This window comes from Triturus cristatus, chromosome 1_1 (assembly GCF_964204655.1).
Source record: "Triturus cristatus chromosome 1_1, aTriCri1.1, whole genome shotgun sequence".
NCBI classification, from domain to species: domain Eukaryota; kingdom Metazoa; phylum Chordata; class Amphibia; order Caudata; family Salamandridae; genus Triturus; species Triturus cristatus.
The window spans coordinates 896116466-896260644 of NC_140579.1; positions in this window are offsets into that span (position 1 = coordinate 896116466).

Below are 144179 nucleotides of genomic sequence, written 5' to 3' on the forward strand. Positions count from 1 at the left end.
ACCACCCCTACCTCCACCACCATGTCCACCACCACCACATCCACCACCATGTCCACCACCACCATGTCACCATGTCCACCCCTACCACATCCACCACCACCATGTCCACCACGTCCACCACCACCATGTCCACCACATCCTCCACATCCTCCACATTCACCACCACATCCACCACCACATCTACCACCACCTCGTCCACCACAACCACATCAACCACCACAATGTCTATCACCAGGTCCAACATCACGTCCTCCCCTACCACATCCACCACCAGCACATCCACCACCATGTCCACCACCCCCATGTCCACTGCCACCACTTCCACCATGTCCAACATATTCACCACCACCATGTCGACCACTAACACATCCACCACCATGCCCACCACCATGTCCACCACCACCACACCCACCACCTCATCCACCAATATGACCACATCCACCACCGTGACCACGTCCACCACCATGACCACACCCACCACCACGACCACGTTCACCACCACCAGTTCCACCACCACCACCATAACCACCACCAACACATCTACCACTACCATATCCACCACCAAGTCCTCCTTCACCACCACCACATCCACCACCACGTCCAACACTTCCACCTCCACCACATCCACCTCCACCACCATGTCCACCACCACCAGGTCCAGCACCACCAGGTCCAACACCACCAGGTCAACGACCACCACTACCACATCCACCACCACGACCCAGTCCACCCTACCACCACATACACCACCACATCCACCACTACCATGTCCACCATCACCACCATGTCCACCACCACATCCACCACCACATCCAACACCACCACCACATCCACCACCACCACATCAACCACCACCACCACATCCACCATCACCAACACGTCCACCACATCCACCACCACCACCACATCCACCACCACCACATCAACCACCACCACCACATCCACCACCACCATGTCCACCACCACCACGTCTACCACCACCTCCACCACATTTACCACCATGTCGACCACCACCACATTCACCACCATGTCTGCCACCACATCCACCACCACCACATCCACCACAACCACATCCACCACCACCACCACAACCACGTCCACCACCACGACCACGTCCACTGCCACCACGTCCACCACCACCAACACGTCCACCACCACCATATCCATCAAGTCCTCCTCCACCACCACCACATCCACCACCACATCCACCTCCACCACATCCACCACCACCACATCCACCATGTCCATCACCACGTCCACCACCACCACCTCCAGCTCCACCACCATGTCCACTACCACTACATCCACCACCATGTCCACCACCAAGTCCACCACCACCACATCACCATGTCCACCACCACCATGTCCACCACCACATCCACCATGTCCACCACCACCACATCCTCCAAGTATACCAACACATCCACCACCACCACATCAACCACTACCACATCCACCACCACCACATCCACCACCACCAGGTCCAACACCACGTCCTCCACCACCACATCTACCACTACCACGTCACCACCACCATGTCCACCACCACCATACCCACCACCACCACGTCTACCACCACCACGTCCACTACCACCATGTCCACCACATCCACCACATTCACCACCATGTTGACCACCACCACGTTCACCACCATGTCCACCACCATATCCACCACCACTACATCCATCACCACCATGTCCATCACCACGACCATGTCCACCACCACAACCATGTCCACCACCATGACCACGTCCACTACCACCATGTCCACCACCACCAACACGTCCACCACCACAACGTCCACCAAGTCCTCCTCTACCACCACCACATCCACCACCACCTCCCACACATCCACCTCCACCACATCCACCACCATGTCCACCGCCACCAGGTCCAGCACCACCAGGTCCAACACCACCAGGTCCAACACCACCAGGTCAACGACACCACCACAACATCCACCACCACCACATCCACCACAACCAGGTCAATGATCACCACCACCACCACGTCCACCACCCAGTAAACCCCACCACCACATCCAACACCACCACGTCCACCACCACCATGTCCACCACCACCACATCCACCACCACCATGTCCACCACCACCACCACATTCACCACCACATCCACCACCAACACATCCACCAACACATCCACCACATCCACCACCACCACCACGTTCACCACCACCACTTCCACCACTACCATGTCGTCCACCACCACCACGTCCACCAACACTATGTCCAGCACCACCACGTCCACTACCCCCACGTCTACCACCACCACCACATCCACCACCACCACGTCCACCACCACGTCCACCACCATGTCCACCATCATGTCCACCACCACTACAACATCCACCACCACCTCCATGTCTACCACCACCACCACGCCCACCACCACATCCACCACGTCCACCTCCACATCTGCCACAGCCACCACCACATCTACCATATCCACCACTGCATCCACCACATCCACCACCACCATGTCCACCACCAACACGTCCACCACCACCACCACATCCACCACCACCATATCCACCACCACCACATCTTCCACCACCACGTCCTCCACCACCACATCCACCATGTTCACCACTACCACATCCACCACCACATCCACCACCACCACATCCACCACCATCACGTCCACCACCATGTCCACCACCACCAAGTTCACCACCACCACATCCACCACCACATCCATCACCATGTCCATCACCACCATGTCCCCCACATCCACCAACACCACCACGTCCACCACCACCACTTCCACCACCATGTTCAACATGTCCACCATGTCCAACACGTCCACAACCATGTCCACCACCACCATATAGACCACCCCCACCTCCACCACCATGTCCACCCCTACCACATCCACCACCACCATGTCCACCACGTCCACCACCACCATGTCCACCACATCCTCCACACCCTCCACATTCACCACCACATCCACCACCACATCCACCACCACCTCGTCCACCACAACCACATCAACCACCACAATGTCCATCACCAGGTCCAACATCACGTCCTCCCCTACCACATCCACCACCACCACCAGCACATCCACCACCATGTCCACCACCACCATGTCCACCGCCACCACTTCCACCATGTCTACCACATTCACCACCACCATGTCGACCACCACCACATCCACCACCATGCCCACCACCATGTCCACCACCACCACACCCACCACCTCATCCACCAATATGACCACATCCACCACCATGACCACTTCCACCACCATGACCACACCCACCACCACGACCACGTTCACCACCACCAGTTCCACCACCACCACCATAACCACCACCAACACATCTACCACTACCATATCCACCACCAAGTCCTCCTCCACCACCACCACATCCACCACCACGTCCAACACTTCCACCTCCACCACATCCACCTCCACCTCCATGTCCACCACCACCAGGTCCAGCACTACCAGGTCCAACACCACCAGGTCAACGACCACCACTACCACATCCACCACCACAACCCAGTCCACCCTACCACCACATACACCACCAAATCTACCACTACCATGTCCACCATCACCACCACGTCCACCACCACATCCACCACCACATCCACCACCACCACCACATCCACCACATCAACCACCACCACCACATCCACCATCACCAACATGTCCACCACATCCACCACCACCACATCCACCACCACCACATCAACCACCACCACCACATCCACCACCACCATGTCCACCACCACCACGTCCACCACCACCTCCACCACATTTACCACCATGTTGACCACCACCACGTTCACCACCATATCCGCCACCACATCCACCACCACCACATCCACCACAACCACATCCACCACCACCACCACAACCACGTCCACCACCACGACCACGTCCACTGCCACCACGTCCACCACCACCAACACGTCCACCACCACCATATCCATCAAGTCCTCATCTACCACCATCACATCCACCACCACATCCACCTCCACCACATCCACCACCACCACATCCACCATGTCCATCACCACGTCCACCACCACCACCTCCAGCTCCACCACCATGTCCACCACCACTACATCCACCACCATGTCCACCACCAAGTCCACCACCACCACATCACCATGTCCACCACCACCATGTCCACCACCACATCCACCATGTCCACCACCACCACATCCTCCAAGTACACCAACACATCCACCATCACCACATCAACCACTACCGCATCCACCACCACCACATCCACCACCACCAGGTCCAACACCACGTCCTCCACCACCACATCCACCACCACCACATCACCACCACCATGTCCACCACCACCACACCCACCACCACCACGTCTACCACCACCACGTCCACTACCACCATGTCCACCACATCCACCACATTCACCACCATGTTGACCACCACCACGTTCACCACCATGTCCACCACCATATCCACCACCACTACATCCATCACCACCATGTCCATCACCACGACCATGTCCACCACCACAACCATGTCCACCACCATGACCACGTCCACTACCACCATGTCCACCACCACCAACACGTCCACCACCACAACGTCCACCAAGTCCTCCTCTACCACCACCACATCCACCACCACCTCCCACACATCCACCTCCACCACATCCACCACCATGTCCACCGCCACCAGGTCCAGCACCACCAGGTCCAGCACCACCAGGTCCAGCACCACCAGGTCAACGACACCACCACAACATCCACCACCACCACATCCACCACAACCAGGTCAATGATCACTACCACCACCACGTCCACCACCCAGTAAACCCCACCACCACATCCAACACCACCACGTCCACCACCACCATGTCCACCACCACCACATCCACCACCACCATGTCCACCACCACCACCACATTCACCACCACATCCACCACCAACACATCCACCAACACATCCACCACATCAACCACCACCACCACGTTCACCACCACCACTTCCACCACCACCATGTCGTCCACCACCACCACGTCCACCAACACTATGTCCAGCACCACCACGTCCACTACCCCCACGTCTACCACCACCACCACATCCACCACCACCACATCCACCACCACCACATCCACCACCAAGTCCTCCTCCACCACCACCACATCTATCACCACGTCTGCCACATCCACCTCTACCACATCCACCTACACCACCATGTCCACCACCACCACATCCACCACCATCAAGTCCACCACCACCACATCCACCCTCACCACCACATCCACCACCATTTCCACCACCACATCCACCACCACCACCACATTGTCCACAACCACCACCAGGTCCACCACCACCAGGTCCACCACGTCCACCACCACCTTGTCCACATCCACCATGTCCACATCCACCATGTCCACCACATCCACCACCACATCTACCACCACATCCACCACCACCAACACATCCACCACCACATCCACCACCACATCCATGTCCACCACCACATCCACCACCACCACGTCCACCACCACCACCACATCCACCACCACATCCACCATCACCACCATGTCCACCACCACATCCACCACCACATCCACCACCACATCCACCACCACATCCACCACCACCAACACATCCACCACCACATCCACCACCATGTCCACCACCACCACATCCTCCACCACCATGTCCTCCACCACGTCCACCACATCCACCATCACCAACACGTCCACCACATCCACCTCCACCTCCACCACCATGTCCACCTTCACCACGTTTACCACCACCAGGTCAATGATGACCACCATATCCAGCACCACCACATCCACCACCATCAAGTCCACCACCACCACATCCACCCTCATCACCACATCCATCACCATTTCCACCACCACCACCACATTGTCCACCACCACCACCAGGTTCACCACCACCACATCCACCACCACCACATTCACCACCACCATGTCCACACCCACCCCGTCCACATCCACCTTGTCCACATCCACCATGTCCACATCCACCATGTCCACATCCACCATGTCCACCACATCCACCACCACATCCACCACCACATCCATGTCCACCACCACGTCCACCACCACCATGTCCACCACCACCACCACCTCATCCACCACCATGTCCACCATCACCACCATGTCCACCACCACATCCAGCACCACATCCACCACCACATCCACCACCAACAACACATCCACCACCACATCCACCACAACCACCACCTCCACCACCACCACCTCCAACACCACCATGTCCACCACCATGTCCACCACGTCCACCACCACCTCCACCATGTCTACAACCATGACGTCCACCACCACCATGTCCACCACCACCATGTCCACCACCACCAAATCCACCACCATGTCCACCACCATGTCCACCACCATGTCTACCACCACCATGTCCACTACCAAAACCACCACCACATCCACCACCAGCACCACCACCACATCCTCCGCCACCACATCCACTACCACATCCACCACCAGCACCACCACATGCACCACCACATCCTCCACCACCACGTCCTCCACCACCACATCCACCACCATGTCCACCACATCTACCTCCATCACCACATTCACCACCAACACCACATCCATCTCCACCATCACGTCCACCACCACCACCATGTCCAACACCACATCCAAAACCACCACGTCCACCACCACCACCATGTCCACTACCACCTACACCACCACCACATCCACCAACCACCACGTCCACCACCACCATGTCCACCACCACATCCTCCACCACAATATCCACCATGTACACCACCACCACATCCACCACTATCAACACATCCACCACCACCGCATCCACCACCACCACTATAAATAAAAGACGTTTTACTGCAGAGAGTGCAGGGGGCCTTGTTGTGATGTTTCATGCATCCCTACTGTGACTAATAAAGTAGCGAAGCCTGACATTGTCTAAAAACCCAGCCAGAGACAGTCACGGTGTTCCTTATCTTCCAAATATTATTGCATTTTTAATATTCTCTTACATTACAGTCCTTTTTCGACCCTTCTAAAAAACTAAGAAAATGCAAAGGCCGCACCGTTAGCCTCTCTTAATCGTGTGGTGTACCTTTTACTCACACTGCCTCATTGTTTGTCCCAGGCCTGCCTGACCCAGACAGGGTGTGACTTGCTTAGCGGTTCTATAAGGGATTTGTTATTGTTAGACTTTTCACATGTCAATTAACGTTTTTTTTTGCCTACTTTCCAAAAAGCACTTGGCAAATAGGATTGTGTTTGTCCTTGTGTTAAATCAGTCCATGCAGCTTTCCCAGAAGGCCTGAGCCTAAGCGAACTAGAAATAGTCCCTGTGATGGGCTGTAAGAACTTTGCACCCCTTGTCAGCTTAGAACCCTGCCACCTGATCCGAACCTTCTAGGCGTTTTTTCTAGGGCTTCAGCTACAGCTGTAGTGAGACATCACTGCCTTGAGACGATTGCGATCAGTGGGAAGGGACTGCAGGGGAATTGTCTCCTCCTTGCACCACCATGTCCACCACCACCAACACGTCCACGACCACAATGTCCACCACCACCAAGACTTCCACCACCACGTCCACCACCACCATGTCCACCACCACCATGTCCACCACCACCACGTCCACCATCACCACGTCCACCACCACCACATCAACCACCACGTCCACCACCACCACATCCACCACCACATCCACCACCACAGCGTCCACCATCACCACCACGTCCACCAAAACCACCTTCCACCAAACACCATGTCCACCACTACAATATCCACTACCACAATCACCACCACCACCACATCCATCACCACCTCATCCACCACCCCCATGTCCACCACCACCACATCCACCATCACCACCACATCCATCACCATTTCCACCACCACCACCACATTGTCCACCACCACCACCAGGTTCACCACCACCACATCCACCACCACCACATCCACCACCACCACGTCCACACCCACCCCGTCCACATCCACCTTGTCCACATCCACCATGTCCACATCCACCATGTCCACCACATCCACCACCACATCCACCACCATTAACACATCCACCACCACATCCACCACCACATCCATGTCCACCACCACGTCCACCACCACCATGTCCACCACCACCACCACCTCATCAACCACCATGTCCACCATCACCACCATGTCCACCACCACATCCAGCACCACATCCACCACCACATCCACCACCAACAACACATCCACCACCACATCCACCACAACCACCACCTCCACCACCACCACCTCCAACACCACCATGTCCACCACCATGTCCACCACGTCCACCACCACCTCCACCATGTCCACAACCATGATGTCCACCACCACCATGTCCACCACTACTATGTCCACCACCACCAAATCCACCACCATGTCCACCACCATGTCCACCACCATGTCTACCACCACCATGTCCACTACCAAAACCACCACCACATCCACCACCAGCACCACCATGTCCACCACCACCACCATATCCTCCACCACCACATCCACCACCACATCCACCACCAGCACCACCACATGCACCACCACATCCTCCACCACCACGTCCTCCACCACCACATCCACCACCATGTCCACCACATCCACCTCCATCACCACATTTACCACCAACACCACATCCATCTCCACCACCACGTCCACCACCACCACCATGTCCAACACCACATCCAAAACCACCACGTCCACCACCACCACCATGTCCACTACCACCACCGCCACGTAAACCACCACTACCATGTCCACCAACACCTACACCACCACCACATCCACCAACCACCACGTCCACCACCACCATGTCCACCACCACATCCTCCCCCACCATATCCACCACCACCACATCCACCACTATCAACACATCCACCACCACGGCATCCACCACCACCACTATAAATAAAAGACGTTTTACTGCAGAGAGTGCAGGGGGCCTTGTTGTGATGTTTCATACATCCCTACTGTGACTAATAAAGTAGCGAAGCCTGACATTGTCTAAAAACCCAGCCAGAGACAGTCACGGTGTTCGTTATCTTCCAAATATTATTGCATTTTTTATATTCTCTTACATTACAGTCCTTTTTCGACCCTTCTAAAAAACTAAGAAAATGCAAAGGCCGCACCGTTAGCCTCTCTTAATCGTGTGGTGTACCTTTTACTCACACTGCCTCATTGTTTGTCCCTGGCCTGCCTGACCCAGACAGGGTGTGACTTGCTTAGCGGTTCTATAAGGGATTTGTTATTTTTAGACTTTTCACATGTCAATTAATGCTTTTTTTGCCTACTTTCCAAAAAGCACTTGGCAAATAGGATTGTGTTTGTCCTTGTGTTAAATCAGTCCATGCAGCTTTCCCAGAAGGCCTGAGCCTAAGCGAACTAGAAATAGTCCCTGTGATGGGCTGTAAGAACTTTGCACCCCTTGTCAGCTTAGAACCCTGCCACCTGATCCGAACCTTCTAGGCGTTTTTTCTAGGGTTGCGGCTACAGCTGTAGTGAGACATCACTGCCTTGAGACGATTGCGATCAGTGGGAAGGGACTGCAGGGGAATTGTCTCCTCCTTGCACCACCATGTCCACCACCACCAACACGTCCACGACCACAATGTCCACCACCACCAAGACTTCCACCACCACGTCCACCACCACCATGTCCACCACCACCATGTCCACCACCACCACATCCACCATCACCACGTCCACCACCACCACATCAACCACCACGTCCACCACCACCACATCCACCACCACATCCACCACCACAACGTCCACCATCACCACCACGTCCACCACAACCACCTTCCACCAAACACCATGTCCACCACCACAATGTCCACCATCACAATCACCACCACATCCACCACCACCTCATCCACCACCCCCATGTCCACCACCACCACATCCACCATCACCATGTGCACCATGTCCACCACGTCCATCATGTCCACCACATCCACCATGTCCATCACATCCACCATGTCCACCATCATCACCACGTCCACCACCACATCCACTACCACCACCATGTCCACCACCACCACCACGTCCACCACCACCAAATCCACCACATCCACCACCACCACGTCTACCACCACCACGTCCTCCACCACCACATCTACCACCAACACGTCCACCACCACATCCACCCCCAGCACCACATCCACCACCACCACGTCCTCCACCACATCCACCACCACCATGTCTACCACCACCATGTCCAGCATCACCATGTCCAGCACCACCTACACCACCACATCCACCACCACGTCCACCACATCCACCTCCACCACCACCACCACATCCATTACAGCCACCTCCACCACCACGTCTACCACCACGACATCAACCACCACGTCCACCACCACAACATCAACAACCATGTCCACTACCACCACATCAACCACATCCACCACGTCCACCACCACCACGTCCACCACCACCATGTCCACCACATCCACCATGTCCACTTCCACCACGTCCACTTCCACCATGTCCACTACATTCACCACCACCGTGTCAACCACCACCATGTCCACCACTACCATGTCCACCACCACCATCATCTCCACCACCAGAACCACGTCCTCCACCACAACCATGTCCATCACCACCACCATTACGTCTATCGCCACCATGTCCACCACCACCATGTTCACAACCACCACCACGTTCACCACCACCACTACCACATTCACCACCACAACCACTTCCACCACCACCATGTCCATCACCACCACGTCCATCACCACCACATCCACCACCCCCATGTCCACATCCACTTCCACCATGTCCACTTCCACCATGTCCTCTTCCACCGTGTCCACCACAATCACCACCACCATGTCGACCACCACCACATCCACCACTACCATGTACATCACCACCACCACCATCATCTCCACCACCACGACCACGACCATGTCCACCACCACCACCATGTCATCCACCACCACCATGTCCACCACCACTTCCACCACCAACACGTCCACCACCACCATATCCATTACCACCACGTCCATCACCAAGTCCTCCACCACCATGTCCACCACCACATCCATCACCATGTCTACCACATCCACCTCCACCACATTCACCTCCATCAACACGTCCACCACCACGTCCACTACCACCAGGTCCAGCACCACCAGGTCGACATCCACCACCACATCCACCACCACCACGTCCACCACCACCACCACGTCCACCACCACCACCACATCCACCACATTCACGTCTACCACATCCACCATGTCCATCACCACATCCACCACCTCCAGCTCCACCACCATGTCCACCACCACTAAATCCACCACCATGTCCACCACCAAGTCCACCACCACCACATCACCATGTCCACCACCACCATGTCCACCACCACATCCACCATGTCCACCACCACCACATCCTCCAAGTACACCAACACATTCACCACCACCACATCAACCACTACCACATCCACCACCACCACATCCACCACCACCAGGTCCAACACCATGTCCTCACCACCACATCCACAACATCACCACCACCATGTCCACCACCACCACACCTACCACCACCACGTCCACCACCACCACGTCCACTATCACCATGTCCACCACATCCACCACATTCACCACCATGTTGACCACCACCACCACTATCAGTCCCTAGTAGAGTGCACCAGGGGTGCCAAGGGCTTGCATATCCAAATGCTGCTAGTGGGCTTGCAGCACTGGTTGTGCCACCCACAGAAGCAGCCCTGTAAAATGTATCTCAGGTCTGCCATTGCAGAACCTGCATGCAGTCTGGTAGTGTCATGCCGACTGGGCAAGTGTCCCCACTTGCCAGTCCCTAAACCTTCCCTTACCTTCATGTTAGTCACCCCTATGGTAGGCCCTAGGGCAGGGTGCATTGTAAGGAGAAGGTAGGACATGCCCTGAAGTTTGTGGCATGTCCTAATAGTGAATTACAGCCATTTTCGTTTTTCACTATTGTAAGGCTACCTGCTCTCCATAGGCCAGAATGGGCTGCTAGATTATAACACTCTATAATCCTAGCAGGCTCAGGAAGCATGGTAGAAATTCATGTTTAGTATACCTGAACTCAGAATAATAAAATACATCTTTTAGCAAAGGTTATTTTAATATCCTGGGTTTGCAAATGCTACTTTTAGAAAGTTAGCCTTTGCATGCCTAACCATTTCAGTCCGCCTCTGGAGGGGGGGGGCTATCTTCTTTGTGTGTAGCTTGAGTGACAGGGCTGGGAAGTTCCAGGAGACAGGCTGGGGCTGCCAGGTGGTGAATAGAGAGATTACACCAGGATGGGTGGGAGGAGTGCACCTTGACTCTGAATAGGGCCGTGCTCTGCCACCACAACACTGGCTCCACCCTCTGGGTGGAGCGTCTGATGTCTCTGCCCTGCCTGCTGAAAGAAGAAGCCAGAGTTCAACAACAAAGTGCTCCTCACTGAAAAGAACTGGACTGGGATTAGGCAAAGGCCCCCCTGGCCTGTAAAGACAAAAGAAACTTGGTATAAATATAGGAGCCCTGCTCCTAAGAAATCAGATCCTGCTTGAACCACGAAGAAACTCTGCCTGACTAGAAGGACCTGGAAGAAGCTGAAGGAGGAGTAACTTTCCCTAACCTGGGGGGATTGGCCTGCAGTTGGTACCTTGCTGAGAAAGGAGAGGAAAGGACTAAAAGAGATTTTGCAACTTTGTTTTCAACAATCTCCAAGGGCTTGGAAGAGAGCTTGCCCCCTGAACTGAGTCCCAGGACCATTGGACTCATCTGCCTTCCAAAATTGAGTTGCCTGGACAATTCTTGCTTGTTTCCCGCTAGATTTGGCCCCGGTACGACCCGGACCCCATCCGCCATGAAGCCATGTCTTTGCCGCCTGGCACCGTGTGCCTACGCTGGTTTAAAAGCATTAGTACGCACTGTATCCCTCCCAGCCGCATTGCACCTAACCTTCCCCGCCGATGTGAGTCGTACACCCCTGGCTTATCCTGTACGCCGGACCCAAGCTTCGTTGTCCCACAGGTACGGTCCGTGCGCTGCTAAGTCGTACTGCGCTGTCCCGTGCTCAGAGCTGAGAAGCCGCATCACACCGATTCTCCTCGTACGCCGTACGGCTCGCCGAGAAGTGTCACAGCCTATCCGCACCGAAGGTACGGCTCGAACGCCGAAATGCCACGGACTCTGCAAGCCAATCCGGGCCATCCGCAAGTATCCCTGAAGGTCCCATACCAACGCCGCGTACTGACGCCGCGACCCGACCAGCATCCGGATACGCTGCCGAGCTACGACCCGGACCTATCGACTTGTCCCGCACTGTCCGTCGCGGACCCTACAAAACCAAGGTACTTTTTTCTGTTCACACCACAGCGTGCATGCCAGGGACACCGGAGTCCACAACGATTGTTAGACTCGTACTTCCCTTGTTTTGAATGCCAACGAGTCGCACATCCAGGTACGAACCGTACAGAGCCTTGAAAGAAGCGTAATTAACTAAAAGAAGCCTATTTTTGTATTTTAAGTCTTTCTACAAGAACATTGAACTTTAAAATAATACTGTGGTCATGTTTATTCGTTACTCTGGTCTTGTGCTAAGGCTTATATAAAGAAAACTATTTTTGTACAACCTTGACTGGTGTCCATTTGTGGTGTGTCATTGTAGTACTGTATGCGTTCACAAATGCTTAACCTATGACGCCCTGAGAATAGTCTTGACTGCTTGCACCACACTACCTAAAGGGTGAGCAGGGGTTATTTGAACGGGTGATCCCCTTACTTTGACTTAGAAGTAAGAGACCCTGCTTGTCACAAGTGCATACCTGTGCCAACCAGAGATTCCCAATTCTAACACACATCCACCACCAAGTCCACCACCACCATGTCCACCACCACCACTACGTCCACCTCCACCACATCCACCAGCACGTCCACCACCACCAGCACATCCACCACCATGTCCACCACGTCCACCACCACCATGACCACCAAACCACCACTATCACATCCACCACCACCAAGTCCACCACCACCATGTCCAACACCACCATAATGTCCACCACCACAACGACGTCCACCACCACCACATCCACCACCACCACCACTTCCACCCCACCACCACCATGTCTACCACCACCACATCCACCACCACCAACCATGACCACCACCACTACCATGTCCACCACCACAACCATGTCCACCACCACCATGTCCACCACCACCACCACATCCACCACATCCATGACCACCACGTCCATCATCACCACATCTACCACCACCATGTCCACCACCACGTCCACCACCATGTCCACCATCATGTCCACCACCACTACAACATCCACCACCACCTCCATGTCTACCACCACCACCACGCCCACCACCACATCCACCACATCCACCTCCACATCTACCACGGCCACCACCACATCTACCACATCCACCACCGCATCGACCACATCCACCACCACCATGTCCACCACCAACACGTCCACCACCACCACCACATCCACCACCACCATATCCACCACCACCACATCTTCCACCACCACGTCCACCACCACCACATCCACCATGTTCACCACTACCACATCCACCACCACATCCACCACCACCACATCCACCACCATCACGTCCACCACCATGTCCACCACCATCAAGTTCACCACCACCACATCCACCACCACATCCATCACCATGTCCATCACCACCATGTCCACCACATCCACCAACACCACCACGTCCACCACCACCACTTCTACCACCATGTTCAACACGTCCACCATGTCCAACACGTCCATAACCATGTCCACCACCACCATATAGACCACCCCCACCTCCACCACCATGTCCACCACCACCACATCCACCACCATGTCCACCACCACCATGTCACCATGTCCACCCCTACCACATCCACCACCACCATGTCCACCACGTCCACCACCACCATGTCCACCACATCCTCCACATCCTCCACATTCACCACCACATCCACCACCACATCCACCACCACCTCGTCCACCACAACCACATCAACCACCACAATGTCTATCACCAGGTCCAACATCACATCCTCCCCTACCACATCCACCACCAGCACATCCACCACCATGTCCACCACCACCATGTCCACTGCCACCACTTCCACCATGTCCAACATATTCACCACCACCATGTCGACCACCAACACATCCACCACCATGCCCACCACCATGTCCACCACCACCACACCCACCACCTCATCCACCAATATGACCACATCCACCACCGTGACCACGTCCACCACCATGACCACACCCACCACCACGACCACGTTCACCACCACCAGTTCCACCACCACCACCATAACCACCACCAACACATCTACCACTACCATATCCACCACCAAGTCCTCCTTCACCACCACCACATCCACCACCACGTCCAACACTTCCACCTCCACCACATCCACCTCCACCACCATGTCCACCACCACCAGGTCCAGCACCACCAGGTCCAATACCACCAGGTCAACGACCACCACTACCACATCCACCACCACGACCCAGTCCACCCTACCACCACATACACCACCACATCCACCACTACCATGTCCACCATCACCACCATGTCCACCACCACATCCACCACCACATCCACCACCACCACCACATCCACCACCACCACATCAACCACCACCACCACATCCACCATCACCAACACGTCCACCACATCCACCACCACCACCACATCCACCACCACCACATCAACCACCACCACCACATCCACCACCATCATGTCCACCACCACCATGTCTACCACCACCTCCACCACATTTACCACCATGTCGACCACCACCATATTCACCACCATGTCCGCCACCACATCCACCACCACCACATCCACCACAACCACATCCACCACCACAACCACAACCACGTCCACCACCACGACCACGTCCACTGCCACCACGTCCACCACCACCAACACGTCCACCACCACCATATCCATCAAGTCCTCCTCCACCACCACCACATCCACCACCACATCCACCTCCACCACATCCACCACCACCACATCCACCATGTCCATCACCACGTCCACCACCACCACCTCCAGCTCCACCACCATGTCCACCACCACTACATCCACCACCATGTCCACCACCAAGTCCACCACCACCACATCACCATGTCCACCACCACCATGTCCACCACCACATCCACCATGTCCACCACCACCACATCCTCCAAGTATACCAACACATCCACCACCACCACATCAACCACTACCACATCCACCACCACCACATCCACCACCACCAGGTCCAACACCATGTCCTCCACCACCACATCTACCACTACCACGTCACCACCACCATGTCCACCACCACCATACCCACCACCACCACGTCTACCACCACCACGTCCACTACCACCATGTCCACCACATCCACCACATTCACCACCATGTTGACCACCACCACGTTCACCACCATGTCCACCACCATATCCACCACCACTACATCCATCACCACCTTGTCCATCACCACGACCATGTCCACCACCACAACCATGTCCACCACCATGACCACGTCCACTACCACCATGTCCACCACCACCAACACGTCCACCACCACAACGTCCACCAAGTCCTCCTCTACCACCACCACATCCACCACCACCTCCCACACATCCACCTCCACCACATCCACCACCATGTCCACCGCCACCAGGTCCAGCACCACCAGGTCCAGCACCACCAGGTCCAGCACCACCAGGTCAACAACACCACCACAACATCCACCACCACCACATCCACCACAACCAGGTCAATGATCACCACCACCACCACGTCCACCACCCAGTAAACCCCACCACCACATCCAACACCACCACGTCCACCACCACCATGTCCACCACCACCACATCCACCACCACCATGTCCACCACCACCACCACATTCACCACCACATCCACCACCAACACATCCACCAACACATCCACCACATCCACCACCACCACCACGTTCACCACCACCACTTCCACCACTACCATGTCGTCCACCACCACCACGTCCACCAACACTATGTCCAGCACCACCACGTCCACTACCCCCACGTCTACCACCACCACCACATCCACCACCACCACGTCCACCACCACGTCCACCACCATGTCCACCATCATGTCCACCACCACTACAACATCCACCACCACCTCCATGTCTACCACCACCACCACGCCCACCACCACATCCACCACGTCCACCTCCACATCTGCCACAGCCACCACCACATCTACCACCATGTCCACCATCACCACCATGTCCACCACCACATCCAGCACCACATCCACCACCACATCCACCACCAACAACACATCCACCACCACATCCACTACAACCACCACCTCCACCACCACCACCTCCAACACCACCATGTCCACCACCATGTCCACCACGTCCACCACCACCTCCACCATGTCTACAACCATGACGTCCACCACCACCATGTCCACCACCACCATGTCCACCACCACCAAATCCACCACCATGTCCACCACCATGTCCACCACCATGTCTACTACCACCATGTCCACCACCAAATCCACCACCACATCCACCACCAGCACCACCATATCCACCACCACCACCACATCCTCCACCACCACATCCACCACCACATCCACCACCAGCACCACCACATCCTCCACCACCACGTCCTCCACCACCACATCCACCACCATGTCCACCACATCTACCTCCATCACCACATCCACCACCAACACCACATCCATCTCCACCATCACGTCCACCACCACCACCATGTCCAACACCACATCCAAAACCACCACGTCCACCACCACCACCATGTCCACTACCACCACCGCCACGTAAACCACCACTACCATGTCCACCAACACCTACACCACCACCACATCCACCAACCACCATGTCCACCACCACCATGTCCACCACCACATCCTCCACCACCATATCCACCATGTACACCACCACCACATCCACCACTATCAACACATCCACCACCACCGCATCCACCACCACCACTATAAATAAAAGACGTTTTACTGCAGAGAGTGCAGGGGGCCTTGTTGTGATGTTTCATGCATCCCTACTGTGACTGTTAGACCTGGCACCATTGGCGTGGGTCACCCTTCCATTTTTGTCTGTGCCTCAATGTGTTTTTGTGTTGGTGTTAGCTGCTCAGGGCACTGTGCCACTGCCATCCAGTGCCACAGTGCAAGTGCTCCCTATGGTAAAATGTATTATGTGAATTGACTTCCACGTTTGGTTTATTTGGTTTACTATCAGCCCCTAGTAGAGTGCACCAGGGGTGCCAAGGGCTTGTATATCCAAATGCTGCGAGTGGGCTTGCAGCACGGGTTGTGCCACCCACCGAAGCAGCGGGGTAAAATGTGTCTAGGGTCTGCCACTGCAGAACCTGCGCGCGGTCTGGTACCGTCGCGCTGACTGAGCAAGTGTCCCCACTTACCAGTCCCTAAACCTTCCCTTAACTACATGTTAGTCACCCCTCTGGTAGGCCTGAGCGCAGGGTGCATTGTAGGTATAAGGTAGGACAGGCCCTGATGTGTGTGGCATGTCTTAATAGTGAATTACAGCCATTTTCGTTTTTCACTATTGAAGGCTACCTGCTCTCCAAAGGCCAGAATGGGCTGCTGGGATCGCTACACGCTGTGACCCCAGTGGACTCAGAGAGCATGGTAGAAGGTCATGTTTAGTATGCCTGAACTCGGGATAATAAAGTACATCTTTTAGTAAAGGTTATTTTAATATCCTGGGTTTGCAAATGCTACTTTTAGAAAGTTAGCCTTTGCGTGCCTAACCATCTCAGTCCGCCTCTGCTGTGTGTGTGTGTGTTCTGCCTAGCAACAGTACAGGAGCAGGGCTGGGGGATTCCAGGAGACAGGTTGGCTGCCAGGTGGTGGGTAGAGAGATTACACCAGGATGGGTGGGAGGAGTGCACCCTGACTCTTGAATAGACCTGTGCTCTGCCACCACAAAGCCGGCGCCGCCCCCTGTGGAGCGGCTGATGTCTTTGCCCTGCTGCTGAAAGGAACAAGCCGAGTCACCACCACAGAGTGCTCCAAAACTGGACTGAGCCAGGCCCAGGCCCCCTGGCGCTAAAGAACAAAAGAATCCCTGTATAAAAGTAGGAGCCTGGCTCCTAAGAAATCAGATCCAGATTGAACCACGAAGGAACTCTGCCTGACTAGAAGGACCTGGAAGAAGCTGAAGGAGGAGTAACTTTCCCTGACCTAAGGGACTGGCCTGCAGTAGGTGCCTTGCTAAGGAAGGAGAGGAAAAAGACTGAAAGAGACTTTTGCACTTTGTTCTTCAACTATCTCCAAGGGCTTGGAAGAAGAGCTTGCCCCCTGAACTGAACCCCAGGACCAGTGGGTTCACCGTGTCTCCGCTCGTCTGAGAATTCGAGCCGTGTGCTTTCTCCCGCCGGAGTGCCCTGCGCACCTTCGCATCCCTCCTAGGGCCGTGACACCCAGAAGCCTGGCCGCCTCCACTCGCCGAGAGCCCCGCTCTACCTGAGTCGCTCTGGACCCACGAGTCTGGCCGTCCCGCCTCCCTGTCACCTGCCTGCTACTGGAGTGCGCTTGGTGCCCTTTCGCCCTCCCGCCGGATTTCTAGTGGGGAAGTGAAATCCAGCCTCGGACGGCCGCCCGTACGTCGTAACGTATCCGGCCGCCCCGCTTCACCTCCCAGCCTGAGTCTGACCGTGCCGCCCTCCGCAGTGACCTCCCGCACAGTCCGTGTCGGAGGCCCTGGGCCGCACCTGTCTACCGAAAGCCGCCCGCTGAATTCTTGATCCGGAAGACCCACGAGGTGCAGAACCTGCATCTCTCCTGAAGACTCATCCAAGCACACCGCACGTTCCCAGGTACAGTGAACTCTCTATCGGACTCGGGGTCCGCAACGTTCTGATTTCCCCGTATCACTGTACCCTGGGTGCACTGCGCATCATCGTGACTGGACCGACTCAACCGAGCCCTGTGAAGCGCTCGTGATCGAATAAGTTACCAAAGACAATAACAGTGCCTAATTATCATCTTGTGGCTTCCATTCCGCAACCGTTATTGATGGTCTTGTACATGCCTGCGTAACAAAGAATCTTTTATATAAAGCATCCGTATTTTTGATACAACTTACGCCTGGTGTCCATTTGTGGGGGATCATTGTGGTTTACTGTGTGTGATCATAAATGCTTAACTGACTAGCGCCCTGAAGTTTAGCCCTGACTGCTCGCGCCACACTACCTATAGGGTGAGCAGGGGTTGGTCTGAGGGGGTAACTCTCTCGCCCTGAATAGAAGAAGGGACCACTGCTTGTCACAAGTACCTACCTGTGCCAACTAGGGGTTCCCCATTCTAACATTGGTGGCAGCGGTGGGATTTCGAATTTGCATTTATGATTTACATACAGTGAATTATTGATCACCACGTAGAGCAGACCTATAACGCAGCCACAGATTGATTGACAGTTGTTGCTAAAGAAAAATCTCCACCTTAAGAAACCATGCCTAGCTCAGTCAACGGAGGCGGAGCGCCCTCTGTATTCTCTGGAGTGGATGACATCGATTGGGAGCCCGAGGCACTGAGGAAGTGCACAAATGATGTCCTGAAGGGATATCTCTCCAAGTACAGAATCAAGCAAAGTGGACTAAGCAACAAGGATCAGTACGTGACAGCACTGAGAGCCTGGCACGAATCAAAGTTCCCAGAGAATGCCCGGGAGGTGATACCCCCCGAAGGTGTGTTTGAGCCTAGCAGAGGCCTGTCGCCAGAGGAGTTGGCCGACAGGAGTGCCGCCCGAGCACACGAGGTGGAGATGGCAAAACTGCAAATGGAGAGAGAAAGGCAGAAACTGGCCATGGAGCATGAGGTAAAAATGAGGGAGTTGGATCTCAAGGCCAGGAGTTTAGACAACTCACCCTCTGGTGGCAGCAATTCAACAGAGTCAAGGGTGCACATTCCTAAAGATGTAGTCAAAGAATATTATAAGCAGGATGATATTGGGCAGTGGTTTAGGGCCTATGAAGTAGCCATGTCCTCCCACCGGGTCCCTGAGAAGGATTGGGGAGCGGGGTTGTGGGGAAGGTTCCTAAGTGAGGGGCGGGACACTCTGCTAGACCTCCCCTCTGATGTCCACACATCCTATCCACACATGAAGGAGGCTCTTATGACAAGGTATGGGTTAACTCCTGAACTGTACAGACAGAGATTTAGGGGGTGCACCAAGAAACCTGGTACCACTTATGTAGAATATGTGACCTTTTTTTGCAGAGCGCTGGATGGTTGGGTGAAGGGTAGCAAAGTGAATGATTACCAAGGGCTGTTTGATTTAATTGCATGGGAGCACTTGTCGGATAATTGTTTTCCTGAGCTACGCCAACACCTGATCGATAGCAAGCTGTCCAACCCGAGGAAGCTTGCTGAGGAGGCGGACCGCTGGATCAGCACCAGGGTCCACAAGGGTCCCGTAGGAGGCCCCGCCAAGGGTGTTCAGGGTCCCCAGCAGAAGAGTGGGGGGGACAAGGGTAAACAGAGGGAGTTCTACAGAGGGCCCCAAAGTAATTCCCAAAGGAACCAAGGGAAAGGTTCTCAGCCACCCCCACCCCCGAAGCAGACCGGGGCCCCGACAGGTAACCCTGTTCAAAGAGGGCCCCTCCGATGTTACAAGTGTAACAACCTGGGGCACATTTCCGTGGATCCCAAGTGCCCCCTGTATGGCAAACCAGCACCCTCTGGTGCTCCACCCCCCAAGCAGGTGAATAGTGTAGCCTTGGGGAGGGAGATAGATGTCCAAGGGGCGGGGGATCCCGTACAGATGACCCTAGTCTCATTAGGAGACAGTGAGATGGTCGCTGAGGCCCAGCTGCCCCCCAATACTCAAAAGTATGGGCAGTGGGTGACCATAAATGGCAAGAGGGTGGGAGCTCTTAGAGATACAGGAGCCAGTGTGACTGCTGTCAAGCAACACCTGGTGTCTCAAGAGCAGGTTGTCCCGCACGCATTCTGCCGTGTTGTCAACGCTGACAACACAGAGAGTCAGTGTCCAATGGCTCAGGTTCCCTTTGAGTGGGGGGGGGGTCTCTGGTACTCTGCAAGTGGCTGTGAGAGAGGCCATGCCTGTTGATTGTCTCCTAGGTAACGATTTGGAGAGCTCCCCTTGGGAAAAGGTGGAGAAGACGACTCACCTGCGGATGGTGGGCTTGCCTGATTGGGCGTGTGTGACCACCCGGTCGATGGCAGCCGGTAGGGGTGTTGAAGGAACCCTGGAGCCTGAGGGAGAGGCCCAGGAACCGGCCTTAGAGAGAGGGCAAGGGAGGCACGGGAATCCGGCTCCTGACGTTCCCACGGCCCAGGAGGAAGCAGACCTTGAGGGGGACGCCCTGGAGCCTACTGGGGAACAGATAGCCGAACTGGGGGACCTGCCTGAGCTGACCCATTGGCAGCAAGAAGGAGGCCCCACCAGGGAGGAATTCTGCAGGGAGCAGAAAGAGTGCCCCTCTCTAGAGGGTATGCGGCAGCAGGCTGCAGCCCAGGCCAATGGTGATCAGTCCGGAACTCACTTGATCTACTGGGAGAACGACCTCCTATACTCCGAGCCTAAGGTTGCTGAACCTGGGTCAGCCCGTGCGCTGGTGGTACCCCAGAAGTTCAGAGCCTTCCTACTGGGGCTGGCTCACAACGTACCGTTAGCCGGACATTTGGGGCAGGACAAGACCTTTGAAAGGCTTGTAACCCACTTTTATTGGCCCCAAATGCGCAGGAGTTCTGACACTCACTGCAGGACATGCCAGACTTGCCAGGCCAGTGGCAAGAGTGGAAGGAAGCTGAGAGCTCCACTCCAACCTTTCCCCGTGGTCAGTACCCCATTCCAGCGAGTGGGGATTGACATTGTGGGGCCACTGGACCCCAAGACAGCCATGGGCAACAGGTTTATCCTGGTCTTGGTGGACCATGCCACCCGGTACCCTGAAGCCATCCCTCTGAGGACAGTGACGGCCCCCGTGGTGGGACGGGCACTGATGGGAATTTTCTCACGAGTAGGATTCCCTCTAGAGGTGGTGTCTGACAGGGGGACCAACTTCATATCGAAATATATGAAGTCCCTTTGGCAAGAGTGTGGTGTAACCTACAAGTTCACCACACCTTACCATCCCCAAGGAAACGGGTTGGTTGAGCGCTTCAACCGAACCCTGAAGGGCATGATTATGGGTCTCGAGGAACCCATGAGGCGTAAGTGGGACGTCCTCTTACCATGCCTTCTCTTTGCGTACCGCGAGGTGCCACAAAAGTCTCTAGGGTTCAGTCCCTTTGAGCTTTTGTATGGCCACCCAGTACGAGGACCTCTTAGTCTGGTCAAGGAAGGCTGGGAGCAATCTCCCAGGAAACCTCCCCAGAATGTATACAGTTACATGCTGGCTTTCCGGAACCAGACTAGGCGTTTCAGGCAACTTGCTGAGGCAAACCTGGAAGCCAGCCAGGAGGAAATGAAGCGGTGGTACGACCAGAATGCCACTCTGGTTGAGCTTCAACCTGGCCAAAAAGTGTGGGTCCTGGCCCCTGTGGAGCCTTGTGCACTCCAGGACAAGTGGACAGGACCCTTTGAGATTGTGGAGCGCAAGAGTTCTGTCACCTACTTGGTGGACTTGCGGTCTCCTAGGAACCCCTTAAGGGTCCTACATGTCAATCGACTGAAGCCCCACTTGGAGAGGTCCGAAGTGGGCATGCTCTTGGCCACCGATGATGGGATGGAAGAGGAGTCCGAGCCTCTTCCTGACCTCTTGGTAGCCTCGGAGCGAGACGGGTCAGTGGATGGAGTTAACCTCTCACCCACCCTGACCCCTGAGCAACAGGGTGACTGCCGCCAGCTGCTGGGGCAGTTTCCCGACCTGTTCTCCCTGGTTCCCGGTATCACAAATTGGTGCGTCCATGATGTGGATACGGGAGACAGCTTACCTGTGAAGCACAAGGCCTACCGGGTAACTGACAGGGTCAGGGCCTGCATCAAAGAGGAGGTCTCGAAGATGCTTGCTCTAGGGGTGGTTGAGTCCTCCAGCAGTCCTTGGGCCAGCCCAGTGGTCTTGGTCCCAAAGGCTGCAGCGCCGGGTGCCACGCCCGAACTCCGGTTCTGTGTGGACTACCGAGGACTCAACTCAGTCACGAAGACTGACGCGCACCCCATCCCCAGAGCTGATGAGCTCATCGATCGGTTAGGGGCTGCACGGTACCTCAGCACGTTTGACTTAACGTCTGGGTACTGGCAGATCGCCTTGACTGATGGGGCCAAAGAGAGGTCCGCATTCTCTACGCCAGATGGGCATTACCAGTTCCGGGTGATGCCCTTTGGGATGAAGAATGCCCCTGCCACCTTCCAGAGGTTGGTCAACCAGGTGTTGGCTGGGCTGGCCGAGTTCAGCGCCGCCTACCTGGATGACATCGCAGTGTTCAGCGGCACATGGGAAGGACACCTGCAACATCTCTGGGAAGTGTTGATGGCGCTGCGCAAGGCAGGCCTCACGATCAAGGCAAGCAAGTGTCAGATCGGGCAGGGTTCAGTGGTGTACTTGGGACACCAAGTGGGGAGCGGCCAGGTGGCGCCCCTCCAACCCAAAGTTGAAACCATCCTGGCTTGGGAGCCCCCAAAGACCCAGACGGAGGTGAGGGCCTTCTTAGGACTCACCGGGTACTACAGGAGGTTTGTCAAGGGGTATGGCAGCATCGTTGCCCCCTTGACAGAGCTGACTTCGAAGAAGCAGCCCAGAAAAGTGATATGGACTGACACCTGTCAGAAAGCCTTCGACACCCTGAAAACTGCCATGTGCACGGCGCCCGTGCTCTTGGCTCCTGACTTCTCCAAAGAGTTCCTGGTGCAGACGGATGCATCAGAGCATGGTGTAGGGGCTGTTCTCTCACAGATCACTGAGGAGGGCTTTGACCAACCCGTAGCCTTTATTAGCAGGAGGCTACTTCCCCGGGAACAAAGGTGGAATGCGATAGAACGAGAAGCATTTGCTGTGGTCTGGGCGCTGAAGAAGCTAAGACCCTACTTGTTTGGGTCTCACTTCCGGGTTCAGACCGACCACAGGCCCCTCAGATGGTTGATGCAAATGAGGGGTGAGCACCCAAAACTGTTGAGGTGGTCCATCTCCCTACAGGGTATGGACTTTACGGTGGAGCATCGCCCTGGCACAGATCACGCCAATGCTGACGGTCTGTCCAGGTTTTTCCGCCTTAGTGATGCAGAACTCCCTGGGGTAGGGTAGTTCTCCCCACTTTTCAGCTGGAGGGGACACGTGTTAGACCTGGCACCATTGGCGTGGGTCACCCTTCCATTTTTGTCTGTGCCTCAATGTGTTTTTGTGTTGGTGTTAGCTGCTCAGGGCACTGTGCCACTGCCATCCAGTGCCACAGTGCAAGTGCTCCCTATGGTAAAATGTATTATGTGAATTGACTTCCACGTTTGGTTTATTTGGTTTACTATCAGCCCCTAGTAGAGTGCACCAGGGGTGCCAAGGGCTTGTATATCCAAATGCTGCGAGTGGGCTTGCAGCACGGGTTGTGCCACCCACCGAAGCAGCGGGGTAAAATGTGTCTAGGGTCTGCCACTGCAGAACCTGCGCGCGGTCTGGTACCGTCGCGCTGACTGAGCAAGTGTCCCCACTTACCAGTCCCTAAACCTTCCCTTAACTACATGTTAGTCACCCCTCTGGTAGGCCTGAGCGCAGGGTGCATTGTAGGTATAAGGTAGGACAGGCCCTGATGTGTGTGGCATGTCTTAATAGTGAATTACAGCCATTTTCGTTTTTCACTATTGAAGGCTACCTGCTCTCCAAAGGCCAGAATGGGCTGCTGGGATCGCTACACGCTGTGACCCCAGTGGACTCAGAGAGCATGGTAGAAGGTCATGTTTAGTATGCCTGAACTCGGGATAATAAAGTACATCTTTTAGTAAAGGTTATTTTAATATCCTGGGTTTGCAAATGCTACTTTTAGAAAGTTAGCCTTTGCGTGCCTAACCATCTCAGTCCGCCTCTGCTGTGTGTGTGTGTGTTCTGCCTAGCAACAGTACAGGAGCAGGGCTGGGGGATTCCAGGAGACAGGTTGGCTGCCAGGTGGTGGGTAGAGAGATTACACCAGGATGGGTGGGAGGAGTGCACCCTGACTCTTGAATAGACCTGTGCTCTGCCACCACAAAGCCGGCGCCGCCCCCTGTGGAGCGGCTGATGTCTCTGCCCTGCTGCTGAAAGGAACAAGCCGAGTCACCACCACAGAGTGCTCCAAAACTGGACTGAGCCAGGCCCAGGCCCCCTGACGCTAAAGAACAAAAGAATCCCTGTATAAAAGTAGGAGCCTGGCTCCTAAGAAATCAGATCCAGATTGAACCACGAAGGAACTCTGCCTGACTAGAAGGACCTGGAAGAAGCTGAAGGAGGAGTAACTTTCCCTGACCTAAGGGACTGGCCTGCAGTAGGTGCCTTGCTAAGGAAGGAGAGGAAAAAGACTGAAAGAGACTTTTGCACTTTGTTCTTCAACTATCTCCAAGGGCTTGGAAGAAGAGCTTGCCCCCTGAACTGAACCCCAGGACCAGTGGGTTCACCGTGTCTCCGCTCGTCTGAGAATTCGAGCCGTGTGCTTTCTCCCGCCGGAGTGCCCTGCGCACCTTCGCATCCCTCCTAGGGCCGTGACACCCAGAAGCCTGGCCGCCTCCACTCGCCGAGAGCCCCGCTCTACCTGAGTCGCTCTGGACCCACGAGTCTGGCCATCCCGCCTCCCTGTCACCTGCCTGCTACTGGAGCGCGCTTGGTGCCCTTTCGCCCTCCCGCCGGATTTCTAGTGGGGAAGTGAAATCCAGCCTCGGACGGCCGCCCGTACGTCGTAACGTATCCGGCCGCCCCGCTTCACCTCCCAGCCTGAGTCTGACCGTGCCGCCCTCCGCAGTGACCTCCCGCACAGTCCGTGTCGGAGGCCCTGGGCCGCACCTGTCTACCGAAAGCCGCCCGCTGAATTCTTGATCCGGAAGACCCACGAGGTGCAGAACCTGCATCTCTCCTGAAGACTCGTCCAAGCACACCGCACGTTCCCAGGTACAGTGAACTCTCTATCGGACTCGGGGTCCGCAACGTTCTGATTTCCCCGTATCACTGTACCCTGGGTGCACTGCGCATCATCGTGACTGGACCGACTCAACCGAGCCCTGTGAAGCGCTCGTGATCGAATAAGTTACCAAAGACAATAACAGTGCCTAATTATCATCTTGTGGCTTCCATTCCGCAACCGTTATTGATGGTCTTGTACATGCCTGCGTAACAAAGAATCTTTTATATAAAGCATCCGTATTTTTGATACAACTTACGCCTGGTGTCCATTTGTGGGGGATCATTGTGGTTTACTGTGTGTGATCATAAATGCTTAACTGACTAGCGCCCTGAAGTTTAGCCCTGACTGCTCGCGCCACACTACCTATAGGGTGAGCAGGGGTTGGTCTGAGGGGGTAACTCTCTCGCCCTGAATAGAAGAAGGGACCACTGCTTGTCACAAGTACCTACCTGTGCCAACTAGGGGTTCCCCATTCTAACAGTGACTAATAAAGTAGCGAAGCCTGACATTGTCTAAAAACCCAGCCAGAGACAGTCACGGTGTTCATTATCTTCCAAATATTATTGCATTTTTAATATTCTCTTACATTACAGTCCTTTTTCGACCCTTCTAAAAAACTAAGAAAATGCAAAGGCCGCACCGTTAGCCTCTCTTAATCGTGTGGTGTACCTTTTACTCACACTGCCTCATTGTTTGTCCCAGGCCTGCCTGACCCAGACAGGGTGTGACTTGCTTAGCGGTTCTATAAGGGATTTGTTATTGTTAGACTTTTCACATGTCAATTAACGTTTTTTTTTGCCTACTTTCCAAAAAGCACTTGGCAAATAGGATTGTGTTTGTCCTTGTGTTAAATCAGTCCATGCAGCTTTCCCAGAAGGCCTGAGCCTAAGCGAACTAGAAATAGTCCCTGTGATGGGCTGTAAGAACTTTGCACCCCTTGTCAGCTTAGAACCCTGCCACCTGATCCAAACCTTCTAGGCGTTTTTTCTAGGGTTGCGGCTACAGCTGTAGTGAGACATCACTGCCTTGAGACGATTGCGATCAGTGGGAAGGGACTGCAGGGGAATTGTCTCCTCCTTGCACCACCATGTCCACCACCACCAACACGTCCGCGACCACAATGTCCACCACCACCAAGACTTCCACCACCACGTCCACCACCACCATGTCCACCACCACCATGTCCACCACCACCACGTCCACCATCACCACGTCCACCACCACCACATCAACCACCACGTCCACCACCACCACATCCACCACCACATCCACCACCACAGCGTCCACCATCACCACCACGTCCACCAAAACCACCTTCCACCAAACACCATGTCCACCACTACAATATCCACTACCACAATCACCACCACCACCACATCCATCACCACCTCATCCACCACCCCCATGTCCACCACCACCACATCCACCATCACCACCACATCCATCACCATTTCCACCACCACCACCACATTGTCCACCACCACCACCAGGTTCACCACCACCACATCCACCACCACCACATCCACCACCACCACGTCCACACCCACCCCGTCCACATCCACCTTGTCCACATCCACCATGTCCACATCCACCATGTCCACCACATCCACCACCACATCCACCACCATTAACACATCCACCACCACATCCACCACCACATCCATGTCCACCACCACGTCCACCACCACCATGTCCACCACCACCACCACCTCATCAATCACCATGTCCACCATCACCACCATGTCCACCACCACATCCAGCACCACATCCACCACCAACAACACATCCACCACCACATCCACCACAACCACCACCTCCACCACCACCACCTCCAACACCACCATGTCCACCACCATGTCCACCACGTCCACCACCACCTCCACCATGTCCACAACCATGATGTCCACCACCACCATGTCCACCACTACTATGTCCACCACCACCAAATCCACCACCATGTCCACCACCATGTCCACCACCATGTCTACCACCACCATGTCCACTACCAAAACCACCACCACATCCACCACCAGCACCACCATGTCCACCACCACCACCATATCCTCCACCACCACATCCACCACCACATCCACCACCAGCACCACCACATGCACCACCACATCCTCCACCACCACGTCCTCCACCACCACATCCACCACCATGTCCACCACATCCACCTCCATTACCACATTTACCACCAACACCACATCCATCTCCACCACCACGTCCACCACCACCACCATGTCCAACACCACATCCAAAACCACCACGTCCACCACCACCACCATGTCCACTACCACCACCGCCACGTAAACCACCACTACCATGTCCACCAACACCTACACCACCACCACATCCACCAACCACCACGTCCACCACCACCATGTCCACCACCACATCCTCCCCCACCATATCCACCATGTCCACCACCACCACATCCACCACTATCAACACATCCACCACCACGGCATCCACCACCACCACTATAAATAAAAGACGTTTTACTGCAGAGAGTGCAGGGGGCCTTGTTGTGATGTTTCATACATCCCTACTGTGACTAATAAAGTAGCGAAGCCTGACATTGTCTAAAAACCCAGCCAGAGACAGTCACGGTGTTCGTTATCTTCCAAATATTATTGCATTTTTTATATTCTCTTACATTACAGTCCTTTTTCGACCCTTCTAAAAAACTAAGAAAATGCAAAGGCCGCACCGTTAGCCTCTCTTAATCGTGTGGTGTACCTTTTACTCACACTGCCTCATTGTTTGTCCCTGGCCTGCCTGACCCAGACAGGGTGTGACTTGCTTAGCGGTTCTATAAGGGATTTGTTATTTTTAGACTTTTCACATGACAATTAATGCTTTTTTTGCCTACTTTCCAAAAAGCACTTGGCAAATAGGATTGTGTTTGTCCTTGTGTTAAATCAGTCCATGCAGCTTTCCCAGAAGGCCTGAGCCTAAGCGAACTAGAAATAGTCCCTGTGATGGGCTGTAAGAACTTTGCACCCCTTGTCAGCTTAGAACCCTGCCACCTGATCCGAACCTTCTAGGCGTTTTTTCTAGGGTTGCGGCTACAGCTGTAGTGAGACATCACTGCCTTGAGACGATTGCGATCAGTGGGAAGGGACTGCAGGGGAATTGTCTCCTCCTTGCACCACTATGTCCACCACCACCAACACGTCCACGACCACAATGTCCACCACCACCAAGACTTCCACCACCACCACCACGTCCACCACCACCATGTCCACCACCACCATGTCCACCACCACCACATCCACCATCACCACGTCCACCACCACCACATCAACCACCACCACATCAACCACCACGTCCACCACCACCACATCCACCACCACATCCACCACCACAACGTCCACCATCACCACCACGTCCACCACAACCACCTTCCACCAAACACCATGTCCACCACCACAATGTCCACCACCACAATCACCACCACCACCACATCCACCACCACCTCATCCACCACCCCCATGTCCACCACCACCACATCCACCATCACCATGTGCACCATGTCCACCACGTCCATCATGTCCACCACATTCACCATGTCCATCACATCCACCATGTCCACCATCATCACCACGTCCACCACCACATCCACTACCACCACCATGTCCACCACCACGTCCACCACCACCAAATCCACCACATCCACCACCACCATGTCCACCACCACCACGTCCTCCACCACCACATCTACCACTAACACGTCCACCACCACATCCACCCCCAGCACCACATCCACCACCACCACGTCCTCCACCACATCCACCACCACCATGTCTACCACCACCATGTCCAGCATCACCATGTCCAGCACCACCTACACCACCACATCCACCACCACGTCCACCACATCCACCTCCACCACCACCACCACATCCATTACAGCCACCTCCACCACCACGTCTACCACCACGACATCAACCACCACGTCCACCACCACAACATCAACAACCATGTCCACTACCACCACATCAACCACATCCACCACGTCCACCACCACCACGTCCACCACCACCATGTCCACCACATCCACCATGTCCACTTCCACCACATCCACTTCCACCATGTCCACTACATTCACCACCACCGTGTCAACCACCACCATGTCCACCACTACCATGTCTACCACCACCATCATCTCCACCACCAGAACCACGTCCTCCACCACAACCATGTCCATCACCACCACCATTACGTCTATTGCCACCATGTCCACCACCACCATGTTCACAACCACCACCACGTTCACCACCACCACTACCACATTCACCACCACAACCACTTCCACCACCACCATGTCCATCACCACCACGTCCATCACCACCACATCCACCACCCCCATGTCCACATCCACTTCCACCATGTCCACTTCCACCATGTCCTCTTCCACCGTGTCCACCACAATCACCACCACCATGTCGACCACCACCACATCCACCACTACCATGTACATCACCACCACCACCATCATCTCCACCACCACGACCACGACCATGTCCACCACCACCACCATGTCATCCACCACCACCATGTCCACCACCACTTCCACCACCAACACGTCCACCACCACCATATCCATTACCACCACGTCCATCACCAAGTCCTCCACCACCATGTCCACCACCACATCCATCACCATGTCCACCACATCCACCTCCACCACATTCACCTCCACCACCACGTCCACCACCACGTCCACTACCACCAGGTCCAGCACCACCAGGTCGACATCCACCACCACATCCACCACCACCACGTCCACCACCACCACCACGTCCACCACCACCACCACATCCACCACATTCTCGTCTACCACATCCACCATGTCCATCACCACGTCCACCACCACCACCTCCAGCTCCACCACCATGTCCACCACCACTACATCCACCACCATGTCCACCACCAAGTCCACCACCACCACATCACCATGTCCACCACCACCATGTCCACCACCACATCCACCATGTCCACCACCACCACATCCTCCAAGTACACCAACACATTCACCACCACCACATCAACCACTACCACATCCACCACCACCACATCCACCACCACCAGGTCCAACACCATGTCCTCACCACCACATCCACCACATCACCACCACCATGTCCACCACCACCACACCTACCACCACCACGTCCACCACCACCACGTCCACTATCACCATGTCCACCACATCCACCACATTCACCACCATGTTGACCACCACCACGTTCACCACCATGTCCACCACCATATCCACCACCGCTACATCCACCACCACCATGTCCATCACCACAACCATGTCCACCACCACAACCATGTCCACCACCATGACCACGTCCACTACCACCATGTCCACCACCACCAACACGTCCACCACCACAACGTCCACCAAGTCCTCCTCTACCACCACCACATCCACCACCACCTCCCACACATCCACCTCCACCACATCCACCACCATGTCCACCGCCACCAGGTCCAGCACCACCAGGTCCAGCACCACCAGGTCCAGCACCACCAGGTCAACGACACCACCACAACATCCACCACCACCACATCCACCACAACCAGGTCAATGATCACCACCACCACCACGTCCACCACCCAGTCCACCCCACCACCACATCCAACACCACCATGTCCACCACCACCATGTCCACCACCACCACATCCACCACCACCACCACATTCACCACCACATCCACCACCAACATATCCACCAACACATCCACCACATCCACCACCACCACCACGTTCACCACCACCACTTCCACCACCACCATGTCCACCACCATGTTGTCCACCACCACCACGTCCACCAACACTATGTCCAGCACCACCACGTCCACTATCCCCACGTCTACCACCACCACCACCACCACATCCACCACCACCACGTCCACCACCACCACATCCACCACCAAGTCCTCCTCCACCACCACCACATCCAACACCACGTCTGCCACATCCACCTCTACCACATCCACCTACACCACCATGTCCACCACCACCACATCCACCACCATCAAGTCCACCACCACCACATCCACCCTCACCACCACATCCACCACCATTTCCACCACCACATCCACCACCACCACCACATTGTCCACCACCACCACCAGGTCCACCACCACCACATCCATCACCACCACGTCCACCACCACCATGTCCATATCCACCTTGTCCTCATCCAACATGTCCACATCCACCATGTCCACCACATCCACCACCACATCTACCACCACATCCACCACCACCAACACATCCACCACCACATCCACCACCACATCCATGTCCACCACCACATCCACCACCACCACGTCCACCACCACCACCACATCCACCACCATGTCCACCATCAACACCATGTCCACCACCACATCCACCACCACATCCACCACCACCAACACATCCACCACTACATCCACCACCACGTCCACCACCACCTCATCCACCACCCCCATGTCCACCACCACCACATCCACCATCACCATGTGCACCATGTCCACCACGTCCATCATGTCCACCACATTCACCATGTCCATCACATCCACCATGTCCACCATCATCACCACGTCCACCACCACATCCACTACCACCACCATGTCCACCACCATGTCCACCACCACCAAATCCACCACATCCACCACCACCATGTCCACCACCACCACGTCCTCCACCACCACATCTACCACCAACACGTCCACCACCACATCCACCCCCAGCACCACATCCACCACCACCACGTCCTCCACCACATCCACCACCACCATGTCTACCACCACCATGTCCAGCATCACCATGTCCAGCACCACCTACACCACCACATCCAGCACCACGTCCACCACATCCACCTCCACCACCACCACCACATCCATTACAGCCACCTCCACCACCACGTCTACCACCACGACATCAACCACCACGTCCACCACCACAACATCAACAACCATGTCCACTACCACCACATCAACCACATCCACCACGTCCACCACCACCACGTCCACCACCACCATGTCCACCACATCCACCATGTCCACTTCCACCACATCCACTTCCACCATGTCCACTACATTCACCACCACCGTGTCAACCACCACCATGTCCACCACTACCATGTCCACCACCACCATCATCTCCACCACCAGAACCACGTCCTCCACCACAACCATGTCCATCACCACCACCATTACGTCTATCGCCACCATGTCCACCACCACCATGTTCACAACCACCACCACGTTCACCACCACCACTACCACATTCACCACCACAACCACTTCCACCACCACCATGTCCATCACCACCACGTCCATCACCACCACATCCACCACCCCCATGTCCACATCCACTTCCACCATGTCCACTTCCACCATGTCCTCTTCCACCGTGTCCACCACAATCACCACCACCATGTCGACCACCACCACATCCACCACTACCATGTACATCACCACCACCACCATCATCTCCACCATCACGACCACGACCATGTCCACCACCACCACCATGTCATCCACCACCACCATGTCCACCACCACTTCCACCACCAACACGTCCACCACCACCATATCCATTACCACCACGTCCATCACCAAGTCCTCCACCACCATGTCCACCACCACATCCATCACCATGTCCACCACATCCACCTCCACCACATTCACCTCCACCACCACGTCCACCACCACGTCCACTACCACCAGGTCCAGCACCACCAGGTCGACATCCACCACCACATCCACCACCACCACGTCCACCACCACCACCACGTCCACCACCACCACCACATCCACCACATTCTCGTCTACCACATCCACCATGTCCATCACCACGTCCACCACCACCACCTCCAGCTCCACCACCATGTCCACCACCACTACATCCACCACCATGTCCACCACCAATTCCACCACCACCACATCACCATGTCCACCACCACCATGTCCACCACCACATCCACCATGTCCACCACCACCACATCCTCCAAGTACACCAACACATTCACCACCACCACATCAACCACTACCACATCCACCACCACCACATCCACCACCACCAGGTCCAACACCATGTCCTCACCACCACATCCACCACATCACCACCACCATGTCCACCACCACCACACCTACCACCACCACGTCCACCACCACCACGTCCACTATCACCATGTCCACCACATCCACCACATTCACCACCATGTTGACCACCACCACGTTCACCACCATGTCCACCACCATATCCACCACCGCTACATCCACCACCACCATGTCCATCACCACAACCATGTCCACCACCACAACCATGTCCACCACCATGACCACGTCCACTACCACCATGTCCACCACCACCAACACGTCCACCACCACAACATCCACCAAGTCCTCCTCTACCACCACCACATCCACCACCACCTCCCACACATCCACCTCCACCACATCCACCACCATGTCCACCGCCACCAGGTCCAGCACCACCAGGTCCAGCACCACCAGGTCCAGCACCACCAGGTCAACGACACCACCACAACATCCACCACCACCACATCCACCACAACCAGGTCAATGATCACCACCACCACCACGTCCACCACCCAGTCCACCCCACCACCACATCCAACACCACCACGTCCTCCACCATCATGTCCACCACCACCACATCCACCACCACCACCACATTCACCACCACATCCACCACCAACATATCCACCAACACATCCACCACATCCACCACCACCACCACGTTCACCACCACCACTTCCACCACCACCATGTCCACCACCATGTCGTCCACCACCACCACGTCCACCAACACTATGTCCAGCACCACCACGTCCACTATCCCCACGTCTACCACCACCACCACATCCACCACCACCACGTCCACCACCACCACATCCACCACCAAGTCCTCCTCCACCACCACCACATCCAACACCACGTCTGCCACATCCACCTCTACCACATCCACCTACACCACCATGTCCACCACCACCACATCCACCACCATCAAGTCCACTACCACCACATCCACCCTCACCACCACATCCACCACCATTTCCACCACCACATCCACCACCACCACCACATTGTCCACCACCACCACCAGGTCCACCACCACCACATCCATCACCACCACGTCCACCACCACCATGTCCATATCCACCTTGTCCTCATCCACCATGTCCACATCCACCATGTCCACCACATCCACCACCACATCTACCACCACATCCACCACCACCAACACATCCACCACCACATCCACCACCACATCCATGTCCACCACCACATCCACCACCACCACGTCCACCACCACCACCACATCCACCACCATGTCCACCATCAACACCATGTCCACCACCACATCCACCACCACATCCATCACCACATCCACCACCACATCCACCACCACCAACACATCCACCACTACATCCACCACCACGTCCACCACCACCACATCCTCCACCACCATGTCCTCCACCACGTCCACCACATCCACCATCACCAACACGTCCACCACATCCACCTCCACCACCATGTCCACCTTTACCACATCCACCACCACCAGGTCAATGATGACCACCATATCCAGCACCACCATATCCACCACCATCAAGTCCACCACCACCACATCCACCCTCACCACCAAATCCATCACCATTTCCACCACCACCACCACATTGTCTACCACCACCACCAGGTTCACCACCACCACATCCATCACCACCACATCCACCACCACCACGTCCACACCCACCCCATCCACATCCACCTTGTCCACATCCACCATGTCCACATCCACCATGTCCACATCCACCATGTCCACCACATCCACCACCACATCCACCACCATTAACACATCCACCACCACATCCACCACCACATCCATGTCCACCACCACGTCCACCACCACCATGTCCACCACCACCACCACCTCATCCACCACCATGTCCACCAACACCACCATGTCCACCACCACATCCAGCACCACATCCACCACCACATCCACCACCACCAATACATCCACCACCACATCCACCACAACCACCACCTCCACCACCACCACCTCCAACACCACCATGTCCACCACCATGTCCACCACGTCCACCACCACCTCCACCATGTCCACAACCATGATGTCCACCACCACCATGTCCACCACCACCATGTCCACCACCACCAAATCCACCACCATGTCCACCACCATGTCCACTACCATGTCTACCACCACCATGTCCACTACCAAAACCACCACCACATCCACCACCAGCACCACCATGTCCACCACCACCACCACATCCTCCACCACCACATCCACCACCACATCCACCACCAGCACCACCACATGCACCACCACATCCTCCACCACCACGTCCTCCACCACCACATCCACCACCATGTCCACCACATCCACCTCCATCACCACATTCACCACCAACACCACATCCATCTCCACCACCACGTCCACCACCACCACCATGTCCAACACCACATCCAAAACCACCACGTCCACCACCACCACCATGTCCACTACCACCACCGCCACGTAAACCACCACTACCATGTCCACCAACACCTACACCACCACCACATCCACCAACCACCACGTCCACCACCACCATGTCCACCACCACATCCTCCACCACCATATCCACCATGTCCACCACCACCACGTCCACCACTATCAACACATCCACCACCACCGCATCCACCACCACCACTATAAATAAAAGACGTTTTACTGCAGAGAGTGCAGGGGGCCTTGTTGTGATGTTTCATACATCCCTACTGTGACTAATAAAGTAGCGAAGCCTGACATTGTCTAAAAACCCAGCCAGAGACAGTCACGGTGTTCGTTATCTTCCAAATATTATTGCATTTTTAATATTCTCTTACATTACAGTCCTTTTTCGACCCTTCTAAAAAACTAAGAAAATGCAAAGGCCGCACCGTTAGCCTCTCTTAATCGTGTGGTGTACCTTTTACTCACACTGCCTCATTGTTTGTCCCTGGCCTGCCTGACCCAGACAGGGTGTGACTTGCTTAGCGGTTCTATAAGTTGTTAGACTTTTCACATGTCAATTAACGCTTTTTTTGCCTACTTTCCAAAAAGCACTTGGCAAATAGGATTGTGTTTGTCCTTGTGTTAAATCAGTCCATGCAGCTTTCCCAGAAGGCCTGAGCCTAAGTGAACTAGAAATAGTCCCTGTGATGGGCTGTAAGAACTTTGCACCCCTTGTCAGCTTAGAACCCTGCCACCTGATCCGAACCTTCTAGGCGTTTTTTCTAGGGTTGCAGCTACAGCTGTAGTGAGACATCACTGCCTTGAGACGATTGCGATCAGTGGGAAGGGACTGCAGGGGAATTGTCTCCTCCTTGCACCACCATGTCCACCACCACCAACACGTCCATGACCACAATGTCCACCACCACCAAGACTTCCACCACCACCACCACGTCCACCACCACCATGTCCACCACCACCATGTCCACCACCACCACGTCCACCATCACCACATCCACCACCACCACATCAAACACCACGTCCACCACCACCACATCCACCACCACATCCACCACCACAACGTCCACCATCACCACCACGTCCACCACCACCACCTTCCACCAAACACCATGTCCACCACTACAATGTCCACCACCACAGTCACCACCACCACCACATCCACCACCACCTCATCCACCACCCTCATGTCCACCACCACCACATCCACCATCACCATGTGCACCATGTCCACCATGTCCATCATGTCCACCACATCCACCATGTCCATCACATCCACCATGTCCACCATCATCACCACGTCCACCACCACATCCACTACCAACACCATGTCCACCACCACCACCACGTCCACCACCACCAAATCCACCACATCCACCACCACCACATCCACCACCACCACGTCCTCCACCACCATATCTACCACCAACACGTCCACCACCACATCCACCCCCAGCACCACATCTGCCATCACCACGTCCTCTACCACATCCACCACCACCATGTCTACCACCACCATGTCCAGCATCACCATGTCCAGCACCACCTACACCACCACATCCACCACCACATCCACCACATCCACCTCCACCACCACCACCACATCCATTACAGCCACCTCCACCACCACGTCCACTACCACCACATCAACCACATCCACCACGTCCACCACCACCACGTCCACCACCACCATGTCCACCACATCCACCATGTCCACTTCCACCACGTCCACTTCCACCATGTCCACTACATTCACCACCACCGTGTCAACTACCACCATGTCCACCATTACCATGTCCACCACCACCATCATCTCCACCACCAGAACCACGTCCTCCACCACGACCATGTCCACCACCACCACCATTACGTCTATCGCCACCATGTCCAACACCACCATGTTCACAACCACCACCACGTTCACCACCACCACATTCACCACCACAACCACTTCCACCACCGCCATGTCCATCACCACCACATCCATCACCACCACATCCACCACCCCCATGTCCACATCCACTTCCACCATGTCCAATTCCACCATGTCCACTTCCACCGTGTCCACCACAATCACCACCACCATGTCGACCACCACCACATCCACCACTACCATGTACATCACCACCACCACCATCATCTCCACCACCACGACCACATCCACCACCACGACCATGTCCACCACCACCACCATGTCATCCACCACCACTATGTCCACCACCACTTCAACCACCAACACGTCCACCACCACCACATCCACCACCACCACGTCCATCACCAAGTCCTCCACCACCATGTCCATCACCACCATGTCCACCACCACCATGTTCATCACCACCACCACGTCCACCACCACCACCACATCCATCACCACCACATCCATAACCACCACGTCAACCACCCCACGTCCACCTCCACCACCTCCCCCTTCCACCACATCCACTTCCACCACGTCCACCTCCACCATGTCCCCCTCCACCACATCCACTTCCAACACATCCACTTCCACCACGTCCACTTCCACTATGTCCACCACATTCACCACCACCATGTCAACCACCTCCACGTCCACCACTACCATGTCCACCACCACCACGTCCACCACCACTATCTCCACCACCTTGACCACATCCACCACCACAACCATGTACACCACCACCACTATTTCCACCACCACATCCACCACCAACACGTCCACCACCAACACGTCCACCACCACCACATCCACCTCCACCACATCCACCACCACCACATCCACCACATCCACCACATCTACCACATCCACCACCACATCCACCACCACATCCACCACCACATCCACCACATCCACCTCCACGTCCACCACCACCAGGTCCAGCACCAACAGGTCGACATCTACCACCACATCCACCACGTCCACCAAGACAACATCCACCACCACCACATCCACCACCACAACAACGTCCACCACCACATCTGCCACCACCACATCTACCACCACCACCACGTCCACCACTGACACCACCACATCCATTACCACCACATTGTCCACCACCACATCTATTACCACCACAATGTATACAACCAGCCAGTCCACCCTCACAACCATGTCCACCATGTCCACCACCACCTCATCCACCACCACCACGTCCACCACCACCCCATCTGCCAACACTTCCACCACATCCACCACTACATCCAACACATCCACCTCCACCACATCAACCTCCACCACATCAACCTCTACCACTTTCACCTCCACCACCATGTCCACCTTCACCACCACCACCACCAGGTCCACCACCACCAGTTCAACGACCACCACCACATCCACCACCACCACATCCACCACCACCACATGCAGCACCACCATGTCCACCACCACCACATCCACCACCACCACCACATCCACATATACCAGCACCAAGTCCACCACCATCAAGTCCACCAGCACCACCCAGTCCACACCCACCACCACATCCACCACCCAGTCCACCCTGCCACCATGTCCACCAACACCACATCCACCACCACATCCTCGTTCACCACCACCACCACATCCACCACCACCACGTCCACCACCACATGCACCATCATAACCATGTCCACCACCACATTCACCACCAAGTCAACCACCACCATGTCCACCAACACCATGTCCACTACTACCACATCTACCACCACCACCATGACCATGTCCACCACCACGATGACATCCACCACCACGACCATGTCCACCACCACCACCACCACATCTGCCACCACCACCACCACGTCCACCACCACCCCCCTTCCACCACCACATCTACCACCACCACCACATCCACCACCACCACATCAACCACCACGTCCACCACCACATCCTCCACCACCACCACATACACAACCACAACCACTACCACATCCACAACCACCACCACATCGACCAACACCACATCCAGAACCACCACGTCTACCACCAACATGTCCACCAGCAACACGTCCACCACCAACATGTCCACCACCACCACGTCCACCACCTCCACATCTACCACACAACCACCACCACCACGTCCACCACCATGTCCACAACCACCTTTATGTCCACCACCAACACCATGTCCACCACTACCACCATGTCCACCACCACCACATCCACCACCACGTCCACCACCACCACCACATCCACCAACTACCACGTCCACCAACCACCACGTCCACCACCACCATGTCCACCACCTCTGTTAGAATTGGGAATCTCTAGTTGGCACAGGTATGCACTTGCGACAAGCAGGGACTCTGAATTCTAAGTCAGGGTAAGGGGATCACCCTTTCAAATAACCCCTGCTCACCCTTTAGGTAGTGTGGCGCAAGCAGTCAAGACTATTCTCAGGGCGTCACAGGTTAAGCATTTGTGAACACATACAGTAATACAATGACACACCACAAATGGACACCAGTCAAGGTTGTATCAAAAATAGTTTTCTTTATATAAGGCTTAGCACAAGACCAGAATAACGAATAAAATGGCCACAGTATTATTCTAAAGCTCAATGTTCTTGTAGAAAGGCTTAGAATGCAAAAATAGGCTTCTTCTAGTTAAAATACACTTCTTTCACATAAGTACGCTTCTGTCAGGGCTCTGTACGGTTCGTATCTGGATGGGCGACTCGTTGGCATTCAAAACAAGGAAAGTACGAGTCAAACAATCGTTGCGGACTCCGGAGTCCGTGACGTGCACGCTGCGGTGCGAACAGAACAAAGTACCTTAAGTTTGTGGGGTCCGCGACGGACAGTGCGGGACAAGTTGATGGGTCCGGGTCGTAGTTCGGCAGCATATTCAGATGCTGGTCGGGTCGCGGCGTCGGGACGCGGCGTTGGTACGGGACCTTCAGGGATACGTGCGGATGGCCCGGATCAGCTTGCATAGTCCGTGGCGTTCGGAGTTCGAGCCGTACCTTCGGTGCGGATAGGCGGCGACACTTCTCGGCGCCGTACAGCATACGGGGAGGATCGGTGCGATGCAGCGTCTCGGCTCTGAGCACCGCACAGTGCAGTACGTTAGCAGCGTACGGACCGTACCTGCGGGGCAACGAAGCTTGGGTCCGGCGTACAGGGTTCGGCAGCCAGGGCTGTACGACTCGAATCGGAGGGGAAGGTTAGGTGTGATGCGGCCGGGAGGGATACGGTGTGTACTAACGCTTTTGGATCAGCGTAGACACATGGTGCCGGGTGGCAAAGACACGACTTCGCGACAGATGGAGTACGAGTCATACTGGGGCCAAATCCAGCAGGAAAATGCAAGAATTGTCCAGGCAACTCAGCTTTGGAAGGCAGATTAGTCCAATGGTCCTGGGACTCAGTTCAGGGGGCAAGCTCTTCTTCCAAGCTCTTGGAGATTGTTGAAACAAAGTGCAAAGTCTCCTTCAGTCTTTTCCTCTCCTTTCTCAGCAAGGCACCCACTGCAGGCCAATCCCCCAGGTCAGGGAAAGTTACTCCTCCTTCAGCTTCTTCCAGGTCCTTCTAATCAGGAAGAGTTTCTTCGTGGTTCAATCAGGATCTGATTTCTTAGGAACAGGGCTCCTACATTTATACCAAGTTTCTTTTCTCTTTACAGGCCAGGGGGGCCTTTGCATAATCCCAGTCCTGTTCTTTTCAGTGAGGAGCACTTTATTTGTTGGGACTCTGGCTTCTTCTTTCAGCAGGCAGGGCAGAGACATCAGACGCTCCCCAGGGGGTGGAGCCAGCATTGTGGTGGCAGAGCACTGCCCTATTCAGAGTCAAGGTGCACTCCTACCATCCATCCTGGTGTAATCTCTCTATTCACCACCTGGTACCCCCAGCCTGTCTCCTGGAACTTCCCATCCCTGTCACTCAAGCTACACACAAAGAAGATAGCCCTCCCCTCCAGAGGCGGACTGAAATTGCTAGGCACGCAAAGGCTAACTTTCTAAAAGTAGCATTTGCAAACCCGGGATATTAAAATAACCTTTGCTAAAAGATGTATTTTATTATTCTGAGTTCAGGCATACTAAACATGAATTTCTACCATGCTTCCTGAGCCTGCTAGGATTATAGAGGGTTATAATCTAGCAGCCCATTCTGGCCTATGGAGAGCAGGTAGCCTTACAATAGTGAAAAACGAAAATGGCTGTAATTCACTATTAGGACATGCCACACACCTCAGGGCATGTCCTACCTTATCCTTACAATGCACCCTGCCCTAGGGCCTACCATAGGGGTGACTAATATGAAGGTAAGGGAAGGTTTAGGGACTGGCAAGTGGGGACACTTGCCCAGTCAGCATGACAGTACCTGACTGCATGCAGGTTCTGCAATGGCAGACCTTAGACACATTTTACCAGGCTGCTTCTGTGGGTGGCACAACCAGTGCTGCAAGCCAACTAGCAGCATTTTGATATACAATCCCTTGGCACCCCTGGTGCACTCTACTAGGGACTGATAGTAAACCAAATAAGCCAAACATGGAAGTCAATTTATATAATACATTTTACCATAGGGAGAGCATATGCACCTTAGCACTGGTCAGCAGTGGTAAGGTGCCCAGAGTTATTAAACAGCCAACACCAGGTCAGAAAAAATACAGGAGGAAGGCAAAAAGTTTAGGGATGACCCTGCAAAAAGGGCCAAGTCCAACACAACCCCCTTCCAGCCAAAACGCATGGTAGACCGATCACCACCGTGATGGTCTTCCCTGCTTGGGGCGATAGAACAAGGACCTGGCCCGCAACTGCAGGGGAAGACTCCAGTTCTACGCCAATCTGAACCTATTGGAATCCCTCTGTCCATACTCTCAGGGCCCACCAAGCCAATCCCTGGGGAACCCTTCTCCTCACTTGTGGACACCACCTGCGCAACACCTAACCTTAACTGGCCCACAGGTGTGTCCCAACAGACAGACAGCAAAATGCTACCGTGGCCACTGACAGTAGTCAGGGATGAGACCCAGGCCGTATGCCTCTTAGGGCTCTCAAACCTCTGTGGTGCCAGGGAGCGGGGGCAGTAGCCCCGGGTGCTTGGCACCCTTTGTCCATTCTCCTCCTTGTCAGGTCAGGTATGACAACCTGGCACTGACCCACCAGCCCCAGGACTGTACCCAGCGGCTGGACTAAAGACTGGGGTGGCCTCTCCCACACCCAGTCCTCCCTCTTGGGGCTCTGTACCCTCCCACCTGGAGTGGTACCCCCTTCCAGAATTGCCAGGGCACCTGGGGCAGGTGTCCTGCGCAATTCGCCCACCAGTTCAGTGGTAATATCCTGCAACTGGGCGTCCAGGTCAGGGGGGACATCCTGAACCTGGCCCCCCAACCTAGGTTCTAAACCCTTCAGTTGAGCCGGGGTCAGAGGCGAGGACTCCCTCCCTCTGTACCCCCTTCCAGAGTACTGCCCACTCCCAACTGGCGTGGTACCCCTAGAAGCTACATGGGTCAGGACACTGCTTACAGTTGTCCCACACTCCAGGTCAGACAACACCTGAACCTGGCTTCCCAACCCTGGGTCCAACCCATGCGGTTGAACGCTCGCCTGGCGCACCAGGACTTCCTGGGGAGCACGCATGCCCCCCCTGAGGGTGACACATAACTCATGTGTCGTGTGACAGTCTGCCTGGCGCTGATCTCCCGACCCCTGTCCATCTGATAGTGCCTGAAGATCCCCCAGGACAGAAGTGGTGTCACCATGGTCATTCACTGGTGACGCAGCCCTTCTGGCTGGCCCCTGACCCACTGGTTCTTCCACTGGAGACTCTTTCCCCCTCTCACCCCTCACTCTGGACTTCTGAACCCTCCCAACTGGAGCGGTACTGCCAGACACCAGAACCGAGGGAGGCCTGCTTACAGACACTCCCCGTCCACTAGACACTAGGGGATCCCCCTCAACGGGCGGACCTTCAGGACAGCCTAGGCTCCCCACCTGGTGTTCCCTTAAAGAACCATCCAGGCTCTGAGACTGGGTTTCGGGCACCTGGGGGCACGCAGCCCCACACTCACTCCTTCTCCACTGAGACAGGACGTGAGCCCCTACACCCCTCCCACTACCAGGGGACCTAGCTGGGCTACTCTGCACCACTTCCACCACTCTGGGTTGGAAGATACCTGAGCCACTCCCCACGGGGTCACTCCCCAATGCCTCTCCAGACCCTCTGGAATCCACCAACAGGTCTGCCTCCAATGTGGGCTCTCTGCGGTCAGAGAACTCACCCTCACACAGGTGTTGGCATAGCTCTGGAAAACAGGGACTTACAATATGCTCTCCCACAATTGGATCACACAGCCCCCTAGCAGGCTTAACCAAACTATCCTTCACCTTACCATCCAGTGCCTCACACACGTACTTCACACCACTCTCCTGAGACTGGCAAGACAGTATCTGACTGTCTCTGTCACACAACCCACACTCTTCTGGGCGGTCTTCCCACTCACCCACCAGGTCTTCAATTTTGGGGGAACCCCTCTCCCTGCACCTCTCTCCCTGCACCTCTCAGCTAGAGTCAGTAGAGTGTCCCTCTCACTACTAGGACTATGAACCCCTGTGCCAGTTACCCTATTCCCTTCAGGGATACTGCGCACTACTGGAGCTACCTCATGCCCTTGAACCTCCTGGTGTATGTTAACCCCCTCCTTCAAGTCAGGCGCCACATCTCTGAGTGTGCGTACTACTCTCTCAGCACTAGAAAATTCAATATTGCTGCCACCAGAGGGAGAGCGGTCTAAACTCTAGACCTTGAGATCCAACTCCCTAATTTTTACCTCATGTTCCATGGCCAGCGTTTGTCTTTCCATTTCCATTCTCAGTTTTGCCATCTCCACTTCATGTGCTCTTGCAGCCCTCCTGTCGGACATCTCCTCTGGCGACAGGCCTCCGCCAGGCTTAGAAGCACCTTCTGGGGGTATCCCCTCCAGCGCATTCTCTGGAAACTTGGATTCGTACCAGGCCCTCAGCGCCTTTGTGTGCTGCTCCTTGTTTTTCAATCCAGTTTGGTTAATTCTCTACTTGGAGAGGTATCCTTTCAAGACTTCATTTGTGCACTTCAGCAGTGCCCTCTCCTCCCAATCTATGTCATCAACCCCAGAGAAAATAGAGGACGCCCCGCCTCCATTGACTGAGCTAGGCATGGTTTCCTAAAGTGGAGATTCTTCAGCAAAACAAAAATCAATACTGTGTGGCTGCGTTATCGGTCTGAACTAACTACGTGGCGTTCACTCAATCACTGTACATGAATCACAAATGCAAATTCAAATCCTCACCGCTGACCACCAATGTTAGAATTGGGAATCTCTAGTTGGCACAGGTATGCACTTGTGACAAGCAGGGACTCTCAATTCTAAGCCAGGGTAAGGGGATCACCCTTTCAAATAACCCCTGCTCACCCTTTAGGTAGTGTGGCGCAAGTAGTCAAGACTATTCTCAGGGCGTCATAGGTTAAGCATTTGTGAACACATACAGTAATACAATGACACACCACAAATGGACACCAGTCAAGGTTGTATCAAAAATAGTTTTCTTTATATAAGGCTTAGCACAAGACCAGAATAACGAATAAAATGACCACAGTATTATTTTAAAGCTCAATGTTCTTGTAGAAAGGCTTAGAATGCAAAAATAGGCTTCTTCTAGTTAAAATACACTTCTTTCACATAAGTACGATTCTGTCAGGGCTCTGTACGGTTCATACCTGGATGTGCGACTCGTTGGCATTCAAAACAAGGAAAGTACGAGTCAAACAATCGTTGCGGACTCCGGGGTCCGTGACGTGCACGCTGCGGTGCGAACAGAACAAAGTACCTTAAGTTCGTGGGGTCCGCAACGGACAGTGCCGGACAAGTTGATGGGTCCAGGTCGTAGTTCGGCAGCGTATTCAGATGCTGGTCGGGTCGCGGCGTCGGGACGCGGCGTTGGTACGGGACCTTCAGGGATACGTGCGGATGGCCTGGATCAGCTTGCAGAGTCCGTGGCATTCTGCGTTCGGGCCGTACCTTCGGTGCGGATAGATGGCGACACTTCTCGGCGCCGTACAGCATACGGGGAGGATCGGTGCGATGCGGCGTCTCGACTCTGAGCACGGCACAGTGCAGTACGTTAGCAGCGTACGGACCGTACCTGCGGGACAACGAAGCTTGGGTCCGGCATACAGGGTTCGGCAGCCAGGGCTGTACGACTCGAATCAGCGGGGAATGTTAGGTGCGATGCGGCCGGGAGGGATACGGTGTGTACTAACCCTTTTGGATCAGCGTAGACACACGGTGCCGGGCGGCAAAGACACGGCTTCGCGGCGGATGGAGTACGAGTCGTACTGGGGCCAAATCCAGCGGGAAACAAGCAAAAATTGTCCAGGCAACTCAGCTTTGGAAGGCAGATGAGTTCAATGGTCCTGGGACTCAGTTCAGGGGGCAAGCTCTTCTTCCAAGCCCTTGGAGATTGTTGAGACAAAGTGCAAAGTCTCTTTCAGTCTTTTCCTCTCCTTTCTCAGCAAGGCACCCACTGCAGGCCAATCCCCCAGGTCAGGGAAAGTTACTCCTCCTTCAGCTTCTTCCAGGTCCTTCTAATCAGGCAGAGTTTCTTCATGGTTCAATCAGGATCTGATTTCTTAGGAGCAGGGCTCCTACATTTATACCAAGTTTCTTTTGTCTTTACAGGCCAGGGGGGCCTTTGCATAATCCCAGTCCAGTTCTTTTCAGTGAGGAGCACTTTGTTGTTGGGACTCTGGCTTCTTCTTTCAGCAGGCAGGGCAGAGACATCAGACGCTCCCCAGGGGGTGGAGCCAGCATTGTGGTGGCAGAGCACTGCCCTATTCAGAGTCAAGGTGCACTCCTCCCACCCATCCTGGTGTAATCTCTCTATTCACCACCTGGTAGCCCCAGCCTGTCTCCTGGAACTTCCCAGCGCTGTCACTCAAGCTACACACAAAGAAGATAGCCCTCCCCTCCAGAGGCAGACTGAAATGGTTAGGCACGCAAAGGCTAACTTTCTAAAAGTAGCATTTGCAAACCCAGGATATTAAAATAACCTTTGCTAAAAGATGTATTTTATTATTCTGAGTTCAGGCATACTAAACATGAATTTCTACCATGCTTCCTGAGCCTGCTAGGATTATAGAGTGTTATAATCTAGCAGCCCATTCTGGCCTATGGAGAGCAGGTAGCCTTACAATAGTGAAAAATGAAAATGGCTGTAATTCACTATTAGGACATGCCACCCACCTCAGGGCATGTCCTACCTTATCCTTACAATGCACCCTGCCCTAGGGCCTACTTTAGGGGTGACTAACATGAAGGTAATGGAAGGTTTAGGGACTGGCAAGTGGGGACACTTGCCCAGTCAGCATGACAGTACCAGACTGCATGCAGGTTCTGCAATGGCAGACCTTAGACACATTTTACCAGGCTGCTTCTGTGGGTGGCATAACCAGTGCTGCAAGCCCACTAGCAGCATTTGGATATACAAGCCCTTGGCACCCCTGGTGCACTCTACTAGGGACTGATAGTAAACCAAATAAGCCAAACATGGAAGTCAATTTACGTAATACATTTTACCATAGGGAGAGCATATGCACATTAGCACTGGCCAGCAGTGGTAAGGTGCCCAGAGTTATAAAACAGTCAACACCACGTCAGAAAAAATACAGGAGGAAGGCAAAAAGTTTAGGGATGACCCTGCAAAAAGGGCCAAGTCCAACAACCTCCATGTCTACAATCACGTCAACCATCAATATCCTTCATCACCACCTCCACCACCACAATCACCACCACCATGTCCACCACCACATCCACCACCACATCCACCACCACCACATCCACCACCATGTCCACCACGTCCACCACCACGTCCACCACCACCACGTCTACCACCACCACCACGTCCACCACCCCATCCACCATATCCACGTCCACCACCATCACATCCATCACTACCACGTCCATCACCACCACGTCCACCACCACCACGTTCACCACCACCACCACATCCACCACCACCACGTCCATCACCACCTCATCCATCACCACCACGTCCACCACCCCCATATCCACCACCACGTCCACTTCCACCATGTCCACTTCCACCACGTCCACTTCCACCATGTCCACGTCCACCGTGTCCACCACATTCACCACCACCATGTCGACCACCACCACATCCACCACTTCCATGTCTACCACCACCACATCCACCACCACCATCATCTCCACCACCACAACCACGTCCACCACCACGACCATGTCCACCACCACCACCATGTCGTCCACCACCACCATGTCCACCACCACCACGTCCACCACCAACACGTCCACCACCACCACATCCACCACCACCATGTCCACCACCAAGTCCTCCACCACCATGTCCACCACCACATCCATGACCATGTCCACCACATCCACCTCCACCACATTCACCTCCACCACCACGTCCACCACCACATCCACTACCACCAGGTCCAGCACCACCAGGTCGACATCCACCACCACATCCACCACCACCATGTCCACTTCCACCACGTCCACTTCCACCATGTCCACGTCCACCGTGTCCACCACATTCACCACCACCATGTCGACCACCACCACATCCACCACTTCCATGTCTACCACCACCACATCCACCACCACCATCATCTCCACCACCACAACCACGTCCACCACCACGACCATGTCCACCACCACCACCATGTCGTCCACCACCACCATGTCCACCACCACCACGTCCACCACCAACACGTCCACCACCACCACATCCACCACCACCATGTCCACCACCAAGTCCTCCACCACCATGTCCACCACCACATCCATGACCATGTCCACCACATCCACCTCCACCACATTCACCTCCACCACCACGTGCACCACCACATCCACTACCACCAGGTCCAGCACCACCAGGTCGACATCCACCACCACATCCACCACCACCATGTCCACTTCCACCACGTCCACTTCCACCATGTCCACGTCCACCGTGTCCACCACATTCACCACCACCATGTTGACCACCACCACATCCACCACTTCCATGTCTACCACCACCACATCCACCACCACCATCATCTCCACCACCACAACCACGTCCACCACCACGACCATGTCCACCACCACCACCATGTCGTCCACCACCACCACATCCACCAACATGTCCACCACCACCACATCCACCACCACCATGTCCACCACCAAGTCCTCCACCACCATGTCCACCACCACATCCATGACCAAGTCCACCACATCCACCTCCACCACATTCACCTCCACCACCACGTCCACCACCATGTCCACTGCCACCAGGTCCAGCACCACCAGGTTGACATCCACCACCACATCCACCACCACCACGTCCACCACCACCACCACGTCCACCACCACATCCACCACATCCACGTCCACTACCACCACATCCATCACCACCACGTCCATCACCACCACGTCTACCACCACCACGTTCACCACCACCACATCCACCACCACCACCACATCCATCACCACCACATCCATCACCACCATGTCCACCACCCCCACATCCACCTCCACCATGTCCACTTCCACCACGTCCACTTCCACCACGTCCACCTCCACCACATCCACTTCCACCACATCCATTTCTACCACGTCCACTTCCACCATGTCCACCACATTCACCACCACCATGTCAACCACCTCCACGTCCACCACTACCATGTCCACCACCACCACCACGTCCACCACCACCATCATCTCCACCACCTTGACCACATCCACCACCACAACCATGTACACCACCACCACCATGTCCACCACCACATCCACCACCAACACGTCCACCAACAACACATCCACCACCACCACATCCACCTCCACCACATCCACCACCACCACACCCACCACATCCACCACCACATCCACCACCACATCCACCACATCCACCTCCACCTCCACGTCCACCACCACCAGGTCCAGCACCAACAGGTCGACATCTACCACCACATCCACCACCACCATGTCCACCACCACAACATCTACCACCACCACATCTACCACCATCACCACGTCCACCACTGACACCACCATATCCATTCCCACCACATTGTCCACCACCACTTCTATTACCACCACAATGTCCATAACCAGCCAGTCCACCACCACAACCATGTCCACCATGTCCACCACCACCTCATCCACCACCACCACGTCCACCACCACCCCATCCACCACCACTTCCACCACATCCACGACAACATCCAACAAATCCACCTCCACCACATCAACCTCCGCCACATCAACCTCCACCACCCACATCCACCTCCACCACCATGTCCACCTTCACCACATCCACCACCACCACCAGGTCCACCACCACCAGTTCAACGACCACCACCACATCCACCACATCCACCATCACCACTTGCAGCACCACCATGTCCACCACCACCACATCCACCACCACATCCACATCCACCACCACCAAGTCCACCACCATCAAGTCCACCAGCACCACCCAGTCCACCCCTCCACCACATCCACCACCCAGTCAACCCCAGCCACCACGTCCACCAACACCACATCCACCACCTCATCCTCGTCCACCACCACCACCACATCCACCACCACCACGTCCACCACCACCACCACATCCACCATCATCACCATGTCCACCACTACATCCACCACCATGTCGACCACCACCACATTCACCACCATGTCCACCACCACCATGTCCACCACCACCATGTCTACCACCACCACGACCACGTCCACCACCACCACCATGACCACATCCACCACCACAACCACATCCATCACCACGACCTTGTCCACTACCATCATGTCTGCCACCACCACGTCCACCCCTACCCCCAGTTCCACCAACACATCTACTACCACCACCACATCCACCACCACCACATCCACCACCACCACGTCTACCACCATGACCACCACTATCACATCCACCACCATGTCCACAACCACCACTATGTCCACCACCAACACCACGTCCACCACCACCACCATGTTCACCACCACCACCACATCCACCAACTACCACGTACACCAACCACCACGTCCACCACCACCATGTCCACCACCACCACGTCTACCATCACATCAACCACCAATATCCTCCATCACCACCTCCACCACCACAATCACCACCACCATGTCCACCACCACATCCACCACCACATCCACCACCACCACATCCACCACCATGTCCACCACGTCCACCACCACCACCACATCCACCACCACCACGTCCACCACCACCACCACATCCACTACATCCATGTCCACAACCACCACATCCATCACCATCACGTCCATCACCACCACATCCACCCCCACCACGTTCACCACCACCACCACGTCCACCACCACCATGTCCATCACCACCACATCCATCACCACCACGTCCACCACCCCCATGTCCACCACCACCACGTCCACTTCCACCACGTCCACTTCCACCATGTCCACCTCCACCACATCCACATCCACTTCCACCACGTCCACTTCCACCACGTCCACTTCCACCATGTCCACCACATTCACCACCACCATGTCCACCACATCCACCACCACCATCATCTCCACCACCTTGACCACATCCACCACCACAACCATGTACACCACCATGTCCACTACCACATCCACCGCCAACACATCCACCACCAACACGTCCACCACCACCACGTCCACCTCCACCACATTCACCAACACCACATCCAACACATCCACCACCACATCCACCACCTCCACCTCCATGTCCACAACCACCAGGTCCAGCACCACCAGGTCGACATCTACCACCACATCCACCACCACCACATCCACCAGCACAACATCCACCACCACCACATCTACCACCACAACATCCACCACCACCACATCCACCACCACCACCACGTCCACCACCACATCTGCCACCACAACGTCTTCCACCACCACCACGTCCACCACTGCCACCACCATATCCATTACCACCACATTGTCCACCACCACATCCATTACCACCACAATGTCCACAACCAGCCAGTCCACCCCCACAACCTCGTCCACCACATCCACCACCACCTTGTCCACCACCACTACATCCACCACCACCCTGTCCACCACCATTTCCACCACATCCACCACTACGTCCAACACATCCACCTCCACCACATCAACCTCCACCGCATCAACCTTCACCACATCCACCACCACCACCAGGTCTACCACCACCAGGTCAACGACCACCACCACATCCACCACCACATGCAGTACCACCATGTCCTCCACCACCACATCCACATCCACCACCACCAAGTCCACCACCATCAAGTCCACCAGCACCACCCAATCCACCCCACCACCACATCCACCAACCAGTCCACCCCGCCACCATGTCCACCACCACCACGTCCACCAGCACATCCTCCACCACCACGTCCACCACCACCATATCCACCACCACCACGTCCACCACCACGTCCACCCCCACATCCACCATCATCACCACGTCCACCACCACATCCACCACATCCACCACATTGTCGACCACCACCACATTCACCACCATGTCCACCACCACCATGTCCACCACCACCATGTCCACCACCACCACAATGGCCACGTCCACTACCATGACCACATCCACCACCAAAACCTCGTCCACCACCACCACCACCACGTCTGCCATCACCACCACCATGTCCACCACCACCTCCACTTCCACCACCACATCTACCACCACCACCATATCCACCACCACCACATCCACCACCACCACATCCACCACCACGTCCTCCACCACCACCACCACCATGTCCACCACCACCCCCACTTCCACCACCACATCTACCACCACCACCACATCCACCACCACCACATCCACTACCACCACGTCTACCACTACGAACACCACCACCACGTCCACCACCATGTCCAAAACCATCACTATGTCCACCACGTCCACCACGTCCACCACCACATCCACCACCACATCCACAAGCACCACAACATCCACCACCATGTCCACCACCACATCTACCACCACCACATCCACCACCATGTCCACCACCACCACCACGTCCACCAACTACCACATCCACCAACCACCATGTCCACCACCACCAGATCCACCACCACCATGTCTACCATCACGTCAACCACCAATATCCTCCACCACCACCTCCACCACCACAATCACCACCACCATGTCCACCACATCATCCACCACCACATCCACCACCACCACGTCCACCACAATGTCCACCACGTCCACCACCACCAAATCCACCACCACCACCATGTCCACCACCACATCAACCACCACGGCCACATCCAGCACCACATCAACCTTCTCCACATCCATCACACCACATCCACCACCACCACCACCACATCCATCACCACCATGTATATCACCACCATGTCTATCACCACCATGTCCATCACCACCATGTCCCTCACCACTCCCGCCCCCCAGCGGACCCTCCCTCCCCGCTCCCTTCTTATGACGCCCCACGCACGCGAGGCGTTTAAGCGCAGCGGGCGCACCGATTGTGCGCCGAAGGCGCACCAAAGGCAAGCCCGTCTGCGCCCGTCCGCACCTGGACCGCGCCCAGCGCCAGACCCCCTGGCCCCCGCAGATGCCAGCCCACCCGCCAGACCTACGACGCCGCCACCCTCAACGCACTCAACACCGGCCGAATCCCCAGATGTTACCGAGCCACCCCACGTCCCACCCACGGACCCTTACGCTGCCGATCCTGCAAGTTCTCATGCACCGCACCCGCACCCGCCAAGCCGAGCTCCAGCAGCAACCACCTGAAGTGCATCCTGCTCAACACCCGCTCTGTCCACAGACACGCCGTGGAACTCTGGAACCTGCTCGACACCACATCTCCAGACGTTGCCTTCCTCATGGAAACATGGATGAACGCCTCCTCAGCGCCCGACATCGCCATCGCCATCCCGGAGGGCTACAAGATCACCCTGAGGGACCGCATCAACCAGACTGGAGGAGGCATCGCCATCGTCCACAAGAACACCATCCGCATCACGACCAACTCCGACGACACCCTCACAACCGCCGAACATCTCCACTTCCAGATACACACCGACCCCAAAACTCATCTACAGACCCCCAGGACCACGCACACAATTCAGCGAAGACATCGCAGACTTCATCAGCCCGCACGCCCTCCCCTCCGCTGACTACATCCTCCTAGGGGACCTCAACTTCCACCTGGAGAACAACAAGGACAGCAACACCACCACCCTGCTGGACAACGTCGCCAACCTCGGACTCAAGCTACTGGTTAACACCCCCACCCACCGCGCTGGACACACGCTTGACCCCGTCTTCTCCTCCAGCAAGGATGTCTCCTTCCGTCACTCCACCGGACACCACTGGACAGACCACAGCTGCGTCCACTTCAGCTTCAAAAGGACCACAACCCACCACCACCCGCAACAGGCTCCCCGCAGGAGCTGGAACAAGATCACCCCCGACCAGCTTTTCACATCCCTGAACCTGATTCCTCCCGCCAGCTCAACCCTAACCAGGCAGCCAACAACCTCACACAGTGGATCACCAACTGCGCTGATGACCTTGCACCCCTGAAAACCCACCCCAGCAGACCCGGCAGAAAGAAGGCTTCCTGGTTCAACGACAATCTCATGAACTCCAAGAAGAACTGCCGCACCCTAGAGAAAGCCTGGCGCAAAGACCCGACTACAGACAACATGACCGCCCTCAGGCACGCCACCCGCAAACACCACCAGTTGATCCACGCCACCAAGAAGACAGCATTCAAAGGACGACTAGACAACAACGCGCACAACAGCAAAGAACTATTCAACATAGTCAAAGAGCTCTCGAACCCCAACGCCGGATCTAACGACATCACCCCCTCGCAAGAACTCTGCGACTCACTCGCCTCGTTCTTCCACAGCAAGATTGCCGACATACACAACAGCTTCAGCACACAGCCCACGCACCCAACCACCGAACCGACGACTCCCACCACCACCCTCCGTGCCTGGAGCCCGATCAGCACCGAAGACACCATCCACACTATGAACACCATCCACTCCGGATCAACAACCGACCCATGCCCCCACCACATCTTCAACAAGGCCGCCTCCGCCATCGCACCCCAACTCCGAGACGTCATCAACTGCTCCTTCAACACCACCACCTTCCCGGAGAGATGGAAGCATGCCGAACTCAGCGCCCTTTTGAAGAAACCATCAGCTGACCCCACTGACCTCAAGAACTACCGCCCCATCTCGCTCCTCCCGTTTCCTGCCAAAGTCATCGAGAAGACCGTCAACCGACAGCTTGCCGCCTTCCTCGAGACGAACGGATCCCTCGACCCCTCGCAGTCCGGCTTCCGAGCCAACCACAGCACCGAGACCACCCTCATCGCAGCCACTGACGGCAACCAAGCCGTGCTCGACAACGGGGAAACAGCTGCCCTCATCCTCCTGGCCCTCTCCGCAGCGTTCGACACTGTCTGCCACCGCACCCTAGTTCAACGCCTCAGCAACATCGGAATCCGAGAGAAGGCTCTGGAGTGGATCATCTCGTTCCTCGCCGGAAGAACACAGAGAGTCCGCCTCCCCCCGTTCAGATCCGAGGCCACCGAAGTCATCTGCGGCGTACCACAAGGATCATCACTCAGCCCCACCCTCTTCAACATCTATCTGAGCCCCCTCGCGACCATCGCACGCCAACACAACCTCAACATCATCTCCTACGCCGACGACACTCAGCTGATCCTCTCCCTCACCAACGACCTAGCCACCGCCAGAACCAACCTACACGAAGGGATGAAAGAAGTAGCCGAGTGGATGAGGACCAGTCGCCTGAAGCTCAACTCAGACAAGATGGAAGTCCTCATCCTGGGACCATCTTCCGCCGCCTGGGACGACTCCTGGTGGCCCCCTGCCCTGGGCAGCGCTCCCAAACCTACGGACCACGCACGCAACCTGGGCTTCATCCTGGACTCCTCCCTCTCGATGACCAGACAAGTAAACGACGTTTCGTCCTCGTGCTTCAACATCCTACGCATGCTCCGGAAGATCTTCCAATGGATCTCCACCGAAACCAGGAAGACGGTCACACAGGCACTCATCACCAGTCGACTGGACTACGGAAACACCCTCTACACCGGAACCACAGCCAAACTTCAGAAGAGACTCCAACGCATCCAGAACTCCTCCGCACGACTCATCCTGGACATCCCCCGCCACAACCACATCTCCGGACACCTGAGAGACCTGCACTGGCTCCCCGTCAATAAGAGAATCAAGTTGCGTCTCCTCACCCACGCACACAAGGCCCTCCACGACCTGGGACCAAGGTACCTCAACAACCGCCTGACCTTCTACACTCCCACCCGCCAACTTCGTTCGACCAACCTCGCCCTCGCCGCCGTGCCACGCATCCGAAGAGCCACCATGGGAGGAAGATCCTTCTCCTACCTGGCAGCCAAGACTTGGAACTCCCTCCCCATCCACCTCCGTCAGACCCAAGACCACCTCTCCTTCAGGAAGCAACTCAAGACCTGGCTCTTCGAGCAGTAGCAGACCCCCCCTCCCCCAAGCGCCTTGAGACCCTCCGGGTGAGTAGCGCGCTATATAAATGTTTTGATTGATTGATTGACCACCATGTCCACCACATCCACCACCACTACCACGTCCACCACCACCATGTCGACCTCCACCACTACATACACCCCCGCCACCACATCCACCTCCACCACCATGTCCACCTCCACCACATCCACCTCCTCTACCACCACCATGTCCACCTCCACCACCACGTCCACCTCCACCACCAAGTCCACCTCCACCACCAAGTCCACCTCCACCATCACCAACACCACCACCATGTCCACCACTACCACCAGGTCCACCACTACCACCAGGTCCACTACCACCACATCCACCACCACCACGTCCATCTCCACCACCACGTCCACCTCTACCACATCCACCCCCACCACCACCAACATGTCCACCTCCACCACCACATCCACCTCCACCACCAAGTACACCTCTACCACCAAGTTCACCTCCACCACCACCAACACCACCACCATGTACACCACCACCACCATGTCCACCACCTGGTCGAGCACCACCAGGTCTAGCACCACCAGGTCCAGCACCACCAGGTCAATGACCACCACCATATCCACCACTACCACATACACAACAACCACTTCCACCACGTCCACCACCACCATTTCTACCACCACCACGTCCACCACCACATCCACCACCACCACGTCCACCACCACCACATTCACCACCACCATGTCCACCAACCACCTATCCATCAACCACCATGTCCACCACAATGTCAACCACCAAATCCACCACCACGTCCACCACCTTCCACGTCCACCAACTACCAAGTCCATCAACCACCATGTCCACCACCACCATTTCCACCAACCACCATATCCTTCACTACGTCGACCACCACGTCCACCACCACCACATCCACCACCACCACGTCCACCACCACCAGGTCCACCACCACATCCACCACCACATCCACCACCATGTCCACCATGTCCACCACCACATCCACCATGTCCACCACCACGTCCACCACCACCACGTCCATCACCACCACATCCATCACCAGTACGTCCATCACCACCACGTCCATCACCACCATGTTGTCCACCACCACCACATCCACCAAGTCCACCACCACCATGTCCTCCACCACCAGGTCCTCCACCACCACATCCTCCACCACCGCGTCCTCAACCACCGCATCCTCCACCAACGCGTTCTCCACTACCACGTCCACCACCACCACATCCACCATGTCCACCTCCACCACGTCCACCTCCATAACGTCCACTTTCACCACATCCACCACATCCACCAGCACCATGTTGACCACCACCAGGTTCACCACCATGTCCACCACCACGTCCACCACCACCACATCCACCACCACCATGTCCACCACTGTGAGAAGTTGGCCCGGCATATGCTGGTCACTAGTTATAGTGGCCACCTGCACCAGTCCAATTCGACTCTTATGGTAGATAGGTTTAAGACAACCTTTTAAAGAAAGCTATCCTAGTGGTAGCTGTGGAGAGCAGCCTTCAGGCTAAGTCTCAGAGGAATGTAAAGCAGCTTGTTTTACCTTATAATCTCTTGAATTACTAAATGAAAGGACACCACACAGGTATATAGATAACATATATATGTACTTATTACTAGACACACTCTACTAATCTCTTTATGAGATTAGAAGTCAGGAACATATGCAATTATCAACGTTTCCCAATAAGTTAGGCACAGATATGGCTGGGGCCCTAGGGGCGTACCAGACCATATACTAAAAATGAGGTTTAGGAAAGTCGACTTGCAAGGGGACAAGGCCTAGGGCCTGTAGAATCACTTAGGCTTCACTAATCCACCTAAGGCAGGTAAGTAAAGGACCGATGGGAGATGCTTGCAGTGTGAGAACACAGCTGCGGGTTCCCTATTGATTTCAATGGAGCAAGTCATGGTTATATTTTTAAAGTTTTAGGGTACTTCTAGAGAGTCTACAAGCAAGCAACTTACAAGGTAAGTAGTTCGAGGGCCAACACCCACAGGAGCACCGGAGTGCACAAGTTACCTCACCCAGGGAAGCCGGGTGCATAGGTGTCTTTTGGTGTAGGGTCGCTTCATCATTTTCAATGAAAGCTTAAGATGTTTTGCTGCTTGTGAAGACGGGAGAAGTGTCCGGTGGAATCCAAGGATGGATTCAAAATGAAGAAGACCTGAAAGCAGGCTCCTGTGAAGCGAATCCTCACGAGGCGTCTTTGCGATCCCTTGCCGGCTGGCTTGTGGGTCCACGGAAGACTTTCTCATAAAACCTGATTGCTCCCCCACATCCACCACCATGTCCACCATGTCCACCACCACCTCCACCATGTCCACAACCATGATGTCCACCACCACCATGTCCACCACCACCATGTCCACCACCACCAAATCCACCACCATGTCCACCACCATGTCCACCACCACCATGTCCATCACCAAATCCACCACCACATCCACCACCAGCACCACCATATCCACCACCACCACCACATCCTCCACCACCACATCCACCACCACATCCACCACCAGCACCACCACATCCTCCACCACCACGTCCTCCACCACCACATCCACCACCATGTCCACCACATCTACCTCCATCACCACATCCACCACCAACACCACATCCATCTCCACCACCACGTCCACCACCACCATCACATCCACCACCACATCCAAAACCACCACGTCCACAACCATGTCCACTACCACCACCACCACCACAGCCATGTACACCACCACTACCACGTCCATCAACACCTACACCACCACCACATCCACCAACCACCACGTCCACCACTACCATGTCCACCACCATGTCCTCCACCACCATATCCACCATGTCCACCACCACCATGTCCACCACTGTTAGAATTGGGAATCGCTGGTTGGCACAGGTATGCACTTGTGACAAGCAGGGACTCTTACTTCTAAGTCAGAGTAAGGGGATCACCCTTTCAAATAACCCCTGCTCACCCTTCAGGTAGTGTGGCGCAAGCAGTCAAAACTATTCTCAGGGCGTCATAGGCTAAGCATTTGTGAACACATACAGTAATACAATGACACACCACAAATGGACACCAGTCAAGGTTGTATCAAAAATAGTTTTCTTTATATAAGGCTTAGCACAAGACCAGAATAACGAATAAAATGACCACAGTATTATTTTAAAGTTCAATGTTCTTGTAGAAAAGGCTTTGTTAGAATTGGGCATCTCTTGTTGGCACAGGTATACACTTGCTACAAGCAGGGACTCTCAATTCTAAGTCAGGATAAGGGGATCACCCTTTCAAATAAACCCTGCTCACCCTTTATGTAGTGTGGCGCAAGCAGTCAAGACTATTCTCAGGGCGTCATAGGTTAAGCATTTGTGAACACATACAGTAATACAATGACACACCACAAATGGACACCAGTCAAGGTTATATCAAAAATAGGTTTCTTTATATAAGGCTTAGCACAAGACCAGAATAACGATTAGAAATGACCACAGTATTATTTCAAAGTTCAATGTTCTTGTAAAAAGGCTTAAAATGAAAAAATAGGCTTCTTTTAGTCAATTGTGTAGGGTCGCGTCATCGTTTTCAATGGAAGCTGAAGATGTTTTACTGCTTGTGAAGACGGGAGAAGTGTCCGGTGGAATCCAAGGTTGGATTAAAAATGAAGAAGACCTGAAAGCAGGCTCCTGAGAAGCGAATCCTCACCAGGCGTCTTTGCGATCCCTTGCCGGCTGGCTTGTGGGTCCACTTAAGACTTTCTCATAAAACCTGATTGCTCCACCACCACCAGTACCTCCACCACGTCCACCACCACCATGACCACCATCCTACCACATCTACCACCACCATGTCCACCGTGTCCACCACGTCCACCACAACCACATACGCCACAACCATGTCCACCCCACCACATCCACCCCCACCACCACCATGTCTTTCACCACCATGTCTACCACCACCACATCCACCACCACCAACATGTCCACCACCACCACCATGTCCACCACCACCAAATCCACCACATCCACCACCACCACCACATCCACCACCACCACATCCACCACCACATCCACCACCACCACATCTACCACCACCACATCTACCACCGCCACGTCCATCACCACATCCACCACCATATCCACCACCACCACGTCCACCACTACCACATCCACCACCACCATGTCTGCCACCACCACATCCGCCACCACCACACCTGCCACCACAACACCCCCCACCACAACCACAACCATGTCCACCACCACCACCACATCCATTACCACCACATCCACCAACATGTCCACCACTATGACCACGTCCAGCACCACCACCTCCGCCACCACCACGTCCACCACCACCACATCCATCACCACCAGCACATCTATCACCACCACCAAATCCACCACCAACATGTCCACCACCACCACCACATCTACATCAATATCCACCATGTCCATTACCACCGCATCCACCACCATGTCCCCCACCATGACCACGTCCACCACCACCACCATGTCCACCACCACCACCACTTCCACCATCTTCACCACCACCACCATGTCCACCACATCCACCACTACATCCACCACCACCACGTCCACCACCACATCCACCACCACCACATCCACCAATATGTCCACCACCACCACATCCACAACCGCCATGTCCACCACCATGTCCACCACATCCATCACCACGTCCACCACCACCACCACATCTACCACCACCACATTCTTCACCACCACCACATCCTCCACCACCACCACATCCACCAACACCACGTTCACCGCCACCATATCTACCACCACATTCACCACCATCATGTCCACCACCACCATGTCCACCACCACATCCACCACCACCACATCCACCACCACCACGTCCTCCACCTCCACATCTACCACCACCACATCCACCACCATATCCACCACCACATCCACCACAAGCACCACGTCCACCACCACCACATCCACCACCACCATGTTCACCACCACCATGTCCACCACCACCATGTCCACCACCACCATGTCCATCACCACCATGTCCATCACTACCATGTCCAGCACCACCTACACAACCACATCCACCACCACATCCACCACCACGTGCACCACGTCCACCACATCCACCTCCACCACCACCACCACATCCATCACAGCCACCTCCACCACCACGTCCACCACCACAATATCAACCACCATGTCCACCACCACCACATCAACCACCATGTCCACCACCACCACATCTATATCCACCACCATGTCCACCACCACCATGTCCACCACCACCAGGTCCACCACCACCAATAGTTCCACCACCACCATATCCACCACCACATCCACCACCATGTCCAGCACCACCTACACCACCACATCCACCACCACGTCCACCACCACGTCCACCACATCCAGCTCCACCACCACCACCACATCCATCACAGCCACCTCCACCACCACGTCCACCACCACGACATCAACCACCATGTCCACCACCACCACATCAACCACCACGTCCACCACCACCACATCCATGTCCACCACCATGTCCACCACCACCATGTCCACCACCATCAGGTCCACCACCACCAACAGTTCCACCACCACCACGTCCACCACCACCATGTCCACCACCACCACATCCATCACATCCACCAACACATCCACCACCACCACATTCATTACCACCACATCCAACACCATGTCCACCACCACGACCACATCCACCACCACGACCACATCCACCACCACAACATCCACCACCACCATCACATCTACCACCAGCCAGTCCACCACCACTACCACATCCACCACCATGTTCACTACCACATCCACCACCACATCCACCCCCACATCCACCACCATGTCCACAATGTCCACCACCACCTCCACCATGTCCACAACCATGACGTCCACCACCATCATGTCCACCACCACCATGTCCACCACCACCAAATCCACCACCATGTCCACCACCATGTCCACCACCACCATGTCCACCACCAAATCCACCACCACATCCACCACCACCATCACCATTTCCACTACCACCACCACATCCTCCACCACCACATCCACCACTACATCCACCACCTGCACCACCACATCCTCCACCACCATGTCCTCCACCACCATGTCCACCACCACCACCACATCCTCCACCACCACATCCACCACCAGCACCACCACATCCTCCACCTCCACGTCCACCACCACGACATCAACCACCATGTCCACCACCACCACATCAACCACCACATCCACCACCACCACATCCATGTCCACCACCATGTCCACCACCACCATGTCCACCACCACCAGGTCCACCACCACCAACAGTTCCACCACCATCATGTCCACCACCACCATGTCCACCACCACCACATTCACCACATCCACCACATCCATCACATCCAGCAACACATCCACCACCACCACATTCATTACCACCACATCCAACACCATGTCCACCACCATGACCACATCCACCACCACAACATCCACCACCACCATCACATCTACCACCAGCCAGTCCACCCCCACTACCACATCCACCACAATGTTCACTACCACATCCACCACCGCGTCCACCCCAACATCCAACACCATGTCCACCATGTCCACCACCACCTCCACCATGTCCACAACCATTACGTCCACCACCACCATGTCCACTACCACCATGTCCACCACCACCAAATCCACCACCATGTCCACCACCATGTCCACCACCACCATGTCCACCACCAAATCCACCACCACATGCACCACCAGCACCACCATGTCCACCACCACCACCACATCCTCCATCACCACATCCACCAACACATCCACCACCAGCACCACCACTTCTCCACCACCACGTCCTCCACCTCCACATCCACCACCATGTCCACCACATCCACCTCCATCACCACATGCACCACCAACATCACGTCCACCACCACATCCAAAACAACCACGTCCACAACCATGTCCACTACCACCACCACCACCACCATGTACACCACCACTACCATGTCCACCACCACATCCACCAACCACCACATCTACCACCACCATGTCCACCACCATGTCCTCCACCACCATATCCACCACCACCATGTCCACCACTGTTAGAATTGGGAATCTCTGGTTGGCACAGGTATGCACTTGTGACAAGCAGGGACTCTTACTTCTAAGTCAGAGTAAGGGGATCACCCTTTCAAATAACCTCTGCTCACCCTTCAGGTAGTGTGGCGCAAGCAGTCAAGACTATTCTCAGGGCGTCATAGGCTAAGCAGTTGTGAACACATACAGTAATACAATGACACACCACAAATGGACACCAGTCAAGGTTGTATCAAAAATAGTTTTCTCTATATAAGGCTTAGCACAAGACCAGAATAACGAATAAAATGACCACAGTATTATTTTAAAGTTCAATGTTCTTGTAGAAAAGGCTTTGTTAGAATTGGGCATCTCTAGTTGGCACAGGTATGCACTTGCGACAAGCAGGGACTCTCAATTCTAAGTCAGGATAAGGGGATCACCCTTTCAAATAACCCCTGCTCGCCCTTTAGGTAGTGTGGCGCAAGCACTCAAGACTATTCTCAGGGCGTAATAGGTTAAGCATTTGTGAACACATACAGTAATACAATGACACACCACAAATGGACACCAGTCAAGGTTATATCAAAAATAGGTTTATTTATATAAGGCTTAGCACAAGACCAGAATAACGATTAGAAATGACCACAGTATTATTTCAAAGTTCAATGTTCTTGTAAAAAGTCTTAAAATGCAAAAATATGCTTCTTTTAGTCAATTCTGCTTCTTTTCAGGCTTTGTACGGTTCGTACCTGGGAGTGCGACTCGTCCGCATTAAAAACAAGGAAAGTACTAGTCAAACAATCGGTGTGGACTCCGGGGTCCGTAACATGCACGCTGCGGTGCGAACAGAACAAAGTACCTTAAGTTTGTGGGGTCCGCGACGGACAGTGCGGGACAAGTTGATGGGTCCGGGTCGTAGTTTGGCAGAGTATTCAGATGCTGGTCGGATCGCGGCGTCGGGACGCGACGTTGGTACGGGACCTTCAGGGATACGTGCGGATGGCCCAGATCAGCTTGCAGAGTCCGTGGCGTTCGGCGTTCGAGCAGTACCTTCGGTGCGGATAGGCGGCAACACTTCTCGGTGCCGTACAGCGTACGGGGAGGATCAGCGTACTGCGGCTTCTCGGCTCTGAGTACGGCACGGTGCAGTACGTTAGCAGCGTACGGACCGTACCTGCGGGACGATGGAGCTTGGGTCCGGCGTACAGGGTTCGGCAGCCAGTGTTGTACGTCTCGAATCGGCGGAGAAGGTTAGGTGCGATGCGGCCGGGAAGGATACGGCGCGTACTAATGCTTTTGGATCTGGGTAGATGCACGGTGCCGGGCGGCAAAGACACAGCTTCGCGGCGGATGGGGTACGAGGCGTACTGGGGCCAAATCCAGCAGGAAACAAGCACAAATCGTCCAGGCAACTCAATTTTGGAAGGCAGATGAGTCCAATGGTCCTGGGACTCAGTTCAGGGGGCAAGCTCTTCTTCCAAGCCCTTGGAGATAGTTGAAAACAAAGGGCAAAGTCTCTTTCAGTCTTTTACCCTCCTTTCTCAGCAAGGCACCAACTGCAGGCCAATCCCCCAGGTCAGGGAAAGTTACTCCTCCTTCAGCTTCTTCCAGGTCCTTCTAGTCAGGCAGAGTTTCTTCACGGTTCAATCAGGATCTGATTTCTTAGGAGCAGAGCTCCTACATTTATACCAAGTTTCTTTTGTCTTTACAGGCCAGGGGGGCCTTTGCATAATCCCAGTCCAGTTCTTTTCAGTGAGGGGCACTTTGTTGTTGGGACTCTGGCTTCTTCTTTCAGCAGGCAGGGCAGAGACATCAGATGCTCCCTAGGGGGTGGAGCCAGCATTGTGGTGGCAGAGCACTGCCCTATTCAGAGTCAAGGTGCACTCCTCCCACCCATCCTGGTGTAATCTCTCTATTCATCACCTGGCAGCCCCAGCCTGTCTCCTGGAACTTCCCAGCCCTGTCACTCAAGCTACACACAAAGAAGATAGCCCTGCCCTCCAGAGGCGGACTGAAATGGTTAGGCACGCAAAGGCTAACTTTCTAAAAGTAGCATTTGCAAACCCAAGATATTAAAATAACCTTTGCTAAAAGATGTATTTTATTATTCTGAGTTCAGGCATACTAAACATGAATTTCTACCATGCTTCCTGAGCCTGCTAGGATTATAGAGTGTTATAATCTAGCAGTACATTCTGGCCTATGGAGAGCAGGTAGCCTTACATTAGTGAAAAACGAAAATGGCTGTAATTCACTACTTGGACATGCCACACACCTCAGGGCATGTCCTACCTTATCCTTTACAGTGCACCCTTCCCTAGGGCCTACCATAGGGGTGACTAACATGAAGGTAAGGGAAGGTTTAGGGACTGGCAAGTGGGGACACTTGCCCAGTCGGCATGACAGTAGCAGACTGCATGCAGGTTCTGCAATGGCAGACCTTAGATACATTTTACCAGGCTGCTTCTGTGGGTGGCACAACCAGTGCTGCAAGCCCACTAGCAGCATTTGGATATACACGCCCTTGGAACCCCTGGTGCACTCTACTAGGGACTGATAGTAAACCAAATAAGCCAAACATGGAAGTCAATCAATGTATACATTTTACCATAGGGAGAGCATATGCACCTTAGCACTGATCAGCAGTGGTAAGGTGCCCAGAGTCATAAAGCAGCCAACACCAGGTCAGAAAAAATACAGGAGGAAGGCAAAAAGTTTAGGGATGACCCTGCAACAAGGGCCAAGTCCAACACAACCCCCTTCCAGCTAAAACGCAGGGCAGACCAATAACCACCGTGATGGTCTTCCTTGCTTGGGGCGATAGAACAAGGACCTGGCCCGCAACTGCAGGGGCAGACTCCAGTTCTACGCCAATCTGAAGCTATTGGAATCCCTCTGTCCATACTCTCAGGGCCCACCAAGCCAATCCCTGGGGAACCCTTCTCCTCACCTGTGGACTCCACCTGTGCAGCACCTAACCTTAACTGGCCCACAGGTGTGTCCCAACAGACAGACAGCAAAATGATACCGTGGCCACTGACAGTAGATAGGGATGAGACCCAGACCGTATGCCTCTCAGGGCTCTCAAACCTCTGTGGTGCCAGGGAGCGGCGGCTGGACTAAAGACCGGGGTGGCCTCTCCCACACCCGGTCCTCCCTCTTGGGGCTCTGTACCCTCCCACCTGGAGTGGTACCCCCTTCCAGAATATCTAGGGCACCTGGGGCAGGTGTCCTGCGCAATTCGCCCACCAGTTCAGGGGTTCTCTCCTGCAACTGGGCGTCCAGGTCAGGGGGAACACCCTGAACCTGGCCCTCCAACCTAGGGTCTAAACCCTTCAGTTGAACCGGGGTCAGAGGCGAGGACTCCCTCCCTCTGCACCCCCTTCCAGAGTACTGCCCACTCCCAACTGGCGTGGTGCCCCTAGAAGAAACATGGGTCAGGACACTGCTTACAGTGGTCCCACCCTCCAGGTCAGACAACACCTGAACCTGGCTTCCCAACCCTGGGTCCAACCCATGCGGTTGAACGCTTGCCTGGTGCACCAGGACTTCCCGGGGAGCACGCATGCCCCCCCTGAGGGTGACACATAACTCATGTGTCGTGTGACAGTCTGCCTGGCGCTGATCTCCTGACCCCTGTCCATCTGACAGTGCTTGAAGATCCCCAAGGACAGAATTGGTGTCACCATGGTCATTCACTGGTGACGCAGCCCTTCTGGCTGACCCCTGACCCACTGGTTCTTCCACTGGGGACTCTTTCCCCCCCTCACCCCTCAATCTGGACCTCTGCACCCTCCCAACTGGAGCGGTACTGCCAGACACCAGAACTGATGGAGGCCTGCTTACAGACACTCCCAGCTCACCAGACACTAGGGGATACCCCTCAACGGGCGGCCCATCAGGACAGCCTAGGCTCCCCGCCTGGTGTTCCCTTAAAGAACCATCCAGGCTCTGAGACTGGGTTTCGGGCACCTGGGGGCACGCAGCCCCACACTCACTCCTTCTCCACTGAGACAGGACGTGAGCCCCTACACCCCTCCCACTACCATGGGACCTAGCTGGGCTACTCTGCACCACTTCCACCACTCTGGGTTGGAAGATACCTGAGCCACTCCCCACAGGGTCACTCCCCAATGCCTCTCTAGACCCTCTGGAATCCACCAAAAGGTCTGCCTCCAATGTGGGCTCTCTGCGGTCAGAGAACTCACCCTCACACAGGTGTTGGCATAGCTCTGGAAAACAGGGACTTACAATATGCTCTCCCACAATTGGATCACACAGCCCCCTGGCAGGGTTAACCAAACTATCCTTCACCTTACCATCCAGTGCCTCACACACATACTCCACACCACTCTCCTGAGACTGGCAAGACAGTATCTGACTGTCTCTGTCCCACAACCCACACTCTTCTGGGCAGTCTTCACACTCACCCACCAGGACTTCAATTTTGGGGGAACCCCTCTCCCTGTACCTCTCAGCTAGAGTCAGTAGAGTGTCCCTCCCTCCACTAGGACTATGAACCCCTGCGCCAGTTACCCTATTCCCTTCAGGGATACTGCGCACTACTGGAGCTACCTCATGCCCTTGAACCTCCTGGTGTATGTTAACCCCCTCCTTCAAGTCAGGCGCCACATCTCTGGGTGTGCGTACTACTCTCTCAGCACTGTAAAACTCAATATTGCTGCCACCAGAGGGAGAGCGGTCTAAACTCTTGATCTTGAGATCCAACTCCCTCATTTTTAGGTCATGATCCATTTGGCGTTGTTGTGCCTCCAAGGCCAACTTCTGCTTCTCCATTTCCATTTGTCCTGCCAACTTTGCCATCTCCATTGCATGCGCCCTGTCTGCTGCCCTATCTGCCAGCTCCTCTGGGGACAGGACTCTGCTGGGCTCCACAAGGTTGTCGGGTGGGACGATGTCCCCCGCATTCTGTGGGTCTCTTGACTCTTTCCAGGCTCTCAACGCCTTGAGGTACTGGTTCTTCTTCTTGATTCCAGTATGGGGAACTCTGAATTTTACACTGTAGCCTTTCAATTGCTCTTGGGTGTAGCCTTCCAGTCTCTCCCAATCCACCTCATCTATTCCAGAAATCACAGAGAGTGCTCTTCCAGCAGGGAGTGAGCCAGGCATGGTTGCAATAATCGTTACAACAAACAAATGATGGACGGAATGCTGACAATGCAGACATTCTCCCCCAGTCAAGAGATCTGGGTTAAATCCATCGTTCTTTTGCCCACTACGCCAACCCAGTTCAGACATGGCCATATGCAAATCAGTCTTGACCCTGTGCCTCATGGGAACAGTCCAGCCCGAACTGCCAAGCCATGTCTTCCCTGGACCGGAATCAAGCATCCTAGGACCGGTTTCTGGTTATCAGCCGTCATCAGCCAGGATAGCTTGACTCCAGTGGCGTAGTGAGCACGGGTCCCACGTCTGGGAATACCCATCCCACTTAGGGCGAAAAGCGTTACAACAAACAAATGATGGACGGAATGCTGACAATGCAGACATTCTCCCCGAGTCAAGAGATCTGGGTTAAATCCATCGTTCTTTTGCCCACTACGCCACCCCAGTTCAGACATGGCCATATGCAAATCAGTCTTGACCCTGTGCCTCATGGGAACAGTCCAGCCCGAACTGCCAAGCCATGTCTTCCCTGGAACGGAATCAAGCATCCTAGGACCGGTTTCTGGCTATCAGCCGTCATCAGCCAGGATAGCTTGACTCCAGTGGCGTAGTGAGCACGGGTCCCACGTCTGGGAATACCCATCCCACTTAGGGCGAAAAGCGTTACAACAAACAAATGATGGACGGAATGCTGACAATGCAGACATTCTCCCCCAGTCAAGAGATCTGGGTTAAATACATCGTTCTTTTGCCCACTACGCCACCCCAGTTCAGACGTGGCCATATGCAAATCAGTCTTGACGCTGTGCCTCATGGGAACAGTCCAGCCTGAACTGCCAAGCCATGTCTTCCCTGGACCGGAATCAAGCATCCTAGGACCGGTTTCTGGCTATCAGCCGTCATCAGCCAGGATAGCTTGACTCCAGTGGCGTAGTGAGCACGGGTCCCACGTCTGGGGATACCCATCCCACTTAGGGCGAAAGCGTTACAACAAACAAATGATGGACGGAATGCTGACAATGCAGACATTCTCCCCCAGTCAAGAGATCTGGGTTAAATCCATCGTTCTTTTGCCCACTACGCCACCCCAGTTCAGACATGGCAATATGCAAATCAGTCTTGACCCTGTGCCTCATGGGAACAGTCCAGCCCGAACTGCCAAGCCATGTCTTCCCTGGACCGGTATCAAGCATCCTAGGACCGGTTTCTGGCTATCAGCCGTCATCAGCCAGGATAGCTTGACTCCAGTGGCGTAGTGAGCACGGGTCCCACGTCTGGGAATACCCATCCCACTTAGGGCGAAAAGCGTTACAACAAACAAATGATGGACGGAATGCTGACAATGCAGACATTCTCCCCCAGTCAAGAGATCTGGGTTAAATCCATCGTTCTTTTGCCCACTACGCCACCCCAGTTCAGACATGGCCATATGCAAATCAGTCTTGACCCTGTGCCTCATGGGAACAGTCCAGCCCGAACTGCCAAGCCATGTCTTCCCTGGACCGGAATCAAGCATCCTAGGACCGGTTTCTGGCTATCAGCCGTCATCAGCCAGGATAGCTTGACTCCAGTGGCGTAGTGAGCACGGGTCCCACGTCTGGGAATACCCATCCCACTTAGGGCGAAAAGCGTTACAACAAACAAATGATGGACGGAATGCTGACAATGCAGACATTCTCCCCCAGTCAAGAGATCTGGGTTAAATCCATCGTTCTTTTGCCCACTACGCCACCCCTGTTCAGACATGGCCATATGCAAATCAGTCTTGACCCTGTGCCTCATGGGAACAGTCCAGCCCGAACTGCCAAGCCATGTCTTCCCTGGACCGGAATCAAGCATACTAGGACCGGTTTCTGGCTATCAGCCGTCATCAGCCAGGATAGCTTGACTCCAGTGGCGTAGTGAGCACGGGTCCCACGTCTGGGAATACCCATCCCACTTAGGGCGAAAAGCGTTACAACAAACAAATGATGGACGGAATGCTGACAATGCAGACATTCTCCCCCAGTCAAGAGACCTGGGTTAAATCCATCGTTCTTTTGCACACTACGCCACCCCAGTTCAGACATGGCCATATGCAAATCAGTCTTGACCCTGTGCCTCATGGGAACAGTCCAGCCCGAACTGCCAAGCCATGTCTTCCCTGGACCGGTATCAAGCATCCTAGGACCGGTTTCTGGCTATCAGCCGTCATCAGCCAGGATAGCTTGACTCCAGTGGAATAGTGAGCACGGGTCCCACGTCTGGGAATACCCATCCCACTTAGGGCGAAAAGCGTTACAACAAACAAATGATGGACGGAAAGCTGACAATGCAGACATTCTCCCCCAGTCAAGAGATCTGGGTTAAATCCATCGTTCTTTTGCCCACTACACCACCCCAGTTCAGACATGGCCATATGCAAATCAGTCTTGACCCTGTGCCTCATGGGAACAGTCCAGCCCGAACTGCCAAGGCATGTCTTCCCTGGACCGGAATCAAGCATCCTAGGACTGGTTTCTGGCTATCAGCCGTCATCAGCCAGGATAGCTTGACTCCAGTGGCGTAGTGAGCACGGGTCCCACGTCTGGGAATACCCATCCCACTTAGGGCGAAAAGCGTTACAACAAACAAATGATGGACGGAATGCTGACAATGCAGACATTATCCCCCAGTCAAGAGATCTGGGTTAAATCCATCGTTCTTTTGCCCACTACGCCTCCCCAGTTCAGACATGGCCATATGCAAATCAGTCTTGACCCTGTGCCTCATGGGAACAGTCCAGCCCGAGCTGCCAAGCCATGTCTTCCCTGGACCGGAATCAAGCATCCTAGGACCGGTTTCTGGCTATCAGCCGTCATCAGCCAGGATAGCTTGACTCCAGTGGCGTAGTGAGCACGGGTCCCACGTCTGGGAATACCCATCCCACTTAGGGCGAAAAGCGTTACAACAAACAAATGATGGACGGAATGCTGACAATGCAGACATTCTCCCCCAGTCAAGAGATCTGGGTTAAATCCATCGTTCTTTTTCCCACTACGCCACCCCAGTTCAGACATGGCCATATGCAAATCAGTCTTGACCCTGTGCCTCATGGGAACAGTCCAGCCCGAACTGCCAAGCCATGTCTTCCCTGGACCGGAATCAAGCATCCTAGGACCGGTTTCTGGCTATCAGCCGTCATCAGCCAGGATAGCTTGACTCCAGTGGCGTAGTGAGCACGGGTCCCACGTCTGGGAATACCCATCCCACTTAGGGCGAAAAGCGTTACAACAAACAAATGATGGACGGAATGCTGACAATGCAGACATTCTCCCCCAGTCAAGAGATCTGGGTTAAATCCATCGTTCTTTTGCCCACTACGCCACCCCAGTTCAGACATGGCCATATGCAAATCAGTCTTGACCCTGTGCCTCATGGGAACAGTCCAGCCCGAACTGCCAAGCCATGTCTTCCCTGGACCGGAATCAAGCATCCTAGGACAGGTTTCTGGCTATCAGCCGTCATCAGCCAGGATAGCTTGACTCCAGTGGCGTAGTGAGCACGGGTCCCACGTCTGGGAATACCCATCCCACTTAGGGCGAAAAGTGTTACAACAAACAAATGATGGACGGAATGCTGACAATGCAGACATTCTCCCCCAGTCAAGAGATCTGGGTTAAATCCATCGTTCTTTTGCCCACTAGGCCACCCCTGTTCAGACATGGCCATATGCAAATCAGTCTTGACCCTGTGCCTCATGGGAACAGTCCAGCCCGAACTGCCAAGCCATGTCTTCCCTGGACCGGAATCAAGCATCCTAGGACCGGTTTCTGGCTATCAGCCGTCATCAGCCAGGATAGCTTGACTCCAGTGGCGTAGTGAGCACGGGTCCCACGTCTGGGAATACCCATCCCACTTAGGGCGAAAAGCGTTACAACAAACAAATGATGGACGGAATGCTGACAATGCAGACATTCTCCCCCAGTCAAGAGATCTGGGTTAAATCCATCGTTCTTTTGCCCACTACGCCACCCCAGTTCAGACATGGCCATATGCAAATCAGTCTTGACCCTGTGCCTCATGGGAACAGTCCAGCCCGAACTGCCAAGCCATGTCTTCCCTGGACCGGTATCAAGCATCCTAGGACCGGTTTCTGGCTATCAGCCGTCATCAGCCAGGATAGCTTGACTCCAGTGGAGTAGTGAGCACGGGTCCCACGTCTGGGAATACCCATCCCACTTAGGGCGAAAAGCGTTACAACAAACAAATGATGGACGGAATGCTGACAATGCAGACATTCTCCCCCAGTCAAGAGATCTGGGTTAAATCCATCGTTCTTTTGCCCACTACGCCACCCCAGTTCAGACATGGCCATATGCAAATCAGTCTTGACCCTGTGCCTCATGGGAACAGTCCAGCCGGAACTGCCAAGCCATGTCTTCCCTGGACCGGAATCAAGCATCCTAGGACCAGTTTCTGGCTATCAGCCGTCATCAGCCAGGATAGCTTGACTCCAGTGGCGTAGTGAGCACGGGTCCCACGTCTGGGAATACCCATCCCACTTAGGGCGAAAAGCGTTACAACAAACAAATGATGGACGGAATGCTGACAATGCAGACATTCTCCCACAGTCAAGAGATCTGGGTTAAATCCATCGTTCTTTTGCCGACTACGCCACCCCAGTTCAGACATGGCCATATGCAAATCAGTCTTGACCCTGTGCCTCATGGGAACAGTCCAGCCCGAACTGCCAAGCCATGTCTTCCCTGGACCGGAATCAAGCATCCTAGGACCGGTTTCTGGCTATCAGCCGTCATCACCCAGGATAGCTTGACTCCAGTGGCGTAGTGAGCACGGGTCCCACGTCTGGGAATACCTATCCCACTTAGGGCGAAAAGCGTTACAACAAACAAATGATGGACGGAATGCTGACAATGCAGACATTCTCCCCCAGTCAAGAGATCTGGGTTAAATCCATCGTTCTTTTGCCCACTACACCACCCCAGTTCAGACATGGCCATATGCAAATCAGTCTTGACCCTGTGCCTCATGGGAACAGTCCAGCCCGAACTGCCAAGCCATGTCTTCCCTGGACCGGAATCAAGCATCCTAGGACTGGTTTCTGGCTATCAGCCGTCATCAGCCGGGATAGCTTGACTCCAGTGGCGTAGTGAGCACGGGTCCCACGTCTGGGAATACCCATCCCACTTAGGGCGAAAAGCGTTACAACAAACAAATGATGGACGGAATGCTGACAATGCAGACATTATCCCCCAGTCAAGAGATCTGGGTTAAATCCATCGTTCTTTTGCCCACTACGCCTCCCCAGTTCAGACATGGCCATATGCAAATCAGTCTTGACCCTGTGCCTCATGGGAACAGTCCAGCCCGAACTGCCAAACAATGTCTTCCCTGGACCGGAATCAAGCATCCTAGGACCGGTTTCTGGCTATCAGCCGTCATCAGCCAGGATAGCTTGACTCCAGTGGCGTAGTGAGCACGGGTCCCACGTCTGGGAATACCCATCCCACTTAGGGCGAAAAGCGTTACAACAAACAAATGATGGACGGAATGCTGACAATGCAGACATTCTCCCCCAGTCAAGAGATCTGGGTTAAATCCATCGTTCTTTTGCCCACTACGCCACCCCAGTTCAGACATGGCCATATGCAAATCAGTCTTGACCCTGTGCCTCATGGGAACAGTCCAGCCCGAGCTGCCAAGCCATGTCTTCCCTGGACCGGAATCAAGCATCCTAGGACCGGTTTCTGGCTATCAGCCGTCATCAGCCAGGATAGCTTGACTCCAGTGGCGTAGTGAGCACGGGTCCCACGTCTGGGAATACCCATCCCACTTAGGGCGAAAAGCGTTACAACAAACAAATGATGGACGGAATGCTGACAATGCAGACATTCTCTCCCAGTCAAGAGATCTGGGTTAAATCCATCGTTCTTTTTCCCACTACGCCACTCCAGTTCAGACATGGCTATATGCAAATCTGTCTTGACCCTGTGCCTCATGGGAACAGTCCAGCCCGAACTGCCAAGCCATGTCTTCCCTGGACCGGAATCAAGCATCCTAGGACCGGTTTCTGGCTATCAGCCGTCATCAGCCAGGATAGCTTGACTCCAGTGGCGTAGTGAGCACGGGTCCCACGTCTGGGAATACCCATCCCACTTAGGGCGAAAAGCGTTACAACAAACAAATGATGGACGGAATGCTGACAATGCAGACATTCTCCCCCAGTCAAGAGTTCTGGGTTAAATCCATCGTTCTTTTGCCCACTACGCCACCCCAGTTCAGACATGGCCATATGCAAATCAGTCTTGACCCTGTGCCTCATGGGAACAGTCCAGCCCGAACTGCCAAGCCATGTCTTCCCTGGACCGGAATCAAGCATCCTAGGACTGGTTTCTGGCTATCAGCCGTCATCAGCCAGGATAGCTTGACTCCAGTGGCGTAGTGAGCACGGGTCCCACATCTGGTTGCAATAATGGCAGGTGTCTCAACAAAGTTCAAAAATGAAAACCTGTGGCTGCGTTACTTGGTCTGCTCTCACTATTTGGTGATTAATATTTCACTGTATGCAAATTACAAATGCAAATTCGAAATCCCAGCCGCTGCCAACAATGTTAGACTTGGGGGTCTCTGGTTGGCGCAAGGATGCCCTTGTGTCAAGCAGGGACCCTCTCCTCCAGGTCAGGGCGCAGGATAACCCCTTTGGAATGACCCTTGCTCACCCTCTAGGTGCGTGGCGTGAGCAGCCAAGGCTATTCTCCAGGCGTTAGTTAGTTAAGCATTTGTAACCATACACACAGTAAATACATCAATCCCCCCACAAATGGACACCAGGCTTGGATATGGAAAAATACACTTCTTTATGAAAAAAATAGGTACATATATCAGTAGACTTATCACAAGACCAATAACGTTTTCTCTATGCCACCAGATTGTAAAGCAGGCAAATGTTCTTTGTTGTAGGTTCAAATGGATACTCTTTAGTCTCTTAGAAATGTTACTTGGGGTTCCAGTTACTTACAGGTGATTTAGGTCAGTCCTAGCCCTTCGGTGCGCTTCGTCGCACTTCCCTCTCTCTCCTGTCAGAGATCGGCCCGGACCCTACCGCGGCTCACGCATCGGGCGTGGGCACGCCTACGCCGCGTATGGCTCTTCCCAGTGGCCCGGAGGCAGAGCTGGAGGCGAGACGGGCTTGCGGTGCGGCGGGTGCTATGGGGGGGGCTCTGAGGAGCAGGGCGCCTGTTAGAGGGCTCGAGGTCCCAGGGGTGAAGACGGAGATATGCGCTCACTCTCACTCACCCGGGAGGACTCTGGAGAAAGCACAGCCCTCTGGCATGATCGGCTCCTGATGACGGGGAAATAAGGAGTTGTGGGCCCCGAGCCCGATACTGGAACTTTGAGGAACGTTGCAGTTTCTTTGGGAGTCGGCACGGGTCAGTACGACTCGGATGATTAGGGGGAGCACCTTTGGATCCTACTTCAGCGGGTGCATGCACTCAGGCAGGCGCGGCCCACGACCCTCAGCACGGCGGTGCGGGGGTCTCCACAACGGGGGCGGCGCGGCCTGATCCAAGTCCGGGATAGCGAAGCGGGGTCACAGGGCACGGTCCGTGCAGCTGCTGACCCGGCGGGGATCACGATCGTCGGAGAGGAATTCCGGCGGGAGGGGCGATAGCGCTTCAGCGCGCTCCAGTAACAGACGGTGGCAGAGGAGCAGGTAGCCTAGCCCGGGGGCAGAGAGCGACTCCGGTCGGAGCAAGGCTCTCACGGGGACAAAGGCAGGCAAGCTCCCGAGTGTCACTGCCCTAGGAGGGGGCGATGAGGGGCGCAGTCTTACTCTAGCTGGATGCACACACGGCTCGAATTTCAGGACGAGCAAAGGCACAAAGAACCCACTGGTCCTGGGGTTCAGTTCAGGGGGCAAGCTCAGATCAAGCCCTTGGAGAATGTTTAAAGCACAAAGCAGCAAAGTCTTTTCAGCAGGTCTTTTCCTCTCCTTTCTCAGCAAGGCAAGCGGCAGGCCAGTCCTTCCAGCGTCTTCTTCTCCTTCTAGTCGGGCAGAGGTTCTTTGTGGTAAAACAGGATTCTGATTTCTTAGGAGCCAGGCTCCTACTTTTATACAGTGATTCTTTTGTTCTTTAGCGCCAGGGGGCCTGGGCCTGGCTCAGTCCAGTTCTGGAGCACTTTGTTATGGTGACTCTGCTCTTTCCTTTCAGCAGCAGGGCAGAGACATCAGCCGCTCCACAGGGGGCAGAGCCGGCTTTGTGGTGGCAGAGCACAGGTCTATTCAAGAGTCAAGGTGTACTCCTCCCACCCATCCTGGTGTAATCTCTCTACCCACCACCTGGCAGCCAGCCTGTCTCTGGGGATTCCCCAACCCTGCTCCTTACTGTTGCTAGGCAGAACACACACACACACAGCAGAGGCGGACTGAAATGGCCAGGTCAGTAAATACTAACTTTCTAAAAGTAGTATTTACAAACGCAAGATATTAAAATAAACTTTACTAAAAGAAGTATTTTATTATTCTGAGTTCAGGCATACTAAACTTGACATTCTACCACTGGGGTCACAGCGTGTAGTGACTCCAGCAGCCCATTCTGGCCTATGGAGAGCAGGTAGCCTTCAATAGTGAAAAACAAAAATGGCTGTAATTCACTATTAGGACATGCCACACACTCAGGGCTTGTCCTACCTTACACCTACAAGGCACCCTGCCCGTGGGCCTACCATAGGGGTGACTAACATGAGGCAAAGGGAAGGTTTGGAGGCTGGCAAGTGTGTGCACTTGCCCAGCCAGCATGACAGTACCAGACTGCACGCAGGTTCTGCAGTGGCAGACCCTAGACACATTTTACTAGGCCGCTTCTGTGGGTGGCACAACCAGTGCTGCAGGGCCACCAGCAGCATTCGCATTTACAAGCCCTGGCACTCCTGGTGCACTTTACTAGGGGCTGATAGTAAACCGAATAAGCCAAACATGGACACCAATCAATGTATACATTTTACCATAGGGAGAGCATATGCACCTTAGCACTGGTCAGCAGTGGTAAGGTGCCCAGAGTCATAAAACAGCCAACAAAAGGTCAGAAAAAATACAGGAGGAAGGCTAAAAGTTTAGGGATGACCCTGCAAAAAGGGCCAAGTCCAACAGTGGTGATATACATGGTGGTGATGGACGTGGTGGTGGTGGATGTGGTGGGTGTGGTGGTGGTGGATGTGGTGTGATGGACGTGGAGAAGGTTGATGTGGTGCTGGACGTGGTGGTGGTGGTTGATGTGGTGGTGGACATGGTGGTGGTGGACGTGGTGGTGGTGGATGTGGTGGACATGGTGGTGGACATGGTGGTGGTGGATGTGGTGGTGGATGTGGTGGTGGACATGGTAGTGGTGATTGTGGTGGTGGAGGTGGTGGTGGAGGATATTGGTGGTTGACATGATGGTAGACATGGGGGTGGTGGACATGGTGGTGGTGGGCATGGTGGTTGGTGGACGTGGTAGTTGGTGGACGTGGTGGTGGTGGTGGAAGTGGTGGTGGATGTGGTGGTGGTGGTGGTGGTGGATGTGGTGGTGGACATGGTGGTGAACGTTGTGGTGCTTGTTGACATGGTGGTGGTGGTGGACGTGGTTGTGGTGGTAGACGTGGTGTTGGTGGTGGACATAGTGGTGGTTGTGGACATGGTGGTGGATGTGGTGGTGGTGGTCATAGTGGGAGACGTGGTGGTGGTGGACATGGTATTGGTGGACATGTTGGTGGTGGACGTGTTAGTGGTGGACATGTTGGTGGTGGACGTGGTGGTGGTGGTGGTGGTGGTGGACGTGGTGGTGGTGGACGTGGTGGTGGTGGATGTGGTGTTGGTGGATGTGGTGGTGGTTGTGAATGTGGTGGTGGTTGTGGTTGTGGACGTGGTGGTGGTGGTGCTGGAGGACGTGGTGGTGGACATGGTGCTGCTGGATGTGGTGGTGGTGGATGTGGTGGTGGTGGTAGATGTGGTGGTGGAAGTGGAGGTGGTGGTGGACATGGTGGTGGCAGATGTGGTGGTGGACGAGGTCATGGTGGTGGATGTGGTCATGGTGGTGAATGTGGTCGCGGTGGTGGTGTGGACATGGTTGTGGTGGTGGTGGTGGTGGTGGACGTGGTGGTGGTGGACATGGTGGTGGTGGACATGGTGGTGAATGTGGTGGTGGTGGACATGGTGGTGGATGTGGTGGATGTGGTGGTGGACGTGGTGATGATGGTGGATGTGGTGGTGGTGGACGTGGTGGTGGACATGGTGGTGGTGGATGTGGTGGTGGTGGACGTGGTGGTGGAGGATGTGGTGGTGGACATGGTGGTGGTGGATGTGGTGGCGGGGGTGGACTGGGTGGTAGATGTGGTGGTAGGGGTGGACTGGGTGGTGCTGGTGGACTTGATGATGATGGACTTGGTGGTGGTGGATGTGGATGTGGTGGTGGACGTGGTGGTGGACGTGGTGGTGGTGGACATGGTGGTGCTGCATGTGGTGGTGGTTGTTGACCTGGTGGTGATAGACCTGGTGGTGGTGGTGGATGTGGTGAATGTGGACATGGTGGTGGAGGTGGATGTGGTGGAGGTTGATGTGGTGGAGGTGGATGTGTTGGAGGTGGATGTGTTGGACGTAGTGGTGGATGTGGTGGAAGTGGTGGTGGACGGGGTGGTGGTGGACAAGGTGGTGATGGATGTGGTGGACATGGTTGTGGGGGTGGACTGGCTGGTTGTGGACATTGTGGTGGTAATAGATGTGGTGGTGGACAATGTGGTGGTAATGGATATGGTGGTGGCAGTGGTAGACGTGGTGGAGGTAGTAGACATGGTGGCAGATGTGGTGGTGGACGTGGTGGGGTGGTGGTGGTGGATGTGGTGGATGTGGTGGATGTTGTGCTGGTGGATGTGGTGGTGGTGGATTTGGTGGTAGATGTCAACCTGGTGGTGGTGGATGTGGTAGTGGAGGATGTGGTGGTGGACGTGGTGATGGACCTGGTGGTGCTAGACCTGGTGGTGCTCGACCAGGTGGTGGACATTGTGGTGGTGGTGTACATGGTGGTGGTGTACATGTTGGTGGTGGACGTGGTGGTGGTGGATGTGGTGGTGGTGGATGTGGTGGTGATGGATGTGGTGGTGGTGGTGGACTTGGTGGTGGTGGTGGACACGGTCCACCCCCACACCACATCCACCACCACCATGTCCACCACCACCACGTCCACCACCACCACCACCACCACCACGTCCACCACCAACATGTCCACCACTAACACATCCACCATGGCCCTTTTTGTAGGGTCATCCCTAAACTTTTTGCCTTCCTCCTGTATTTTTTCTGACCTGTTGTTGGCTGTTTTATGACTCTGGGCACCTTACCACTGCTGACCACCACATCCATGTCAACCACCACCATGTCCACCACCACATCCACCAAAACCACAACCAACATGTCCACCACCACGTCCACCACCACCATGTTCCACCAACCACCACGTCCACCACCACCACCACATCCTCCACCACCACCACTGCGTCCACCACCACAATCACCACCACCACCATGTCCACCACCACTACATCCACCACCACCACATCCACCACCACGTCCACCATGTCCTCCACATCCACCATGTCCACTATCACCACCAAGTCCACCACCACATCCACTACCACCACCATATCCACCACCACATCAACCACCACCACCAAGTCAACTACCACATCCACGACCACCACATCCATCACCACCATTTCCACCACCACCACCACATCCACCACCACGTCCACCACCACCACATCCACCACGTCTACCACCACCACGTTCATCATCACCATCTCCATCACCACCATGTCCACCACCATGTCCAACATGTCCACCACCACCACCACGTCCTCCACCACCATGTCCACCACATCTACCACCATGTCCACCTCCACCATATCCTCCACCACCATAATCATCACCACCATGTCCATCACCACCACCACATCCACCACCACATCCACCACCACCATGTCCACCACATCCACCACCATGTCCACCTCCACCATATCCACCACCACCACGACCACCCCCACCACGTCCACCATGTCCACCACCATCACCACGTCCACCACCACCACGTCCACCACCATGTGCACCACGTCCACCACCACGACATCCACCACCAGCACATTCACCATGTCCACCACCACCACCAAGTCCACCACCACATCCATCACCACCACATCCACCACCACCACATCCACCACCACCACATCCACCACCACCACGTCCACCACCACCATGTACACCACCACCATGTACACCACCACCACAATGTCCACCACCTGGTCGAGCACCACCGGGTCCAGCACCACCAGGTCCAGCACCACCAGGTCAATGACCACCACCACATCTACCACCATCACATACACAACAACCACTTCCACCACCACCACGCCCACCACCACCATTTCTACCACCACCACGTACACAATCACCATGTCCACCACCACCACGTCCACCACCACCACGTACACCACCACCACGTACACCACCACCACGTACACCACCACCACCATGTCCACCACCTGGTCGAGCACCACCAGGTCCACCACCACCAGGCCAAGTACCACCAGGTCAATGACCACCACCGCATCCACCACCACCACATACACAACAACCACTTCCACCACCACCACATCCACCACCACCATTTCTACCACCACCACGTCTACCACCACCACATCCACCGCCACCACGTCCACCACCACCTCATTCACCACCATCATGTCCACCAACCACCTCTCCATCAACCACCATGTCCACCACAATGTCAACCACCACATCCACCACAACGTCCAACACCTACCACATCCACCAACTACCACATCCACCAACCACCACATCCACCACCACCATGTCCACCAACCACCATATCCACCACTACGTCAACCACCACATCCACCACCACCACATCCACCACCAGGTCCACCACCACATCCACCACCATGTCCACCATGTCCACCACCATGTCCACCACCATGTCCACCACCATGTCCACCACCACCACCACGTCCACCACGTCCAACACCACGTCCACCACCACCACGTCCATCACCACCACATCCATCACTAGTACGTCCATCACCATCACATACATCACCACCATGTTGTCCACCACCACACATCCACCATGTCCACCACCACCACCACGTCCTCCACCACCACGTCCTCCACCACCTAGTCCTCAACCACTGCGTCCTCCACTGACACGTTCTCCACCACTACGTCCACCACCACCATGTCCACCACCACCACATCCACCACATCCACCACATCCACCTTCACCACATCCACTTCCACCATGTTAACCTTCATAACGTCCACTTCCACCACATCCACCACATCCACCAGCACCATGCTGACAACCACCAGGTTCACCACCATGTCCACCACCACGTCCACCACATCCACCACCACCATGTCCACCACCACCATGTCCACCACTGTGAGAAGTTGGCCCGGCATATGCTGGTCACTAGTTATAGTGGCCACCTTTCACCAGTCCAATTCGACTCTTATGGTAGATAGGTTTAAGACAACCTTTTAAAGAAAGCTATCCTAGTGGTAGCTGTGGAGAGCAGCCTTCAGGCTAAGTCTCAGAGGAATGTAAAGCAGCTTGTTTTACCTTATAATCTCTTGAATTACTAAATGAAAGGACACCACACAGGTATATAGATAACATATATATGTATTTATTACTAGACACACTCTACTAATCTCTTTATGAGATTAGAAGTCAGGAACATATGCAATTATCAACGTTTCCCAATAAGTTAGGCACAGATATGGCTGAGTCCCTAGGGGCGTACCAGACCATATACTAAAAATGAGGTTTAGGAAAGTCGACTTGCAAGGGGACAAGGCCTAGGGCCTGTAGAATCGCTTAGGCTTCACTAATGCACCTAAGTCAGGTAAGTAAAGGACCCACGGGAGACGCTTGCAGTGTGAGAACACAGCCACGGCTTCCCTATTGATTTCAATGGAGTAAGTCGTGGTTGGATTTTTTAAGTTTTAGGGTACTTCTAGAGAGTCTACAAGCAAGCCACTTACAAGGTAAGTAGTTCGAGGGCCAACACCCACAGAAGCACCGGAGTGCACAAGTTACCTCACCCAGGGAAGCCGGGTGCATAGGTGTCTTTTGGTGTCGGGTCGTGTCATCGTTTTCAATGGAAGCTGAAGATGTTTTGCTGCTTGTGAAGACGGGAGAAGTGGCCGGAGGAATCCAAGGCTGGATTCAAGATGAAGAAGACCTGAAAGCAGGCTCCTGTGAAGCGAATCCTCATAAGGCGTCTTCGCGATCCCTTTCCGGCTGGCTTGTGGGTCCACTGAAGACTTTCTCATCAAACCTGATTGCTCCAGGCCTGCCCTGACTTACCTTCACTGGATGAGTCCGTCAGACCTTGCTGGTCTGCACTGCTGACTTGAAGTACTGGGTATTTTAGACCCAGCGGTGCAGGGGCACACACCCTATGACTTCTGGGTTTCACCCTGTTCCGGACCTACAGAAACACAGAGTCTTCTGGGTGAAGTCAAAGAATCGTTTATTGGCTGCAGACCAATGACAGGTATCCTAGAAGTACAACAGCGTGTATGTTCTCAGGAGACTGCTGAAAATCATAGGAACGGACTTCTCCTTAAGTACAAAATATCATGCTCCAGGCACACATTCCTTGGTTTACGATATGGTCATATAAAGGCATACATTACAAACGAAAAAGCAGAGTCATGATGACCATCCCACATTCCAGTTCGGCCAGCCCACAATGATTTACACAGTAAGGTTCAGATCCCATGTTTGAAGTAAATAGACCCCCCAATAAACATGAGCATCTCCTGTTTTGGGAAACAAGTCATAAAGCAAGAACAAGCAGGTGTGGAAGAGATTAGCCGGGGGATTGTGTAGAATGAAAGGATTTTATGACGGGTCAAACCCTGATGCTAATCACAGGTGGACGGAGGAAGGGGAGCTCGTGAGACCGGTTTGACCCGGGGCAGCAGAGCCAGCTGCCCAGGTCATAGAGAAGTCAGAGGGAAAGCCCATGTACTGTGAGGCCCGTATTAACTCCATCATAGCCTATGTGAGGGCAATGACAAGATGGCCACTGCTTCCAAAATGGAACCCGCGTAGTTGAGCAGAATAACGTGTGCACAGTGCATTCATAGCTAGAACGATATATAAAGCACTCGTACATGCCGCATTTACCATTTGCGGTTCGCTAATACCAACATAGACAGGGGTAGGGCCCTGTCCCCTACGCGGTCCCGAATATTAAAGTACGACAGACCCTCCTTTTGCCCTTACATAGGCAATCACTATACTCATCTTAATCCGAGTCTAGGTCGATGTTCACGAAGTCATGGAGATGTTGCTGTAGCATCATCCTGTTACTTAGCTCGTCCCTCGATACAGGTTTCCTTACACATGAGGTAGCACAGAGACCACATATCGCAGGAGCACACTGTATGCACAGACAGAACAGGAAAAGAATGGCTAAGATCATTCCAATGACCATCAGAACTTTCCAACCCCAGGCAGATATCAATTCCCAGAACCACCCCATCAGTGACCAATCTCCCTTATCCACGTGTATGGCTTCAGATATTTTATGGAGTTTGGAGATGGCTTGATACACTGTTGGAGCATTATCTGGTATGAAAATGCAGCAACTGGATTGGATGACCTTGCATACCCCACCGCGGTCTGCAAGAATAACGTCTAGAACCATGCGGTTCTGCAGAGTCATAAGGCGATCCGCTTGGAGCTCAGCTGTCAGATTACTAAGGGCACCAGCCGTTACATTGACAGTGGATTCAACCACACGAGTCAGCTGTCTCAGGTTCCTACTATTGACCATAGGTCCCCAAAACGGCAGGAAACCCAAGAAGAAGTCTCCTGCTTCCTGACCGGCAGTGTCCTCCTTACTAATCACACCTCTCACAACTCTGGTCTTGTGATAGTCAGAGGCAGCAGTAAATGTCGGCGGTAGCAAGTTCGCAATATAACATGTGCCCGAGAAATCAGGGGGCAGCCATGTATATGCTCGGTCATGACAGATGAAATATGTGCCCTTAGCAGCCAAAAACGCAGGGGAAAACTGTGACGGGAAAGTGTACGTTTCAGTACAGTCACTTCTTCCCAGTTGAGCCCTAGGATTCTGACCATTACCCTGTAAGCAGAACCGACCCATGTGGGGTACGACCCAGATTGGAGATGAGATTTTTCGCTGTCTTTCACCCAGACTAATACTATACCCCGTCGCGTTCCATCCTACATAAGGTCTCAACTCTTCTTTGGGAATAGAGGAGTATGCATTAATATCCCTACTCATATCGGCAACTCCTTTCATCAAAGCCTTATTATTGGTGATGGGTCTGATGGAACGCGGTTGGCGAGGGGAGTATGTATCTAGAGCATAGAGAAACATGGTTTGGAATGCCCATGACGATCCATTGTAACTGTACGGTAGCACCAGGTAGGGAATACCCTTGTTAATGGTATGGGGCATTAACCCACACACCCAGCAATTGGTCGTATTCATTACCAGTTGGTGCTGGTGCAAGAGCTGGATAAACGAGTTATTTACGAACTCTGATCGTCTGGTCTGTTCGTGCTCAGGCAAAGGGTGAAAAGAGTGAGAGGAGGCAGTAGAAGGAGATATAGGCTGTTGAGTGGGTGCAATGGGCTTTTGAGCGGAGAAAAACACAAATCCTACAATAAACATTATGATACTACACAGTTTAAAAAGGCACAAAAAGACAAAACATTTACTTTTTACAATTCTACACATCCTTGCGTTAAAGGTCATTTCCTCAATCGGTCTCTCCATCTTAAAAAACTCCATCCTCTACTCGGGCCGCTCGCGGCGGATGAGTTTCTTCTGCTAAGGAGTACGCCTGTCAGTCCAGGGAAACGCCCTAGACTAACCAGAACCGTCGACCTAGCGTCTTCGGCCTGTACCCCAAAGTCTTGGCACCGCGACCCTGCGGCAGAACCCGGATGGTGGTTCGAAAAACAAAAATCAAGAAAGTCCTTCAGATGGGAGAGCAAAAATGTCAAAAGGGAAATAATGAGGAAATCTTTATTTGTCCATGGGCCTAGGTCTCAAATTATAGCGGAGACGGCCAGGTGCTGTTTGGTCTTGAAACAAAAGTTCAGGCTCAGTGGTGTCCAGTCGACTCGATGGTGGCACAGCTTCCTGCAGAATATTGTCACTCTCTTGGTCTGAAACTGTGTCTCTTAAGCGTGCGTCACTGAATGGTACAAAGCGAGGTACAATGTTTGTCTCTGAGTCGGCGATACCCTCCTTGACCCACTGGTCATATGGCAGAGGCAAGGGGACTACTTTGCAGTGGGTACCATGAATCCAGTGCTTCTTCCCTTTCACTCGCACTGCTGATCTTGTCGAAAGAAGAACAAGATGAGGGCCGATCCAGCGAGGCTCGTCGTTGCTCTTGCGCTGGAAATTTCGGACCAGGACCCACGAGCCAGGGTTGATAGGGTGTCCAGGAGGTTCAGAGGCTTGGGGAAGAGTATCATGTACCTGTTGGTGCAAAACACGCAGTTTAACAGTCAAATCATACAGGTAATCGAGCAGTACTGGATGCTCAATCTCACTGAACTTCGTAGGTCTCGGTACACCCCATACGTTGGCGGGACGGCCAAAAACGACCTCGTAAGGACTAAGTCCCACTCGTGAGTGTATGGTCATTCTAGTAGACAGGAGTGCTAAAGGCAGAGCGTCAGGCCATTTAAGACCAGTGCTCGCCTGGATTTTGGCCAGCTTGAGTTTTAAGGCTCCATTGTAGCGTTCTACTAATCCAGCTGATTGGGGGTGATTTGCAGCGTGGAACTTCTGCTTTATCCCTAGCCCTTCACATACATTCTTCATCACTTTACCCACAAACTCACTTCCGTTATCACACCACACCATTCTTGGCATCCCAAACCTAGGGAAAAACTCTTTCACAAGGGCTTTGGCTGTGGATCGGGCAGTGTTATCTTTCAGAGGATAAGCCTCAATCCATTTTGAGAAAGCACAAACAACCACCAGTACATATTTCAGGTTGTTGCATCTTTCCATGTGAATAAAGTCCAGCTGCAAAACTTCAAATGGACATGATGGGGGTGCAAAGTGACCAGCCGGAGTTGGGGTTCCCCTACCAGGGTTGTACTTCAAGCATACTATGCAATTCTTGACCACATTCTCTGCACACTTGGGAATCCCAACATTCTGCCATACTGGAGCCAACAACTTGCATATACCTTTCGTACTGATGTGTGCCATTCCATGTGCCATAGTAACTACTGGAAGCACATATGCATCAGGCAACAACCATCGCCTATGTTCTGTCAGATCAATCCAACAACCATTCTCATCCAACTTACCCATACTTTCTCTCCACTTGCTTAACTCTTCCTCTGTGGCTTCAGCTTGAAGCGACTTCACACTCTCTATTGTGTTCTCACACATTCCAACATCATTAACCCATCTTGCGGGACCTGCAACATACATTCTAGTCTTCACATTCTGTGCCGTTTCTCTCGCGGTCTCATCAGCAAACGCATTCCCACGTCCAACATCATCTGTGACTTTCCTGTGCGCACTGCATTTCATGATCGCAACTTGCAACGGTAGGGTCAGTGACTCAAGGAGATCATTCACCAACTTGCCATTCTGAATTTTAGCTCCATGCGACGTCAGGAACCCACGCTCCTTCCACAAACGCCCAAAATTATGAGCCACGCCAAAGGCGTACTGGCTATCTGTGTATATGTTCACTCTCATTCCTTCAGACAACACACATGCTCTCGTGAGGGCGATTAATTCTGCTGCTTGGGCCGAATTATGTGGCACTCGTGCAGTTTCCACAACCGTGTGCAAAGTCGTGATAGCATATGCAGCAGTCGTGTCACCATTAGGGAGCTTGAAGCATGAACCATCTACCCATAAAGTGCCATCACACTCAGTCAGGGGAGTATCTTTGAGATCTACTCTCCCTTTCGTCTCTTCTTCTGTCCTGAACAGACAGTCATGTTGCTCAATCTCATCTGAGTCTGCTGGAATTGGCAACAATGTAGCTGGATTCAGCGTATTGCATCTCTTTATGTGTATGTGATTAGCTAACAGTGTAAGTTCATAACCTGATAATCGTGCACTAGTCAAGTGTTGTGTCTTAGTTCTATTTAATAATGTATCTACAGCGTGTGGAACCATGACAATCAATGTGTTGTCCATTACCAAACCAGCCGATTGTCGGATAGACATCGCTGCAGCAGCTGTCGCTCTCAGACAGCTTGGCAATGCCCTTGCTACAGGGTCCAAGGTGGATGAAAAATATGCGCATGGGCGCGGTCTGTCGCAAAAAGGCTGTGTTAACACTGACAACGCACATCCATCTTTCTCGTGAACATACAATGTAAAAAGCTTGCTGTAGTCAGGAGTACCCAACACAGGTGCTGAACATAATGCATTACGCAATTCCACAAAACTCTTCTGGCACTCTTCAGACCATGGGATAGGATTCGGCGTGTCTTTGCATGTTAATGCTAACAAAGGTTTTGCCAACAAAGAAAAACTAGGGATCCAATGCCTACAGTATGAAGTGATGCCCAAGAAAACACGCACTTCTCTCTGTGTTTTTGGCACACTCAACTGTGCAATAGCTTGAATTCTTTCTGGGGTCAGTTTCCTTCCCTCCTTCGATAAGAGATGACCTAAGTAGGTCACTTCTTGTCGACAATATTGCAGCTTAGAGAGAGACACTTTGTGATGGAATGCGGATAAATGGCGCAACAGTGACAATGTGGCTTCTTTGCAGATCTGCTCAGTATCCGCGGCGATCAGTAAATCGTCCACGTACTGAATCAGGATAGCGCCACTAGGTAAAACAAGTGCATCAAGCTGTGCTTTCAAAGCCTGACTGTATATGGATGGACTCTCACAGTAGCCCTGGGGAGCGCGTTTGAAGCGGAAGCTTCGGCCTCCCAGACTAAACCCAAAAATATCTCTACTCTCTTCTGCAATTGGGATACTAAAGAAAGCATTCTTTAAATCGATCACTGAAAACCATACAGCAGAAGCTGGAATCATCGTTAACAAGGCAGTTATATCGGGGACAACCGGAAACTGTGGCACAACAATCTTATTAACCTCTCTAAGATCAATCACAAACCTGTAAACAGGTGGCTGTGAAGGGTCCGTTCGTTTTAAGACAGGTAAAATCGGACTATTGCAAACGTTGCCTCTTGTCTCCTCAATCACACCTTTATGAATCAAGTCGCTGACAATGTCTAACAATGCTTTCTGCCCTTCATTAGAGATCTTGTACTGGGGAATACGTGGCAGTCTGACATTAGCCTTTAAAGTCACCACATATGGCGGTATCTCCAAGAGGCCCACATCATTGGGACCAGTAGCCCAAAGGGCATCCGGAAGGGATGACAATTCAGGTGGCATCGTGTTTTTAGACAGGTACATTGGGGAAATCACTTTCCTACCTAATGTAAGTTGTACTCCTGAAGGAGAACAATACAGTGTAGCGTGCAATCTTTTCAACAAATCTAATCCCAGTAAATTCTCACCACAACCTGTTGTCAGGATCAGGGGTGCTTTCAGCTCACAAGGTCCAACAGAAAGTGACATGGGACTAGAAATCGGGTTCCTAACAGGGGCGCCAGAAAAACCTACTGAAACATTTATATCGCCAGACAAAGGTGCGCCAGGGAGTTTTGAATGCATGATTGAACTCTTTGCAGCACCAGTGTCTAGCAGAAAAGGCTCCGTTACATTTGCTGTAGTCACCTCAACATACGGTCCACTCTGATCCACTGGCACTGAAACAACTCCCTCTCTCTGTCTATGGCTGTCCTAGTAATCATTATTCTCTGCATCACCGTCCTCTGCATAATAATCATTATTATAATACTGGGCCGTATTGCTAATCGCGTTAGCTTGCTGATCAAAGCTATTGATGGTACTTTGAGGCGGCAGAGGACGCGCGTTCTGGGGAACACTTCCACGCCCTCTACCTCTAGGAGCTTGCTGACCACCTCTACCTCTTGCGCCATACATATTACCGTTCCGCTGCATTAATTTAGGGCAACTATATTTAAAATGACCTTCCTCTTTGCAGTATGAACATTGGTTGGGACCTACAGGGACACGTGGTTGGTAATACCCGTTCATTTGCTGATTGTTCTGAAACTGTTGGGGTTGGTGATAGACACCTTGGGGTTGCCTATAATTATTCTGACCTCCACGTGGCGGATAGGCCTGCTGTAAAAGGACCTTTGTCTTCAGTTCCTTCGTTTTCTTCTCCGTTCTATCTTTCTCGTCTTTATCTCTATTTTCATAATACTGTGCAGTAGCCAGTATTTGCGCTGAAGAAGAAACAGCCCAAGAACTTTCTGAATCTTTTAACTTTTTACGCAGGTCAGGAAGTAAATTCTGCACAAACTTATCCACAAACAACCGTTGGCCACCCTCAGTACTCATATCCTGCCCACTGTGGTCAATAAACGTTTCTTCAAACCTAGTAAAGAAGTCTGACACTGTCTCATCTTTCTTCTGCTTGCATGCAGATAACTTGTCCCAATTTACGCGCATTGCAGGCATTAGTGTCTTCATATACGTGATGATTCTACCAGGGAGTTCAGCTACTAAAGGTTCTGGTTTCGCACCACCCGTTTGTCTAGCATCAGCAGCAACAATGTTGGCCCATGTATCCCCTAGTTCTGCATTGTGATCTACATTACGAATTGATCCCCATAGAGGCTGTGGAACAACATTGCCAAACAACATGTCTATATCGGCCAGATTCATAATGCATGACCCTGCCGTCTGTGACAACTCTTTATAATAACCTGCTGGGTTCTTACGGGGATCAGTTAAGGACTGCTTAAGCGCTAATACTTCAGAGCGCTTCCATGGTACATGCACCCAAACACGCTGGAAATGCGCTGCCACAGCGGGGTTACCACCGACAGCTGCAACCGCTTCCTTCCATACCGGGGGAACTTCTCTCATGGGGTATTGTCGCGCTTTTGCCTTTTTCCCCACAAGGACTTCTTGTTCAAACAATGACTGTTGGCAATCGTCATTCCTAAGTGACAATACAACCGCAACTGCTTTATCTACTTCGCGGTCCACAATTATACCAGTTCCAAAATCGAACCTCACTCTACACAATTCCTGCGGACTCGGATTTTTACCACTATCCTCCAATTCTTCACAGAGAATTTCGCACATTTTCTCGAACACATATCTCTGTTTAGGGGCATCCCATTGATGGAAAGTATTGACAACTGATTCCACATCATAAAGTGAAGGAAAAACGATCCATCTACGCGCCATGTGATCTATTACCTTTTTCTCATCGGGGTTAGGCAATTGGCTGCGCAGCTGCTTACGCTGTAAACCAGGAGTTGCACCAGATGACCCAAAGAGAGGAGACATTAATGTAGTAACCACATTAGCTAAACGTTGTCGCGCCGAAGGAGAAGCTGAGGCGAGAACAGGGGGAAAAACAGAGGGAAGAAAAGAGGATGTAGAGACAGGTACTGGAGTGATGGAAGGAAGAGTGTTAGGAGAGGCAGTTACTGGATTAGGCAAAGTCGCAGGAAGTGCGGGGGCAGTTGGAAGCACAACTAGCGGCGCTTGAGAGGGCTGCGCTACAGGAATAGGAGCTGGCTGCAAAGCAACTGGCGGTTGCGGCAAGGCTTGCAGTATATGCACTGGAGGTGGCATATTTACAAGCTGGGGAGGTGCCGTAGCAGTTTGAGCATACGGGGGTGGCGAACTCAACAAATGTGACATCAAAGGATCTTTCTCCTTTTCTTCTGACTCATCCTGCTTAGAATGTGGCAAAGCTGGGTAACATTTGTCAATCCCTAACTTACGCTGCCTGTGCAATTGCTCATTCATTTGCTCCTCTTCATTGTCTTTAAATTGTACAGCTGCTTGCATTACTGACATACCTCTCTCTCTTTTATTCTTTTTCGCTAACTTAATTTCCTTCTGTTTGGCTTCCTTTCGCCATAAGCGGAAAGAGTCAAACATCGCCGGCCGGGCTTTCTTCTTAAACAATTTAATTTCCAGATTGTCTAAAATATCGGTATCAAAACTACCATTTTGGGGCCATTTTAAAACACCATCTTTCCTGGTGTAGTGGATCCATACTTTGTTATATGCAATGGGGCCTACACCATGTTTCACATAGAGCTCATAAGTTGGAGTTCCAACCGGAGGAACCGGACATGATTCCTCTAGCTGGAAATCTTTTCCACAACCCAAACAGAATAATCTACCAAATAGTCCAGAACCAGGCATCTTCGCTCACTAGTCTAGATCCAAACGTCAAAGGATTATCGAATACGATATTCTCATGAATACACGAGTCCTCTGGCTTTGGCGTTTGCAAACTCCAAATGACTAATTACCAAATCAAACCAAACGATCCCGAGGGATACCAAAACAAATGGGAGACGCTCCACTTATACTTAACTGAATATTGCTGATCGATGGCGTCACCAGAAGACTCTCTCGATTGTTTCGCTCTCTCAAACTCGTCAAGGGTCCAAAACAGGTCCATTAATCAGGGCAGCAGTCCTTCGTAGCCGTCGGGACGCGGAGAACCTCGCAGAAAAGACTTTCGGACCACGTCGACATGCAGGGGTCGATGAAGTGGCGGCCTTCCTCCGGAATTTCCACACGAAGCTCCTCACGAACCTCTGGCTTGGACTGGTACCGCTGAAATCGGCCCGAGTTGGGCGCCAAACTGAAGTACTGGGTATTTTAGACCCAGCGGTGCAGGGGCACACACCCTATGACTTCTGGGTTTCACCCTGTTCCGGACCTACAGAAACACAGAGTCTTCTGGGTGAAGTCAAAGAATCGTTTATTGGCTGCAGACCAATGACAGGTATCCTAGAAGTACAACAGCGTGTATGTTCTCAGGAGACTGCTGAAAATCATAGGAACGGACTTCTCCTTAAGTACAAAATATCATGCTCCAGGCACACATTCCTTGGTTTAAGATATGGTCATATAAAGGCATACATTACAAACGAAAAAGCAGAGTCATGATGACCATCCCACATTCCAGTTCGGCCAGCCCACAATGATTTACACAGTAAGGTTCAGATCCCATGTTTGAAGTAAATAGACCCCCCAATAAACATGAGCATCTCCTGTTTTGGGAAACAAGTCATAAAGCAAGAACAAGCAGGTGTGGAAGAGATTAGCCGGGGGATTGTGTAGAATGAAAGGATTTTATGACGGGTCAAACCCTGATGCTAATCACAGGTGGACGGAGGAAGGGGAGCTCGTGAGACCGGTTTGACCCGGGGCAGCAGAGCCAGCTGCCCAGGTCATAGAGAAGTCAGAGGGAAAGCCCATGTACTGTGAGGCCCGTATTAACTCCATCATAGCCTATGTGAGGGCAATGACAAGATGGCCACTGCTTCCAAAATGGAACCCGCGTAGTTGAGCAGAATAACGTGTGCACAGTGCATTCATAGCTAGAACGATATATAAAGCACTCGTACATGCCGCATTTACCATTTGCGGTTCGCTAATACCAACATAGACAGGGGTAGGGCCCTGTCCCCTACGCGGTCCCGAATATTAAAGTACGACAGACTTTCTTTGATTTCCAAGAGACTTGCTGCTGCCAAGGCTTGTGGGCTCCAATCCGGTTGCCGACGCCTCAGTAAGCTGCAGACTTTGTGGGACACTCCGAATCCAGCTCCTGGTTGTGATCGACGCCTCCTGGACCTCATGGGTGAAGAGTCAAAATACCCTTCATCACCTGAAATCACCTGACTTCCGTGGGCATCCCTCTTCCTGGCCCCGGGTCACTGGACAGTGACTGTGAACACTGTCCCTTCTGCTTTCAGGGCATCTTCATCTTGAATCCAGCTTTGGATTCCACCGGACACTTCTTCAGCCTTCACAAGCAGCAAAAATGCTTCAGCTTCCATAGAAAACGACGACCCGACCCGACACCAAAAGACACCTATGCACCCGGCTTCCCTGGGTGAGGTAACTCGTGCACTCTGGTGCTCCAGTGGGTGTTGGCCCTCGAACTACTTACCTTGTAAGTGACTTGCTTGTAGACTTCCTAGAAGTACCCTTAAACTTTAAAAATCTAACCGCGACTTGCTCTATTGAAATCAATAGGGAACCCACGGCTGTGTTCTCACACTGCATGCGTCTTCCGTGGGTCCTTTACTTACCTGCCTTGGGTGGATTAGTGAAGCCCCAGCGATTCCACAGGCCCTAGGCCTTGTCTCTTTGCAAGTTGACTTTCCTAAACCTCTTTTTTAGTATATGGTCTGGTACGCCCCTAGGGCCCCAGCCATATTTGTGCTTAAATTATTGTGAAAAGTTGATTTGTGCATTTTTCTGACTTATAATCTCATGAAGAGATTAGTAGAGTGTGTCTAGAAATAAATACATATATATTTGATATATATACCTGTGTGGTGTCCTTTCATTTGGTAATTCAAGAGATTATAAGGTAAAACAAGCTGCTTTACATTCCTCTGAGACTTAGCCTGAAGGCTGCTCTCCATATCCACCACTAGGATAGCTTTCTTTAAAAGGTTGTCTTAAACCTATCTACCATAAGAGTCGAAGTGGATCGGTGCAAGGTGGCCACTATAACTAGTGACCAGCATATGCCAGACCAACTTCTCACATTGGTGGGCAGCATGTGGGATTCCAGCTTGCCATTGTTTTACCAGAAAATCTCTATTTGAATTACTAGCTGAAAACCAATTAAGGTACTCAAGGTACATATAAAGTCAAGCTCAGTATCAATAAGTTCTACTGAACTTAGAGCTGTTTGTGAAGGTATAGCACACCCTTGCTACAGCTCAAGCTAGGATCAGTAGGCCACAAACTAGTGTAGGTAGTAAAACACTGCACAACACTAGAATGTCCTCAAGGGATGGAGCCAGTGGGTCCACCCAACCTCAGTATAAGGACATGACCTTCTTTGACTTGAAGGCCATGTGTGTTGCAAGACACCTGGGGTTAGGACAGAATCCCTCCAAACAACACCTGATAAATCTGCTGACAGCAGATGATTTTAGACTAGCTCTAGGAGCTAGTGGATCTGGATCAGGGGTGGGTCAGTCATAGTCTCTGGGTCAGATGATGAAAATCAAGATGACCTGGAGTCTGTGATTGAAGGGCCAGATCCACATGGGTCTGAAAAGGACAGGGGAATTTTCGCTAAGAGAGCTGACAGAGGTGAAGAGTGGCCTAGGTCCCCTTCAAGGGAATCTAACCACTCATATCACTCTGACAGAGAATCTGTCCAACAGATGAACTCATAGCTGGCCACTGGAAAACTGACTCCAGCTGTCCAAAGAATGGTAATAAAGAAATTGTTCCTCCCATTGCAGCTCAAACACCTCCTGTTACTACCAGTAGTAATCTCCCAGGTGGTGGGAGTGCACCCAAACACTTAGTTGGGTTTTCTTGGGGAACTCAGGTGGACTCTGGCCTAACTAGGTCCCCTATACAAGCAACTCTAGTCTGTGATGGTGGCATGGGGTTTGCCAACTTTACCATGAGTCCCAATATTTTGGGCAGGTACAGACAGGAGCCCATGATCAATGGTCAGAAGGCTGTGGTCTACAGGGACACAGGGGCTAGTGTCACCATGGTGTCAATGAGACTAGTGCCTCTAGAACAGCTTTTACCTGAGTTTAGATACCAGGTGACCAATATTGATGGAATTAGGACAGACCATCCCATGACAGTGGTAAATCTCAGCTGGGGAGGCGTCACTGGCCCAAAGATAGTGGCAGTGTCCCCAACCTTGCCTGTAGATTGTCTACTGGGGAATGATCTGGAAATCTCAGAATGGGCTGAGGTGGATCACAATGCCCATTTAAGAATGTTAGGCATCCCTGAGAGAGTGGATGCGACCCTGAGGGCCTCACCTCCACCCCAGGAGAAATTAAGGGGAGTGAAGCCTGAAACAATGGATCACTCCACACAGAGAGCATAGGGGGTGATGAACAGTCCTCCCCCCACCAGACTAAATGTAAGGGTCAGCTTTCTAAGGGAACTGATCCTGCCCCTTGTGAAGTAACTGCCCCAGAAGTGGTCAGGCCTGTCCTGGCCACAGCTCTGATGGCAGGGGATCCTTCCAAGGTGGTACCCAGTCTGGAGCAGGTATCCTGCCCCTCTCTACCCTGACTCAGGCAGCCCAGGGCTGCAGAGGTCAGGGAGGTCAGTGGACTCTTAGTGGGCCCCTGTCCAGAGGAACCCCCTCATCATCAGATTAGGGACACCCAGCAGAGTAGTTCTAGCCATGTGCATATTCCTCATCATGTCCACAATGTCCACCACCACCACGTCCACCACCACCACGTCCACTTCCAGAATGTCCACCACATCCCCCACATTCACCATCATGTTGACCACCACCACATTCACCACCATGTTCACCACCATGTCTACCACCACCACGTCCACCACCACGACCACACCATCTACCACCACCACCACGTCCACCACCACAACCACGTCCACCACCACCACATCCACCACATCCACCACCACGTCCACCACCAACACGTCCACCACCACCACATCCACCAAGTCCTCCTACACCACCACCACAGCCACCATATCCACCTCCACCACATCCACCACTATGTCCACCACCACCAGGTCCAGCACCACCAGGTCCAGCACCACCAGGTCTATGACCACCACCACATCCACCACCACCACGTCCACCACCACCACCTTGTCCACTGCCACATCCACCACCACCACGTCCACCACCAAGTCCATCACCACATCCACCACCACCACGTCCACCACCACCACCACCATGTCCACAACCACATCCACCACCACCACCAGGTCCAGCACTACCAGGTCCAACACCACCAGGTCAACAACCACCACCACATCCACCACATCCACCACCACGTCAACCACCACCACCACCACCATGTCCACCACCACATCCACCACCACATCCACCACCTACAATGTCCACAAACCACCACGTACACGACCTACCACGTCCACCACCACCACGTCCACTACCACCATGTCCACCACATCCACCAAAACCATGTCCACCACCACATCCACCACTACCACCAGGTCCAGCACTACCAGGTCCAGCACCACCAGGTCAACAACCACCACCACATCCACCACCACGTCAACCACCACCACCACCACCACCATGTCCACCACCACATCCACCACCACATCCACCACCTACCATGTCCACCAACCACCATGTACACCAACCACCATGTACATGATCTACCACGTCCACCACCACCACGTCCACTACCACCATGTCCACCACATCCACCACCACTACCACGTCCACTGCATCCACCATCACCAACACGTCCACCCCAGCCACCTCCACCACATCAACCTCTACCACCATGTCCACCTTCACCACGTCTACCACCACCAGGTCCACCACCACCAGGTCAATGACCACCACCACATCCGCCACCACCACGTCCACCACCACCACATCCACCACCACCATGTCCACCACCACGTCCACCACCACCACACCTACCACCATGTCTACCACCACATCCACCGCCATGTCCACCACCATGTCTATCACCATGTCCACCACCGCCACATCCACCACCACCACCGCATCCACCGCCACTTCTACCACCACCACGTCCACCACCACATGCACCACCACCACATTCACTACCACCACCATGTCCACGTCCACCACAACCACCAACACATCCACGTCAACCACCACCACGTCCACCTCCATGTCCACCAAAATCACATCCACCACCACCATGTCTACCACCACCGCCACCATGTCCATGGCTACCATGTCCATCACCACCACATCTACCACATTCACCAGCACCACCACATCCACCACCACGTCTACCACCACAACCACGTCTACCACCATGTCCACCACCACGTCCATCACCAACACCACGTCCACCATATCTACCACCACCACATCTGCCTCCACCATGTCCAACACCACGTCCCCCACCAACAGATCCACCACCACGTCCACCACCACGTCCACCACCACCAGGTCAACCACCACCATATCCACCACCACTATGTCCACCACCACCACGTCCACCACCACAATCACCACCACCACCATGTCCACCACCACATCCACCACCACCACATCCACCACATCCACCACCACTGCTACGGCAGCCTGGGTGAGGTAGTGTTAGCACTCCTCACTGAGGTATAGGTTCCTTTATCTCACCATACACACACATAAAAAACTATCAGTCACCCCTAAGGCAGGTCCTATCAATCCTGAGGGCAGGGTGCTTAGTTCACAATGTGAGGGGGTGCCTCTGCCTGAGCAGGGCCCCTCTGCAGCTGGCAGAGTCTATTCTCTGTGGCTGTTTGTGGATGCGGTTAAACCATATACTCTTAAGTGAATTATAACCTACCGGTAAATGCTAACTTTGGAATGACTGCATCAAAACATGTCGTGTTTGGTGTAAAACAACTTGGAATCATACCCCCCACACCAGTAACTGGTGTGGGAGTATGATCCCACCCTTCTAGAGGGGACGACATGTACCTACTGTGGGAACATGGTAGAAATCTGAAAGAGCTCTGGCATCACAAAATGGATGCCACCAACACAGACACTGGGCTGCCCTCCTGCTGCTGACTGAAACTTGCAGTGGAGGATGCCCAACAATAGGCATCCTGTCACAGGGAGGTGTCACCACCTTCCAGACAGAATTTAGTGTATTGGGGCTGGGTGGGTGCACTCTTAGAGTGCTTTGAAGTCCTGCACTGGGGAGCAGTAGGCTCCTCTGTGCATATGCCAGCTCAAACCGGTTCAGGAGGTACCTGACCCTGCTCTGGCATGAAACTGGCCAAAGGAAAGTGGGTGTAACCACCCACTCCCCTGACCCTGACCCTCCACCTCATCCACCACCATGTCCACCACCACCACGTCCACCACCACCATGTCCACTTCCACCATGTCCACTACATCCACCACATTCACCATCATGTTGACCACCACCACATTCACCACCATGTCCACCACCATGTCTACCACCACCACGTCCAGCACCACCACCACACCATCTACCACCACGTCCACCACCACAACCATGTCCACCAACAACACATCCACCACCACCACATCCACATTCACCACCACCACGTCCACCACCAACACGTCCACCACCACCATGTCCACCAAGTCCTCCTACACCACCACCACATCCAGCACCACATCCACCACATCCACCTCCACCACATCCACCACCATGTCCACCACCACCAGGTCCACCACCACCAGGTCCACCACCACCAGGTCCAGCACCACCAGGTCAATGACCACCACCACATCCACCACCACCACGTCCATCACCTTGTCTACCGCCACATGTACCACCACCACATCCACCACCACCACCACATCCACCACCACATCCACCACCACCACGTCCACCACCACCATCATGTCCACCACCACATCCACCACCACCACCAGGTCCAGCACCACCAGGTCCAGCACCACCAGGTCAACAATCACCACCAAATCCACCACATCCACCACCACGTCTACCACTACCACATCCACCACCACCACCATGTCCACCACCACCACATCCACCACCACGTCCACCACCTACCATGTCCACCAACCACCACGTACACGGCCTAACACGTCCACCACCACCACGTCCACCACCACCATGTCCACCACATCCCCCACCACCACCACGTCCACCACATCCACCATCACCAACATGTCCATCACATCCACCATCACCAACACGTCCACCACATCCACCTCCACCACATCAACCTCTACCACCATGTCCACCTTCACCACGTCTACCACCACCAGGTCCACCACCACAAGGTCAATGACCACCACCACATCCACCACCACCACGTCCACCACCACCATGTCCACCACCACCATGTCCACCACCGCCATGTCCACCACCATGTCCATCACAACCACACCTACCACCACGTCCACCACCACGTCCACCACCATGTCCATCACCATGTCCATCACCATGTCCACCACCGCCACTTCCACCACCACCACCGCATCCACCGCCACATCTACCACCACCACGTCCACCACCACCACATGCACCACCACCACATGCACCACAACCACCATGTCCACATTCACCACATCCACTACCACATCCATGTCAACCACCACCATGTCCACCACCATGTCCACCAAAACCACATCCACCACCACCATGTCCACCACCACCACCACCATGTCCACTGCCACCATATCCATCACCACCACGTCCACCACATTCACCAGCACCACCACATTCACCACCACGTCCACCACCACAAACATGTCCACCACCATGTCCACCACCACCACCACATCTACCACATCTACCTCTATCACATCCGCCTCCACCATGTCCACCACCACGTCCACCACCAACAGATCCACCACCACATCCACCACCACCACCACGTCCACCATCACCAGGTGCACCACCATATCCATCACCACTATGTCCACCACCACCACGTCCACCACCACAATCACCACCACCACCACGTCTATCACCACGTCCACCACCACCACCACATCCACCACCACCACATCCACCACATCCACCACCACCACCACATCCTCCACGACCACGTCCACCAACACCACATCCACCACCATGTGCACCACATCTACCACCACATCCACCACCACCATGTCCACCACCACCACTACGTCCACCACCACGTCCAACACCACCACATCCATCACCACCACATCCACCACATCCACCACCACCACATCCATCACCACCATGTCCACCACCACCATGTCCCCCACATCCACCACCATGCCCACCACCACCACGTCCACCACCACCACATCCACCACCAACACGTCCAGCACCACCATGTCCACCAAGTCCTCCTACACCACCAGCACATCCACCACCACGTCCACCATATCCACTTCCACCGAAAAGCGTTACAACAAACAAATGATGGACGGAATGCTGACAATGCAGACATTCTCCCCCAGTCAAGAGATCTGGGTTAAATCCATCGTTCTTTTGCCCACTACGCCACCCCAGTTCAGACATGGCCATATGCAAATCAGTCTTGACCCTGTGCCTCATGGGAACAGTCCAGCCCGAACTGCCAAGCCATGTCTTCCCTGGACCGGAATCAAGCATCCTAGGACCGGTTTCTGGCTATCAGCCGTCATCAGCCAGGATAGCTTGACTCCAGTGGCGTAGTGAGCACGGGTCCCACGTCTGGGAATACCCATCCCACTTAGGGCGAAAAGCGTTACAACAAACAAATGATGGACGGAATGCTGACAATGCAGACATTCTCCCCCGGTCAAGAGATCTGGGTTAAATCCATCGTTCTTTTGCCCACTACGCCACCCCTGTTCAGACATGGCCATATGCAAATCAGTCTTGACCCTGTGCCTCATGGGAACAGTCCAGCCCGAACTGCCAAGCCATGTCTTCCCTGGACCGGAATCAAGCATACTAGGACCGGTTTCTGGCTATCAGCCGTCATCAGCCAGGATAGCTTGACTCCAGTGGCGTAGTGAGCACGGGTCCCACGTCTGGGAATACCCATCCCACTTAGGGCGAAAAGCGTTACAACAAACAAATGATGGACGGAATGCTGACAATGCAGACATTCTCCCCCAGTCAAGAGACCTGGGTTAAATCCATCGTTCTTTTGCACACTACGCCACCCCAGTTCAGACATGGCCATATGCAAATCAGTCTTGACCCTGTGCCTCATGGGAACAGTCCAGCCCGAACTGCCAAGCCATGTCTTCCCTGGACCGGTATCAAGCATCCTAGGACCGGTTTCTGGCTATCAGCCGTCATCAGCCAGGATAGCTTGACTCCAGTGGAATAGTGAGCACGGGTCCCACGTCTGGGAATACCCATCCCACTTAGGGCGAAAAGCGTTACAACAAACAAATGATGGACGGAAAGCTGACAATGCAGACATTCTCCCCCAGTCAAGAGATCTGGGTTAAATCCATCGTTCTTTTGCCCACTACACCACCCCAGTTCAGACATGGCCATATGCAAATCAGTCTTGACCCTGTGCCTCATGGGAACAGTCCAGCCCGAACTGCCAAGCCATGTCTTCCCTGGACCGGAATCAAGCATCCTAGGACTGGTTTCTGGCTATCAGCCGTCATCAGCCAGGATAGCTTGACTCCAGTGGCGTAGTGAGCACGGGTCCCACGTCTGGGAATACCCATCCCACTTAGGGCGAAAAGCGTTACAACAAACAAATGATGGACGGAATGCTGACAATGCAGACATTATCCCCCAGTCAAGAGATCTGGGTTAAATCCATCGTTCTTTTGCCCACTACACCTCCCCAGTTCAGACATGGCCATATGCAAATCAGTCTTGACCCTGTGCCTCATGGGAACAGTCCAGCCCGAACTGCCAAACAATGTCTTCCCTGGACCGGAATCAAGCATCCTAGGACCGGTTTCTGGCTATCAGCCGTCATCAGCCAGGATAGCTTGACTCCAGTGGCGTAGTGAGCACGGGTCCCACGTCTGGGAATACCCATCCCACTTAGGGCGAAAAGCGTTACAACAAACAAATGATGGACGGAATGCTGACAATGCAGACATTCTCCCCCAGTCAAGAGATCTGGGTTAAATCCATCGTTCTTTTGCCCACTACGCCACCCCAGTTCAGACATGGCCATATGCAAATCAGTCTTGACCCTGTGCCTCATGGGAACAGTCCAGCCCGAGCTGCCAAGCCATGTCTTCCCTGGACCGGAATCAAGCATCCTAGGACCGGTTTCTGGCTATCAGCCGTCATCAGCCAGGATAGCTTGACTCCAGTGGCGTAGTGAGCACGGGTCCCACGTCTGGGAATACCCATCCCACTTAGGGCGAAAAGCGTTACAACAAACAAATGATGGACGGAATGCTGACAATGCAGACATTCTCCCCCAGTCAAGAGATCTGGGTTAAATCCATCGTTCTTTTTCCCACTACGCCACCCCAGTTCAGACATGGCCATATGCAAATCAGTCTTGACCCTGTGCCTCATGGGAACAGTCCAGCCCGAACTGCCAAGCCATGTCTTCCCTGGACCGGAATCAAGCATCCTAGGACCGGTTTCTGGCTATCAGCCGTCATCAGCCAGGATAGCTTGACTCCAGTGGCGTAGTGAGCACGGGTCCCACGTCTGGGAATACCCATCCCACTTAGGGCGAAAAGCGTTACAACAAACAAATGATGGACGGAATGCTGACAATGCAGACATTCTCCCCCAGTCAAGAGATCTGGGTTAAATCCATCGTTCTTTTGCCCACTACGCCACCCCAGTTCAGACATGGCCATATGCAAATCAGTCTTGACCCTGTGCCTCATGGGAACAGTCCAGCCCGAACTGCCAAGCCATGTCTTCCCTGGACCGGAATCAAGCATCCTAGGACCGGTTTCTGGCTATCAGCTGTCATCAGCCAGGATAGCTTGACTCCAGTGGCGTAGTGAGCACGGGTCCCACGTCTGGGAATACCCATCCCACTTAGGGCGAAAAGTGTTACAACAAACAAATGATGGACGGAATGCTGACAATGCAGACATTCTCCCCCAGTCAAGAGATCTGGGTTAAATCCATCGTTCTTTTGCCCACTAGGCCACCCCTGTTCAGACATGGCCATATGCAAATCAGTCTTGACCCTGTGCCTCATGGGAACAGTCCAGCCCGAACTGCCAAGCCATGTCTTCCCTGGACCGGAATCAAGCATCCTAGGACCGGTTTCTGGCTATCAGCCGTCATCAGCCAGGATAGCTTGACTCCAGTGGCGTAGTGAGCACGGGTCCCACGTCTGGGAATACCCATCCCACTTAGGGCGAAAAGCGTTACAACAAACAAATGATGGACGGAATGCTGACAATGCAGACATTCTCCCCCAGTCAAGAGATCTGGGTTAAATCCATCGTTCTTTTGCCCACTACGCCACCCCAGTTCAGACATGGCCATATGCAAATCAGTCTTGACCCTGTGCCTCATGGGAACAGTCCAGCCCGAACTGCCAAGCCATGTCTTCCCTGGACCGGTATCAAGCATCCTAGGACCGGTTTCTGGCTATCAGCCGTCATCAGCCAGGATAGCTTGACTCCAGTGGAGTAGTGAGCACGGGTCCCACGTCTGGGAATACCCATCCCACTTAGGGCGAAAAGCGTTACAACAAACAAATGATGGACGGAATGCTGACAATGCAGACATTCTCCCCCAGTCAAGAGATCTGGGTTAAATCCATCGTTCTTTTGCCCACTACGCCACCCCAGTTCAGACATGGCCATATGCAAATCAGTCTTGACCCTGTGCCTCATGGGAACAGTCCAGCCGGAACTGCCAAGCCATGTCTTCCCTGGACCGGAATCAAGCATCCTAGGACCAGTTTCTGGCTATCAGCCGTCATCAGCCAGGATAGCTTGACTCCAGTGGCGTAGTGAGCACGGGTCCCACGTCTGGGAATACCCATCCCACTTAGGGCGAAAAGCGTTACAACAAACAAATGATGGACGGAATGCTGACAATGCAGACATTCTCCCACAGTCAAGAGATCTGGGTTAAATCCATCGTTCTTTTGCCGACTACGCCACCCCAGTTCAGACATGGCCATATGCAAATCAGTCTTGACCCTGTGCCTCATGGGAACAGTCCAGCCCGAACTGCCAAGCCATGTCTTCCCTGGACCGGAATCAAGCATCCTAGGACCGGTTTCTGGCTATCAGCCGTCATCACCCAGGATAGCTTGACTCCAGTGGCGTAGTGAGCACGGGTCCCACGTCTGGGAATACCTATCCCACTTAGGGCGAAAAGCGTTACAACAAACAAATGATGGACGGAATGCTGACAATGCAGACATTCTCCCCCAGTCAAGAGATCTGGGTTAAATCCATCGTTCTTTTGCCCACTACACCACCCCAGTTCAGACATGGCCATATGCAAATCAGTCTTGACCCTGTGCCTCATGGGAACAGTCCAGCCCGAACTGCCAAGCCATGTCTTCCCTGGACCGGAATCAAGCATCCTAGGACTGGTTTCTGGCTATCAGCCGTCATCAGCCGGGATAGCTTGACTCCAGTGGCGTAGTGAGCACGGGTCCCACGTCTGGGAATACCCATCCCACTTAGGGCGAAAAGCGTTACAACAAACAAATGATGGACGGAATGCTGACAATGCAGACATTATCCCCCAGTCAAGAGATCTGGGTTAAATCCATCGTTCTTTTGCCCACTACGCCTCCCCAGTTCAGACATGGCCATATGCAAATCAGTCTTGACCCTGTGCCTCATGGGAACAGTCCAGCCCGAACTGCCAAACAATGTCTTCCCTGGACCGGAATCAAGCATCCTAGGACCGGTTTCTGGCTATCAGCCGTCATCAGCCAGGATAGCTTGACTCCAGTGGCGTAGTGAGCACGGGTCCCACGTCTGGGAATACCCATCCCACTTAGGGCGAAAAGCGTTACAACAAACAAATGATGGACGGAATGCTGACAATGCAGACATTCTCCCCCAGTCAAGAGTTCTGGGTTAAATCCATCGTTCTTTTGCCCACTACGCCACCCCAGTTCAGACATGGCCATATGCAAATCAGTCTTGACCCTGTGCCTCATGGGAACAGTCCAGCCCGAACTGCCAAGCCATGTCTTCCCTGGACCGGAATCAAGCATCCTAGGACTGGTTTCTGGCTATCAGCCGTCATCAGCCAGGATAGCTTGACTCCAGTGGCGTAGTGAGCACGGGTCCCACGTCTGGTTGCAATAATGGCAGGTGTCTCAACAAAGTTCAAAAATGAAAACCTGTGGCTGCGTTACTTGGTCTGCTCTCACTATTTGGTGATTAATATTTCACTGTATGCAAATTACAAATGCAAATTCGAAATCCCAGCCGCTGCCAACAATGTTAGACTTGGGGGTCTCTGGTTGGCGCAAGGATGCCCTTGTGTCAAGCAGGGACCCTCTCCTCCAGGTCAGGGCGCAGGATAACCCCTTTGGAATGACCCTTGCTCACCCTCTAGGTGCGTGGCGTGAGCAGCCAAGGCTATTCTCCAGGCGTTAGTTAGTTAAGCATTTGTAACCATACACACAGTAAATACATCAATCCCCCCACAAATGGACACCAGGCTTGGATATGGAAAAATACACTTCTTTATGAAAAAAATAGGTACATATATCAGTAGACTTATCACAAGACCAATAACGTTTTCTCTATGCCACCAGATTGTAAAGCAGGCAAATGTTCTTTGTTGTAGGTTCAAATGGATACTCTTTAGTCTCTTAGAAATGTTACTTGGGGTTCCAGTTACTTACAGGTGATTTAGGTCAGTCCTAGCCCTTCGGTGCGCTTCGTCGCACTTCCCTCTCTCTCCTGTCAGAGATCGGCCCGGACCCTACCGCGGCTCACGCATCGGGCGTGGGCACGCCTACGCCGCGTATGGCTCTTCCCAGTGGCCCGGAGGCAGAGCTGGAGGCGAGACGGGCTTGCGGTGCGGCGGGTGCTATGGGGGGGGCTCTGAGGAGCAGGGCGCCTGTTAGAGGGCTCGAGGTCCCAGGGGTGAAGACGGAGATATGCGCTCACTCTCACTCACCCGGGAGGACTCTGGAGAAAGCACAGCCCTCTGGCATGATCGGCTCCTGATGACGGGGAAATAAGGAGTTGTGGGCCCCGAGCCCGATACTGGAACTTTGAGGAACGTTGCAGTTTCTTTGGGAGTCGGCACGGGTCAGTACGACTCGGATGATTAGGGGGAGCACCTTTGGATCCTACTTCAGCGGGTGCATGCACTCAGGCAGGCGCGGCCCACGACCCTCAGCACGGCGGTGCGGGGTTCTCCACAACGGGGGCGGCGCGGCCTGATCCAAGTCCGGGATAGCGAAGCGGGGTCACAGGGCACGGTCCGTGCAGCTGCTGACCCGGCGGGGATCACGATCGTCGGAGAGGAATTCCGGCGGGAGGGGCGATAGCGCTTCAGCGCGCTCCAGTAACAGACGGTGGCAGAGGAGCAGGTAGCCTAGCCCGGGGGCAGAGAGCGACTCCGGTCGGAGCAAGGCTCTCACGGGGACAAAGGCAGGCAAGCTCCCGAGTGTCACTGCCCTAGGAGGGGGCGATGAGGGGCGCAGTCTTACTCTAGCTGGATGCACACACGGCTCGAATTTCAGGACGAGCAAAGGCACAAAGAACCCACTGGTCCTGGGGTTCAGTTCAGGGGGCAAGCTCAGATCAAGCCCTTGGAGAATGTTTAAAGCACAAAGCAGCAAAGTCTTTTCAGCAGGTCTTTTCCTCTCCTTTCTCAGCAAGGCAAGCGGCAGGCCAGTCCTTCCAGCGTCTTCTTCTCCTTCTAGTCGGGCAGAGGTTCTTTGTGGTAAAACAGGATTCTGATTTCTTAGGAGCCAGGCTCCTACTTTTATACAGTGATTCTTTTGTTCTTTAGCGCCAGGGGGCCTGGGCCTGGCTCAGTCCAGTTCTGGAGCACTTTGTTATGGTGACTCTGCTCTTTCCTTTCAGCAGCAGGGCAGAGACATCAGCCGCTCCACAGGGGGCAGAGCCGGCTTTGTGGTGGCAGAGCACAGGTCTATTCAAGAGTCAAGGTGTACTCCTCCCACCCATCCTGGTGTAATCTCTCTACCCACCACCTGGCAGCCAGCCTGTCTCTGGGGATTCCCCAACCCTGCTCCTTACTGTTGCTAGGCAGAACACACACACACACAGCAGAGGCGGACTGAAATGGCCAGGTCAGTAAATACTAACTTTCTAAAAGTAGTATTTACAAACGCAAGATATTAAAATAAACTTTACTAAAAGAAGTATTTTATTATTCTGAGTTTAGGCATACTAAACTTGACATTCTACCACTGGGGTCACAGCGTGTAGTGACTCCAGCAGCCCATTCTGGCCTATGGAGAGCAGGTAGCCTTCAATAGTGAAAAACAAAAATGGCTGTAATTCACTATTAGGACATGCCACACACTCAGGGCTTGTCCTACCTTACACCTACAAGGCACCCTGCCCGTGGGCCTACCATAGGGGTGACTAACATGAGGCAAAGGGAAGGTTTGGAGGCTGGCAAGTGTGTGCACTTGCCCAGCCAGCATGACAGTACCAGACTGCACGCAGGTTCTGCAGTGGCAGACCCTAGACACATTTTACTAGGCCGCTTCTGTGGGTGGCACAACCAGTGCTGCAGGGCCACCAGCAGCATTCGCATTTACAAGCCCTGGCACTCCTGGTGCACTTTACTAGGGGCTGATAGTAAACCGAATAAGCCAAACATGGACACCAATCAATGTATACATTTTACCATAGGGAGAGCATATGCACCTTAGCACTGGTCAGCAGTGGTAAGGTGCCCAGAGTCATAAAACAGCCAACAAAAGGTCAGAAAAAATACAGGAGGAAGGCTAAAAGTTTAGGGATGACCCTGCAAAAAGGGCCAAGTCCAACAGTGGTGATATACATGGTGGTGATGGACGTGGTGGTGGTGGATGTGGTGGGTGTGGTGGTGGTGGATGTGGTGTGATGGACGTGGAGAAGGTTGATGTGGTGCTGGACGTGGTGGTGGTGGTTGATGTGGTGGTGGACATGGTGGTGGTGGACGTGGTGGTGGTGGATGTGGTGGACATGGTGGTGGACATGGTGGTGGTGGATGTGGTGGTGGATGTGGTGGTGGACATGGTAGTGGTGATTGTGGTGGTGGAGGTGGTGGTGGAGGATATTGGTGGTTGACATGATGGTAGACATGGGGGTGGTGGACATGGTGGTGGTGGGCATGGTGGTTGGTGGACGTGGTAGTTGGTGGACGTGGTGGTGGTGGTGGAAGTGGTGGTGGATGTGGTGGTGGTGGTGGTGGTGGATGTGGTGGTGGACATGGTGGTGAACGTTGTGGTGCTTGTGGACATGGTGGTGGTGGTGGACGTGGTTGTGGTGGTAGACGTGGTGTTGGTGGTGGACATAGTGGTGGTTGTGGACATGGTGGTGGATGTGGTGGTGGTGGTCATAGTGGGAGACGTGGTGGTGGTGGACATGGTATTGGTGGACATGTTGGTGGTGGACGTGTTAGTGGTGGACATGTTGGTGGTGGACGTGGTGGTGGTGGTGGTGGTGGTGGACGTGGTGGTGGTGGACGTGGTGGTGGTGGATGTGGTGTTGGTGGATGTGGTGGTGGTTGTGAATGTGGTGGTGGTTGTGGTTGTGGACGTGGTGGTGGTGGTGCTGGAGGACGTGGTGGTGGACATGGTGCTGCTGGATGTGGTGGTGGTGGATGTGGTGGTGGTGGTAGATGTGGTGGTGGAAGTGGAGGTGGTGGTGGACATGGTGGTGGCAGATGTGGTGGTGGACGAGGTCATGGTGGTGGATGTGGTCATGGTGGTGAATGTGGTCGCGGTGGTGGTGTGGACATGGTTGTGGTGGTGGTGGTGGTGGTGGACGTGGTGGTGGTGGACATGGTGGTGGTGGACATGGTGGTGAATGTGGTGGTGGTGGACATGGTGGTGGATGTGGTGGATGTGGTGGTGGACGTGGTGATGATGGTGGATGTGGTGGTGGTGGACGTGGTGGTGGACATGGTGGTGGTGGATGTGGTGGTGGTGGACGTGGTGGTGGAGGATGTGGTGGTGGACATGGTGGTGGTGGATGTGGTGGCGGGGGTGGACTGGGTGGTAGATGTGGTGGTAGGGGTGGACTGGGTGGTGCTGGTGGACTTGATGATGATGGACTTGGTGGTGGTGGATGTGGATGTGGTGGTGGACGTGGTGGTGGACGTGGTGGTGGTGGACATGGTGGTGCTGCATGTGGTGGTGGTTGTTGACCTGGTGGTGATAGACCTGGTGGTGGTGGTGGATGTGGTGAATGTGGACATGGTGGTGGAGGTGGATGTGGTGGAGGTTGATGTGGTGGAGGTGGATGTGTTGGAGGTGGATGTGTGTTGGACGTAGTGGTGGATGTGGTGGAAGTGGTGGTGGACGGGGTGGTGGTGGACAAGGTGGTGGTGGATGTGGTGGACATGGTTGTGGGGGTGGACTGGCTGGTTGTGGACATTGTGGTGGTAATAGATGTGGTGGTGGACAATGTGGTGGTAATGGATATGGTGGTGGCAGTGGTAGACGTGGTGGAGGTAGTAGACATGGTGGCAGATGTGGTGGTGGACGTGGTGGGGTGGTGGTGGTGGATGTGGTGGATGTTGTGCTGGTGGACGTGGTGGTGGTGGATTTGGTGGTAGATGTCAACCTGGTGGTGGTGGATGTGGTAGTGGAGGATGTGGTGGTGGACATGGTGATGGACCTGGTGGTGCTAGACCTGGTGGTGCTCGACCAGGTGGTGGACATTGTGGTGGTGGTGTACATGGTGGTGGTGTACATGTTGGTGGTGGACGTGGTGGTGGTGGATGTGGTGGTGGTGGATGTGGTGGTGATGGATGTGGTGGTGGTGGTGGACTTGGTGGTGGTGGTGGACACGGTCCACCCCCACACCACATCCACCACCACCACGTCCACCACCACCACGTCCACCACCACCACCACCACCACGTCCACCACCAACATGTCCACCACTAACACATCCACCATGGCCCTTTTTGTAGGGTCATCCCTAAACTTTTTGCCTTCCTCCTGTATTTTTTCTGACCTGTTGTTGGCTGTTTTATGACTCTGGGCACCTTACCACTGCTGACCACCACATCCATGTCAACCACCACCATGTCCACCACCACATCCACCAAAACCACAACCAACATGTCCACCACCACGTCCACCACCACCATGTTCCACCAACCACCACGTCCACCACCACCACCACATCCTCCACCACCACCACTGCGTCCACCACCACAATCACCACCACCACCATGTCCACCACCACTACATCCACCACCACCACATCCACCACCACGTCCACCATGTCCTCCACATCCACCATGTCCACTATCACCACCAAGTCCACCACCACATCCACTACCACCACCATATCCACCACCACATCAACCACCACCACCAAGTCAACTACCACATCCACGACCACCACATCCATCACCACCATTTCCACCACCACCACCACATCCACCACCACGTCCACCACCACCACATCCACCACGTCTACCACCACCACGTTCATCATCACCATCTCCATCACCACCATGTCCACCACCATGTCCAACATGTCCACCACCACCACCACGTCCTCCACCACCATGTCCACCACATCTACCACCATGTCCACCTCCACCATATCCTCCACCACCATAATCATCACCACCATGTCCATCACCACCACCACATCCACCACCACATCCACCACCACCATGTCCACCACATCCACCACCATGTCCACCTCCACCATATCCACCACCACCACGACCACCCCCACCACGTCCACCATGTCCACCACCATCACCACGTCCACCACCACCACGTCCACCACCATGTGCACCACGTCCACCACCACGACATCCACCACCAGCACATTCACCATGTCCACCACCACCACCAAGTCCACCACCACATCCATCACCACCACATCCACCACCACCACATCCACCACCACCACATCCACCACCACCACGTCCACCATCACCATGTACACCTCCACCATGTACACCACCACCACAATGTCCACCACCTGGTCGAGCACCACCGGGTCCAGCACCACCAGGTCCAGCACCACCAGGTCAATGACCACCACCACATCTACCACCATCACATACACAACAACCACTTCCACCACCACCACGCCCACCACCACCATTTCTACCACCACCACGTACACAATCACCATGTCCACCACCACCACGTCCACCACCACCACGTACACCACCACCACGTACACCACCACCACGTACACCACCACCACCATGTCCACCACCTGGTCGAGCACCACCAGGTCCACCACCACCAGGCCAAGTACCACCAGGTCAATGACCACCACCGCATCCACCACCACCACATACACAACAACCACTTCCACCACCACCACATCCACCACCACCATTTCTACCACCACCACGTCTACCACCACCACATCCACCGCCACCACGTCCACCACCACCTCATTCACCACCATCATGTCCACCAACCACCTCTCCATCAACCACCATGTCCACCACAATGTCAACCACCACATCCACCACAACGTCCAACACCTACCACATCCACCAACTACCACATCCACCAACCACCACATCCACCACCACCATGTCCACCAACCACCATATCCACCACTACGTCAACCACCACATCCACCACCACCACATCCACCACCAGGTCCACCACCACATCCACCACCATGTCCACCATGTCCACCACCATGTCCACCACCATGTCCACCACCATGTCCACCACCACCACCACGTCCACCACGTCCAACACCACGTCCACCACCACCACGTCCATCACCACCACATCCATCACTAGTACGTCCATCACCATCACATACATCACCACCATGTTGTCCACCACCACACATCCACCATGTCCACCACCACCACCACGTCCTCCACCACCACGTCCTCCACCACCTAGTCCTCAACCACCGCGTCCTCCACTGACACGTTCTCCACCACTACGTCCACCACCACCATGTCCACCACCACCACATCCACCACATCCACCACATCCACCTTCACCACATCCACTTCCACCATGTTAACCTTCATAACGTCCACTTCCACCACATCCACCACATCCACCAGCACCATGCTGACAACCACCAGGTTCACCACCATGTCCACCACCACGTCCACCACATCCACCACCACCATGTCCACCACCACCATGTCCACCACTGTGAGAAGTTGGCCCGGCATATGCTGGTCACTAGTTATAGTGGCCACCTTTCACCAGTCCAATTCGACTCTTATGGTAGATAGGTTTAAGACAACCTTTTAAAGAAAGCTATCCTAGTGGTAGCTGTGGAGAGCAGCCTTCAGGCTAAGTCTCAGAGGAATGTAAAGCAGCTTGTTTTACCTTATAATCTCTTGAATTACTAAATGAAAGGACACCACACAGGTATATAGATAACATATATATGTATTTATTACTAGACACACTCTACTAATCTCTTTATGAGATTAGAAGTCAGGAACATATGCAATTATCAACGTTTCCCAATAAGTTAGGCACAGATATGGCTGAGTCCCTAGGGGCGTACCAGACCATATACTAAAAATGAGGTTTAGGAAAGTCGACTTGCAAGGGGACAAGGCCTAGGGCCTGTAGAATCGCTTAGGCTTCACTAATGCACCTAAGTCAGGTAAGTAAAGGACCCACGGGAGACGCTTGCAGTGTGAGAACACAGCCACGGCTTCCCTATTGATTTCAATGGAGTAAGTCGTGGTTGGATTTTTTAAGTTTTAGGGTACTTCTAGAGAGTCTACAAGCAAGCCACTTACAAGGTAAGTAGTTCGAGGGCCAACACCCACAGAAGCACCGGAGTGCACAAGTTACCTCACCCAGGGAAGCCGGGTGCATAGGTGTCTTTTGGTGTCGGGTCGTGTCATCGTTTTCAATGGAAGCTGAAGATGTTTTGCTGCTTGTGAAGACGGGAGAAGTGGCCGGAGGAATCCAAGGCTGGATTCAAGATGAAGAAGACCTGAAAGCAGGCTCCTGTGAAGCGAATCCTCATAAGGCGTCTTCGCGATCCCTTTCCGGCTGGCTTGTGGGTCCACTGAAGACTTTCTCATCAAACCTGATTGCTCCAGGCCTGCCCTGACTTACCTTCACTGGATGAGTCCGTCAGACCTTGCTGGTCTGCACTGCTGACTTGAAGTACTGGGTATTTTAGACCCAGCGGTGCAGGGGCACACACCCTATGACTTCTGGGTTTCACCCTGTTCCGGACCTACAGAAACACAGAGTCTTCTGGGTGAAGTCAAAGAATCGTTTATTGGCTGCAGACCAATGACAGGTATCCTAGAAGTACAACAGCGTGTATGTTCTCAGGAGACTGCTGAAAATCATAGGAACGGACTTCTCCTTAAGTACAAAATATCATGCTCCAGGCACACATTCCTTGGTTTACGATATGGTCATATAAAGGCATACATTACAAACGAAAAAGCAGAGTCATGATGACCATCCCACATTCCAGTTCGGCCAGCCCACAATGATTTACACAGTAAGGTTCAGATCCCATGTTTGAAGTAAATAGACCCCCCAATAAACATGAGCATCTCCTGTTTTGGGAAACAAGTCATAAAGCAAGAACAAGCAGGTGTGGAAGAGATTAGCCGGGGGATTGTGTAGAATGAAAGGATTTTATGACGGGTCAAACCCTGATGCTAATCACAGGTGGACGGAGGAAGGGGAGCTCGTGAGACCGGTTTGACCCGGGGCAGCAGAGCCAGCTGCCCAGGTCATAGAGAAGTCAGAGGGAAAGCCCATGTACTGTGAGGCCCGTATTAACTCCATCATAGCCTATGTGAGGGCAATGACAAGATGGCCACTGCTTCCAAAATGGAACCCGCGTAGTTGAGCAGAATAACGTGTGCACAGTGCATTCATAGCTAGAACGATATATAAAGCACTCGTACATGCCGCATTTACCATTTGCGGTTCGCTAATACCAACATAGACAGGGGTAGGGCCCTGTCCCCTACGCGGTCCCGAATATTAAAGTACGACAGACCCTCCTTTTGCCCTTACATAGGCAATCACTATACTCATCTTAATCCGAGTCTAGGTCGATGTTCACGAAGTCATGGAGATGTTGCTGTAGCATCATCCTGTTACTTAGCTCGTCCCTCGATACAGGTTTCCTTACACATGAGGTAGCACAGAGACCACATATCGCAGGAGCACACTGTATGCACAGACAGAACAGGAAAAGAATGGCTAAGATCATTCCAATGACCATCAGAACTTTCCAACCCCAGGCAGATATCAATTCCCAGAACCACCCCATCAGTGACCAATCTCCCTTATCCACGTGTATGGCTTCAGATATTTTATGGAGTTTGGAGATGGCTTGATACACTGTTGGAGCATTATCTGGTATGAAAATGCAGCAACTGGATTGGATGACCTTGCATACCCCACCGCGGTCTGCAAGAATAACGTCTAGAACCATGCGGTTCTGCAGAGTCATAAGGCGATCCGCTTGGAGCTCAGCTGTCAGATTACTAAGGGCACCAGCCGTTACATTGACAGTGGATTCAACCACACGAGTCAGCTGTCTCAGGTTCCTACTATTGACCATAGGTCCCCAAAACGGCAGGAAACCCAAGAAGAAGTCTCCTGCTTCCTGACCGGCAGTGTCCTCCTTACTAATCACACCTCTCACAACTCTGGTCTTGTGATAGTCAGAGGCAGCAGTAAATGTCGGCGGTAGCAAGTTCGCAATATAACATGTGCCCGAGAAATCAGGGGGCAGCCATGTATATGCTCGGTCATGACAGATGAAATATGTGCCCTTAGCAGCCAAAAACGCAGGGGAAAACTGTGACGGGAAAGTGTACGTTTCAGTACAGTCACTTCTTCCCAGTTGAGCCCTAGGATTCTGACCATTACCCTGTAAGCAGAACCGACCCATGTGGGGTACGACCCAGATTGGAGATGAGATTTTTCGCTGTCTTTCACCCAGACTAATACTATACCCCGTCGCGTTCCATCCTACATAAGGTCTCAACTCTTCTTTGGGAATAGAGGAGTATGCATTAATATCCCTACTCATATCGGCAACTCCTTTCATCAAAGCCTTATTATTGGTGATGGGTCTGATGGAACGCGGTTGGCGAGGGGAGTATGTATCTAGAGCATAGAGAAACATGGTTTGGAATGCCCATGACGATCCATTGTAACTGTACGGTAGCACCAGGTAGGGAATACCCTTGTTAATGGTATGGGGCATTAACCCACACACCCAGCAATTGGTCGTATTCATTACCAGTTGGTGCTGGTGCAAGAGCTGGATAAACGAGTTATTTACGAACTCTGATCGTCTGGTCTGTTCGTGCTCAGGCAAAGGGTGAAAAGAGTGAGAGGAGGCAGTAGAAGGAGATATAGGCTGTTGAGTGGGTGCAATGGGCTTTTGAGCGGAGAAAAACACAAATCCTACAATAAACATTATGATACTACACAGTTTAAAAAGGCACAAAAAGACAAAACATTTACTTTTTACAATTCTACACATCCTTGCGTTAAAGGTCATTTCCTCAATCGGTCTCTCCATCTTAAAAAACTCCATCCTCTACTCGGGCCGCTCGCGGCGGATGAGTTTCTTCTGCTAAGGAGTACGCCTGTCAGTCCAGGGAAACGCCCTAGACTAACCAGAACCGTCGACCTAGCGTCTTCGGCCTGTACCCCAAAGTCTTGGCACCGCGACCCTGCGGCAGAACCCGGATGGTGGTTCGAAAAACAAAAATCAAGAAAGTCCTTCAGATGGGAGAGCAAAAATGTCAAAAGGGAAATAATGAGGAAATCTTTATTTGTCCATGGGCCTAGGTCTCAAATTATAGCGGAGACGGCCAGGTGCTGTTTGGTCTTGAAACAAAAGTTCAGGCTCAGTGGTGTCCAGTCGACTCGATGGTGGCACAGCTTCCTGCAGAATATTGTCACTCTCTTGGTCTGAAACTGTGTCTCTTAAGCGTGCGTCACTGAATGGTACAAAGCGAGGTACAATGTTTGTCTCTGAGTCGGCGATACCCTCCTTGACCCACTGGTCATATGGCAGAGGCAAGGGGACTACTTTGCAGTGGGTACCATGAATCCAGTGCTTCTTCCCTTTCACTCGCACTGCTGATCTTGTCGAAAGAAGAACAAGATGAGGGCCGATCCAGCGAGGCTCGTCGTTGCTCTTGCGCTGGAAATTTCGGACCAGGACCCACGAGCCAGGGTTGATAGGGTGTCCAGGAGGTTCAGAGGCTTGGGGAAGAGTATCATGTACCTGTTGGTGCAAAACACGCAGTTTAACAGTCAAATCATACAGGTAATCGAGCAGTACTGGATGCTCAATCTCACTGAACTTCGTAGGTCTCGGTACACCCCATACGTTGGCGGGACGGCCAAAAACGACCTCGTAAGGACTAAGTCCCACTCGTGAGTGTATGGTCATTCTAGTAGACAGGAGTGCTAAAGGCAGAGCGTCAGGCCATTTAAGACCAGTGCTCGCCTGGATTTTGGCCAGCTTGAGTTTTAAGGCTCCATTGTAGCGTTCTACTAATCCAGCTGATTGGGGGTGATTTGCAGCGTGGAACTTCTGCTTTATCCCTAGCCCTTCACATACATTCTTCATCACTTTACCCACAAACTCACTTCCGTTATCACACCACACCATTCTTGGCATCCCAAACCTAGGGAAAAACTCTTTCACAAGGGCTTTGGCTGTGGATAGGGCAGTGTTATCTTTCAGAGGATAAGCCTCAATCCATTTTGAGAAAGCACAAACAACCACCAGTACATATTTCAGGTTGTTGCATCTTTCCATGTGAATAAAGTCCAGCTGCAAAACTTCAAATGGACATGATGGGGGTGCAAAGTGACCAGCCGGAGTTGGGGTTCCCCTACCAGGGTTGTACTTCAAGCATACTATGCAATTCTTGACCACATTCTCTGCACACTTGGGAATCCCAACATTCTGCCATACTGGAGCCAACAACTTGCATATACCTTTCGTACTGATGTGTGCCATTCCATGTGCCATAGTAACTACTGGAAGCACATATGCATCAGGCAACAACCATCGCCTATGTTCTGTCAGATCAATCCAACAACCATTCTCATCCAACTTACCCATACTTTCTCTCCACTTGCTTAACTCTTCCTCTGTGGCTTCAGCTTGAAGCGACTTCACACTCTCTATTGTGTTCACACACATTCCAACATCATTAACCCATCTTGCGGGACCTGCAACATACATTCTAGTCTTCACATTCTGTGCCGTTTCTCTCGCGGTCTCATCAGCAAACGCATTCCCACGTCCAACATCATCTGTGACTTTCCTGTGCGCACTGCATTTCATGATCGCAACTTGCAACGGTAGGGTCAGTGACTCAAGGAGATCATTCACCAACTTGCCATTCTGAATTTTAGCTCCATGCGACGTCAGGAACCCACGCTCCTTCCACAAACGCCCAAAATTATGAGCCACGCCAAAGGCGTACTGGCTATCTGTGTATATGTTCACTCTCATTCCTTCAGACAACACACATGCTCTCGTGAGGGCGATTAATTCTGCTGCTTGGGCCGAATTATGTGGCACTCGTGCAGTTTCCACAACCGTGTGCAAAGTCGTGATAGCATATGCAGCAGTCGTGTCACCATTAGGGAGCTTGAAGCATGAACCATCTACCCATAAAGTGCCATCACACTCAGTCAGGGGAGTATCTTTGAGATCTACTCTCCCTTTCGTCTCTTCTTCTGTCCTGAACAGACAGTCATGTTGCTCAATCTCATCTGAGTCTGCTGGAATTGGCAACAATGTAGCTGGATTCAGCGTATTGCATCTCTTTATGTGTATGTGATTAGCTAACAGTGTAAGTTCATAACCTGATAATCGTGCACTAGTCAAGTGTTGTGTCTTAGTTCTATTTAATAATGTATCTACAGCGTGTGGAACCATGACAATCAATGTGTTGTCCATTACCAAACCAGCCGATTGTCGGATAGACATCGCTGCAGCAGCTGTCACTCTCAGACAGCTTGGCAATGCCCTTGCTACAGGGTCCAAGGTGGATGAAAAATATGCGCATGGGCGCGGTCTGTCGCAAAAAGGCTGTGTTAACACTGACAACGCACATCCATCTTTCTCGTGAACATACAATGTAAAAAGCTTGCTGTAGTCAGGAGTACCCAACACAGGTGCTGAACATAATGCATTACGCAATTCCACAAAACTCTTCTGGCACTCTTCAGACCATGGGATAGGATTCGGCGTGTCTTTGCATGTTAATGCTAACAAAGGTTTTGCCAACAAAGAAAAACTAGGGATCCAATGCCTACAGTATGAAGTGATGCCCAAGAAAACACGCACTTCTCTCTGTGTTTTTGGCACACTCAACTGTGCAATAGCTTGAATTCTTTCTGGGGTCAGTTTCCTTCCCTCCTTCGATAAGAGATGACCTAAGTAGGTCACTTCTTGTCGACAATATTGCAGCTTAGAGAGAGACACTTTGTGATGGAATGCGGATAAATGGCGCAACAGTGACAATGTGGCTTCTTTGCAGATCTGCTCAGTATCCGCGGCGATCAGTAAATCGTCCACGTACTGAATCAGGATAGCGCCACTAGGTAAAACAAGTGCATCAAGCTGTGCTTTCAAAGCCTGACTGTATATGGATGGACTCTCACAGTAGCCCTGGGGAGCGCGTTTGAAGCGGAAGCTTCGGCCTCCCAGACTAAACCCAAAAATATCTCTACTCTCTTCTGCAATTGGGATACTAAAGAAAGCATTCTTTAAATCGATCACTGAAAACCATACAGCAGAAGCTGGAATCATCGTTAACAAGGCAGTTATATCGGGGACAACCGGAAACTGTGGCACAACAATCTTATTAACCTCTCTAAGATCAATCACAAACCTGTAAACAGGTGGCTGTGAAGGGTCCGTTCGTTTTAAGACAGGTAAAATCGGACTATTGCAAACGTTGCCTCTTGTCTCCTCAATCACACCTTTATGAATCAAGTCGCTGACAATGTCTAACAATGCTTTCTGCCCTTCATTAGAGATCTTGTACTGGGGAATACGTGGCAGTCTGACATTAGCCTTTAAAGTCACCACATATGGCGGTATCTCCAAGAGGCCCACATCATTGGGACCAGTAGCCCAAAGGGCATCCGGAAGGGATGACAATTCAGGTGGCATCGTGTTTTTAGACAGGTACATTGGGGAAATCACTTTCCTACCTAATGTAAGTTGTACTCCTGAAGGAGAACAATACAGTGTAGCGTGCAATCTTTTCAACAAATCTAATCCCAGTAAATTCTCACCACAACCTGTTGTCAGGATCAGGGGTGCTTTCAGCTCACAAGGTCCAACAGAAAGTGACATGGGACTAGAAATCGGGTTCCTAACAGGGGCGCCAGAAAAACCTACTGAAACATTTATATCGCCAGGCAAAGGTGCGCCAGGGAGTTTTGAATGCATGATTGAACTCTTTGCAGCACCAGTGTCTAGCAGAAAAGGCTCCGTTACATTTGCTGTAGTCACCTCAACATACGGTCCACTCTGATCCACTGGCACTGAAACAACTCCCTCTCTCTGTCTATGGCTGTCCTAGTAATCATTATTCTCTGCATCACCGTCCTCTGCATAATAATCATTATTATAATACTGGGCCGTATTGCTAATCGCGTTAGCTTGCTGATCAAAGCTATTGATGGTACTTTGAGGCGGCAGAGGACGCGCGTTCTGGGGAACACTTCCACGCCCTCTACCTCTAGGAGCTTGCTGACCACCTCTACCTCTTGCGCCATACATATTACCGTTCCGCTGCATTAATTTAGGGCAACTATATTTAAAATGACCTTCCTCTTTGCAGTATGAACATTGGTTGGGACCTACAGGGACACGTGGTTGGTAATACCCGTTCATTTGCTGATTGTTCTGAAACTGTTGGGGTTGGTGATAGACACCTTGGGGTTGCCTATAATTATTCTGACCTCCACGTGGCGGATAGGCCTGCTGTAAAAGGACCTTTGTCTTCAGTTCCTTCGTTTTCTTCTCCGTTCTATCTTTCTCGTCTTTATCTCTATTTTCATAATACTGTGCAGTAGCCAGTATTTGCGCTGAAGAAGAAACAGCCCAAGAACTTTCTGAATCTTTTAACTTTTTACACAGGTCAGGAAGTAAATTCTGCACAAACTTATCCACAAACAACCGTTGGCCACCCTCAGTACTCATATCCTGCCCACTGTGGTCAATAAACGTTTCTTCAAACCTAGTAAAGAAGTCTGACACTGTCTCATCTTTCTTCTGCTTGCATGCAGATAACTTGTCCCAATTTACGCGCATTGCAGGCATTAGTGTCTTCATATACGTGATGATTCTACCAGGGAGTTCAGCTACTAAAGGTTCTGGTTTCGCACCACCCGTTTGTCTAGCATCAGCAGCAACAATGTTGGCCCATGTATCCCCTAGTTCTGCATTGTGATCTACATTACGAATTGATCCCCATAGAGGCTGTGGAACAACATTGCCAAACAACATGTCTATATCGGCCAGATTCATAATGCATGACCCTGCCGTCTGTGACAACTCTTTATAATAACCTGCTGGGTTCTTACGGGGATCAGGTAAGGACTGCTTAAGCGCTAATACTTCAGAGCGCTTCCATGGAACATGCACCCAAACACGCTGGAAATGCGCTGCCACAGCGGGGTTACCACCGACAGCTGCAACCGCTTCCTTCCATACCGGGGGAACTTCTCTCATGGGGTATTGTCGCGCTTTTGCCTTTTTCCCCACAAGGACTTCTTGTTCAAACAATGACTGTTGGCAATCGTCATTCCTAAGTGACAATACAACCGCAACTGCTTTATCTACTTCGCGGTCCACAATTATACCAGTTCCAAAATCGAACCTCACTCTACACAATTCCTGCGGACTCGGATTTTTACCACTATCCTCCAATTCTTCACAGAGAATTTCGCACATTTTCTCGAACACATATCTCTGTTTAGGGGCATCCCATTGATGGAAAGTATTGACAACTGATTCCACATCATAAAGTGAAGGAAAAACGATCCATCTACGCGCCATGTGATCTATTACCTTTTTCTCATCGGGGTTAGGCAATTGGCTGCGCAGCTGCTTACGCTGTAAACCAGGAGTTGCACCAGATGACCCAAAGAGAGGAGACATTAATGTAGTAACCACATTAGCTAAACGTTGTCGCGCCGAAGGAGAAGCTGAGGCGAGAACAGGGGGAAAAACAGAGGGAAGAAAAGAGGATGTAGAGACAGGTACTGGAGTGATGGAAGGAAGAGTGTTAGGAGAGGCAGTTACTGGATTAGGCAAAGTCGCAGGAAGTGCGGGGGCAGTTGGAAGCACAACTAGCGGCGCTTGAGAGGGCTGCGCTACAGGAATAGGAGCTGGCTGCAAAGCAACTGGCGGTTGCGGCAAGGCTTGCAGTATATGCACTGGAGGTGGCATATTTACAAGCTGGGGAGGTGCCGTAGCAGTTTGAGCATACGGGGGTGGCGAACTCAACAAATGTGACATCAAAGGATCTTTCTCCTTTTCTTCTGACTCATCCTGCTTAGAATGTGGCAAAGCTGGGTAACATTTGTCAATCCCTAACTTACGCTGCCTGTGCAATTGCTCATTCATTTGCTCCTCTTCATTGTCTTTAAATTGTACAGCTGCTTGCATTACTGACATACCTCTCTCTCTTTTATTCTTTTTCGCTAACTTAATTTCCTTCTGTTTGGCTTCCTTTCGCCATAAGCGGAAAGAGTCAAACATCGCCGGCCGGGCTTTCTTCTTAAACAATTTAATTTCCAGATTGTCTAAAATATCGGTATCAAAACTACCATTTTGGGGCCATTTTAAAACACCATCTTTCCTGGTGTAGTGGATCCATACTTTGTTATATGCAATGGGGCCTACACCATGTTTCACATAGAGCTCATAAGTTGGAGTTCCAACCGGAGGAACCGGACATGATTCCTCTAGCTGGAAATCTTTTCCACAACCCAAACAGAATAATCTACCAAATAGTCCAGAACCAGGCATCTTCGCTCACTAGTCTAGATCCAAACGTCAAAGGATTATCGAATACGATATTCTCATGAATACACGAGTCCTCTGGCTTTGGCGTTTGCAAACTCCAAATGACTAATTACCAAATCAAACCAAACGATCCCGAGGGATACCAAAACAAATGGGAGACGCTCCACTTATACTTAACTGAATATTGCTGATCGATGGCGTCACCAGAAGACTCTCTCGATTGTTTCGCTCTCTCAAACTCGTCAAGGGTCCAAAACAGGTCGATTAATCAGGGCAGCAGTCCTTCGTAGCCGTCGGGACGCGGAGAACCTCGCAGAAAAGACTTTCGGACCACGTCGACATGCAGGGGTCGATGAAGTGGCGGCCTTCCTCCGGAATTTCCACACGAAGCTCCTCACGAACCTCTGGCTTGGACTGGTACCGCTGAAATCGGCCCGAGTTGGGCGCCAAACTGAAGTACTGGGTATTTTAGACCCAGCGGTGCAGGGGCACACACCCTATGACTTCTGGGTTTCACCCTGTTCCGGACCTACAGAAACACAGAGTCTTCTGGGTGAAGTCAAAGAATCGTTTATTGGCTGCAGACCAATGACAGGTATCCTAGAAGTACAACAGCGTGTATGTTCTCAGGAGACTGCTGAAAATCATAGGAACGGACTTCTCCTTAAGTACAAAATATCATGCTCCAGGCACACATTCCTTGGTTTAAGATATGGTCATATAAAGGCATACATTACAAACGAAAAAGCAGAGTCATGATGACCATCCCACATTCCAGTTCGGCCAGCCCACAATGATTTACACAGTAAGGTTCAGATCCCATGTTTGAAGTAAATAGACCCCCCAATAAACATGAGCATCTCCTGTTTTGGGAAACAAGTCATAAAGCAAGAACAAGCAGGTGTGGAAGAGATTAGCCGGGGGATTGTGTAGAATGAAAGGATTTTATGACGGGTCAAACCCTGATGCTAATCACAGGTGGACGGAGGAAGGGGAGCTCGTGAGACCGGTTTGACCCGGGGCAGCAGAGCCAGCTGCCCAGGTCATAGAGAAGTCAGAGGGAAAGCCCATGTACTGTGAGGCCCGTATTAACTCCATCATAGCCTATGTGAGGGCAATGACAAGATGGCCACTGCTTCCAAAATGGAACCCGCGTAGTTGAGCAGAATAACGTGTGCACAGTGCATTCATAGCTAGAACGATATATAAAGCACTCGTACATGCCGCATTTACCATTTGCGGTTCGCTAATACCAACATAGACAGGGGTAGGGCCCTGTCCCCTACGCGGTCCCGAATATTAAAGTACGACAGACTTTCTTTGATTTCCAAGAGACTTGCTGCTGCCAAGGCTTGTGGGCTCCAATCCGGTTGCCGACGCCTCAGTAAGCTGCAGACTTTGTGGGACACTCCGAATCCAGCTCCTGGTTGTGATCGACGCCTCCTGGACCTCATGGGTGAAGAGTCAAAATACCCTTCATCACCTGAAATCACCTGACTTCCGTGGGCATCCCTCTTCCTGGCCCCGGGTCACTGGACAGTGACTGTGAACACTGTCCCTTCTGCTTTCAGGGCATCTTCATCTTGAATCCAGCTTTGGATTCCACCGGACACTTCTTCAGCCTTCACAAGCAGCAAAAATGCTTCGGCTTCCATAGAAAACGACGACCCGACCCGACACCAAAAGACACCTATGCACCCGGCTTCCCTGGGTGAGGTAACTCGTGCACTCTGGTGCTCCAGTGGGTGTTGGCCCTCGAACTACTTACCTTGTAAGTGACTTGCTTGTAGACTTCCTAGAAGTACCCTTAAACTTTAAAAATCTAACCGCGACTTGCTCTATTGAAATCAATAGGGAACCCACGGCTGTGTTCTCACACTGCATGCGTCTTCCGTGGGTCCTTTACTTACCTGCCTTGGGTGGATTAGTGAAGCCCCAGCGATTCCACAGGCCCTAGGCCTTGTCTCTTTGCAAGTTGACTTTCCTAAACCTCTTTTTTAGTATATGGTCTGGTACGCCCCTAGGGCCCCAGCCATATTTGTGCTTAAATTATTGTGAAAAGTTGATTTGTGCATTTTTCTGACTTATAATCTCATGAAGAGATTAGTAGAGTGTGTCTAGAAATAAATACATATATATTTGATATATATACCTGTGTGGTGTCCTTTCATTTGGTAATTCAAGAGATTATAAGGTAAAACAAGCTGCTTTACATTCCTCTGAGACTTAGCCTGAAGGCTGCTCTCCATATCCACCACTAGGATAGCTTTCTTTAAAAGGTTGTCTTAAACCTATCTACCATAAGAGTCGAAGTGGATCGGTGCAAGGTGGCCACTATAACTAGTGACCAGCATATGCCAGACCAACTTCTCACATTGGTGGGCAGCATGTGGGATTCCAGCTTGCCATTGTTTTACCAGAAAATCTCTATTTGAATTACTAGCTGAAAACCAATTAAGGTACTCAAGGTACATATAAAGTCAAGCTCAGTATCAATAAGTTCTACTGAACTTAGAGCTGTTTGTGAAGGTATAGCACACCCTTGCTACAGCTCAAGCTAGGATCAGTAGGCCACAAACTAGTGTAGGTAGTAAAACACTGCACAACACTAGAATGTCCTCAAGGGATGGAGCCAGTGGGTCCACCCAACCTCAGTATAAGGACATGACCTTCTTTGACTTGAAGGCCATGTGTGTTGCAAGACACCTGGGGTTAGGACAGAATCCCTCCAAACAACACCTGATAAATCTGCTGACAGCAGATGATTTTAGACTAGCTCTAGGAGCTAGTGGATCTGGATCAGGGGTGGGTCAGTCATAGTCTCTGGGTCAGATGATGAAAATCAAGATGACCTGGAGTCTGTGATTGAAGGGCCAGATCCACATGGGTCTGAAAAGGACAGGGGAATTTTCGCTAAGAGAGCTGACAGAGGTGAAGAGTGGCCTAGGTCCCCTTCAAGGGAATCTAACCACTCATATCACTCTGACAGAGAATCTGTCCAACAGATGAACTCATAGCTGGCCACTGGAAAACTGACTCCAGCTGTCCAAAGAATGGTAATAAAGAAATTGTTCCTCCCATTGCAGCTCAAACACCTCCTGTTACTACCAGTAGTAATCTCCCAGGTGGTGGGAGTGCACCCAAACACTTAGTTGGGTTTTCTTGGGGAACTCAGGTGGACTCTGGCCTAACTAGGTCCCCTATACAAGCAACTCTAGTCTGTGATGGTGGCATGGGGTTTGCCAACTTTACCATGAGTCCCAATATTTTGGGCAGGTACAGACAGGAGCCCATGATCAATGGTCAGAAGGCTGTGGTCTACAGGGACACAGGGGCTAGTGTCACCATGGTGTCAATGAGACTAGTGCCTCTAGAACAGCTTTTACCTGAGTTTAGATACCAGGTGACCAATATTGATGGAATTAGGACAGACCATCCCATGACAGTGGTAAATCTCAGCTGGGGAGGCGTCACTGGCCCAAAGATAGTGGCAGTGTCCCCAACCTTGCCTGTAGATTGTCTACTGGGGAATGATCTGGAAATCTCAGAATGGGCTGAGGTGGATCACAATGCCCATTTAAGAATGTTAGGCATCCCTGAGAGAGTGGATGCGACCCTGAGGGCCTCACCTCCACCCCAGGAGAAATTAAGGGGAGTGAAGCCTGAAACAATGGATCACTCCACACAGAGAGCATAGGGGGTGATGAACAGTCCTCCCCCCACCAGACTAAATGTAAGGGTCAGCTTTCTAAGGGAACTGATCCTGCCCCTTGTGAAGTAACTGCCCCAGAAGTGGTCAGGCCTGTCCTGGCCACAGCTCTGATGGCAGGGGATCCTTCCAAGGTGGTACCCAGTCTGGAGCAGGTATCCTGCCCCTCTCTACCCTGACTCAGGCAGCCCAGGGCTGCAGAGGTCAGGGAGGTCAGTGGACTCTTAGTGGGCCCCTGTCCAGAGGAACCCCCTCATCATCAGATTAGGGACACCCAGCAGAGTAGTTCTAGCCATGTGCATATTCCTCATCATGTCCACAATGTCCACCACCACCACGTCCACCACCACCACGTCCACTTCCAGAATGTCCACCACATCCCCCACATTCACCATCATGTTGACCACCACCACATTCACCACCATGTTCACCACCATGTCTACCACCACCACGTCCACCACCACGACCACACCATCTACCACCACCACCACGTCCACCACCACAACCACGTCCACCACCACCACATCCACCACATCCACCACCACGTCCACCACCAACACGTCCACTACCACCACATCCACCAAGTCCTCCTACACCACCACCACAGCCACCATATCCACCTCCACCACATCCACCACTATGTCCACCACCACCAGGTCCAGCACCACCAGGTCCAGCACCACCAGGTCTATGACCACCACCACATCCACCACCACCACGTCCACCACCACCACCTTGTCCACTGCCACATCCACCACCACCACGTCCACCACCACGTCCACCACCACATCCACCACCACCACGTCCACCACCACCACCACCATGTCCACAACCACATCCACCACCACCACCAGGTCCAGCACTACCAGGTCCAACACCACCAGGTCAACAACCACCACCACATCCACCACATCCACCACCACGTCAACCACCACCACCACCACCATGTCCACCACCACATCCACCACCACATCCACCACCTACAATGTCCACAAACCACCACGTACACGACCTACCACGTCCACCACCACCACGTCCACTACCACCATGTCCACCACATCCACCAAAACCATGTCCACCACCACATCCACCACTACCACCAGGTCCAGCACTACCAGGTCCAGCACCACCAGGTCAACAACCACCACCACATCCACCACCACGTCAACCACCACCACCACCACCACCATGTCCACCACCACATCCACCACCACATCCACCACCTACCATGTCCACCAACCACCATGTACACCAACCACCATGTACATGATCTACCACGTCCACCACCACCACGTCCACTACCACCATGTCCACCACATCCACCACCACTACCACGTCCACTGCATCCACCATCACCAACACGTCCACCCCAGCCACCTCCACCACATCAACCGCTACCACCATGTCCACCTTCACCACGTCTACCACCACCAGGTCCACCACCACCAGGTCAATGACCACCACCACATCCGCCACCACCACGTCCACCACCACCACATCCACCACCACCATGTCCACCACCACGTCCACCACCACCACACCTACCACCATGTCTACCACCACATCCACCGCCATGTCCACCACCATGTCTATCACCATGTCCACCACCGCCACATCCACCACCACCACCGCATCCACCGCCACTTCTACCACCACCACGTCCACCACCACATGCACCACCACCACATTCACTACCACCACCATGTCCACGTCCACCACAACCACCAACACATCCACGTCAACCACCACCACGTCCACCTCCATGTCCACCAAAATCACATCCACCACCACCATGTCTACCACCACCGCCACCATGTCCATGGCTACCATGTCCATCACCACCACATCTACCACATTCACCAGCACCACCACATCCACCACCACGTCTACCACCACAACCACGTCTACCACCATGTCCACCACCACGTCCATCACCAACACCACGTCCACCATATCTACCACCACCACATCTGCCTCCACCATGTCCAACACCACGTCCCCCACCAACAGATCCACCACCACGTCCACCACCACGTCCACCACCACCAGGTCAACCACCACCATATCCACCACCACTATGTCCACCACCACCACGTCCACCACCACAATCACCACCACCACCATGTCCACCACCACATCCACCACCACCACATCCACCACATCCACCACCACTGCTACGGCAGCCTGGGTGAGGTAGTGTTAGCACTCCTCACTGAGGTATAGGTTCCTTTATCTCACCATACACACACATAAAAAACTATCAGTCACCCCTAAGGCAGGTCCTATCAATCCTGAGGGCAGGGTGCTTAGTTCACAATGTGAGGGGGTGCCTCTGCCTGAGCAGGGCCCCTCTGCAGCTGGCAGAGTCTATTCTCTGTGGCTGTTTGTGGATGCGGTTAAACCATATACTCTTAAGTGAATTATAACCTACCGGTAAATGCTAACTTTGGAATGACTGCATCAAAACATGTCGTGTTTGGTGTAAAACAACTTGGAATCATACCCCCCACACCAGTAACTGGTGTGGGAGTATGATCCCACCCTTCTAGAGGGGACGACATGTACCTACTGTGGGAACATGGTAGAAATCTGAAAGAGCTCTGGCATCACAAAATGGATGCCACCAACACAGACACTGGGCTGCCCTCCTGCTGCTGACTGAAACTTGCAGTGGAGGATGCCCAACAATAGGCATCCTGTCACAGGGAGGTGTCACCACCTTCCAGACAGAATTTAGTGTATTGGGGCTGGGTGGGTGCACTCTTAGAGTGCTTTGAAGTCCTGCACTGGGGAGCAGTAGGCTCCTCTGTGCATATGCCAGCTCAAACCGGTTCAGGAGGTACCTGACCCTGCTCTGGCATGAAACTGGCCAAAGGAAAGTGGGTGTAACCACCCACTCCCCTGACCCTGACCCTCCACCTCATCCACCACCATGTCCACCACCACCACGTCCACCACCACCATGTCCACTTCCACCATGTCCACTACATCCACCACATTCACCATCATGTTGACCACCACCACATTCACCACCATGTCCACCACCATGTCTACCACCACCACGTCCAGCACCACCACCACACCATCTACCACCACGTCCACCACCACAACCATGTCCACCAACAACACATCCACCACCACCACATCCACATTCACCACCACCACGTCCACCACCAACACGTCCACCACCACCATGTCCACCAAGTCCTCCTACACCACCACCACATCCAGCACCACATCCACCACATCCACCTCCACCACATCCACCACCATGTCCACCACCACCAGGTCCACCACCACCAGGTCCACCACCACCAGGTCCAGCACCACCAGGTCAATGACCACCACCACATCCACCACCACCACGTCCATCACCTTGTCTACCGCCACATGTACCACCACCACATCCACCACCACCACCACATCCACCACCACATCCACCACCACCACGTCCACCACCACCATCATGTCCACCACCACATCCACCACCACCACCAGGTCCAGCACCACCAGGTCCAGCACCACCAGGTCAACAATCACCACCAAATCCACCACATCCACCACCACGTCTACCACTACCACATCCACCACCACCACCATGTCCACCACCACCACATCCACCACCACGTCCACCACCTACCATGTCCACCAACCACCACGTACACGGCCTAACACGTCCACCACCACCACGTCCACCACCACCATGTCCACCACATCCCCCACCACCACCACGTCCACCACATCCACCATCACCAACATGTCCATCACATCCACCATCACCAACACGTCCACCACATCCACCTCCACCACATCAACCTCTACCACCATGTCCACCTTCACCACGTCTACCACCACCAGGTCCACCACCACAAGGTCAATGACCACCACCACATCCACCACCACCACGTCCACCACCACCATGTCCACCACCACCATGTCCACCACCGCCATGTCCACCACCATGTCCATCACAACCACACCTACCACCACGTCCACCACCACGTCCACCACCATGTCCATCACCATGTCCATCACCATGTCCACCACCGCCACATCCACCACCACCACCGCATCCACCGCCACATCTACCACCACCACGTCCACCACCACCACATGCACCACCACCACATGCACCACAACCACCATGTCCACATTCACCACATCCACTACCACATCCATGTCAACCACCACCATGTCCACCACCATGTCCACCAAAACCACATCCACCACCACCATGTCCACCACCACCACCACCATGTCCACTGCCACCATATCCATCACCACCACGTCCACCACATTCACCAGCACCACCACATTCACCACCACGTCCACCACCACAAACATGTCCACCACCATGTCCACCACCACCACCACATCTACCACATCTACCTCTACCACATCCGCCTCCACAATGTCCACCACCACGTCCACCACCAACAGATCCACCACCACATCCACCACCACCACCACGTCCACCATCACCAGGTCAACCACCACCATATCCATCACCACTATGTCCACCACCACCACGTCCACCACCACAATCACCACCACCACCACGTCTATCACCACGTCCACCACCACCACCACATCCACCACCACCACATCCACCACATCCACCACCACCACCACATCCTCCACGACCACGTCCACCAACACCACATCCACCACCATGTGCACCACATCTACCACCACATCCACCACCACCATGTCCACCACCACCACTACGTCCACCACCACGTCCAACACCACCACATCCATCACCACCACATCCACCACATCCACCACCACCACATCCATCACCACCATGTCCACCACCACCATGTCCCCCACATCCACCACCATGCCCACCACCACCACGTCCACCACCACCACATCCACCACCAACACGTCCAGCACCACCATGTCCACCAAGTCTTCCTACACCACCAGCACATCCACCACCACGTCCACCATATCCACTTCCACCACATCCACCACCATGTCCTCCACCACATCCTCCTCATCCACCACCACATCCACCACTTCCACTACCACATCCACCACCACTACCATGTCCACCACCACATCCACCACTTCAATGTCCACCACCACCAGGTCCAACACCACATCCTCCACCACCACATCCACCACCACCACATCCACCACCAGCATGTCCACCACCACCATGTCCACCACCACCACGTCCACATCCACCATCTCCACCACATCCACCACATTCACCACCATGTCGACCACCACCACATTCACCACCATGTCCACCACCATGTCCAATACCACCACGTCCACCACCACCATGTCCACCACCACCACCACACCATCCACCACCACCACGTCCACTTCCACCATGTCCACCACATCCACCACATTCACCACCATGTCGACCACCACCACATTCACCATCATGTCCACCACCATGTCCAACACCACCACATCCACCACCCCCACATCCACCACCACACGTCCACAACCACCACGTCCACCAAGTCCTCCTACACCACCACCAAATCCACCACCACGTCCACCAAATCCACCACCAGGTCAGCACCACCAGGTCAATGACCACCACCACATCCACCACCAACACGTCCACCACCACCACCCAGTCCACCCCACCACCACATCCACCACCACCACGTATACCACCACCACGTCCACCACCGCCACCACGTCCACCATCACATCCACCACCACCACATCCACCACCACCACGTCCACCACCACATCCACCACCACATCCACCACCACCAGATCCACCACCACCATGTCCACCACCACCACCATGTCTACCACAACCGCCAGGTCCAGCACCACCAGGTTTATGACCACCACCACATCCACCACATCCACCACCACCACAACGTCCACCACCACCACATCCACCATGACCACATCCACCACCACCACCACCACCATGTCCACCACCACCACCACATCCACCACCACGTCCACTACCTACCATGTCCACCAACCACCACGTCCACGACATACCACATCCACCACCACCACATCCACCACCACCATGTCCACCACATCCACCACCACATCCACCACATCCACCATCACCAACACATCCACCACATCCACCTCCACCACATCAACCTCCACCACCATGTCCACCTTCACCATGTCTACCACCACCAGGTCCATCACCACCAGGTCAATGACCACCACCACCACGTCCACCACCACCATGTCCACCACCAACAAGTCCAACACCACCACGTCCAACACCACCAAGTCCACCACCAGCACTCAGTCCACCCCACCACCACATCCAACATGTCCACGACCACCACATCCACCACCACCACGTCCACCACCACGTCCACCACCACCACATCCACCATCATGTCCACCACCACATCCACCACCATGTCCATCACCAACATGTCCATCACCATGTCCACCACAGCCACATCCACCACCACCACCGCATCCACCACCATGTCCACCACCACCATATGCACCACCACCACATGCACCACCACCACCATGTCCACCACCACCACATCCTCCACCACCATGTCCATGTCCACCACATCCACCACCACATCCACATCAACCATCACCATGTCCACCATGTCCACCAAAACCACATCCAACCACCACCACCACATTCACCAGCACCACCACATCGACCACCATGTCCACCACCACAACCACATCCACCACCATGTCCACCACCACGTCCACCACCACCACCATGTCCACCACATCTACCTCCACCACGTCCGCCTCGACCATGTCCACCACCACGTCCACCACCAACAAATCCACCACCACATCCAACACCACCACCATGTCCACCACCACCAGGTCAACCACCACCAGGTCAAACACCACCATATCCACCACCACCATGTCCACCACCACCACGTCCTCCACCAAAATCACCATCACCACCACATCCACCACCACGTCCACCACCACCACATCCACCACCACCACATCCTCCACCATCACGTCCACCACAACCACGTCCACCACCATGTGCACCACATCCACCACCACCATGTCCACCACCACCACCACATCTACCACCACCATGTCCACAACAACCACGTCCACCACCTCCATATCCTCCATGTCAACCAAAACCACATCCAACCACCACCACCACATTCACCAGCACCACCACATCGACCACCACGTCCACCACCACAACCACATCCACCACCATGATCACCACCACGTCCACCACCACCACCATGTCCACCATATCTACCTCCACCACATCCGCCTCCACCATATCCACCACCACCATGTCCACCACCACCATGTCCACCACCAAAATCACCACCACTACCACATCCACCACCACGTCCACCACCACCACGTCCACCACCACATCCTCCACCACCACCTCCACCACAACCACCTCCACCACCATGTGCACCACATCCACCACCACCACGTCCACCACCACCATGTCCACCATCACATCTACCACCACCAAGTCCACCACAACCACGTCTACCACAACCACGTCCACCATGTCCACCACCACCACATCCTCCATGTCCACCACCACCACATCCACCACATCAACCACCACATCCACCACCACATCTACCACCACATCTACCACCACCACATCTACCACCACATCTACCACCACCACATCCACCACCACCACAATGTCCACCACCATAATGTCCACCACCACCATGTTCACCACCATATCCACCATGTCCTCCACCATCACCACATCCACCACCACCATGTCCACCACCACCACGTCCACTTCCACCATGTCCACCACATACACCACATTCACCACCACCATGTCAACCACCTCCAAGTTCACCACCATGTCCACCACCACGCCCACCACCACCATGGCTACCACCACCATGTCCACTACCGCCACCATGTCCACCACCACAACCACATCTACCACCACCACATCTACCACCAACACGTCCACCACCACATCCTCCACCACCATGTCCACCACATCTACCTCCACCATATCCATGTCAACCACCATGTCCACCACACCCACATCCACCACCACCACCAGGTCCAGCACCACCAGGTCAATGAGCACCACCACATCCACCACCACCATGTCCACCACCACCACGTCCACCACCACCACCATTTCCTCCACCACCACGTCCACCACAACTACGTCCACCACCATGTGCACCACATCCACCACCACCACGTCCACCACCACCATGTCCACCACCACCACCACATCTACTACCACCATGTCCACCACAACCACGTCCACCACAACCACATCAACCATGTCCATCACCACCACATCCTCCATGTCCAGCAAAACCACATCCAACCACCACCACCACATTCACCAGCACCACCACATCGACCACCACGTCCACCACCACAACCACATCCACCACCATGTCCACCACCACGTCCACCACCACCACCATGTCCACCACATCTACCTCCACCACATCCGCCTCCACCATGTCCACCACCACGTCCACCACCAACAGATCCACCACCACATCCAACACCACCACCACGTCCACCACCACCATGTCCACCACCACCACGTCCACCACCACCAAAATCACTACCACCACCACATCCACCACCACGTCCACCACCACCACATCCACCACCACCACCACATCCTCCACCACCACGTCCACCACAACCACGTCAACCACCATGTGCACCAAATTCACCACCACCACGATGTCTACCACCACCACCACATCTACCACCACCATGTCCACCACAACCACGTCCACCACAACCACGTCCACCATGTCCACTACCACCACATCCTCCATGTCCACCACCACCACATCCACCACATCCACCACCACATCCACCACCACATCTACCACCACATCTACCACCACCACATCTACCACCACCACTACGTCCACTACCACGTCCAACACCACCACATCCATCTTCACCACATCCACCACATCCACCACCACCACATCCATCACCACCATGTCCACCACCACCATGTCCCCCACATCCACCACCATGCCCACCACCACCACATCCACCACCACCACATCCACCACCAACACGTCCAGCACCACCATGTCCATCAAGTCCTCCTACACCACCACCATATCCACCACCACGTCCACCATATCCACTTCCACCACATCCACCACCATGTCCTTCACCACATCCTCCTCATCCACCACCACATCCACCACTTCCCCCACCACATCCACCTCCACTACCATGTCCACCACCACATCCACCACTTCAATGTCCACCACCACCAGGTCCAACACCACATCCTCCACCACCACATCCACCACCACCACATCCACCACCAGCATGTCCATCACCACCATGTCCACCACCACCACGTCCACATCCACCATGTCCACCACATCCACCACATTCACCACCATGTCGACCACCACCGCATTCACCACCATGTCCAACACCACCACGTCCACCACCACCATGTCCACCACCACCACCACACCATCTACCACCACCACGTCCACTTCCACCATGTCCACCACATCCACCACATTCACCACCATGTCGACCACCACCACATTCACCATCATGTCCACCACCATGTCCAACACCACCACGTCCACCACCACCACATCCACCACCACCACGTCCACAACCACCACGTCCACCAAGTCCTCCTACACCACCACCAAATCCACCACCACGTCCACCAAATCTACCACCAGGTCAGCACCACCAGGTCAATGCCATCACCACATCCACCACCAACACGTCCACCACCACCACCCAGTCCACCCCACCACCACATCCACCACCACCACGTATACCACCACCATGTCCACCACCGCCACCACATCCACCATCACATCCACCACCACCATATCCACCACCACCACGTCCACCACCACATCCACCACCACATCCACCACCACCAGATCCACCACCACCATGTCCACCATCACCATGTCTACCACAACCGCCAGGTCCAGCACCACCAGGTCCAGCACCACCAGGTTTATGACCACCACCACATCCACCACATCCACCACCACCACCACATCCACCACCACCACATCCACCATGACCACATCCACATCCACCACCACCACCATGTCCACCACCACCACCACATCCACCACCACGTCCACTACATACCATGTCCACCAACCACCACGTCCACAACATACCACGTCCACCACCACCACATCCACCACCACCATGTCCACCACATCCACCACCACCACCACGTCCACCACATCCACCATCACCAACACATCCACCACATCCACCTCCACCACATCAACCTCCACCACCATGTCCACCTTCACCACGTCTACCACCACCAGGTCCACCACCACCAGGTCAATGACCACCACCACCACATCCACCACCACCATGTCCACCACCAACACGTCCAACACCACCACGTCCAACACCACCACGTCCAACACCACCACTCAGTCCACCCCCACCACCATATCCAACATGTCCACCACCACCACATCCACCACATCCACCACCACGTCCACCACCCCCATATCCGCCATCATGTCCACCACCACATCCACCACCATGTCCACCACCAACATGTCCATCACCATGTCCACCACAGCCACATCCACCACCACCACCGCATCCACCACCATGTCTACCACCAACATGTCCACCACCACCATATGCACCACCACCACATGCACCACCACCACCATGTCCACCACCACCACCTCCTCCACCACCATGTTCATGTCCACCACATCCACCACCATATCCACGTCAACCATCACCATGTCCACCATGTCCACCAAAACCACATCCAACCACCACCACCACATTCACCAGCACCACCACATCGACCACCATGTCCACCACCACAACCACATCCACCACCATGTCCACCACCACGTCCACCACCACCACCATGTCCACCACATCTACCTCCACCACATCCGCCTCGACCATGTCCACCACCACGTCCACCACCAACAGATCCACCACCACATCCAACACCACCACCATGTCCACCACCACCAGGTCAACCACCACCAGGTCAAACACCACCATATCCACCACCACCATGTCCACCACCACCACGTCCTCCACCAAAATCACCATCACCACCACGTCTACCACCACGTCTACCACCACCACATCCACCACCACCACATCCTCCACCATCACGTCCACCACAACCACGTCCACCACCATGTGCACCACATCCACCACCACCACGTCCACCACCACCATGTCCACCACCACCACCACATCTACCACCACCATGTCCACAACAACCACGTCCACCAACACCACATCCTCCATGTCAACCAAAACCACATCCAACCACCACCACCACATTCACTAGCACCACCACATCGACCACCATGTCCACCACCACGTCCACCACCACCACCATGTCCACCACATCTACCTCCACCACATCCGCCTCCACCACATCCACCACCACCACGTCCACCACCACCATGTCCACCACCACATCTACCACCACCAAGTCCACCACAACCACGTCTACCACAACCACGTCCACCATGTCCACCACCACCACATCCTCCATGTCCACCACCACCACATCCACCACATCAACCACCACATCCACCACCACATCTACCACCACATCTACCACCACCATATCTACCACCACATCTACCACCACCACATCCACCACCACCACAATGTCCATCACCATAATGTCTACCACCACCATGTTCACCAACATATCCACCATGTCCTCCACCATCACCACATCCACCACCACCATGTCCACCACCACCACGTCCACTTCCACCATGTCCACCACATACACCACATTCACCACCACCATGTCAACCACCACCAAGTTCACCACCATGTCCACCACCATGCCCACCACCACCATGGCTACCACCACCATGTCCACTACCGCCACCATGTCCACCACCACAACCACATCTACCACCACCACATCTACCACCAACACGTCCACCACCACATCCACCACCACATCCTCCACCACCATGTCTACCAAATCTACCTCCACCACATCCATGTCAACCACCATGTCCACCACACCCACATCCACCACCACCACCAGGTCCAGCACCACCAGGTCAATGAGCACCACCACATCCACCACCACCATGTCCACCACCACCACGTCCACCACCACCACCACATCCTCCACCACCACGTCCACCACAACCACGTCCACCATCATGTGCACCACATCCACCACCACCATGTCCACCACCACCATGTCCACCACCACCACCACATCTACCACCACCATGTCCACCGCAACCACGTCCACCAAAACCACATCAACCATGTCCATCACCACCACATCCTCCATGTCCACCAAAACCACATCCAACCACCACCACCACATTCACCAGCATCACCACATCGACCACCACATCCACCACCACAACCACATCCACCACCATGTCCACCACCACGTCCACCACCACCACCATGTCCACCACATCTACCTCCACCACATCCGCCTCCACCATGTCCACCACCACGTCCACCACCAACAGATCCACCACCACATCCAACACCACCACCACGTCCACCACCACCACCAGGTCAACCACCACCAGGTCAAATACCACCATATCCACCACCACCATGTCCACCACCACCATGTCCACCACCACCACGTCCACCACCACCAAAATCACTACCACCACCACATCCACCACCACGTCCACCACCACCACATCCACCACCACCACCACATCCTCCACCACCACGTTCACCACAACCACGTCCTCCACCATGTGCACCACATTCACCACCACCACGATGTCTACCACCACCACCACATCTACCACCACCATGTCCACCACAACCACGTCCACCACAACCACGTCCACGATGTCCACTACCACCACATCCTCCATGTCCACATCCACCACCACATCCACCACCACATCTACCACCACATCTACCACCACCACGTCCACCACCACCATAATGTCCACCACCACCATAATGTCCACCACCACCATGTTCACCACCACGTCCGCCATGTCCTCCACCATCACCACATCCACCACCACCATGTCCACCACCACCATGTCCACTTCCACCATGTCCACTACATCCACCACATTCACCACCACCATGTCGACCACCACCAAGTTCACCACCATGTCAACCACCACGCCCACAACCACCATGGCTACCACCACCATGTCCACTACCACCACCATGTCCACCACCACGACCACATCTACCACCACCACATCTACCACCAACACGTCCACCACCACATCCACCACCACATCCTCCACCACCATGTCCACCACATCTACCTCCACCACATTCATGTCAACCACCATGTCCACCACACCCACATTCACCACCACCAGGTCCAGCACCACCAGGTCAATGAGCACCACCACATCCACCACTACCACATCCACCACCACCACCACGTCCACCACCACATCTACCACCACCATGTCCACCACAACCAAGTCCACCACAACCATGTCCACCATGTCCACCACCACCACATCCTCCATGTCCACCACCACCACATCCACCACATCCACCACCACATCTACCACCACCACAATGTCCACCACCATAATGTCCACCAAAACCATGTTCACCACCACGTCCACCATGTCCTCCACCATCACCACATTCACCACCACCATGTCGACCACCACACGTCAACCACCACCACCAAGTCCACCACCACATCCACCACCACCACATCCATCACCACCATATCCACCACCACATCCACCACGACGTCCACCACCACCACATCCATCACGTCTACCACCACCACGTCCATCATCATTATCTCCTTCACCACCATGTCCACCACCATGTCCAATACGTCCACCACCACGTCCTCCACCACCATGTCCATCACATCTACCACAATGTCCACCTCCACCATATCCTCCATCACCACAATCATCACCATCATGTCCATCACCACCACCACATCCACCACCACATCCACCACCACCATATCCACCACCACCACGACCACCCCCACCATGTCCACTATGTCCACCACCATCACCATGTCCACCACCACCACGTCCAAAACCATGTGCACCACATCCACCACCACGACATCCACCACCAGCACATTCACCATGTCCACCACCACCACCAAGTCCACCACCACCACCACGTCCATCACCAACACATCCACCACCACCACCACATCCACCACCACAACATCCACCACCACCATGTCCACCACCACCATGTACACCACCACCATGTACACCACCACCACAATGTCCACCACCTGGTCGAGCACCACCGGGTCCGGCACCACCAGGTCCAGCACCACCAGGTCAATGACCACCACCACATCCACCACCACCACATACACAACAACCACTTCCACCACCACCACGCCCACCACCACCATTTCTACCACCACCATGTACACAACTACCATGTCCACCACCACCACGTCCACCACCACCACGTACATCACCACCTCGTACACCGCCACCACCATGTCCACCACCTGGTCGAGCACCACCAGGTCCACCACCACCAGGTCCAGTACCACCAGGTCAATGACCACCACCGCATCCACCACCACCACATACACAACAACCACTTCCACCACCACCACGTCCACCACCACCATTTCTACCACCACCGTGTCCACCACCAACACATCCACCACAACCACATCCACCACCACCTCATTCACCACCATCATGTCCACCAACCACCTCTCCATCAACCACCATGTCCACCACAATGTCAACCACCACATCCACCACAACATCCACCACCTACCACATCCACCAACTACCACATCCACCAACCACCACGTCCACCACCACCATGTCCACCAACCACCATATCCACCACTACGTCAACCACCACATCCACCACCACCACATCCACCACCAGGTCCACCACCACATCCACCACCATGTCCACCACCATGTCCACCATGTCCACCACCATGTCCACCACCATGTCCACCACCATGTCCATCACCACCACCACATCCACCATGTCCAACACCACGTCGACCACCACCATGTCCATCATCACCACATCCATCACCAGTACGTCCATCACCACCACATACATCACCACCATGTTGTCCACCACCAGCACATCCACCATGTCTACCACCACCACCACGTCCTCCACCACCACGTCATCAACCACCGCGTCCTCCACTGACGCGTTCTCCACCACCACGTCCACCACCACCATGTCCACCACCACCACATCCACCACATCCACCACATCCACCTCCACCACATCCACCTCCACCACGTTAACCTTCATAACGTCCACTTCCACCACATCCACCAGCACCATGTTGACAACCGCCAGGTTCACCACCATGTCCACCACCACGTCCACCACATCCACCACCACCATGTCCAACACCACCATGTCCACCACTGTGAGAAGTAGGCCCGGCATATGCTGGTCACTAGTTATAGTGGCCACCTTTCACCAGTCCAATTCGACTCTTATGGTAGATAGGTTTAAGACAACCTTTTAAAGACAGCTATCCTAGTGGTAGCTGTGGAGAGCAGCCTTCAGGCTAAGTCTCAGAGCAATGTAAAGCAGCTTGTTTTACCTTATAATCTCTTGAATTACCAAATGAAAGGACACCACACAGGTATATATATAAAATATATATGTATTTATTACTAGACACACTCTACTAATCTCTTTATGAGATTAGAAGTCAGGAACACATGCAAATATCAACGTTTCACAATAAGTTAGGCACAAATATGGCTGGGTCCCTAGGGGCGTACCAGACCATATACTAAAAGTGAGGTTTAGGAAAGTCGACTTGCAAGGGTACAAGGCCTAGGGCCTGTAGAATCGCTTAGGCTTCACTAATGCACCTAAGTCAGGTAAGTAAAGGACCCACGGGAGACGCTTGCAGTGTGAGAACACAGCCGCGGGTTCCCTATTGATTTCAATGGAGTAAGTCGTGGTTGGATTTTTAAAGTTTTAGGGTACTTCTAGAGAGTCTACAAGCAAGCCACTTACAAGGTAAGTAGTTTGGGGGCCCACACCCACAGGAGCACTGGAGTGCACAAGTTACCTCACCCAGGGAAGCCGGGTGCATAGGTGTCTTTTGGTGTCGGGTCGTGTCATCGTTTTCAATGGAAGCTGAAGATGTTTTGCTGCTTGTGAAGACGGGAGAAGTGTACGGTGAAATCCAAGGCTGGATTCAAGATGAAGAAGACCTGAAAGCAGGCTCTGTGAAGCGTATCCTCACAAGGCGTCTTCGCGATCCCTTTCCAGCTGGCTTGTGGGTCCACTGAA